Here is a 143,576-nt window from a genome sequence, read left to right on the forward strand (position 1 = left end):
CTACACCAGAGAAATGGGCGGCTGGAAGGGTTGAGAGCCTTTCCCAGGTCCATGGGCTGGTGGGGGCTGAGCTGGGGGTGACATCCAGCTTCTGGACTCCCCTGGGCTGAGCCACCTGGCCATGCTGCCACCCCCCTCGCCTCATTTGACGGTGAGGGGCTCCTGTGGCCCAGGCAGTGAGGGCAGGCAGGAGATGCTGGCGCTGGCTGTGAAGCCAGTGTCCCTTCAGAAGCCCCCTGACAGGCCTGCAGGGGAGAGCTTCCGTGCCCACAGCCCCTGACTGTGGTTTGCCACGGCGGCCAGAGCTGAGAACTACAGGGACAAACGCAGAACACCAAGGGTGACAAGGACCTCACAGGGCCAGCCACCACCCTGAAATCTCCCCTGAAATCTCTTCTATCCTCAGAAGGCCACAGGGATCCCGTCCCCACTCCCATTCCACGGATACCTGGCTGAGGTCAGCTCTGGTCAGCTCAGGGGCCATTTCCCCTTAGTCCTCCCCAGGGCAGATGTCCTCTTTCCATCACCCCCTCCCCTGAGGGGCTTGTTTCTGAGGCTGGTCCACCCAAGGAGGACCCCAGGCTCCCTCTGGCCTTCCTTCCTCAGCGTGTCCAGCTGCAGGTCCCACCTCACGCTTACCCTGCAGGGAGTGACTGTGGGCGGTTGGGGAAGCACAGATGTTGAGGTAGAACCCGGCCAGCTTGGGTTTGAATCCCAGTGCTCCCGTGTGACAACCTGTCGTTATGAATAGGCTGTGGAATGACCTGAGAAGGCCGTCGAGTCAAATCCCCCGCCTCCACTTCTGCAATGAGTCAAATGCTCATCTTCAAAAAGACGTGCCCATGGCCTAGCCCCTGGGCCCTGTGAATGTGGACTTTGCTGATATAATTAAGGACCTCAAGATGGGACCACCCTGGATGATGGGGGTGGGCTCTAAGTCTAATGAGACACATGGAGGAGGGGAGAAGCCCGAGCAGAGAGCCTGGCTGGAACAGCCACAAGCCCAGGAATCCGGGAGCCTCCAGAAGCTGGAGGAAGGATTTTCCTTTACAGCCTTCAAAAGGAGTGTGGTCCCCCCTGCACCTTGGTTTCAGGCTGCTGGCCTGCAGATACAATAAGTTAGTTAATGACCTTTCTGCTATTTGAAGCCACCACTTTGTGGTCATTTCTTATAGTAGCCCTAGAACACTAACACACAAGTCCTTAGGATTATTTCAAGACTGATTAATAACTAATACAGCATCCCATCCCTGGTGCAGAAGCGGCTCCCACAGTATATAACTGGTGACGTGGTGACTTGCTGGCTTGCTGGGGAGCAGGAGTGAGCTAGAGACTGTCACAGGGGTCATCCTGACAAAGCAACTTCACAAATTTGCATTGGGGCAGACTTATAGAGCCATCTTCAAAGGTATCATCTTCCTTTCTCCTCACCCACTGCCAGCTCTGACCAAACAGCATGTGATCCCCTGGAAACAGGTTGTGGCCACACATTTCTAGAATGTACCATGACCTTTGGCTCTGCTGGGCATCAAAGCACCTGCTCGTGGGAGCTGAGTTAAACGTGCTGCCTGAGCCCCTGTGTGCACACACTTTGGTAGCACCTCAGCTTTGCAATGAGGTGCTGCTCTGTGCACATCAGACGGTGACGGTGCTGTGTCTGTCAGCAGGCACTCCCAGCACCTCTGCAGGAAGGCATGGCTTAAGGGGACGCAGGTGGGCATGGGGAGGATACTACATGGTCCTTGCGACTTGCAGGGACGGGGAGTGGGATGGTCAGGAATAGTTAGAACTTTGGTCTGGCTGACTGCCTGGCTTAGAAGTGAAACTACTCAGGCTAATCAGACCTCTTGGAAGCAGTGGATCAGGGTGGGTGGACTGAGATCTTTCGGACTATACCCTGTTCAATCTCCTGCCCCTCCAATCCAATCCCACACAACACTTGGTTTACGTAAAAGCAGTGTGTTTCTTGTGCAACACCAACTCCAAGTCAAATCCCAATTCTCCAACCCCACTTCTCCTGCCCACTTCAGACCCTCAACTCATCCCTTAAGAAATTTTGACCAGGCATGTTGGCACATGCCTGGGATCCCAGGGGCTCAGGAAGCTGAGGCAGGAGGATCACAAGTTTGAGGCTAACCTTAGCAACTTAGTGAGACCCAGTCTAAAAATAAAAAATAAAAGGGGTTGGGATGTAGCTCAGTGGCAAAGCCCCACTGGGTTCAATCCCCAGCACCACACACACACACACACACACACACACACACACACACACACCTGGAACTATCCACACCTCCTCTGCCTCTGCCTGCTCCTGTGTGGATGGGGAGCCCATCTGAACTCTCCTTCTGGGATGCTCCTGGGTCACACTGGAGACCTTAAGTAACCGGTCAACCCTACAGTCAACCCTACATGGTGGAGCTACCAAAAGAATCCTGAAAGCTTTTATTGTTCTGAGAAGCTGCACAAGCCTGGTCTGCAGGAGTGCGCACACACGTGCTCACGACTACAAACACCCTTCTCAGGTCCACCTCGGGTCTGCAGCGCCCTGTACATCAGGGCGGGCACAAGGTGCACATTCACCAGCACCACCTACATCCCCCCTGCTCCCTGGCACTGCCCCATCTTTGACAAGGTTCTAGGCTTTCACCTGGGGATCTGCCTGGGGCTCGCCTTCCCACAGTGACTCCACACACCCTGCTTTCCGTTTACTGGGGGTCTCTGCTTCATCTCACATCTCCTGCACTTGACTAAATTCACCTGCTTTCAGGTCAGAAAAAATAAGGGCTTAGTGCTTGATTTGCTTTCATCCTCTTTTAGAAAACAAGGGAGAAGCTGAAACCAGATCCTAGCATTTTTATCACCCGTCTCCATTCCCTGTACACGTTTATTGCATATGTAGATTTTCCCCGGATCTGCTTACATGGGGGAGTTGCATGCTGATCTACAGGGCAAGTGGCTCTAGGATCATTCACACCTTCAGCAGCAGGCACTTTAGAGACACTTTTAACTAAAGTTAATGGGAAGCCAAAAGAAGTCACACCGAGTTATGTGTCCAGGCAAACTACAGTGACTCCAAACCAGTCTGTCCTGGGATGGCCTTTGTGCTCTGAGAGGAGATGGGAGAAGGGCACACGTGTCCCGTCCGCGGAAATCACCCTGAGCACCAGAGTGATGGAAAACTCCACCCAAGTCCATCCTGCCCCTGAACCCATGTTCTGGCCTGACCCAGGAATACGGTGATGGTGTCCTGGTACAAAGGTGCTCCTTAGCCGCAGAGGCCTGCTTACTTCCTGCCAAACAAGCATCACTCAACCTGAATGTCAGCCTCTCACCTTCCCTCCTTCTGGAAGAACCACATTATTTATTTAGCCTTTGATTTGTGGATCCCTGTGGCAACCTTGTTTGGAAGGGCTGTGGCTTGTTGCTACATGGTGCTCCAGGGCAGAACCAGCACCAGGAAGCCTGGAGTGGATGCCCAGGTGGGCCACGGACTGTCTCCAAAGAACCTCAAAACATGGCTCTTGGCCCACGGGCATTTCTCACCCCCACTCTCAGGTCTCACTGTCAAGTGGACCCCATTCTTGAAGGCATCCATCACCGGGATTCAGGACCTTGCCATCTGCTACTGTCTTTGCCCATAAGCCACATGCAGGGGCCTGGTATCCAACGGATACAGCGTCACCTAAGCCAGGGGTCACAAACATTACTTTGCAGAGAGGAATAGATGGTATTTTCTGCGTTGCAGGCCATCTCTGCTGCAACGCTCCCACTCTGCCCTCACAGTGGGGAAGCCTCTCATAGACATTATGTAAATGAAAGGGTTTGGCTATATCCCAATAAAACTTTACTTATGGACTCTGAAATTGGAGTCCTGTATAATCTGTATGTGTCACAAAATATATCTTTCTGAAATCTTTTCCAACCATCTAAAAACATTTCTTAGCTCACAGGCAGTACAAAGACAAGCAGTGGCCGGATTTGTCGACCCTGGTCTGAGATAGAGCAAGCTCTCCCCCAACCCCACCAGCACCCCCAGCCCAGCGAGTCACTCCTGGCTTTGTGGTTTAGTGTTTTGACTTTGCCTTTTTTGTTCACAGCTCTGGAACTCCTGGGAGATGGCCAGCAATGAATGAGAAACTTCTGCGCTTTGGCTAAACCTAAATCCAGCAAGAGGCAACCAAAGAACTAGTCTCCCTGGGAGCAAAGGCAGGTCAGGAAGGAGGCCAGTTTCGGATTTCCTCCCTTACTGTGACATGTATGCAAAGACACACAGAGCCTTGTTCCAGAAGAGGCAGCAATTCAGGTCACCCAACAAGGTGAAACGGCAGTCCCGAGTCTGCGTGAACATCCCGTTTCACATTCCTGCAGGCACGAGACACCCCTGAAGTCAACGAGGCCCCTTTACGATTTCCCCACAGAGCATAGGGTGGTTTCAGCCTCCCCAGTCCTGCACGTCTCCCAGTCCTCCAAGAATTGGCGGGGCCCGGAACAGTGCACAGCCTGCCACTAGAACACTGCACCAGGCTCCTGGCCCTGGGTGGTGGAACTCTGCATCGGTGCCCACCCTGATTCGCTTGTCCCAACAGCACCCCTGGGGCCCGAGGGTTTCCATGGCAAAGCCCTCTGGAGCCTTTGTTCCTGCTCTGGTCTCAATACCGAAATCATCCGCTAGCTGGGTCTATGCCGTTCTCAAAATGCCCTTTCAAGATCAGGCAGGGCTTTGGTTGCCTGGCGGTGTTTGGAGAGTAAATGCCTGTTCAAAAAGGGAAACATACAACCTAACTTCATGACTTTTAAAAGTCTGGGTCATCACTTTCAATGTTTTAATGCATATTAAATGCTTTTTAAGAAAGAGTAGTGAGGGCTGGGGATATAGCTCAGTGGGTAGAGTGCTTGCCTTGTATGCTCGAGGCCCTGGGTTCAATCCCCAGCACCACAAAGGAAAAAAAAAAAAAAAAAGAGTGGTGGCGGTGGGTGGGAAACATGGCCCTGGTCACATTCATGACTGACTAGCAATAATAATGACAATTGTATTTATGTATATAATAACATATATTTTTATATTTGTCTCAAGACCTACTTTTATGTCTATATCCAGAGAGAAAAGCTAATATTTGAGTGTACATAGGAGCACTGCTCAGGTCAAACCTCATTCAACTCATTTACAGCCCATTAGTCTTCATTTACCGATCTGTAAGCATTGCGTTCCTTTCCCAGTACTTTGTTCTGTGGATTTTGACTTGTAAGATACAGGCAAGATTCATTCAAGTGTCCTCAAAGAAAGAATTAGAAGAAGATGGAGCTAAGAGGACCCAGCCCAAGGCAGTGTCCTCGGGCACAGAAGTCACTTGTCTGCATTTGTATTTTAAGCTAAATTCTGTGGCTGAACTGCTTCAGGCCCTGGGGTTCCACTTTGTGGAAAGGCAGGAATCTACCACCTTTTAAAGTTCCCAAGAGGATGGGACACTGGACATTGACCATCCAGCTGTCCACTGTTTTTCACAGTCCCTCATGTGACCCTCTGAGAAAGGACCACAAGGCAGTTTTGAGGAGTCCCTTCAAAACTCCAGAAACCCGGGGTGGGGAGAAAGAGTGTAAGAAGGGCCCCATTTAGGATGTCACTTGAAATGTGAAAGGCTTCTGCCATCCCTGCCCGGGGTGGACAACCAAGCCACTTCAAGTTTTCCTGAGGATGAAATGTGAGAGAAGATAAACTTTGCTTTCATCTTTTAAACATCAGAAAATAAACAACATCAAAACGCAAGCTGGACAAGAAACAGTCCACTCACCATCCCCAGGGGCTGCTCAAGCTCGCAGGCCACAGCTGGAACAGAGGCGGGGATGGGAGGTAGAGCCGCACTCCAGGATGCCAGCCAGAGAGTCTCTGCCCTGCATCACACCAGCGCTCCCTTCCTCTCCCAGCAGAGGGAAGAGAGCAACTGACCATACCCTCAGCCTCTCCCTGGGTGTGGAAGCCAGACCAACTCACTGAAGTACCCTTTTCTGAAAGCCCAGTAAGGTCCATGCATGCATCTTTGGTCCATGATCTGAATGGTATCTCTTCAGCTATTAAATCTTTAGGGGGACACTTCATGCCCACTAGGGTGCTATAATAAAAAACAGGGACATCAGTACTGTTAGGGAGGAAGTGGAGCCCTCTTACGTTGCTAGGGGAGATGCAAGAATGCAGTGACCCTGGACCTCAGAGTGGCTAGACACAGTTACCACAGGTCCCCACAGCGCCCCTCCTGGGTGTGCACTAACTGAAATAAAGACACCCAGGAACGTTAGCAGCAGCGCTGCTCTTAATAGCCAGGAAGTGAAAACCACCCACGTGCCCATCAGTGGATGATGGATAGACAGACTGTGGCATGTCCACACAGCGGCATGTCATTGGGAATAAGAGGAATGAGGTACAGATACATGCTACATTGTGGATGGACCTTGAAATAGGTTACGGGAAGGAGCCCAGGCACAAAGGCCACGTACTGTAGACTCCATTTAGGTGAAATGTCTAGAAGAGGTAGATCCACAATCAGCAGCTGGAGGCAGCAAGGGCTGGAGGTGGGGAAAGACTGTGAATGGTTTCATATGGAGTGATGGAAATATTTGGAATTAAGTAGTAGTGATGATCGAACCACATTGTGAAAATTTTAAAAAATACTGAAATGTATTTAAAAATTCTCAGGAAGAAGAAAACTTTGGGGGGGGCATCTTCTGCTGGAGCTAAGCTCCTACAGGTCATCCTGTGGGAGGCCCACGAGGCTGGTGACAGCAGGTTACACAGAGGAGGCAAGGAAAGTTCAGGCACAATCTGTGACTTTCCCAGCATTACCCTGCTACCCCTCTCCATGAGCGGGGAGCCCGCCACCCCTCGTCTTGGTCCCCACCACACAGACTTCAGCCTTGTTTTCATGGACTCTTTCCCAGCCCAGTGACCCTCAAACCTTTAGGCTGAGTCTCAAGTACCTGTTCTGCAACAGTGCAGCTCTCTGGACCTGGCCCTTCTGGAGCCTGAGACGGGACAAGCTGGCGGACCAATCACTCGTTTTCTGAATGGTGGGGGACTCCATAGCTGCTCAGGTCACAGGTCTTGTGTAGGTGCTAATTTCCCAAATGTGGGCTAAAGAACTTCCTGCAAATCAGGAGAGTAGCTCCCTGAGGTAAGGAGGGAAGGACAGGCTGAGCAATGGGAGAGGGGTCACCTCTCCACCCTCCCATCTCCAACAGGACCTCCAGCAGCCTCTTGAAAGCTCCCTTCCTAGCTGGGAACAGAAGGGCCCAGGCTCCACCATCTAAGCCAGCTGCCTGTAGGATTTTGTAAATCTAGGATTTTTAAGATCGCGGGATTCTTATCAAGTTCAGACTTTTTGAGGTAGGTCTAAAAAAAAAAAAAGGGAAGAATTTGCAGTCTATAAATGGACCAGGATCCTGCCCCTTGTCTCTTCATAACAAATGCCCCTTTCAAAATAATTCTAAAAACTCTGTCAACACCTCCGAGCACAGGAAACCATTTGGTGAGACACGAGTATTAAAAAAATAAGCTGCGTGACATTTATTTTGTCTTGTTAACATTAATATCTGTAGAAACATTTTTATTGTCAGTATAAAAATTAACAGGTTTTATTAAATACTTTCTCCAATTTCGTAACACATAAAATCAGTGTCTTCTGCATTCATGTTGCATGGCTATAGCAAAGTGAGTGGGTGATCCGAAAGCAAAACACAATACTTTAGTACAGAATGAACAAGACGGAGCTCTTCTGTCTGATGGGCCGGATCTTGAGGTGAGGTCTTGTCAGCAGCAGACGGAAGCAAACTCTTTAAGAAGATGGAAGCAGCCCCCGACTCTCAGCAGAGCATTTCTGTGTTTCCATTTTCTATGATAGTTCTTTGAAGATCCTAAAAGGCTTCTCTGATGCCAAAGAACCTGGAAGCCATTATCAAAACTCACTGAGGAGGATGCAGACTCATCTGACAAATGCACAGCTCAGGGGCAGAAGGCCAGCTGCCGGAGAGAACCCGTCCTCCTGGGGCTCCAGCGAAGTCTGTCCTCGAGGAATGGATTAAGGCACCTTTGAGCAAGGGCGCTGCTACCATTTGTCTTGGGAAATCCAGCTAAATGCAGCGCCGGCCAAAGACAGAGCTGCACCCCAACACCAAACACCTTCCTACGAACAGGTTCCTGTGATATGGGCATTTAGGTGGTTTAAGCATAAAATTATCTGACAGCAGAGTTTAAACACAAATAAATCAAAAACTTCCATTTCCCCCAAGTTAGTCATATATTGTAAATATTTCTGTTCTCATAGGATCTGATAACTAGTTAAGTCCAAGCAATAGATTAACTAGTCCGCTGTGCTGCCCGCATAGAAATGCCACTTAAATTACAAAAAAAAAACTATAAATGATTAATTGCTTTTGTATATTACCAATTCATTAATAAATTAATGTTATACCATTTTCCCTGAAAGCAAAAGTATTTTTCCCACCTCTGCTTGGTGAAAATTAAGAAATTCTGTATAAGAACAGCATTTAGCAAATAACTATTTAAAAAAAAAAAAGGAGAGACCAATTTTCTAGGTGTATTGGGACATCCATTTAAAATCAATACAAAAAATAATTCCTTGTAAATATATAATATATATTTATACATAATTTGAATATATTTACATACATCCAGCACCTATATACTGCATTTGTGCTCTGTAAGTGTGTGCTGACATATATTTTCTCCAATTATTACAAAATTAACAAGGAAGGCAGAACGTGTGTCTGCCTTGAGTCCGATGGGGCACAGCAGTACCCACAGTGGGTCGGGGTGAGGGGGCAGTGGCTCGTGGCTGTCCACTGCTCCAGAAACATCCTCCTCCTGGCGAAGGTGACAAGTTTTCAAATGTATAAACCTTTACACGTGCCGATTCCTTTTCCAATTATTTACTCCTCTGATCCATATATACAAGCAGAGACCACAGGCCCTGGGAGGCAAGGCCTGGCTGCTCAGTGTAGGTAGGTTCCTGGCGCTGCCCTGTCCAGGGACAGGGAGACACGCTCGTTCATGTTTTAATGCTGCCGTTTATGTGTGGAAACTGAGGCAGGCAAGGTTCGTAAGGCATGGGGTCCGGAGAAAACACAGAGTCATCCCCTGAAGAACAAGAGCTCCTGGTGTCGGGGTAACTAGGAGAATACTGCTCGAGAGGCTGACTGAGGTCCAAGTAGTCCTGAAAGAAGGGAGAGAGATGTTTTATTTCATCTCGGGTCAGGATAACAAGGTGAATACGGCTCGAGAGGCTGACTGAGGTCCAGGTAGTCCTGAAAGAAGGGAGAGAAGAGTCTTGTTTGAAATGCAGGTTCCTGAGAAGTGGGCGCAAGCTGGGAAGGGACAGGGATCCCCTGGAAGGCCTACAGAGGCCGCCCCCCCACAGCCAGGGACACCTCCCACAAGCCCAGCTTCATCTACCTCCCACTGCTGGTGCTGGGGTCTCCTGAGCCTGCAGAGACCTACGCCAACCCTGGGCAGTTCAAGTTCAAGGCCCAGCAGAGTAGAAACACCTGATAGGACACGGTCCCCGGGACCCCTTTGCCTAATGAGATCATGAATATTTATCTCCTGAATTACATCTTACTATTATAGTTTCTAGGACAATTTAAGGGGAACACTTCTTCATTCAGCACATAATTTAACAGATGTAATTCATTACTCTCAGAAACTCGCTCGGTTGAAAATGTAAACAGGTTTCAAAAAAAGGCTTGGATCCACTCATGCACATTAAATCCACAGTGGGCCACTAAAGGGAAGCTTAGGGAAATGGAGGTCAAGTTTCAGAGTTCTGAAGGTCTGAGATTCCCCAAAGCACTACCTTGGTGTGGTACCCCTACATCCACAAGAATAGGCCCTCCTCCACCCAGGCCTGGGCAAGAGCTGGTGGCCTGCTCTCACGCAGCCCGAGAGCTAAAGACAGTTGCTAACATTTGCACATGGATGGAAAACCTCAAAAGAAGAGTAATATCTTATGGCACTCAAATGACATAAAATGATATACAATTCATAACAATTCCAATTTCAGGGTCCATAAAGTTTTAGTAGAACACAGACACCCATTTATTTACATACAGTCTGTAGCTGCTTTCAGGCTATGATGGCAGAGTTTCGACAGAGACCATATGGCCCTCAAAGCTGAAAATATTTACTCTCTGGACCTTGGCAGAAAGCGTGTGCTGACCCCGCTCTGAAGCCAGGGGAAGATTTCTAAATGGGGACTTTCTCAGTCTCACTGCCTCAACCGAGCTGGCACGCTGGTGGTTCTGCTCATACGCCCAGAAGCCAACCCTGTGTCTGTGACATGTGGTTTCACCCAGAGGGGACTAAAAAGTGCAGACCACAGCAGAAACAGCCTCGGCGTTATCAGAAAAGAGCCCACGGAATGTTGGCGACTAGATGTTTTAAAAGACGGGGAGAAATAAAAACCCACTATAATTCATCACCAGGGCTGGCAAGAGAAAGAGTCCCCATCCAAGAAAGGGGATGTGTCGGTTCCAACAACACCACAGTATGAACCGCACCACTAGAAACACGCCCACCACATCAAAAGAGGACTTTTTGCTTACAATGATAAAAATGAAATTTTGTCCTAAATGGAACCATTTTTCTTGAGCATATGGTAATGATTTTCAGAAGGAAAGAGACTTCGATTTTTATATCCGTTAGACAATATGGCATTCTGCTTTTTTTATTTTAGGATACTACACATAAATTTCAGTATGAACGGACCCCTCTTTAAATGTAAATATATAAATGTGTAACGTGGAGCAAGGACATGGGATCATTAAAAGAGAACTTTAGTGCTTTCTCCAGTTTCTAAATGAAGCCATAAACTTTCAGATCTGATAGGAAAAAAAATAGGAATATCAGTGGATTCCAAGTCGAGGGTTAAAGGAACTTATGCTAGAAACAACAATTTTGGCAGGAGAAGAAAGTTGGTGTCCCCCCTCCTACCCCCCGCCCTTGAACCGTTCCTTTCTTTCAACTTCTGAAGGTCAGCTGCATTCATTTAAATGCAATCTCTCCCTTTATTCGGCACAAGCCACAGTCAGACACACAAGATAAAAGTTGCTGAGTTGAGCTTCATATCAGTCCATTCGACTGTATTTTTATTTAAAAAAAAAAAATCCCTGTAAACCTGTTCGTTAAAAATTAAGTGTATAATTGTCTAACATATTTGGGAGATGTTAACATTTTGTGGCTCCAAAGACAACTGTGTACTCTGGGGTTGTTTTGGTTTTTTCCCCATGTGAGGGAATACTGTTCCTACATCCTCATTAAATATCTCAAATTTCATTCATTACTAATTTCTCCCCCGTGGGCTTCTCCTGGACTCCGGAGTTTTATCATCTTTCCTGCTCAGAGCATAACCACACTTTCGTGCCATAGCCCTAAAGACCACTCACTCTCTGGATTGGGTATCGAGTGACACAAAGTATTTCTTTGGTGGACATAGATTACAAATATTTTGTAGAAAATAACCACTTTAACCAACAGGTACCAGTTTTCACTAAAATTCCTAATGGTCACTCCCCATAGGAGGCTTTGTGTGTTTACATGCAAAAAAAGGAGGTGCGAGCCACAGCCCCCTGCCAGCTGAGATCACCCAAGAGAGCATCGGTCACACAGAAGGACTCACTAGGTGCCATCCAGGGTCAGCGACAGGGCATCAGCTGCTCTCACACTCGTGACCAGGCACAGACTTGGTGAGCACAAAGCCTGAGCTCCCTCCCTCCACACCAAAATGCAGCAGCTGAACACTTCTTCTCCCTCCATCCCAGCCACAAACCACCAGCAGCCACCGCTGGGCAGCCTTGGCATGGCCTCCATCTTTGGTTTCATTAATCAGAATTCACCAAGTGCACTTCTGAGAAAGCTTGTGCCTTGAAGCTGAGCTTCTCTCCTGAGCTGGGCAAGGCCCCTGGAGCTTCTGGAAGGAGGTTCTTACCTCATTGGTTGTGAGAGTGAGGATTCGATCCAGGTCCTCCACCAACTGCTTGAACGTCGGTCTCTGTGAGGGCACAGCGTGCCAGCAGTCCCTCATCATCATGTACCTGGCAAGAGACGGGCCCCTGGTGAGCTGGTTTCAGCACTAGGCTATGCCAGCTTTAACAGGAACATGCAGAGGCGCCCTGAGTAATGAAAAGGTACCAGAACCTTCCAAGCCACTCAGTGAGGAGGGAGTCGGTCACTATTCAAGGACCCAGTGCTTGCTTCCTCCGAAAGGCACTTGGACTTCCAAAAATATCGCTTCACCCAAAATGTCCCAGGAAGCCATCTAGCTAGGCACCCCTGTGACGTCGCCACGGCCTCTCGATTTCAAGGCCCTTCTGGAGGTCAAGGGAGGAGACGGGTGCCGCTAGGTCTCTAGCCTTCCGCCCTGAACACGCTGCTGAATACACTCTGGGTTTTGTTTTAAAGATTCCAATTGACAAAGGTTCCTCAGTTTAAAGCAAAATAAAGTGTGAAAACCACAACTTTAAGCCAAGGGTTTCAGGGGCCCATCTGCCCCGATGGGCTGCACGCTGACTTCCTGATTAACTCTCGCAGAGACCAACGTTCCTGGCCTTATCTTGATGGGGAGTTTCAACAGATCCTCTGCATTAGGAAAGGCAAGAGGAACAACAAGGAGCACAATAAATGCCTTTATATAATACGTTCTAAAATGTGGTCATTCACCAGATACCCACTGTACACCTAAAAGCACTCATGGGATTACTGACATCAAATCCCCGTGAAAAGATGCACAATGGAGCGCAGTCTCTGGGACAATCGCTGCTCTTAGTTCACCCCAGGGCTAGAGGGGGGACAGCCTCCTTTTCCCAGTGCCACTTCTATTGCACAAGGCACACGTCACTGACACAATGTAACTCCACTTACAGTGCGAGGTGGATTTTTCTAGAAATCAGCTACTGGTTTTATGGTCAGATGCGGTACCCTGAGGATTTTTAGTTCTTTGCGCTAAAATGTGAGTGAAACCTGGGTTTGCGGACACTCGCTGTCGGCTCTGAGCAAGTGTGGTTGATGTCAATCTGCAGTGGCAGCTCTCAGGGCTCAAAGGTGCTTCAGAAACACCCACTCTGTCCACCTGCCACGCTGGGGCTGGCAAAAGCACCTCGGCTTTGTGAGGGTGGCCCATGGCTTCCTAGCTCGCTACCTGACCTGGGACCTTCCTGTCCCTGAGGCCCAGGAGGCACCCCAGGAAGACCACTCCAGCTGGCTCTGCGCTCGCCCGGGCAGCCGCCTGCCCTCTGTGCACCGCAGCAGGCTACTCTATCTTTTGGACAAGGTGCGGTGGCCGGAGTAGCTATCTCAGCTCTGGGACTGAGCACGGACACCTTCAGCAACTCTTCTCAGAGCTTCTTTAGAGAATCGGGGCTTTAGGAAATGGAGGGGACTCAGAGGGTGGTTGTTGTGGCAGCAGGCCCGGCGGGGAGAAATGGCCTTACAGCTCATTGGTGCAGTTGGCTGGCTTATCCATCCTGTGTCCTTCCTTCAGCAGCTTAAAAAGTTCCTCCACGGGAATCCCTGGGTAGGGCGAGCCCCCTAAGGTGAAGATCTCCCACATTAACACCCCGAAGGACCAGCTGCAAAGAAAAGAGAAAACACAGCATGCCTGACCCATCCAAACAGCAAGAAAAAATAAAACACCTGCCCACTTCTCGCATTCACAGATAAACGAGCCCTCCTGCGATTCATCCCATGTCACCCTTCCGGCTCCAAGGAGCCTCCTTGGACAGGGAGGCTGGGGTACTCTTGATGGAATTTTCCATTGCTCTTAAAAGTTCCTGGTCTCAAACATGGCACTAGAGACACAGGATCTCCACTCCTAAACTCCAAAGGCCTCTGCTCCTCTCACTCTTCCCAGTGAGCCTGTCACAAGGACTGTGATTCAGCAGTGCCAGCAGCTGACACAGTAAGACCAGCAAGACTGTTCTGAGAATGGCTGGCAGAGTGCCGCAGCAGACGCTCTGTGACTTACTAAGATGGCGCAGGAGTCGGTGCAGGGCCAGGGTCAGGATGGGAGAATGCTGTGCCCACCTGAGTTTCACCAGGACACCCCACAGGGCACATTCACACAGGCTTCTTAGAGACCTGCATTGGATTTTTTTTTTTTTTTTTTGAGCCTAGTTCAGGGGACTCAATCCCTGGGGCCATCAAACAGAGAACCACAGGTTTAACCTGTGTCATCGAAGCTCTGGAAACTGTCCTTACTGACTCTCTGCTGGTCGGGCTTGGGAATGAAACTGTTCCTGGCTTTCTATGGAGCAGAAGCAGAAGCATGATGTAGGCAGAAGCAGCCACTGGGCTTCAGTTTGCTCATGGCACAAACGGGAATTAGGACCCTTCCTGCCCGAGTTGCCGAGAGGGCCAACCCTGCTGGAAGAGTCCAGGCCTACCCCAGGAATCCTGCTCACACGGGAAAAACAGACCAAATGACTTTAAAACAAACAAACAATAAATAAATAAATATTAAAAAAAAAAAAACCAGGCCAGGCATGGTGGCACACACCTGTAATCCCAGTGGCTCAGGAGGCTGAGGCAGGAGGATTGCGAGTTCAAAGCCAGCCTCAGCAAAAGCGAGGCACTAAGCAACTCAGTGAGACTCTGTCTCTAAATAAAATACAAGATAGGGCTGGGGATGTGGCTTGGTGGCAGAGTGTCCCTGAGTTCAGTCCTTGGTACCAAAAAAAAATTAATAAATAAAATAAAATACAACTTTTTCCTTTGGAATAATTATAGACTCCCAGAAACTTGCAAAAAACAGTCCCTTTCACCCAGCTTCTCCCAAAGGTAGCAAGATCTTTCAAATGAATTTTCAAAATCTAAAAAATCAGTTGGAGCCTGATAATAACTGCATTTTTAAGTGCATAACAGAAACATTATGTAATTTCTACTATATTTCTAAAAGAGACTAAGACCAGACCAGATTTTTTTAAGAGTCATCCTAGTGAGCAGTCACGGTGGAGATCTTCTGAGCAGACTTTGCCTCACTCAAGTGTCCCCCAAGGACAAACCTGGGTGGGGAGCATACAAGCCCCCTGAGCAGGGAGGGTACAGGTACTACTTTAAGGGACTGAAGAGAGTGGCAGCTGCGGATTGGATTGGCAATTTGGACAGCAGCTCTACAGGTGCACACCCCTGGGGGCGTGGGAGGGTCACCTCGCTCCAGCAGGGGGAGGTAGGTGATTCCACCTCCTGTGCTCTTCGATGGTGGCAGACTAGTAACAGAGCCCTGGTTTCCAGCCTACTACAACATCTGCGCTCTCTGAGGCCCTCCATGAACATGGGCAATGTAGTGGCCACCAAAGGATGAAGACAGAGGAAGAACATGCCCTGTTCCTGTGACCGACCCCACGAAATAGCCAGAGAACAGAGGTCACTTACACGTCACTCTGGTGTGTGTACACTCTGTCAAAAAGGGCTTCGGGAGCCATCCACTTGACAGGAAGCCGCCCCTGCGAGGGTGGAAGAAAACGTACAAACCCACAGATTAAAACTATGGCAGCAGGCTCGACGGGCTGCACTGTAGCCAGGAGGTGGAACCTAATGGTTTCCCTGGGTCAGGGTCAGTGGTCAGGACAGAGACAGGCTCCAACTAGGACCGGACGTAACGTGTCAGCTTTGGGTGCGGTAATAACCTGCCATCTCCTTGGATTCTCAATACCTTTTATCCCCTGCACAGACACACCCTGGCCAGGTCCTAGACAAAAATTAACCCCGTAACTTCCAGGCTCTGTTCTGTGCTATGAAAGTTCTTGACAGACAAGAGTCATGTTAAACGCCTGAGGCTCCTGCTTACTCAGGATAAAAGAGCGTTTCGCGTGGACTAAGATCATCCTGAATTATTGCCTGAATGTGCTTATCGAGAGTTTGTGAAGAGTATGGCCAACAAACAGGAATGAGGGCGGCAGCTCCTTCCAGCTCCAAACGCCAGGAACCTGGAACCCTTCTGTGCCCCCGCCCCCTCTCCCCTGACCACCTAGACTCACATTCGTGGTCTTCTTGTAATAGTCTATATTGTTGATGTCTCTGGCCAGTCCAAAGTCTGCTATTTTCATCACATTGTTTTCTGTTACCAATACGTTTCTGGCTGCTAAATCCCGATGAATGCACTGAAATCAAGAAAGAAGGAATTTCAAAATGCTTCAAAGAAGCAAAAGAAAATATAGGCTCATTTCTTAAAATGCAGACAGAACATACATTTCAAGTCAAAAACTGGTTGTTCCATCTTCCAAAGATGAAGCTGGTCAGCTGAGACCACCAAGAGCCCCCAACACGACTCTGGTATTTATTTTCTAATTGTGAATAACCAAGCCAAGGCCCTGGTCATTCCAAGACCACGCTCTTTCACCGGTAGCCCCGACGCACCAGGGTCCTCCTTCCAGCACACAGAATGGCACTGGAGTGTCCACACCTGCCATCCATCCCAACACCTGATCCTTAAACCCACTTTCAGAAGGGCTGCGTCACCCCAGCATCAATCTTTACCTCCTGGTCTGGTCCCTTCTCTGATGCTCTGACCTGATACAACTCTGGTCTCAGAAGGTCTACAATGACAACTTTGGTATTCCCTTTCCACAGATGACGTGTTCCCTGCTCCTCCTAAAGAGGATGAATCAGCTCTCCACTGCTAGATCCAGCGGCCCTCGAATCCCCCTAAGTTCTTCCTCTCTGACCGCTTGCTCATTTTTGAAAACTGTCCTTCCCTAAGCCCCGCTCTCCCTCCCCTTGCTCTTGGCTCATTCTCTTTCTCTCCTGGACACTCTCTGACTCTGTGGTTGGCTCATCTTTTCCTCTGTCCCTCAAAAGTAGACAAAGTGCTCCATAGCGTCTGTGCATCTCTATCTACCCTCACAGAGTCAAATCCTAGATGATGTATAAAAATGGTCAGATTCCCATCTCCACTCCGACCTCCCCCGAGACCCATGTTCTCATTTTCAACTCACTGTGGGACATTTCTACAGCGGTGTCCCCTTGACGCATCAAGGTTCAAGTTTCTACTCCCCTGATTCTTATTCCTTTTGTCTCTCTCAATCAGAAAGGGACACACCAGCATCCTTTACACCCAAGTCCTGTTGATTCCAACTCCAAAGTGCCTCTCCAGTTTGCCACCTTACTGCTGACCCCTCAGTGCAGGCTGTGGTCATTGCCCGCCCGCTGAGGACTGCCACGCTGCCTGTTCTCCATGCTTCAAACTCAGCCGACTCCTCTCCCTCCCTTCCCTGTGTTTTAGACACAGACAGTTGTGCCCCTGAGAGGTTTGTGTTGCAGCATTCCCCATCTATCCAGGCCCTTAGCCCCGTCTGTCAGAACACCTGGCCTGCACACGGACGCAGGCTGTGGCTACAGGGCTTGCTAGGGGGACTGACGGTGAGGGCCAATGCTTCCTGGGAGTCCCTCTGGTCTCAGAAAGGCCTAGCTATTCTAACTTCTGTGTTTCCTTCCTACAAATGAAATGCCCTTGCTAGAGTTTTACCTGCACTCTAACATACCATGATTTCATCATGGTACCTGGTAATTTGGGTCCCGAATCATCACCCTGTAATTTGGGGAGAGGTATGGCACAAAGAAGCAAGTCAACAATACCATCAAATGCCTTTATGGAGGTTACCAATAAAGGGTGACTGTCACATGACGCCGAGAGTCTGACCAATCCACTGGACACGGCTGCCAGGGGGCCACACTTGGACGGGCCCTTAAAAAAGAGCCAAAACACTTCAGAAATAGGAATTAAGGGTTATTTTACTCTGTCCACACCCCCAGCTAGTCCTTGTGTTTACTTGCTTCCGTGGGACGGCTGAGTTCAGAAACGGGGAAGCAGGAAAGGCACCAAGTCTGTGCGTCCCCGGCCAGACAGGAGCAGGGAACGTGAGCACTCCCAGAGCTGCCTGCAGATCCGCGTGGCTGGGGCCGCCTTCCTGGTCTGGAGGCCTCTTCAAATTGAACTTCCAAGCCCCGGGCCAAACTCTCCCGGTGGTACGCTGCCTCCAACACGTGCTGTGAGTTTGGCAAGCCGTGTGGTCAGGAGAATCCAGCTTCCCCTGCACTGGGCCCCGACCACACATCAGGGCTCTACTGGGAAGAGATGCTGCCTAGGGCTACTGCCACCACCTTGTCCAGCTCGGACACCCCTCTTCCTGGGGAGCCCGGACACACCAAAGGCCCCGCCAGGCTGAACAGAAGACTTGGAACCAGAGCCAGAAAAGGGAAAATAATTTAAAGCAAGCCAGACCCCATCATTCAAGAAATCTGAGTTGTTCTCCAGCCCAAAGAGCTGACTATTTATATAATTAGGGCCCGAGACAGTTTGGCATTCCCCCCTCCTACAGGAGAAGGGTCGCTCAGGAAGGAAAGCTAACGCCCCCAGGACGCCTCCGAGATGGGGCGATGGGCCTGCTTAATAGGAAAATCCAACCCGCTCGGGTTTAACACTCTGGAAGCTAAACTGGATGTGCAATTTAGTTACAAAAGAAAATATGTGCTTTGAACTGAAAATAGCAAGGAGTTTATATACTGTGTAAGGCCAAACACCCCCTTACGAACTGCACCCTGTTACCACATGCTCCCTAGTGGTGCTTTACTTGTGGACTCCCTCTGCACCCCCACCCGGATCTGCAAAGTCCCCCAAAAGACCGGGTGCTGAAGCAATGCAGCGCCATCCAGAGCTTTGGGGGAATGACTGGATCACAGGGCTCTGACCTCATCGATGGATACATCCATTGGATGCATTAAGAGAATCTAAATGGACTCCTGGTGGGACCACCATGATGGTCAGCCTCACCTTAGGTCCAAAGCAATGCAGCCGCCAATCATGAGCTGAAACCTCAGTTACCTTGAGCCAATAAACCTTGTTTCCTCTAAGTTGTTTCTCCCAGGTATTTGTCACCGTGCGGAAAGGCCAACACACCTGCATACTCCCCACACCATTGACAGCTGCGTGAAGCAGGCCCTGTGCGTGACCTCAGTATTCCCAGCACCGAGCACAGAGCCTGGCCAGGGAATGGTCTGCTGAGCTGCCCTCTGCCCCTCCTTCCAGGGAATGGGTCTCTAACAAGGCCATCTCTTGGCTGTGAGTGGGAGGCTGTGGGTAGGTAGGCAGGATATGACCCTTCCCCTACTTCCTCATTCTCCACCGTCAGGAATGAACCTTCTGGGTCTGGAAGCAGGCGATTCCTAAGGGGAACATTCTTTTTTTTTTTTTTTTAATATATCTATTTTTTAAAATTTGTTCTACTTAGTTGTACATGAGAGCGGAATGCATTTCAATTCATCGTACACAAATGGAGCACAACATTTCAATTCTCTGGTTGTACATAGTGTAGAGTCGCATCATTTGTGCAATCATACATGTATCTAGGGTAATGACGTCCATCTCATTCCACCATCTTTCCTACCCAAGGGGAACATTCTTAACATCTTCATCTCCCACCCTTCCCATCTATTCCAATGTCTTTAACTACAGGCAGCCCTGGGCCAGGGACTTTGGACCCATGCAATGCCCCAAGGAAACACTACTGTCCCTTTGACTCTGGATTCTTCTGAAAAATCAAGGAGTGAGCTCGCCAGGTTACTAACTAAAGCCCCAGAACAGGGACTCTCCTTGGTCCTGCTCGAGTCCAGAGAGAGGTAGAGTCTGCCTGAGAGCCGGGCCCAGCTGGGTAGAGGACCAGAAGACTTAGCTCCAGGACCAGCCATGTTACCCTGGGGGCCTACAGGTCTCACTCCATAAGGAAGGACAGCGATTCTGCCATGCTTGGGATCAGAACCTTCCTTCCTGTCACTTTCCAACAGTCCTCAGCACCCTTACTTATAAAACTGGGATCTTAGTCCCACCAATCGCAAATTGTTCCAAGGCTTAGTTATGCAGGATCCTGTAAGCCAGGTGCTTGACACCGTGCCTGACCAATGGTGGGCTCTCAAAAGATCGTCACTGATGAGTCACAACAGCAGCTACGGCCATCCCAACCCCATCTATGAGGAATCCACCCTCCCACTGTCGTCCTAAAATGTTCTCACGCATTTTAAAATGTTTGCACATTTTGCAAAGTTCATTCGAATCTTCACTCTACTAACAACTCCAAACCAAGAAGGGCTCGAGGTACACAGGTTAGGTGGTGTGAGGCTGCCACTGGCTTTGCTGCCAGACTCAACACAGGTGCTTCTCTCCTACTTCTGAGCACTGATTCCAAGCTTTCTGTTTAACCCAGAGGGTCCTAACTCCTTGGGGTAAGGGGTGTCCATACTCGACAAGACGCTTCACAGTCCACCTCTCCCCCTTCCTGAAGCCCTCCTTTGGGGCCTCTGCTTCCCCCTTGAATCTCGGTCAGGGCCTGCTCAGCCTCCACTGCCTCCTGGCTTTTCACCAATCTTGGGATTTGAGTTTTCCCAGGGTCCCACTCCAAGCTTCTCGTCTTCCCCTTCTAGGTTTCCCTCTAGGTAACTGATTCGCTATCACAGCTTGAAACCACCTTCCTCCGCAGCCTTCCAGTTGACTGCCCAGTCCATGGGTCTGCATCTGCGGCATGTTGGACACCTCCCTTTGAATGGCTCTGGGATACCTGAGTTCTGGGTTTTCCACCAAAACCCATCCCTGCCCTGCCTCCCAATTCCCAAGTCTTCTTCACGTTGGAAAGCTGGACCGCGTCCAGTTTCTCAAGCTGGAAATCAGAAGCCATCCTTGGCTGCTCCTCTCCCCAGACCTAATCAAGTCACTAACCTCACAGCAAAATAAGTCTGAAATCACACTAGCAACTTCGGCCAGTGTCTTGGGCCCCACTAAGCCCTGGCCCACACCTACCAGCACCTTCCACAGGACTTGGTGTTTTCCATCTGCCATGCAGGCAACAGGAAGAGCCATCTGTAAAGCACACTCCTGACCCTGTTACTCTCCCTTAATGGTTTCTGGCCCCTTGCATGGGGCCTTAAGGCCCTGAATGAATGGGGCCTTATCACACCGTTTGCATTCAGGGTTTTTGTTGTTGTTGTTTACATACTAATCTTTATTTTCACGTTAATTGGAAATCACTCATGGGTCCCGATGCAAGAGATCAAGGGCTACATCCATTCTGACTAGGGCTTGAGGCTTCCAGGGAACCCTGCTGAGTTGAAGGACTGAATAAAATGCTGAGGCCAGTCCTCCCACCATTTTGTATGAGCAGTAGTGCCCTGTGCCTCTCCCACCTAGGGACATCTGGGAGAGACCAGGCCCATGAGTGACCAGGCTGCCTCCAGCTAGACTGTGCCCCCAGTGTTCTATCTGAAATACTGCAAATATTTCAGAAAAGGTGAAATAGTGCAATGGATAACCAGGGTCACCAAACTTGCTTATTATTCTTACCTGCTTGCCTTCTCTCTTTGTATTCAGCACGTGCGCGCGCGCGCGCGCGCACACACACACACACTCTCTTACTTTACAGCTCAGCTCTTTAAAAGTTGTAAGTGTCACTAACGCTTCACATCTAAATTCTTCAGCATTTACAGGGTGAACATACCTAATTCGGAAATCTAAAATCCAAAGCATTTTGAGTATTGACATGACACAGGTGAAAAATTCCATACTATAAAACTTGGGCTTATGCACAAAATTAATAAAAATGTTGTATAACGATACCTTCAGGCTTTCATGTGCATTTTGTGTTTAGATTTGGGTCTTTCCTTCAAAGGTGTATGGAAATATTCTAAACTCTGGGAAACATCCAGAGTCTCAAACACTTATTTTGGACACGAGCCACTTGCCCTGTGTCTCCCACCTTAACACAGTTGCACTGTGGCCCCCAATTCAGCTTGGACACAGTGACCTTACCTAAGACACAGGCCGAGCTCAAGTTTAATTGTGCACAATGTCCTTTGTAAAAGCTGGCCCCACCTCCCACCCCAAAGGAACCCGCCCAAGTCCACTGTCACACCTGGCTGCCATCTCTTTAGCCTCCTTTACTCTGGAATGATCTCCCTGACACTTTTTGTCTCTTGTGACATTGACACTTTGAAGCCATGTCTTGTCAAATGCCAGCATCCCGGACCTGTTTCCAGATGCCCAAGATGTTCTGATTGGCAAACTCCCCTGCTTACATGCACATGCAAAATCACAGGACTCAAAACTGTTTCAGTTAGTTTCCCAAAACCTATATACTAAGAGATTTTACAGGGAGAAATCTGGAAAAGTTTTGAGCTCTGAACTCTCTGGAATATTAGCTTAAAATATTTTTAAAAAATCAAAACAATGTCAATAAAACACAAAACAAAGACAGAACCCACAGGACCCAGGGCGGAGACCAGGGCTGCAGCATGGCTGCCCCTCCCGTCCACTTCCCGCATCAGACTCACAAGGCCCTGTGGGGATCCAGGTTTGTGACCATCCAAGCAGCCCAGGCCCCCAGGTGACAGAGGTCCACACCCACCAGACCTCAGCTTTCTGGGTTCCCAGGAAGTTCCTGATGCTACATCATATTTCCCAGCAGAGAGGAGTGGAGCTCATGTTGCCCGAGGAGGGGGTCTCTGCACCCCTCCCTGAATGTGGGCTGAGGAAGGGTGTCTTGGGTCCCCTGAAATGCCCCCGAGCACATCTGGGTACCTGCTTAACTGCTTCCAGAATAACTCACATGTTTCAAGTTCCTTTGAAAGTGGCATGCTTGGAATGCCAGCGATTTACCTCGGGGGACCTGGCCAACTTCTGACCACAGAGGGTCACTCACCAAAGAAGCCAAAATGAACTCAGATGTCCAGGATTCTGTGTTACTAAAATACCCTTTCACTTGATCTCTCTTCTTAGCCTACTTAAGGCCACATCAAACTCAAAATCCTAAACACATCACCCAAAGTCCATGTCCCCACACTCAGTAACTACAAAACAAATGAAACCCAAACAAAATAAAATAAAAAGTCCCACATCAGGATGACAGGGAACACCCCTGGGCCAGTCACCCTCCACCGGGGGCACTGAATTCCCAAGAGCACCAAACCCAGCCCCATCTCAAGAGAAGAGACTTCTTTCCTGCTCCTCTCTGCAGCGTCCCCACGAGTTTATGAGGCTGCTTTGCTCTTTAGAGTTCGTTCAACTCGAGTGTGCACCAGGCCGTAAATACTTTCCAGCCTGCACGAGACATGCGAGGGCATGATCTAGAGAAGGAGCACAGCCCACCGCCCAGCACCTTCAAAGGCACTTTTAATTGGCGTTCTCCCGGCCGAGAGGAATGGGAAGGACTCACTTTTTGGGAAGCCAAGTACTCCATGCCTCTGGCCAGCTGGTAGGTGCAGGACACCAGGTCCTTGAAGGTCATCTGCTCCTCGGGCACCCGGTTGATGTCATAGGAGTACTCCATGCCAGGTGGCCTGCGGGCTCGGAGGTACTCCCGGAGGTTGCCTTTCGAAGCGTACTCGACAATGACATAGAGTGGCCCTGTTGACAGAGAGGACACGCTTCCTGAGGCAGCGGGCCAGGATCTGCCCTGGGGCCACTCAGCAAAGGGCCTCTAGTTACTGTACCCAACCTGGCACCGCCATGTTGCCGTCTGTGGCTTCTGCAGTGCTAAGGATGGAGACCCAGGTGCTGGGTAAGGACTCTACCGCTGAGCCACACGGCCAAGCATGGGTGGTTTTATTTTTTGTTTGTTTGTTTTTTAAGTTTTTACATGCAGAAAAGCACACATGAAAATAGAACACCTGTGTTCTCTAATCTTTTCAAATGAGACTCAACATTGGGTGGTGACACTGGGTGGTGACATCTTCAAAAGCCTTCAAGAAATGAAGCAGAGAGGCGGTGCCCTCCCTATCTTGGAGGGCAGTGGCTCTCATAAATCTGCTCCCTCTACTATTTACTTCCAATTCATCTTAGCTACTCTACATACATCTAGTATTGATAAAATGTATGTATTATTTTTAGTCACAGAAAGGAGCAATAAAGAGAACTTTGCTACATTTTCACTGATACATTCTCTTGGGGAGGCTACATGTCACCCATACGTCATTCTCGTCCGCCCAAGCTGATCCCTCCTTTCCACAGCAGCACAGCACGCTGTTCCATCTCCCATACCACCCTTCCTCTGCTTCTCTGTACTGGTGGGCATTTAGGTTGCTGTATCCACCATAACTGAGTGGGCAAGGAACATGGCTGTGTGTCTCCTCCTACACATTGCCATACTTCTCCATGGCACAGACTGGAAGGTCAGCAAACCAGAGCCTGCAGGCCAAAGCTTGCCCACTGCCTGCCTGGGTCACTGACTTTCACTGACACACAACCAGGTCCATGCATTTCTGCACTAAGGCTGCTCCCCCAGTACAATGGCAGTGACATGTGGTTTCCACAGAGACCACAAGGTCCACAAGACTCTAAAATATCTCCAACTGACCTCATGGAAATAAGTTGCCAATGTCGACCTAAAGGAAAATTATCAAGACAAATGTGCATTTTCAAGTTTATCGATCATTGTCAAATGGGTTCCCAAAGCGCCAGCAGACGTTCAGCGGCAGCAGCCAGGGAATCCCTCCTCGGAGGAAGAGGCACCCCTTCATACTGCTCTCCTCTTTCCTTCAGAGCCCACTATCTGTAGCTGACAGCAGGATGGGGCTCCTCAACTCCCACCGCAAGGGAAGAACTTCTCAACCAAACACAGGGTCTCATGTTCACACTTACAAAAACATAAGGAGATTGCCCTTCCAAAATGGCCCTACGGATCATGACCTAGAGACAGCAGGACCTGACACCCGCCTGTCCCCAGTTCCCAGGCACAGAGCCCCCTTTGTGTCCCTGCCTGGGAACATCTTACAAAGGGTGTTTTAAGGAAAACTATAAACATGCACATGAGGCACCCCAGGAGCAGGATCCAGAAGCTCAACTGCTAGAAAGACGCCAGCCAACTCTCATCTGGAATCATTTTCCCCCTACTCACCATCCTGTGTGCAAGCTCCAAGAAGGTTGATGATATTTTTGTGTTTTCCAATCATCTTCATCATCTCCATCTCTGACACCAGATCAGAAAGGTCCTTTTCCGTGGCATCATCTATGAATAGTAGGTGACCACCAATCAGACATTTCCTCTGATTTGAGGGCTGTCACGGTTAGTGGCCAAACTCTTGGTTGAAACTGAATCACAGAACCAGGAAAGACTTCCCCAATCATCTCCCTCATTTTATCAGCAAAGGAACAAAGGCCCGGACAGGAGTGCCCTGTTCAGAGTCAAAGGGTTCTTCGGGGGTCACTAGCAAACAGGATTAAAACAAGGCATGTGACCCTAAGCCCAAGTCTTCTGAAGCACACATCGCAGACATGAGAGTGTTTCTCTCTACGGTGAGCCATCCCCTCCTGTCATACATAAGGAATCTTAGAATCACTACAGATTTTCTCCAGAGCAAGAATTCCTAACGCAACCCCAGTGGCCCTTGGAACACCCAAAGTTGGCTCAGGAGGCTCCCCACCACTGTGTGTGTAAACTGTGTGCAGCATCCTGGGCGGGCCAATGGCCGTGGCTCCCATTGGCTACTCAAAGTGGCTCCAGTTCCCATCTTAAAAAAACCTCCAGCAAGAACAGCAAATCCTGCAGCCCAAGGACAGACCTCTCCGCTTGGAAACCACAGAAACACCGGGCTTTGGACCTCCTTTCCGACATCCCTACAATAGGATTTATAATGTGACCGTTCCCTATAACCCTTCTCATAAAAGACCAGCTCAGGAGCATAAGTTAATGGTTAAAAGTTCTTCCAGCTCCCGTGGAGCGGCTCAGAGGGTTGGTGCACGCTTCAGGTTCCCACGAGTGACAGCAACTGGGCGCTTATGTCTCGGCTGCTGTCCCCACGACCGGGTCTCTGCACCAACCCCGATTCTGTTAGATCCTTTGTAGCTTCTAAGTGACTTCCCCCGACGGGAGTCATTTCTGCTCCTCTCCTCGCAAAGAAAGAAGGTGTCCTACTCCCCGAGCCTCTAGTTCCCTCTTACAATGTCAGTCTCTCTGTTTGTGAGCTCGAGTTTGAGTCCTGAAGCCAGTGGGCCAACCCCCATCTAAGTCCATCGACCAGGAGTGGATACTTTCTAAGCCCATAGAAACACAGAGCGGGTGAAGAACCACAGTCACCTGCAGGAAGCCCCAGGACAACTCAACCTGGACGGCCACCACTTGCGAACAGAGGGGGCTTTTCTTTCTTGGTAAGTACACATGGCTCAAGATAAATAGTCTGTCCAGGATGCTGATTTATCTTGAAAACTCCTCAACCTCTAGGTCAACTATGTGCCCTCTGACCCCTGCCATGACAGAGTTCACATGCCACAAAAGGGGCATTCTTGATAAGACCCTCTGCGCCCCGCCCCCGCCGCCTCCCCACTCACCTTTCAGCATCTTCACTGCCACGGTGACCGCCTCCTTGGGCTTGTCTTTGTCGATGCCCACTGCTTCCGCCATGACCACTTGCCCAAAGCAACCTTCCCCCAGGGGTTTGCCCAGCGTCAGCCTAAATGTGTAAATAGGGGATTAGCACACGGCATCTGGTGGAGGGGCGCAGCGAAGGAGAGGCCAGAACTAAATATAACAATCTTTCAGCAGCTTGCAAAAGCATGGCGCGTTTATCATATGGAACTAATGAGACTTAGGGTACACACGCGCTGGGGTATTTTCTTAGTGACGTTTCAGAGAACGTCAATTACTGGTGGAACAGCTATTCGGTTTCACATTTGTATTCTCGATTTCTTTTCTTTATGAAAGGAAGGCCCCCTTGCTAGGGAGCTGGTCAGTGCCCCTCTCCCCCACCACCAAGGGCCAACAACGAGGTGCTTCAGATCTTGAGCCAATTAAACATTTGTAATTTAGAATGTCCCAAAGAAAAATGTTCAGGTTGTTCTTTTTTGTATTTTTTTTTTTTTGTCCCTGTAAAGTGGCAGCTTAAAAAAAAAAATCACTATTATTCAAATACCAGTGGATTTTATGGTCACATTCCTTGCCAAGTTACAGGATCTGAATCTTAAATGTGTTTCAAGGAATCTTTAATTTCTCACTACAGGAAGAAGAAATTCTAGAAAATGGGGAGCATCCTTTTTTGACATAAGACTAGATAGAGATCCTTATGACTACCTGAACTCAATCCTGAAAACTCCTCACCTCTAGGTCAACTATGTGCAAAGGAAGAAATTGCCAAGTGAGCCTCACAAGTCACATTTTAAGCCCAGAAGCTCTGTGCCCATTTCATGAAGGGCCACATATCACCCTTGGACATTCCAGAAACCAGCAAAATGCAGTCTTTGGAATGCTTCTGAATGTGGTTTCTTAAGCCTAACAGCAAAATACTGAGCTGCCATTAGTAAACGATATTTACGGTAAGTAAGTACACAATGGTTTGCAAAAGTTCAGCAAAAAAAAAAAAAAAAAAAACAAAAAAAAAACAAAAAACAAGAAAACCTGAGGGCAGCATAGGCTATGCTGAGGTCATCCTGTTTCCATTCAGAGCTAAAATTAAATTTAACATCTTGGCAGAAAATAAACATTTGCATTGGAAAAATGGCTAATTTATGTCCTACTGCCCTGCTACTACAAGCATAACAATCCTCTCTTTGTATAAATTCTGCCTCCGATCTAATAAACTGCTTCTAAATAGCCTTCATTCATTGGAAATCAGCTCCACCTACATTTGGGCTAAACCCTGTTTGGAAATGCACAGTACTCAGATTTTCCACACTTGGGGGACCCCTGGGTGGGAGCTAACAGTGCAGTACAGACTCCTACTGTTGACCACAGTGTCACAGGTGGCAAAAGCTACAGACCTAACCTGAGGCTGCAAAGTTCCTTACCCATGAGCACAGCTCCCCAGCTCAGTGCTATACACAGAGGAATGTGTGCGAGAACTAGCTTATTTATATAATCACACACAGCCAGGGGCTGGCAGGGTTCAAGAGAAACACCCTTTCCCCTTTCCATACTCTGCAGGTAAAGAAACCGTCGTTCTTTGTGTTTCCCCTGGGCCTCACCAGTGCACGTCCGACAGTCAGGCCTTGATGAACGGTGTTTTCCCCACAGTATACAGAAACTGGAAATTACTTCCATCAATACGCTAATTGAATAATGCCTGGACAATTCCTTGGTTCTAGCTTATGATATGCATTCGTAGCTCTATATTGGCTGTTGGAGAAGGTAAGCAATGTGAGATCGTATAAGTCAAAATCACCAGTGACGCGTCAACTTCCTCTCCCTTCCAAAGAGAACTCGTCACAGGATCTCCAGGAAAGCTGGTCTTTGTGTTTCCAGATTTGTACATGTACATTAGAGAAGTGCACCTCTAACATAATCTTAGGGAGACAAATGGGTGACTGTTCATAAGCAGGTTAAGAGCTCTTTCCAATTTATCTGGTACAGAAAGAGAATCAGCATTGCACCTTTCACCACTCTAGAGCTGTTGGGACTCCAGTTAGTACGAGTACCCCAGAGTGAGCAGCCAGTCCTCGGGGAGCTCCCCTTCAGAAGGTGGGGCTGGTGGGGCGGTGGGGATGTCTCTACTAGCAGCCGGTGGTCTGCCCCACTGGCTCTGTGACTGGCACAACCATCTGCTAAGGGTTTTCAAGGTCGCCAAGACATGACTGGAAATGAAAGGGACTCCCATGGCCAAGAACCACGCTCAGTCCTGGGAGCTGTGCACCATGACCCTCATTTTATAGGAACTGACTGGCAGAGTCAGGGTTCAAATTCAGCCCAACAGAGTCCAAAGTACATGGACTTGCTCAAGTGAGACCCAGAGACACACAGCTCCCAGCAATTCCTTCAACAAAGCCCAAATGGCCACCTTTTACTATCGTAACACCTGTATACCACCCTGGGAAGACAATACTATGCACCATAGAAGTCAAACATTAGGTACCATATCTGAAGCTTTTCAGCCCAAGAATCACATTAATAAGCATTGAAAACAGCAGCAATGGGTAAAGATCCTAAAGGCGATTTACACTCTAATTTCTCCAAAGAAATAAACCCAAGAACAATCATTTTCCAGTAAGTAACCAGAAGGTGGACTGTCAGATCTGTTTCATAGATTGGATCATTCTGCTTTTATTCCATTTGACTGGTTTTGAATTGTCCAGAAATTTAAAAAATGATAACCAGAGGCCATCTTATTTGGGGAAAAAGCCAGAACTTTGTAGCTCTGATTTAAATAAGCTATTTTAAAAAATAAAAAATTAAAAAAATATTTTAATCTTTTCTAGGAGCTGTTATCTGGAAAGTTAATCTCACTCCTATTGACACCATCAGAGCAAGACCTAGAATGACAGTGTCCACCATCCAGGATTCCCATTTCCATCCAAGTTTCCATTCAGGGATGTGCGTGGCAGAAATACTCACTTATCTCTGGGGAACTCCCATTTTGGGTCCTCTGGCAGCTCGTACTCCGAGACCCCTGCCAGCATCGGGGTGTCAGCGGCCGAGGACAGACGAGTCGTTATCCTCACCAGCGGGGTATTGGAGTTCATGGAGGAGCTGGACTCTGCGGAAACCTGGATGCAAAATGCAAAGACAGATGTAATCCTGGCTCCACCTGGAAAGGCGGGAAGGCAGCCGGAACCCAGCCAGAGTATCAATTCTTAGAAAGAAAGCAGGTGGGGTCTGGGAAAAGCCATGAACTAAACTGAAAGCCACTGGACTCTGATTCCCTTGTCCCCCGTCGACGCAGCACTTGGATCAGGTTTCAAAACAAAATTTTTACCTAAGTCTGATTGAACTATTGTCTCCTTTCTATCCTAATTAAGACAGCTGCTCCAAGCAGGCAGACCTCAGTGGCTGGTCCTAGCCTCTCCGCCTGCACCCACACCTGTACCTGAGCCCCCAGTAATCAAACTCCTCTTTCTGCTCTTCATTGACCAATGCTAGGCTCATGAACTTTCTCCAAAACTTGTAGGAAACAAACTTTTCCATATTTCCTCCACGTCTGGGAATGTAAAGCAGAACATCTCAAAGAAAGAGCTCTAGGACCAGATGTTCCAGTAGCTCTGACTGCCTCTATTCAAGGTCAGCCAAGACCCAGGCACTGGGCCCAGTCAGTCTCCCCAGTCCTTTGGAAACTTGCTGATCCCCAAGCCATTCGATGAGAATGAGCTGCCTCTGGTCCGCTTCAGCTTCAGAAACCAGTGCACAGGCGAGGCAGAGGATCCAGGGAGAGACACCTTCATTCGGTCACCTGGGAGTAGGTGGGGTTCTTTGCTCAGGCACCCAGATCCATTTCCTTCTGTGCCTGATAAGGTGATTATTTCCTAAATCCGTCATCTCCCCTGGCTGGTATCTGTAAAGGAAGACCCACGCAGAGCCCACCTGAAGGCCACCTCTGGGTATGACTACATAATCTCAGATGGTCACGGGCTTACTCTATACTAGGAACTAGACTTTGGCCCAAAAGTCAGAATGTGAGGCTAAACATGAGCCACCCAAGCAGCCCACCAAGCCCCTGGCTTCTTATCTTGTGAGGGCTGACAGAATGCCCAGCTACAGGGACAGATACCGAGCGGGTAACAACCAAGCCCAGATGAACCAATGAGGTTGGTGGGGAGGGACTTTTACATGGTAGATCTTGGACTCTTCTCACAGGGAACCAGAGGACTTGTACTCCCTGCTCTCACCCACTCAGGAAGCATTGTTTTTCTCTTTTTAAACCCAGACTACCCTTAAGGCAGGCTAGAAACTCAAGAAGAATGAATGGAAGGGAGGGTAGTTGAGAAATCAAACTGTCTTCAGTATAAAAATCAAGAAGCTGGCCAATGCTTCACATAGAATTTCAATTCTCTATTTAAATGCATGTGAAAAACATAAAAACAAAATGTATATGAGTACATTTCTGAGCCTCCTGAATTGTCTTTTGGGCAGGGGGAGCTGTTGATCAAGTTTACCATGCAGGAATGACGAGTAATGGTTTACTGATTGTGCCATATCCAAACTCAAATTCTGTAGGTGAAAGACCCACACCCACCAAGATGCAAAGGCAAATGGCAGAACAAGCAGGAAAAGAGGAAACGGTAAGTATGGGCTCCTGTAAAACCTACTCGCACTGCCCACTAAGGTCACAGTCCAGGCAGGGGCCCTTCCCTGGACACAGCAGGCAATGACTTCCAAGCCCCACCACAGTTCACATGGAATCCAACCTGGCTCTGGTGGGCTGACCCCATCTGCAGGACACATCAGACAGCAGGCACTTTCAGAGATTCTCAAGTTTCCAGTTTCCACTGACCACACAAACATCCTGAGCGTCGTCCACAGAGAAGGGGCTCGGAAGATTCAGGAATGGGATTGGCCAAGGATGCTTCTCACATCTTTCCTTCTAAACCTGATTCACTCTGTATCCTGGCTGCGTGCTGTGCCTGCCAAAGGTACAAAAGGCCCCTGGTGTTTTCAAAAAACAAAAAGATCTCCTGGAACGTTCCTCCGCATGAACCAGCAAAAATCACCACTTGCTGAAGCGGACACTTGGGCTGGAAGATCACAGGCAAGAAGTCCCAGCCAAACTAGTAAAAGTCGGCCTAGCAATGAGACAACACAGGCCCCCGGTGGCCAGGTTCCAGCAGATTCTGCAGCCAGGACGCTCTGCAGGACCACCAGCGTTGACCCTCACCAGGGCGCTCCAGAGTTCCCAGAACTGCACTGTTGGGGTGCACCCTGTGCTGCGATCGGTGGAAGACGGGAAAGCGATTGGGAAATCTCTGGCAGCCGAGGGCTGATGACGTCAACATCCAGAAAGCACGTGCTGCTTCTCTGCCTTGTCCCCAAAACTCACCCCTCTCCTGAGGGAGGCTCAGGGGATAGGATGTGGGGAGAGCAGCCTTCCCCCAGCGAGGGTGAGCACACAGGCATTCAAAACGGCTGGGGGGGGGGGTGGGATCTAAGAGACTTAGTCACCCTTGCAGGAGAGACCGGGAGCAGGGAGAGGGTAGACATAGGCCTTACTTCAGAATTTTCTAGACCGTTTGGGTTTTATTGTCATGTATGTATATTTCTTCTATGTTTTAGAAACAGCACTTTTTCTTTAACAAATAGAGCATACACCATCTCTAACAACGAGAAATGGCAAGATTGACGCTTCTGTTGCTCTCTTCTGCTGCAAGGTCCTCGTCATGACACTGTGTGCACTCCAATGGGGGTACCCCATGGACTGTCCAGGCCACATCCCCCAACACCGAGGGTCCATACTGCAGGTCCAACAGCATTAGCCCTGTGAGCTTCGGGAAGCCACGCACCCCTCCAGGCCCGAGTTCTCCTCCGTTACACAGGAGGCAGCCCAGCTCCACCTCACAGTGACCAGGAGGAGCGGGTGAGCTCAGGCCCGCAGCATGAGCTCAGTGATATCTGCTCCCAACCCACAGCATTTTCCCTCAGCGCCTTGAACATCAGTTGTATCCAGACCCCGGTGAGTACAGATGGCACCTCTCTGTGGACCACCCGGAGCCTCGGGTTATTAGAGGTCATTAACTGCACAACCAGGAAGATAGCCAGGTGACAGGAGGGCTGCCTGCAGAACAGGATATGACCTAATGGGCACATCTGAGTTGGGACACACAAGGCCTCTGCTCCCAGCCAGGTGGGATGGGGCTCCAGCAAACGAGAAATGAAGAATCCAGGAGTCGGGGAGCGTCCAGGGCGGGAGGGAGACACAGGGTAACACAGTCCCAGGGACAAACAGGACGGAGAACTCTAACACTCAGTCTGACACTGCTCCACAGCAAACCTCTGACCCCAAGGGAGCCTGCATCCCCCAACTGTGGCACAAGTTCATATACCTGTGTTCCTTCCCCCAAACACAGCATCTCCATAAGCCTGTAATGTGGACGCTGTTAAGATGGAAAAGCTAGCCAGGCACGGTGGTGCACACCTGTCATCCCAGCAGCCCAGGAGGCTGAGGCAGGAGGATCGCAGGTTCCAAGCCAGCCTCGGCAATTTAGCAAAGCTCTAAGCAACTTAGCGAGTTCCTGCCTCAAAATTTAAAGAAAAAAAAAAAAGGTGGGGGGTGGGCCACTGCTCAGTTGTTAAGTGCCCCCGGGTTCAATCCCCAACCCAAAACAAAACAGAAAGGCTCAAATAAATAATAGAAATGGAAACCTTGACACAGTGTGGTTCTCACTGATATTAAAATACAACACTGTGTTTACTTTGTTGAGACGAAGTGTAGAGATTCAGATTAAATGTACAAATCTGGAAAATACTTTGGTTATAAAAACACAAAGCGGAAAAGGGTAAGAAAATGCCCCAGTATAAAAAGGCCTGGGCCTGATGGTCCCATCCAAGGCACATCTTAATTTTACCTCCACGCATTTTTAGTGTGCTTTTAAAACCCCCTCGGGGACTGTAAAGCTCACTGGCTTTCCCCTCACTCCCTTCCTCTGGAAGGGAACCTGTTAGGAGGGCTTGGCGCAACCCCGCAGGCAGGTCCCCGAGGGCCGCCCTGTTTCAGGGGCTGCTGTCCTTGGAATCGAGGCCCTGGGCCCCCACGGAAGCCCTTCTTCCTCAGCACTATTAGATGATCACTTTTTCCTCCCCTCTCCATGAAATCATAATTTCCCCTGTTACATATTCTTCACTTCCTACTTAAAAACTTCAAGTCTGAAGTTTTCTTTCCAATTTAAAAAACAAAACAAAACAAAACACCCCCATTGTTGGTGAGAAGTTACTTCTAAACAATAAATGCTAACACTGGTGAACGGCTTTCCCACCCTAACCTCGGAAGGTCTTTTTTTAAACGTGGATTTCCACAGTCTCCAATTCAGCTTCCTTGCTTTCCGGAATGTCCCTTTACCATGTGCCATAAATCAAGCTTTTAACTAAATGGGCTTTTCGTATATTTCCACAGTACACACGGGAGATTAAGCAAGAAGGTGGGGTTGGGTTTTCTCCCCCTGGCTTTTTAAGGGGCCACCACGAAAGTGTTCTCTCTTCATACGAGATAAAGCTGAACACCTAGCGGGGACCTCCCGGGGAGGACAGCGGGCAGGAGGGCGCTCTCTGCGTTTCCTCCCGAGGACTCCAGCCCTGGGCCGCAGCCTGCCCAGGAGCCTGCCCACCCTGAGGCTGCGGCAGCTTCCCAAACCAGACCAGGCCTGAGGACGGCACTTTGGCCCCAAGTCTCGCCCACGTGGCCTACAGACACACAAACGTTGTCACTGGGTCAAACTGGGGGGGGGGGGTCTGCATAAAGCTTCCAGGGGCTTCTAGGTTGGGTTTTTCCCCTCCACAGCAAAACTTGGGTAATGAGGTGAGGAAGCTTATCAGACGCCGAGTTTCTCCCTTAAGGAGCCTCCGCCTCCCCCAGTCTCTTGAGCAACCTGTGAGGGCCGTGACGCACCGGCCGGGCAGCCTGCTTCCACTTAGAAGGTCCTGTCAGCTAGAGTCGAGGTCAGAGCTTAGTCAGGCCACGTGTCCTTCAGAGGCTGAGAGAAGAGAGCCGCCAAGCAGGGGCAGGGGAAGGCCAGGGGCCCACAGAAAGGGCAGGTCTCAGTGAGGTGGCCCACGACCATGCTCAGCACCCAAGTCTTTCTGAACCAGCAAGGTTTCACGAGGCCCTTGGACTGCCCACCCTGCAGAGGCCATTCGTGGGGTCTGGCTGCCAGTGAGCAAGCTTCCGGAAGCAGAGCTCCCTTCTAGAACAACTTCCTTCTGGAAACAGCAATCCCCCTCCGGAACCAGAGCCCCCTTCTTCGGTTTGCTGTGATCCGGAGGCCAGTCACACTGGCCCAGAACTGGCTCCAGAGTCACCTACCCCTCTCCTGCATCTCTGCCTCACTCCTAGCCTCAAAGACATCATCACAAAAGACACCCATGATGCTTCCTCTGGTTTTACTCTCCCTGTATCTGGCTGAGAGGGCAAAACTGAAGCCTGAAGAAACGCCCCACCCCCACCTGGTTCCCACCCCCTCCCCAGTCTCTGGTGAGCTGCTGGGGGCAGTGGGAGCTGGTGTGAGCTGCACTGGACATGACCATCCAGACAGGGCCAACTCTAGGACACTCGAATCTCCATCCCACCCTATGGGTGCTACTGGCTCCAGAGCAAGGAGTTGACAAACTCACTGAAAATCCTCCTCAGCACACCCTGCTCATCCCCTGTGTCCCCTCCTGTACCTGCACCACCCCACTGCCACCCCCAGGTGACTTGTGGGCATCACAGGGAGCAAAGCCCTCCCTTCAGTTCATAGGTGCACAGGCTGCTTCTCCATGGCCCCTGGCCACCCTACAGGGCCACAGGAAAGCCAACAGGCTCACCAAGAAGCCCCTGTCTGGGTGGACAGCTGCTGGTCCCTTCTTACCAAGTGCTCAGGAAACAGCAGCGGGTGGGCAGGGCAGCACAGTGTCCGAGCTCTGACCCCGAGTGAGGTATGAGTCCCCACCCAAGGGAGCTGCCCCCATGCCACCTGAGTTTCCCCAAGCACCAAGGTGCATGAAAATTCTCAAAAATTCACAGTTACTGGAACATGATTCCAAGAAACTCCTTCTTTAGTACTGGAGGAAAAATCTGTTGTTCCAAAAAAATAACATAAATGAAATGTCTGTCTTGCACCCAGTAAATCCAGTGCAAATTAGAAAACGTTAAGAAGGAAAACTCACAACAGGATAAATCACCAACCTCTGGCAGAGCACATCAAGAGAGAGGCCTTGGAGCCAGGAAGACTTGAGTGTGACCTATGTCACACAGGAGCTTGGGCCACTACAGGATGCAAGTGACTTCCTGAGAGCCTGGGGGCAAGGGTCCCAAGACAGCCAATGACGGGCTCACTTGTCACCTGGTGAAGACACACTTCGCATCCCTGGGGACTTTGTGTGGCTTCTCCCTCCAGCATGGTCTAATAACCCTCTTTCACCTAGACATGGGACAGGTATCTCCCCCTCCACCAACGGGGCTCACTGAGGGGTGCTCTTTGTGAACAATGAATAATGCTCCCCATTTCACATATATGAAGAACTGGGGTGTGTCGACATTCCCCAAAAACTTAACTCCCAGAGATGTTTCTCCACTCCCATTTCTCTTGCACCACTTGCCCCTCTCCAACACAAGGCAATCACATTTCAAATAACAGCCTCCAAATAACCTTGAAGCCTCCTGTGGAGCCTGGGTTGGACCAAGCACCAGATGAAGGAGGATGAGTGAAAGGAAGGAGGGAAGAAAGCAGGAGGGCCTCTGTCCCCAGGGCTTACATAGCAAGCGAGAAGATGACCACCCTAAGTGGACATGGATGATGGAGAGAAGTCAGGGGATTTTAAGGCCACCTTCCTCTTTCATCCTAATAGTTACCAAAAAGAAAAGATGACATAATTACAGGATGAGAGCCTAGTTATGCCAAATGAGAGGGTTCCCCTCCTGCCCTATTAGAGAAAAATAATAGCAGTGTTAACACCACTCCCCTTTTCCAACTCCCTGTGCCAGATCCCAAGCGTGGATGCTTTAAGAGCAGCCCAGAGGTGACTGGTGAAGAGGGAGGGTGGGGCAAAGTGGCCACATGGCCTGAAGCCACAGCACTATCCAGCCAGGTGAGGGTCATCTCAGGACTAGACTTTCCAGAAACAGGCCAGGCAACTGGCTCTGGGCCATCACTGCTTCTCTGGCCTCACAAATGACAGTGCCGTCACTCAAAATAACAACAGCATTCTTGGTAGCAGATATGACCCAAAGGGCCCCCTTTCTCCCGTGTTCTTGGCACAACGTGATCATTTGCCCATACTTAACACACACCCACATTCTATCCTCAGCCTCCACGAAGACAGACCTGTGCAAGGGACATGGCTCCAAAGACGTTAGCAAGGACCCATTCAGCCAGGAGTTTGGAGCAAGGACAGCCAGATCCATGTTGCTGATCAACTGGTCCTTAACCCTTCCCAATACCTTGTCCAAAAAATGCCATGGATACCTAAGTCCTATGACCGGAAGGGAGCTGAACCCTGAATTTCCCAAAGCACTTTTAAGAATCACCTGGGAACTTGTTTAAAATGCAGATTCCTGGCTCTGTTCAAGATCTACTGAATAAGAATCAGGGCTGGGATGATGGAATCTGCAATTTTAGCAAACTCCTCATACATTCTACTAAAATTCACATTGAAGCAAGGCCAGTGAGCTGCCGTGGCACTTACTACTTTTTAAAAAAAAAAAGGAAAACACTTTATCAGAATCAAGTTCCAAATACTTTCCTAAGACTTCACATTCATATGTACCCTCCCCTTGTTCCTTCCTGACCCTTGGCTTAGGGCACAGTGAAGACAATCTCGTCCCATCTCTCAAAGCCAAAATCAACCAATCAGAAGGCAAATACAAGAAAAGCAGCCACCAAAGACCAGGTTTAAGGTTAAAAGCAATCCTTTCCCAGTTTCATAGAAAAATCATTCTACCACCAGGCCCATGGCCACACCTGTGACCTACTAACAAAAGTAAATATATATAATATATGCATTCAAGGCTATTTTAAAGAATCAGAGGAACTCAGCCAAAATTCAGTTTGGAAATAAGTAGTTCAGGTACATCTCTGAGCCCCAGGGTTCAGATCTTGACTTAAGTTAAAGAGGACTAGAGTTTCTTTTCTCCTAGTGGTATAAGTCCCATCCAATATCCATGCCTACCTCAAAATAAAATAAATAAAAAATAGATACAGGACACTAATGTGGCCTATGATGAATAGACAGCTATACTTGGAGTCTCATTAAACACACAGATGGAGACACCTCCAGAGTTATATCCAGTCCTGCTGAGGACCTGACTCTCTTATTACTGTCCTTTCTTGACCTTGGAACTAGACCTCATTTACCACCACCACCACCCCCCCCAAAGCACTGTGACTTGACTCTCCAAGCTCCAAATGCTGAGCCCACCAGGCAGCATCACACAATGATGCTCAATGAAGAGAGGACATCAAAGCAGAGGAAAAGATCCGAGAGCTGGCTGGCTGGGTGGTTGGGGAGGAGTAAGGTTCTTTAAACTCTCTTATCTACTTTCTGTTACCTGTCTCCGCAGGGGGATGCGCTTGGTCAGCTTGTGCACTGCAGGCTGGCTGCTGAAGTCCGGCTTCTTGGTGGTGGTCTTCATTCGGCACAGGATGACTGTCACCACCATGCAGGCAATGAGAAAGACCCCTATGCAGTAAATGGCTATCTCCAGGTAATCCGGGGAAGCTGTGATCTCCTTTTCTCTTACAGGAGCTAGATGGCAGGTAGCAGGGGGAGGAACAGATAAGCAGGCCAGAGAGTTAGGACAGGGGAGTGATGAGTCACAGTATAATTAAAGGGATCAAGGGCGACGGCCATTCTCCAGTCAAGGTAGGCTTCCCCATAACTCAAGGCTGCAGGATGACAGGGGCCCAGTTGCAAGTGCCTCTGGCCTGAGGCTCTCCCAGATGTAAACAAATGACCGTGGGTTCCTCACTCCACCATCAGGGCCCAGGAGGTCACCATCTCTGGTCTTAGTGGGTGTCTGCCAGCACTGAGTGGCTGACACCAAGTTACAATGGGCAGGCTACAAGCCACATTCTGTTGGTCATTTGGGCAGAGCTGGATCATTGACTGCACCCACAACAAAGGGACCATCTTTCATGGTGGCCTCTGAAGGCAAACCAAATTCAAAGTTCTTGAATATGAACGTGCCCCTTTTGTTCCTAAGGAGGATATGATGGTGCTTCATGTCATTGGGTGGGCTCTTCCACAGCAAAGCCCTACAAGATTGTTTTTTCCCAGCTGAACACAGACAAGTGTTCAGCTAATAGGCTGTCCCCCAAATGTTTTGATTTCTTTAATACAGTCCCCCATGCTATTCAGTTAAACCAATGCATTCTTTATAAAGACAATTATGATAGAAAATCTTTATGTACACAATACACAAAGTTTATAATATTCCATAATAACCATTAAGAGTTTTCTATAAAAATATAAATGGCATTGCATGTGCATACTTATGTAATTAATTTAGCAACTTTTTATATCAAATATTATCCGTCCCCTTCAATTTACAAGCAGTGTATTTCCAAACAGTATTTTTTTTTCCCAAACTGCATTCTTAGTTAATGGGCTAGTATTATCAGGCAAACTGGTTAAGAAGTGCCAGTTAGGCACCTGCAGAATGCAGTACTGCAAGTTAAAGCAAGCTCAACAGGAGAGGCATCTCATCGTTTTTCAAAGCAAATATTCATAGAGCAGATTCACAACAAAAGGAAAAACGGATGCAATGGTATTAAAGCTTATACATTCTAATCAGAAAAAAAATACTTGCAAAGATAGTCAACTCTCAGCAGCACAGCACAAAATGATTGATTTATTTTTACTAGATATAAAACAGGCATGCAGGTAGGCACTGTACTCTAAAAACGAGGAATTAATAACTGGAGTGGAACATCATGAGCTAGCAAACCATAGTCTATGCAGTTTCACAAAGGAAACAATAGCAGCAAATGTAACAAAGAAAACAGGGTTTGTCAAGACTAGAACAGAGATGTTGGTTAGACTTAGCAGCAACGTTTAGCAACAGGGCTTCACTGATGTTTATTTCTTTGCAGGGCAGAAATAACATCAAGCCTAAGATGGCACAAGCATGCTCCCTAGAAAAAGCCAATGAGAGTCCATTCTATTGCAACATGCAACAAGCCACCGATTCCCAAGGTAGGTAACACACTGCTTCTGCACACCTACGTTGCAGGGTGCTTCCCCCAGGCACCCCAATGGACATCCATCTGCTCGCATTTCATTAGAAACACAAGAGGGGGAGAAAAACCACATATGGGATTTCAACGAGATGGAATTTGCAATGAGAAAAAATTACTTTGAATGTTATAAAGAAATTTTTACGTCTTCTTTATGAGAAGGGGGATGGGCTAATTTATACATTGGCTCCATGACTCACTAAAAAAAATATAAGATCCCTTTGGGTTTTAAGGGTGAAATTTTACTTGATCATAAATGTGAGTGTGGGATCTCCTTGTAAGTGAATTTCCAAAGCAACTTTCTTAATCCCTGGGGGATCATTTTGCATATTTTTCAATCTTTATGCAAGGATAAAAGGGGCCATTTCTGAGAACAGAAGCTGTGTTAATTTTATAGCAATCAACCAAGAAAAGGGGAAAACCCACGGAAAGAAAGAGCAGTATATACCTGGCAGAACTGTCAACCATGCAGAGTGAAAGGATATCCCAATAGAATTACCCGCCAAGCACGTATATTCCCCAGCATCCTCAAAAGTTACATTCCGAATATAGAGAACCTCAATCTCTTTGTCCGTGGTGTTAACACCGGCAGCCTAGAAAACAAAGGAAGCGAGAAAAAGGCTAGAGACAGGAAGGACTGTGGAGGGGCCACGGAACCACGGGCCTTCACGGCGGCTCCAGGAGACGCTGGCCACCACGAGATTCCAACTGCAGCCATCCACAAAGCCCACAACCAAGACCCTGAGCACACCGGCCAGCTCACCTCCGCAGGCCCGTCACCACACCGGCTTCACCACCTAGACATGCATGCAATCAAACGCATGGAAAAATCAACCCACAGAGGTCTGCTCACTGGGCCTTTGCTTTGGTTTGGATTGAGGGGGTGGCTTTCCAAAGGCACAGTGCCCAAAAGGCTAATTTGGCTTCTGGTCTTATTGGCTGCAGACTCCCAGCTTGAGAAAAGGATGGTTCTATCTAAATGGCTGTGTAAGAAAACAAAGCACTGTAAACGAGCCCAGGTGGACACCTCTCTTGTCCCCATGGCCCTGTGGGAACCAATCAGGGTGGGAAGGTTGTCTTGGTTACCAGATCCTTAATTTCATTTTTGCAAAACCATCTTCCATTGCAAAGTGTTAAAATCATGATCTTGGCAAGAGAAAAACTGGGCTTTCTGTTGTGGTGGTTTTTCTCCTTTTGTAATAAAAAATATATGAACATGAGTCATGACAAACTAAGAAGGTCCACCTTCCGCCTTTGACAGCGTCCAGTAGTACGTTCAGTGGGTAAGATGCACTATCTTCAAATTTAGGGTAGGATCCACTATGGAACCAAAGAATTTGTCCAAGAGACTTTCCTGGACAAATAATAGCATGCCAATATTTCTCTAAAAATCTGGAGTAGAAGGACATATATTGCTGATATTTGAATGCTACAAATCCAACAATTCTACCAGTGTGTGTATAAAACGGTGCTAATGTGCAGTCATGGTGGGAAACGTGCAGCCCAGACAAGATAAACCAGAAGAGATGACTTAGAAAACTGGGTAGGGGTGGAGGGCACTCTTCAGAAGAAATGACAGCAAGCACCTTGAACATTGTGGGCATTTTTCCATGGCTGCTGGCACCATGCCAGCCGCATCACCAAAGAAAGATTATTATGAATATACCGAGGCCACAGGGGTTATCCTAGAAGCTGCCTGCAGGCTCCCAAAGCACCAAGTCTTTTCAGCTTCTATATCCAGCTTTCTTTAAAAAAAAAAAAAAATGAAAACAAAAAACGAAAACATGGTTACCTTGCTGTTTTGGCAGGACAGTGAGCCAGGCAGACTGGTTGGCCTGCCCTATATAATTGGAGACCTTACATATATATTCCCCAGCATCCGCCTCAGTCACATTGAACAGAGCCAGCACTTCTGCATTGGAACTATTTATCCCCGAGTGCTAGAACAGACATAGGAGAACAATATAACGGCCAACCAGGAAGGACCGAAGGCTGTCTATGGTCCCACCACCAACACACCACAGGGAGACAACCTTCATTACGTTCAAAGAGCTGTGGGCTGAGGGAGAATGAAAAGAGCGGGGCGATGGAGAGGGTGTGGGGTGCGGTGACAGCAGGTGGAAGGGGGAGAGCTGCTGCTCATCTCTCTCCAGCCTTTGGACCCTGGGTATTGTTAGCTGGAGAGAGGCTCGTGGTGGGGAGTCGTTGGACACCTATGGTTCTGGGGAAGCCTGTTCTTTTGAAGGACATTCTCTATGAACAACTTAACCCAGGAGACATGGGAGGCAGGGGGCTGAGGATTAACTGAGCTGCCACGTGCTACTACGTCCTGAGATGGGAAACAGAGGCCGGTGCTACGAAAATGAAATATGGGCATAGAAATATGGCTCAAAGTTTACTCCTAAACCAGTGTGAATGGTTTAGGGAATCTTTGAAAAAAGTTTTTGGAAAAAAAAAAAGTTCCAAAAGGTGGCTACTCAAATTTGATCCTAACATATTAATAAAAAACAGAGTAACATCAAGGTCTTTCCATCAACTCCATCCCACTGACAACTGCACGACCATCTTGTAGGGGAGACAATGTCGTGAGGCCCACTTTTATAGAGGTGCAGCTAAGCCTCGACGTTTTGTCTAAGATTTTAGGGCTAACAAACAGCTGAACTAGTCTGACTCCAAGTTTGGTCGTTCTTCCCGGACCCCATAGTTCCCTTCTGATATTTTATTAGCAAGCCTAAAGATCTGCTCATTCCTTAACATACTGGCCAAAGAGAGAATCATCTGTCAATTCTAACAGGAAATCAAAGAACCTGGCCAAACCCACCGGGGAGCCCAGTCCGGGGGCCCCCTGGGATTTGGAAAGTGCTCACCTTTAGAACCTTGAGGTAGGGCAGCCCGTCGGGCCCATATTTACTGCCATTCTTCTCGACATGCTTGATCCACTGGATGTGGGGCTGGGCGTCGCTGTACACCTTGCACACAAACTCCACATCCCCTCCGACCACCGTGGAGGCATTCGCCGGCAGCCCAGCCTGCAGGATGGGCCGGTGTGGCGACCGCTCTGATGGAAAGAGGGGAGAAAGGACAAGCAGGGGTGGGAGGAGGAAGAGACCCATGAATAAGGTGTGCTGTCCAGAGGGCTGCTGGGGGAGCCAAAGAGGCCTCCATCTGCTGGCTGACCCCTCTGGAATAACACGGAGGCCCCATGCACGACAGAAAGGACTTCAAAGGAGCCTGCTGGAGCACAACCCTTGTCAAAACAATTCTTATTTAGAAAAATCAGAAAAGAATTTATTATATCCCAAGTTATTGGTTATCCGTGGCCACCTAACGAATAAAAGGAAAGATTTTATTTTGATAATCAAATGGCCACAGAGGACCGCTTCACTGAGTGTGCTTGGGATGGTCTCCCAAATCCACGGCAACACTAAGCCTAACATCACGGGCAAACGACAAGACACCTCACACAGCCCCAAGGTCTGGGTTACCAGACCTTGATCTGGAACTTCTAGGCCCCAGAACTAGAAGCAAATGTGTGTTGTATCAAGCAAATTCATTTGGGATCATTTGTTACTTTAAGCCATTCATCTGTCCAATACTGCCCATGCAGGCCGAGCAAAGAGACCAGCCACCGTGAATACCATAAAGGCTCCACTCCTCATGGTGTCTCCTGAGCATTTTTAAAATGTCCTGAGAAGACCTGCATCCCTTATTTTAAAATATAAACTAGAAACCTAAGTCTCTAGACCAAACTCAAAACTGGATTCACCTCTACCAAGGAGCTTAGTCATTGACTGGCTCCCTATTCACACATTCATTTATTTAATAAACATGAACGTCACTGTATGCCAGGAACTACAGGAACTAGCAGACAGACCTTGGCTAAACAGATGTGGCCCCGAAAGAAACACAAGGAGAAGCCAGTCCCCCAGCCTGGGCTAACTTTTGGACTGTTGGGGAGAAGGCCCAACACAGGGGATGCCTGCCTTTGCTTCCTGGGCCTCTTGTCTTGTAGCTCTTTCTCTGTAGAGGGAGTTCTCAACAAAGTGCACCCGCACACGCACTTCCTGTTGAGTGGCTTTCAGGAAGGTTCCTCTCCAGTGGAGAGGGGTTCTCTGCAGAAATCCTCTTGAGGCCACCAAGCCAAGGTGTGCTGGCATCTACACCCAAGGTTCCTCAAGAATTAAGCAAAAACCAACTGAAAGATGGGCTGAGAACTGGAACAGACATTTTTCCAAAAACAACATACAAATGGTGAACAGGTATATGAAAATATGCGTCATTACTAATCCTCAGCAAAATACAAACCAAAATCACCATGGGCTGTCACCTCACCCTGTTAGGGTGGCTACTGGGGAGGATGTAGAGAGGAGATCTCCTGCCCACACAGCTGGTGGGGGTGCAAAACAGTGCGGCCTCCATGAAAAACAATATGGAGGCTCCTTTAAAAAAAAGTCAAAACAGAACGACCATTTGGTCCCACTTCGAGGTATTCATCCAAAAGAACTCAGGATCGGAGACATGAGCACACCCACGTTCCGCACAGCTCCACTGTCAATCAAGATATTGATTCAGCCAATAACCCAAATCTCCATTGACCAATGAATGGAAAAATTAAAAATGTGATCTCTACATACAACGGGAAACCATTAGCTTTAAAAAAAAATGGAAATCTTGCCATGGATGACGATGTGGATGAACCAGGGCAGCAGCGAAAGCACAGGCACTGCAGGATGCAGCTCGTGTGTGGGGTCTGCATGAGCCAACTGTATACCCTCAGAGTGCAGGGGTGGCCGCCAAGGCAGATGGGGGGCTGCTGGTCGGGGGCATAAACTGTCAGTCAAGCAGGATGAATAAATTCCAGAGATCTGCTGTACAACCTTGCACTTACTCAACTGAAAGATGTTAGACAGCAGATGAGGACAAGTTAGGACAGAACATCTTGTGTGAGGTGTTCTCAAAAGAGGCACGGTGGCCCACGCCTGTAACCCCAGTGGTTCGTGAGGCTGAGGCAGGAGGATTCCAAGTTCAAAGCCAGCCTCAGCAATAGCAAGGCACTAAGCAACTCAGTGAGACCCCATCTCTAAATAAAACACAAAACAGGGCTGGGGATGTGGGTTAGTGGTCAAGTGACCCTAAGTTCAATCTCTAGTATCCCCCCAACTAAAAAAATATATATATATATAAAATAACCACAAGTTCACACAGCAATGCTGTCAGGGGCACACTCCACCCAATCAGTGCTCCATCCTCACACCTACATGTACCAACCAGCCTCCCACTTTCTCCCTGAAGTGTAGGTACCACTGCCTTCAATCTGCAGCTTCAAAACAGCCAGGGGAAATGAAGATGCCCGGGCCAGCCCAACACACCAAGGATGCCTCCATACCACACCTAGGACCCTGGTGCTCTAATCAGAATGATAGATGTCTAGGCCTTTCTATATTTGGGGCTTTCAGATTAAAATATCATTTAGTGGAATTTGTTGGACAAGAGCCAGACCGTGTGCAAATTGATTTTACTCCACCAGCCTGTTGCTTGCCCTCAAAAACTTTTTAAGAAAGAAAAAGTACCAGTGGTTATCTTCAGCACATTTATTTCTATAATCTCCCATTGCTTCGCAGATACCTATGTCTCTACATTATAAAGATAAGGATGTCAGAGCCCTCAAGAAGTCATTCATCTGTCCCAATATCACCCATGCAGGCTGAGCAATCACCCCACAAGCCAAGACTTCTAGTTCTTCCGGGCAGAAGATGTCAAACCTTGGTGTCTTCAAATGTCATGTGAAAGCGCCACTCTTTGGCTGACATGTTTTCTCAGGCACAGGCCTTGGGGCTTGGTGTGTCACCAGCAGTGGAGGAGGTATGGTTTCGTGGTGGCTGGCTCCGTCCATGTGGGAAGGACTAAGTTGAGTCCACTTACACACACTCCTCTTCCTCACTCCCCAACACATCTCCTACCAGGAGATTTAACAGCTTAGAGAGGCCATTGCCTGGGCTGGACCCTGCAGCGGGTTCACAAATGCCCCTTTGTACCTGTCAAGACCAAAGTCAGCTCATTCCTTCCCACAGAAAAGTGAATTGTAGGTATCAACTCATTCCCTGGCTCAGTGTTCCACTCAAACGTGTGTATGTGTGTGTGTGTGTGTGCGTGTATGTGTGTAAGACAAATATTGACAGTGGGCCTAAGATATCTTTTGAAACAAAAGTCCTATAAAACCTTTAATATTATAAGCCAGATTTGCCATAATTCACAACAAGCCCTCTTTCTGAAACATACAAGTTTCTAGTAAATCGTTTCACAAGCAAACACTTGAGCACGTCCTACCAAAAAACGCCGCCCCGTGAACAAGGAGCTCTTTTAGAGCACCGCTGCCTCTGGCCTGTGCCAGCCTCCGACGGGCATCAGTCGCTGGGGCAACACTGGCAGGGCCCGATTCAGGGCTGGGGCCTCGCTTTCCTTGTGGTCAGAGCACTGCTGAGCTGCAGTTATTAAGTTATTCCACTGTTATCCGGACTATTTTCACCAAAAGAAAAAAAAAAAAAAGCCCCGTGCAATGGTTTAATGTTATTACATTTGCGAATTACAGCATGCCAAATGTCACCGCTGGCAGACCTGAATTCATCTTTGCAAATTTTCTCACCTTAAATGAAATAGCCTCTTAGCCACCCCTTCACCCCCTCTGCTCTTTCTCACTTGAGGTACAAAAACTGCAGGCAGGATCGTTCTGTAATAGAAACCTTACACCATCTTCCAAAACTTATTACAGCTGCTTTCGGTATAAAATGAAACCTCCGAGAACGTTATTTAAAATGTTTTTAAAAAGTCAGTAGGCCTCATGTTTCGTTTTTCCACATCAGGCTTTGATTTCCTTTGCAACCTTATTCTCTGCCCTTAAACAAGTTGGAGAACGAGGCCTGAAACATCTTGGAAAAGGTCCCAGGATGCCAGCATCTGCCGAGCACCACACGCCTCTTCTTGTCACCTTCAGCCATGGATCGCGCCTTGGTGTCCACCACCCTGAAGAACAGGGGTCAGGAATGGATGACAGTGTGTGGACTTCTGTTCTGACTTCTGAGGTGCTGGGGCAAAAGCCAGGCACGGATGGCCATGACTAAGCTGTCCAGGCAGAGGGGACAGGCCAGGGCAAGAGGAACAATGGCCCTCCAACAACGAACCTGCTGCCTCGGAACCTCACCAGGCCCTGGGCAAGCAGAAACCCTGGGTTTGCAACTTTTCTCAGCAAGCTGAAATCAAAGGGACTAGTCCAGGAATTATTTCTGCATGAGGGACGGAGCCCAGGGCTGGCTCAGCTCTTCTTCTGTGTGATAACAAAGTCACATCTCCCCACCAGGAGGGATTTGCCATGTTAAGCAAGGTTCTCTTTTGGCATGTTTCATTCAGGTGTTATATAAAACAGATTTCTCTCTCTGCAGGAGGAGTGAAATAAATCTGTGAAAAACCAAAGGGCTGATGAACAGCTCACCTCTGATTTTTTTAATACTTATTTTTTATAATATCTTTGTTTTATTTTTATGTGGTGCTGAGGATCGAACCCAGTGCACCCTGCGTGCGAGGCGAGCGCTCTACCTCTGAGCCACAATCCCAGCCCCCTCACCTCTGATTCTTGACTGCAATTTTAAAATAGGTATGTTCTGAGCTCGGCAGGTTGCACGTGGACCCTACGTGGACCTGAAGCAGGGTGAGAACCTTCATTTAAAATAGCGACTCAGAGGTCCCTGTGTGGATTCCAAATTAAGACACAATGGAAAGCTGTCCAAAGGGTGCGGCTGCGGTCGACAGGACAGTTGGCTGCACTGCTGGAATGAGGTTCCACCGAATCAACGCGTAGTAAACACAGACTGGAGCCCTTAAAACACATTCCCTCCTGCCTTCACTCCCTCTCCCTCTCCCGCCCGGTTTTCAAGTGTCCACTTCACTAAAGCAGAAAGCACAGCTGCTAAGAGGCTAAGTATCCATGCTGGCCCTCTCAAGTCCAGCTCTGTCGCTGGGGGCCATAACCAACGACAGACTGCAGAGGAAAACACAGCCTGCTTCATTACAAGAAGTAATCATGGAGCGAGAGGGGAAAAAAGAAAATACCTGAGTGACAAAGAATAAATCTTTGTTAATTGACCATTGAAACTTTACAACATGCCAGTCCTCTGCTGGACATAAGAATAGGCTCACTCATAAGAGATCTACAGCTTTTGCTCTGACATGGCTGAGGCCATAAAAATGTCCACAGAGCAGAGAGGCCTCCTGTCTACAGGCTCAGTAAACACGCATCCCAGAGATCAGGAGAAGAACCAGGCTCTTAAATTACACCTATAAATTAATCAAGCCCAGAGCCGCTGGTTTCCCAGCACACACTGGTTGGTCTATTTCTCCCCCCAAACTTAAGCAGCACTTGCCACAGAGAACCAGCTCAAAACCACTCTCTGGCAGCAGGACACCAGGAGTCTGCGAATCGAGTTCCCCAGGATCAATCTAGAAGTGGCCAATCTCCTGCTCTCCGGCCCCCATTCACTGAAGAAGCGTGGATCACCTTACCTGCTCTGCCTCTAAATTAAAATCAAAATTTAATTACCCTTCCTCCAAAACGGCAGTTTCTTAGCAACTGCAAGGAGCTGAATAGGGAAAGAACACTCTGAGATTTAGAAAAAAAGTGAAAACAACTGAGAATTCTGTTTTCTAAAGCCCAGCCTAGCTTTCTTAGAAAAATAATAGGCAGTGGTTGCGTTTGTTGCATAAAAATGCACTAAACCACTTAGCATGAGGATCAGTTAGGAGGAGGAGGAGGTGGAGGAGGAGGAGGGAGGAGGGAGGAGGGAGGAGGACGGAGGAGGAGAAGGGAGGAGGAGGGAGGAGGAGAAGGGAGGAGGAGGAGAAGGGAGGAGGAGGGGAAGAAGGGGGGAGGGGGGGGGAGGAGGGGAAGAAGGGGGGAGGGGGGGGAGGAGGAGGAGGAGGAGGAGGAGGAGGAGGAGGAGGAGGAGGAGGAAGAGGAGGTGAAGGCCCTGCTTATCAAAGCCTTCTGAAGTTGGAGGAGCCAGATAACTTGCTAAAGGCCTCAAGGCTCACTACAATTACTAGAGTGAGTTCACTGCCTTGTCTAGGCTTGGCCCCAGGCAGCCAAGCCAGACAGGCTAAATCCAGTTGGGTTCTGAGTTTTGTTTTGTTTTCCCCAAGTTTTAAAAATGATCAGCAGAAAAAGGTAAGACGGGGTTGGGAAGAAACCATACACTTGGGAAAGAGTCCTACTGGCCATGGCCAGTGCTTCAGCATGTCCTGTTCTGAACAGATGAGGGCCCTGGGCGCTGGGCACCCTGAGTGACTTCAAGAAACAAAACCACACCCTGTACCTGACCAGTCTGCTGCCCCTGACCTCCTCCAGTATTGTTCTCCCATCCCCTTTGCTGTACAGTCACCCAGCGCCTCACCTTCTGCCCAGATACCTGCCTCTGGACACTTCATGAAGAATGGGGTTGGGGATCCAGCATCATTTTGCAGAGACAGCAAAGTCTGCAGAACAAGCTTGTTTGGGGAAAAATGAAGTGTCTTCCCTCCAGCATGGGCTGAAGTCGCAAAGTAACTCGTGAGGCTGCACCATGTGAAATGCTAGAAGCCAAACACCACTAATTCCTTTGTGCCTGCTCACCAGCGTGGACAAGAGGGGTGCAGGGCAGGTGGGGGCTGGGGCCTGGGAAGACCCGCAGGGGAGGCGAACACCTTCCCTCATGAATGTCACAGACCATATGATTTGGCTGGGACTGAGCAGCTTTTACCTGCAGGGTGTCAATTTGGATCTTCTCCTGAAGACAAATTACAGGAGCAGGACTGTGTGTGTTACTTACACCTCCGATGTTTAAAGACATCAAGCTCTGTGACTTCATGAAGTTAAGCCAGAGCTGACCACTCTTTGGTGACCAGAAAGCCATGCCAAATTTAGATTTTAAAAATGCCTCTCCTTTTGTTAAAAGGAGAAATGCCTTTGAGATGATGAGAAAGTTCTAAAGACCGACAGTGGCGAAGGCTGCACAATGATACAACGAAGGTGCTGAAAGTTGTAGAATCGTCTGTTCAAAAATGGTGAAAATGGTAAATTTTATGCTATGCGTCTCTTCCCACCATTTTCTGAAAAAAGAAGATGTGGCGAAGGCGACAATGGCAGAGTGCATCCCATATGTCTCCAGGGTCACGGGAAAGGGCCCTTCTCAGATCGCTAAGTGTGTTTATCTTGTCGGGTTTACCAAATGAAAGCTTTTCTATCTTCAATGCAAAGAATCCGCACAAGGTCCTTCCCTGTACTGTGCTCCAGGGTGGACACTGATGCAAACTCAGACGTCAGGTCTCTGCAAGCTCCCTCCTGAGGAGTGGGGGTAAACACAGCTGACAGCAATCCCGCTGGGCTCCAGCACCTCCACTGGCTTAGGGGGAGCACTCCTTCAGGAATGCAACTTTATCAGCTGGTGTCTGCCTAGCTGGGTTTCCTCCATGGGAAGAGCGTGCTGGAAAAGTTAGCTGGTTTTCTGTTTTGTTTGTTTTGTTTTGTTTTTTTAATTGTTCAGGAATTTAAAATACTCTTTTGTTAGAAAGGCTGAGTTCCAAATTACAGTAGCGTCTCCTAAATGATTTGCAAAGATGCTAGAAATTTAAAAAAAAAAAAAAAAAAATCAAACCAGCGGCAAGCCCCTAGTCAAGTCAAAATGAATTTCCTTAAGCTTAAAATGTTTTGCAACTATTTACCAAAAAGACCCTTTTGAAATCTGTCCTAGAAAAATATTCACACAGGTGCCTAATAAATGGGTGTAGACAAAGCTTGTCATTGTAGCATTTTTCTTTTCTTTTTTTTTTTTTTTTTTGGTAACTGGAAAATAAAAGATGTGCACAACCTCAAGGTGATTAAATGACTTATGCTATATGCATGACGGGCCAGCACACTGCTGCTAATAAGCATGAAGATCGATGCAGACATGGAAGAATGTCCACAGTACAAATGTTCCTAGCTTTCATCAACCCCCATCCTCTGAAATGCCTTTCTTCTAGAGGAAGTCCAGAAAGACCTATGCTAATCTCTCAGATATGTTTTGCTCCTGGGGTGGATGGAGCAGAAGGAAAAGCTTTCAGCCCATCTGAGCAAACAAGAAATGCCGCCCTTTGGCACAACGACATGGGAGGTTGAACAATAAACCCCATTTGTTTTCTTGGGGACAAAACTCAGACACTGAAAATAACTGTGGTTCTAGATACTCCTTAGGACAAGCATCACCTAAAGAGAGGCTTTGAAATTGTCACCCAGATCTCAAGAGGCTCAGATCCAAACTCTCCTTCTGAAGGTGCTATTCTGCTCGGTGCTGGGGGGGGATGCCGCAGTCAGCCCCCAGCAGCCCATAACAAGCACTCCACCATGATCTCACAGACAGGATGATTTGGCTTCTGTTGGACAAAACCACAGATTTTAAGGACTATGTCCTTCACCTTTCTGTCTCATTCCAGGGCATGAACCAAACCAGTAAGGTAAGAACTTCTTTTTTCAAGTGAAACACAGCTTCCAAGACCCCTTGAGAGAACAGCCAGTGCTCCACCCTCCTCAGACCACTACCTCCCTGACCCAGGGGGAGGGACACGGCTGGGCACTGTCTGATGACCTGAAGGACGGATGGAATCCTATAGCGAAGGTGCTCCAGGAATCTCCACGTCCCCCCATCATCTCCTCACTGTGAGGGTCTGGGGTCTCCCACGCTATGAAATGAGAACTCCCAGGGGACAAAGTGACTGTCACCTGGGAGGCCAAGTACAGGCTGTGCTGGCATGAGGTGCCCCACAGACGAGGGCTCAGCATGACAAAAGGGTAAACACAGGCAGCCCCAGCTGGAGTGTTCTCTTCTCCAAACAGGGACAACACGTCTCTCTTCTCCTGGCCCACATCTCTCTTCTCAGAAGCAGGAGAACCACCTCTCCACAGAGACACTGGTGTCCTCCGCCATCTTCTCCCCACAGCCTCCTGTGGGGACCTGTTTTGGTGTCAGATCCAACCTCAAAGCCACCCTTCCAATCAGACCTGTTCTCCGAGTGGAGACCACAGCCTGTCACAGCCTCCCTTCTCCTGGACTGGGAACATGAACCACACGTGAGCAGGGGAATACGTGGTGGGGCCCTAAGGGAAACCCAGGGACGCACCTCTAATAAGGAGAAGAACTCAAAGGCAGGTCCCCATGCGCATCCCAGGGAGATGGCATGAAATCTCCCAGTGGGGTCTTTCAGTTTGTATAAGTAGCTGTTGATGGAGCTGTGATGAATACTGTGTTCACAGAAAACCTCTTTGAAGGTCCTGCGCTTCAGAACTGGAACACTAAGCACTACAAAACTCCAAATGTAATAACTCATTAGCATACTTTTCTATTAAGGTTAGTATGCCTTACCTAAAATACTAGGAGCTAGAAATCTTTCAGAATTTGGACTTTCTCAGAGGTTAAAATATTTGCATAGACCTTACCAGTTGAGCATCCCTGATCCGCAAAATCTAAAATTCAAAAGGCTCCACAATCAAACTTCTGTAATTTTGTCAATCAATGTGACAATCGTTGGCCTACAATGCAATCAATATGATGCTCAAAAGTTTTGGACTTCAACCAAGGCATTGTGGCATATACCTATAATCCCGGCTATTCAGGAGGCTAAGGCAGGAGGATCTTAAGTTCAAAGCCAGCCTCAGCAATTGAGCAAGACCTTGTCCCAAAATAAAACAAAAAGGGCTGGGGATGTGGCTCAGTGGTTAAGCACCCCTGGGGTCAATCCCTGGTACCAAAAAAAAAAAAAAAAAAAAGTTTTGGATTTAAGCTTTGGGACTTTCAGATCAGGGATGCCCCACCGTATTTCAATTTGGCACACAGAAACCTAAAGTTCTAGAACACTGTGCATTCTGTGGCTGCTGTAGATAAAGTCTTATCTTCATGCCAAGCTCACTGCCCAGCTCTGATAAAGTGGCTCTCTCTGTGCCCAGCCTCACCTGCATCTCACCTGCAGGTATGGCAAAAAGACCTGCTTCTTATATAAAACTGCAAAACATTGGGGCTGGGGCTGGAGTTCAGTGGTAAAGCGCTTGCCTCGCATGTGTGAGGCGCTGGGTTTGATCCTCAGCACCACATAAAAAATGAATAAAGACACTGTGTGTTCATCTACAACTAAAAAAATATTTTTTTAAAAAGTGCAAAACATTAACCTGATCATAACACTTCTGCATCCTCTTTGCCCACAGACTCGATGCCAAAGATCAACCACAGACCAAATATTAGCCCTCTCTCCAGCCACCTCAGTTGGACCTCCTGCCAGAATCAAAAGCAATCAATAAAGCTTCCTTCCTCAACTGTGGACCAAAGGGCACCTGGCGGCTTGCAGAGGACAAGACAAAAAAGCTGATATGGTCAAGCACTAACATGCCCCTTCCACACTGGCTCCACAGACCCCCCTGCTCCCAGAGCCTGGAAGGAGTCACTTCTTGCTGGGAAAGTACTTAGTTGCCGGTCAGTACTTGGAGCCATCATGCCGTCCGCTGGCCAGCCTTTGCCCCTGGAAGCTCTGCTGTGAAACAGGAATGAAGAACTGCTCTGTTGCAATTAGACACTCATTAAACAGTGGCGACCAGGAGTTTTGAAATTTCTGTCCTGTAGGACGGGCTGACGCCGACCACTCCTTTAATCAGGGACAGGCTGTGGATCTCACTGGAGACGGGACAGGAGGTGTGGGATCACCTGCTGAGGGTCACCTGGGGCTGTTACTGATGGCAATGCCCTTCTCACCACCTCACTTCCCAGGGCGCTGCTCAGCATGTGGGTCATCACCCCACGGGACAGCTGAGAGGACAGAGCCTCAGAGACACCACCACTTCCTAAGGCTACAGAGCTGGCAAAGGATGGACGGGATTTGACATCCCCACCAACTCCGTAATTCCCACCTGAACATCCTCAGGTCAGCGCTCTCTGGCAAGGAGACCGCCCGAGCCAACTGCAGTAACCAAGGGGTTTGGACAAAAGACCAAAATGGCCGCCAAAGCCACTAGAGCAGCTCAGGTACACACTTCCGGCTCAACCGCTGCTCCAGTGCTACTCAAACAGGGCCTGCCGTGACCTGTGACCTGGCAAGCCACCTCCATCCCACCTCGGTAGGGGGCTCTCTGCCTCTCTCCAGCTGGACTGCAGAACCCCAGCACGGGCATACCCAGCCAGTGTCGGCCTCGGGCCCCACGTCTTAGCCTCAGAGCAAGAAACAGAGAAGAATTCACTGGCTGCGAGATCACAGATATGGAAAGGTCAAATGAAGGCTGGCCAGGAGGCTCAAGGTCAAGACGCTTCAAGTTCAGAACCTCACAGGACTCCAGAGAGCGGAGGAAACAGAGCGCTACAGCCAGAGGGAGGCCGGGCATGTGGTGCACTCCAGTGCTCCTGCCAAGGCTGCTCCTCACCGCGGGGCAGAGTCGGCATGAGCCTCGCCCATAACTAACTAGGCCACCCCTCTTCACGGACGTAAAGGCCATCTGCTCCATGTTCCCATTCCAGATGTGGCCCAGGGCCTCCGACTCCTTAATCCCTGGGCCTTCACACCAGAGCCTCCGCATTCCTGGGACAGAGGCTCTTCAGGGTCTCTGCACAACTCGGGTCGTCTCTCCTGCTGGAGCTGGGGACTGGGCTGCAGCCGCACAGTGCCAGGGGGGACGCCTCCTTCCTCCTGAGCACACACCTGAGGGGGAGTCAACGTGGAACGGATTCCTTCATGCTTTCGGGCCATGTCCCATCATGTCCAGAGCCAAGTTACAGAGGATTTATGTCAAGGCGAGTCAACAGAGCCATTCTGGTCTGTCACCAGGCAAGTTGGGGCTGGTGTTGAAGCTTGCACGATCTCCACCCAGCCAGAGGGCAGTGCAGCCCCCGATGGGCCCCAACCCGCCCCTCCAACACGGACTGCTGCTCACGCTTCAACTCCGGGGTGGGGTGAAGTTCTAGAAAGGTAAATTCACAGGGGAGAAGATACGGCCAGCCTCAGCAAATGCACTTGTCATCCTACACACCCAATGCCGGGTGAGTGGTCTCAGGGGGTGCAGAACTGGAACCCCAAGCAGGAAAAGCTCACAGTCCAAAGCCAAAGGGTCTTTGTGGGCGAGGAAGAGCAACCAGTCTTTGAATACTTCCGCCTCCTGTGGTTTTGGCAGTGAAGAGCTGGAGGTCGGGTGGGGTCGCAGCAGCTCCTTCTCAGTTGCCACTGGTCCACACCACAGCGAGCCCAACAGGAAGGCGCTGGCACGCCCTGACCCAGGAGTCAAAAACGCCTGGGCTGAGACCTTGCTCTGCCATCTTCAAGTCCTTGCACGAATCACTCACCCTCCTGGAATGGATTTCCTCTGCTGTGAGATGGACGGGTGGAGGTTGAGATCAAGAGGCCAACTCAGTGAACTTCAAGCATTTGAACCCTATGATTCTCTTCTGCAAGTGTAACAACCCAATCAGTCTTAGGATGGCCTCAATCAAAGGTGGAACTAGGAATCGGGAATGGCAGCCAGCCACTGGCCACTTCTGTTGGTACCAAAATGACATTCAGTCTGTTTAATAAAACTTCTGATGGAGCAAAAGAAAGCTATTAAAGATACCTTCTAACCCTCAAAAGAATCCAGCTTTTGAAGGGGGGAAACTGGCATTGGTGGCTGGTCACCTGCTTGCCAATGTGGCATTTTCACCTGCTAACCCACCTGAGGCCTCACGAGCAACTGTGGGTTGAACTGTGACCCCAGGAGTAACTGTCCATGTCCAAATCCCTGAGCCCAAGGATGTGGACTTACAAAGAAACCATGCCTTTGCAGATGTAATGAAGTTAAGGATACAGAGATTAGACCATCCTGGGTTTAGGGTGGGCTCTGAATCCAGTGACAGGTGTCCTCATAAGAAAAAAACAGAGGAAGATCTGAGATACAGAAGTGAGATGTGTGGGGGTAGAGGCAGAGACAGAAGTGATATATCTCTAAGTCAAGGACTGACAATGGCCACTGGAAGCTGTAACAGAGCCATGAAACCTGGTGACACCTAGATTTTGGACTTCTGGGCTCCAGAAGTATAAGTGAATGTGTATGTATTACTTCAAACAAACATGTTTGGGGTCATTTGTTATAGCAGCTCTAGGAAACTAATACAGCCATCACAGGAATGAAGCAAGGATCGTCATTCCCATCCAACTGATGATCAAGGTGAGGGTTAGGCTAAGAGCTAAGCCACTTGTTCCAACTCACCTGGTGCCCAAATGTGCCCTCAGACAGATGTTCTACTCCTGTCACACCACCAGGCTGCTTTCGTTTCTAACACTCATGAGTCAGGCACAGTGAAAGTGAAGAGTTCATGACTTATCCTAGATGCAGCTTCTTGGTGGCAGGGCTCCCATCAGATCCAGGGCTTCAGCACCCCCCACTGATAAACCACAGCAAAGACTGACCACCTCCCACAGCCAGCTGTTTTTATTATTGCCACAATTACGAGACGTGGAGCTTCAAGCTCGTTTTCCCTTGAAGTAAAAGGTTGAAAAGTAATGGTGTCGATTTTAATGAGGATCACCCAGGCTCCTAAAAGAACTCCCACAAATGCAAGCCTCCCCCCCGCCCCACAACAGCTTGCTGTCTAATTCCGGAGCACAACAACGTCACTTAAATTACACGGCCTTTACACTAAAGTGCTTACGGGGGTTGCCTTTGCAAGGAAGAATTTCAGTGAAAAGGTCTCACCCATTTTGATGCTTCCTCACATCTGAGCCACAAACCCAGGTATCATAGCAACAAAAATAAAACCTCACGAGAATGTGAGCAACAACAGAGCTCCTGACTTCCTGTGAGGCAGGGGGTGTCGCTGATAAGCCGTGATCACGCAGCGACACACTAAATTTGGGCCCAAGGGCTGCTAGAAGTTTACGGCTGAAGCCTGAATCGTTCTTGTTTCCCTCGCTGAGATGTTCAGAAGGACTGCCAACCCTGTACGTCTACACGAGGCTCTTTCGCTGACTCAATTCTTATTTTATTAGTGCTTCTCAAAGCAATTACTAGGGTTCTGAGCAAAGATGAGAGTATTTCACGCCTCCATCTTTACTGAAAATGTCTTATACTTCGCTGACTTTTGGCTTCTATTTATAAAGAAGGTTCAAGGCTTGGAAAATTATTGGAGTTGAGCTTTAATGGATATTCCCAACCAGCATTGTGTCATTATTGGCCTGCGTTTAGCTGGGCGATCTCCCAAATTTGTGACATAATCAGGCCTCTCTCTGTGTTACTCCATACACTCGGGCTCCCTGCACATTACCCACTGAATCACACGCTCTTTTCAGCAAGACCAATTGCCAGGGGATTAACATTAGACAGCACAATTCCATTATTCAGCAGCCCAATTCAAATCCCAACCCTAAACTCTAAGAGAGATTTCAGGGCTTCACAGGGATGAGCTGCCAGAAAGCTCAAAGGGGAGGTGGGTGAGGGGCTTTTGAATGCCTGACATAACAACTCAACGGAAAACCTGCCCTAAGCAAGAGCCTGCTGCTGCAGGGCCCATGACAGGACTCTGGGATTCCTGGAGCGGCCCCAACCAACCTCAATGGACAATTGATGGACCTACGCAAAGCCTAATCCCCGAAGATGGCTGGAGCACCACTGGTTTTTTTTTTTTTTCCTCCTCCAACAATAAATTACTTAATTACAAAATTAGGTATTTAGAACTTTTAACCCAAAATCCAACTTGCTTTCCTTAACTGGAAACACTTCTTGTCAAATGCAGTACACATGCGGCCCAAAGTAAATTCCAAGTCACGTACCCTTTGATGGATGGATTTATATATAGTACGTTAATGCCAAAATTCCTATTAACCATTTTCTTCTCATATTTGAATATTAGGCCTCTTTCTGTTTTGTAAAATATATGAACATAGTAGTTCTAAGAATCATACCATGAATCTCTACAAGAAAAGGGGAATGTAAGTCATTCTTTATCCATAGGACAAACATTGTACAAAGGTCTATCAAATTCCATATTAAGGCTTCAGAATGACTCAAATGCTCAAATAAATCTTCTTTTCAGGGGATGCTTATGTGCAAATGCAAATAAAGACTATCGTGCTTTCTAAGGCAGAGTGTCTTGTGAATTTAACTTCATTTAATTTGACAGAAAGCCAAAATAGTTTTAATTTTCAGTTAACCTAAATCTTCAATTAACCAAATCTACACCATTTAGTTAATCCAGTTTTTTTTTTTTCCCCCAAAGGTTTTTAAGGCTTGGAGGGCAATTCAAATACCTGTGGGATTTCTCTCTGCCAGGAGTTAACACATTTTATTATGAAAGGAGAAGAGATACCTACAGTGACATAACACTGGGGGCACCTGCACAGGAAGTGACCTGAGAGACCAGAGACCGTGCCCCAGAGCACAGTGGGTGGGCATGTGCTCCCAGAGAGACCAACGGGTAGGGACCCTCCAAGACAGAGGAGAACCCTATTGTCATCAACAAAACCCACCATAAGAGGCAAAACTGGGGAAGAAATAGGAGCTTGCGAGACACTGGGCTACACGAGCTTAAGATGTCTGTCAAAATGCCTCTTCCTCCACGCACTTGGACGGAAAGTACTCACAAACTCATCCATGTGGTTCCCTCTGCCCAGAGGAAATGCATTCCAGGAACAGACCCTGACCCAGAGAGTCAGGCAACTCCTGACGCAAGGGGTCGGGCACTGGACGTCCATCTTCCTGCAGCCAGCGGGGGGTCAGCGCTGGTGAGACCTTTTCCTTTCCTCTTCAGCCCACGTGACACCGTGGCCCTTCTTTAGGAAATGTTATCTCTGTTTTTTGGTTTTTGTGGGTGCGCGGGGGCGGTGGGTGTGTGCTGTGGATTGAATTTGGGGGCACTCAACCACTGAGCCACATCCCCAGGCCTATGTTGTATTTATTTAGACACATGGTCTCACTGAGTTGCCAAGCGCCTCACTTTTGGCTTTGATCCTCCTGCCTCGGCCTCCTGAGCTGCTGGGATTACAGGTGTGTGCCACCACGCCTGGTGCTGCCTGTTATAAAAGCAAAGTTCTCCTACAGCATATCAGACCCCTTTTCCACTCACATTTTCAGAATAAATCTCAGCTTCTAGAATGCCAGATGATTCTTACCCTGTCCACCTTACAAAAGGTCAGGTTTGGGAACAACGAAGATACAGCGAAACCCAGAAAACCAGCAATTCAGGAATCAGAACAAATAACAGAGTGCAGAAATAATGTGAAAATAATTTCCCCCTTAAATCTGGGGGAGGGACAAGTGAATCCACTATCATGGCTTCAAATGAGTCCACTAGAACCGGCTGCAAAAGGCCGGCCCGCAGCAGCAGACTCACCAACGACGTCGAGGTGGTAGGTGTGGTTGATGGACCCGTACTCATTCTCCACCACACACGTGTAATTGCCTTTGTCGGACGGGACCACGCTTTCCATAATAAGACTCCAATGCTGGTTTCGTACCTGAAAAGATTCAAGTAAAGGTGGTTATTCAATAATCTTAGCACAGAAAACCAACTACTCTGCTTTCTTATTGTAAAATGAAGTTGGCTGGGGCTGGGAATATAGCTCAGAGGTAGAAAATGTGCTTGGCATGTGCCAAGGCCCTGGGTTCAACCTCCAGCACCCGAAAAGAAAAAAAGGGCAGAACAAGAAGTCCAGGGAAGGCAGAGAAGAATCCACACTGTGCTCATAACTGGTCCTCAGAATGGTAACAAATGAAAATAACTATCGTCAACATGTGAAGGCCTGTGGGGCAGATACTCACACACTCAAACACTCAGATGTGCAGGGGCATCTGCCACTGTCAGGGATTAACTGTTTCCTCCAGGAGAACTTGAGCGGCCACGGGGCCTGAACAGCAACCTACGTATGGATCTATCAGGTCACTCATCCACTGGGAGCCCCCAGCCCTACAGCACCCACGAACCATCTAAAATCAATGCTAGTAAGCACCAACCATATGCCAGGCACCACCCTGAGCCCTCGGTCCTGACTTAGCTAAGTTCATCCTCCCAGGGAGCCCACGAGAAAAGCGCCATTACCGTTCCTGAACTTTCTGGTTTAAAGCCCCTCATTTCTCTCTTCCTGGCTTTCCCATGCTGCCTAGAAATCTCAAGAAGTTTCAGCTGAGAACACAGGTCTGCCCTTTCCATCCCTAGTGGTGGCTGGGTAGATGTCGTGTTCCCGAGATACACCCAGAATTCCAAATATGGGAGCAATGAATCCTTATGGAACTTCAGTTCTATATCCAGTTGTTTGCAAACTTCTTGAGACTTTGCAAAGATAAGCAGCACATGTAAAAAAATAAACAAACAAACTATGGTGACTCCTACCCAGTCTGTAAATATGCAGACTAGATTCTAATGTTCTCACCTTGCTTTTGAAATATTTAGATTTTTAAACAAGATCGAATTTTCCTTACCAGGAAAAAAAAATGCAAATTTTACTATCTTTAGTGTTCATGGCTTTAACATCTCCGTCCGAATCATTCTTAGTATTTTGGACAAGGCACTCCAGAGAAATGGAAAGAAAAAAATAAAAAGTGAGGGCCTACTAATCTCAGCTCTCGTTTCAGGAATCTCAACTGACCTTCTGAATGACGCCCTGGGCATCGCAAGTGTTTTCAGCCTTAATCACATAAAAACCCATAATACAGGCAGAGCCTTCGCAGGCACATGAGAGATTCAAGGAACTAAACCAGAGAATAAAGAAAATCATCCCGTAACTGCTCCAGTTATAAAAGCAGGAGGGCGGAGCAGCTGTCCACTTTGCCAACAGAGGTAAGGGACCAGGGAGCTCGCCAGGGCCCACCAAGTTCACGTTAGCAGCGGCACTTCACAGCCTTCCTGCCGTCACTGCCGCCAGGTTCAGACAGACCACTGCTCAGTGCTCGGCACTGCTGACCCCATGGAGGATCACCAGGGGACAGGGGACTCTTCTCAAGAGCACAGGCAGCAAGTTCTGGGCAGTCACCCCACTCAGAGGCCCTGACCCTGGAGGTTATCTCACAGTCCCACTGTGAGCTGGTGATGGGAAAGCGATGTTTCGCAAGTAAGATCCCTGACACTGAAGAGCACCTGGGGCACCCGATCCACTGCAGAGAGTCGGTCTTCACTCGGGAGATAAGCTCATGCACTTGGCTGGGCCAATATCTTGTCAGAGAACCAAAGCAAGGGGCCAGGTCTCCCCGTAGGAGAGAGAAAATTCTCCTGCGCAGGAGGGGTGTTCAGATCTGGAGGTGTGGATACCAAATGGCCCGGTTCTATGAGAACTCCTGACCCCTGGGTACCACTGGAGCTGTGGGACAGGTACCAGCTCCCTGGCTTACCAAGAGCCAGGTGGCCCCACAAGGAGATGCTCCTTCACCCAGGGGTACAGATATGGTTCTCTCCTTGCCTCTGAGCCACCCGTCACGTGGAAGGCAAGACAGGGAGGCAGCAGAGACCAGCGTCACCAAGCCACGTAATCCAGCATTTAGCCCTGCTGTAAATATTCAGTTCTTTGAGCCCCCGCTCAGATGTCATGCGCATAAGCCCTTAATCACCGCAGTGCCTGCCTCTGGACCCAGTCCAAACTGTCAATGTCTTTCTCGCGCCTGGACCCAGATTTGGCACATGGCATATTCCAAATGGAACTGAACCTGAACTGCATGGGGAGGGGACATTAAATCTTGGCACATGTAGCTTGGCATGGCAGCTGCCCCAACCCCACCCCCAGGGGCACGTGGTCAGCCAGAATGTCTTGCTGGGGCTGTGATATTCCACGCGAGATCCCTCTTCAAGGCACTATGCGCCCTCCATACTGAATTCCTGGAGATGTGCTACAAATATTAGCAAGTTAATATTAATAAAATATTTTGATGATGAGAAGCACATTTACCAAACAGGTGTTTCCACCCTCCCAGAACCTGGGTGGTGGGTCAACGCTGCCTTGTGCGGTACTGTTAATATTTACTTTTTACATCACTGATCCAGGGTTTGATTCCTTGACATACCACCAGGCCCAAATATTATGAGCTGTGGCATTTTCTAAATGGATGTCCTTAAAGCTGCCACCGGTGAGACTCTGGCTGGCACTTCTGTAGGGGACATCCTACCACTAATTAGTGGTTGCTTAATAGCAAGCAAAACAACAACAGTAACTTTATAAAAACTGAGACAAAGCACAAAGTTAAATCCCTGTGTTTCCATTCCAAGCCTCAGTAAAAACTTACAGTGTCAACCCTCCAACAAAACAGAGGAAGTGCCCCTTGAGGTATCTTTTAAATCCTCCCCTCTCAGTGCTACAATTATTTTGTCAGGTCAAATGAACATATGCCGTCTTTGCTTACCCAGAACAGAGACTGTAAAATACCCAATAAACACTGAAAAAATGCATAATCTCATTGACAACCAGGGATATGCAAATTAAAACAATAATGAGACACTGTTATTCACCAGCTGATTAACAAAAATTAGAAGGCTCCATGACACTCAGTACTTAGTGAGTACGGAGCAAAGAGGGACTCAATTGAGAACAGGAACATCAACTGAGAAAAGGCTTTCTGTAGAAGAATCTGGTGGTACCTGTTAAAATTAGCAACGCATGTTATTTTACCTGGTTAATTGCACTTCTAGGAAACTAGCCCACAGAAATTGCACGTGAACAAAACTTGCTTCAAGCACTCTAAGGAACAACCCAAAAGTGTAATCTAACAAAAAAAGAGTCGTTAATAATGTATGGGTCATCCTGCAGAAACTAATGTCTAGTTCCAGTCACTGAAAGAATGAGATAGTCTCATGTTCAACCCTGATAAGATTCCATTATAGAGCAATTGATAAATGACCCAAAAAAGCAGATTGCATAGAAGTAAGTATATTTGTGATTCCCTTTTATTAAAAAAAAAAAACCCAAACACACACAGCACAACCGTGCAGCGCACACAGGCCTAAGCCACAAGCAGGCCCGTGTGAACACAGCAAGCTTCAGGGAGAGGACAGCAAGCTATGGGCCGCGGGCTTTAATTAAGCGGTCAGAGTATGTGTGTTGTTTACTTTTTCCTCATTTTCACTTTTGAAACGTAAACAGAGATCACGCACACAACAAAGAGTAAAATAGGAAGGCCCCTCAGCCATCTACGTGGTGCTGGGTCCTGCACCATGGGGCCCTGTGCCTAGGGCTCTCTAGTGGACACACACAAAGGCCGGGAGGAAAGAAGCCCTGCGCCAACCGACACACACACATGATTCTTTATTTTCATTCCTGCCCATGGCCAGATCTTTGTGGAACTCATCATTATTTTCCATCTGCCAAGTAACAGAATGAGAGAGCACGGGGCTTCGAAACTATGTTCACTGCAGTCTTTTTAAAATAACATTTCAATATTGAAACAAAGCAGATCGGAGCGGAGGGCCTGAACTCTCTCACTCGAGTACAGAAAGCGGATTCCACCAACATTCCACACCCCGTCCATGCAGAGACAAAAGGTGGCCCGGACAGGTTTTCTTGGAATGCTTGTTACCCAAATCTCCCCAGGGGCCTGTTAAATCCTCAGCTACTTTCGGGTGACAACTGGGAAGGTAGATGTAGATGGGGTAGCCACCCCCAGGTTCAGGCCAAAGGTCAAAGGTCAAAGGCCTAAAATGTCACCTGGATGTTTGGCTTCCACATTGCAAAATAAAAAGTCCACATTTCCAAATACCCCCCAGGTGTTCTATCGAACACCTGGGGTATTTGGAAATGGAACGGACATCCCGAAGCTGTTCTCTGGGCCAGGTCGAACACTGTCCATGTGACAGTCCATACTCCTGTGACTTCCCTCCACTCAGAGCAGGGCCCACTTCCTCCAGGAAGACAGCCATCCTTTGTGGCCCTGGCCTGTGGAAAGCCACCCCAGGAACTACAGTTCCACACAGGCCAGCTGTCATTAAGATGCATAAAAAAAATCCCACCCTCCCACCCAAGTCCCATTCCCAGCAGGTTCCGGCTCCAAAACACCCCTTGCACTTGGGTCTGTAGCAGCTGGGCTCCCCGTGTCCAGGACTGTGGCCCTCGGAGCAGCTGGTCATGCAGAAGTGAAGGCAAACACCTGTTAATGCTCAAACTGCACCGCCACAGAGTTTGCTTTTCAGGAGGGGTCCAGACCACAGAGCCCGGCCACCTGATTCCCTGGGACCAGTAGCAGAGACCTTCCCTCGCCTTGGTACACAACTGCCAGGTCTCTCCAGAGGAGGTGGCAAGTGACCTGCAAAACACAAGGCTGCTCTCTTAGATGTCTGCTGCTCTAAAAATTGCATGACCTTCCACAAAAAGCTAAGCAGGGAACTACAATATGATCTAGCAATTCCACTTCTGGGTATACACCCAAGGGAACTGAAAGTGAGGACTCAAACAGATTCTTCACCCAAGAGAGCACTACTCATGACTGCCAAAAGGCAGAAATGACCCAAGTGAAAATGCGGTATATCCACACAGTGGAATACTATTCAGCCATAAAAACAAAAAGTTTTGAGTCAAGCTACAAATATGGATGACTTTGAACACAGTATGTGAAATAAGCCAGACACAAAAGCACCCCGGGTTTGCTCTCCATGGTACTCCTTGGGCCAAATGGTACCGACTTGCACTGTGATTATTCTGAGCTAGCTGTTAATGATGTTCTTATAAAATGTGGAACCTCCTGTGAAGGACACAGTTTACCAAGAGCACTAGCTGGAGGAGAAGAGCCGGGGTCCCGCGGGGTACGGGACGGAGAACTTCCATCTATAAAAATGACACGGTGACAGCACCCACCCACCCCTTCGAGCTGTGGAAGGTCCCAGTGCCCTAAGGCACAGGAGGCACTTGGCAAAGGCACAACCCAAGGAACAATCAAGGCTGGCTGGGCCGACTTACCCCATGTCCTCCTCACAGAGGGCTCCGTCTGCAGTAAAATGTCCTGGCCCAGAGAAAACGCGGTCAAGTAGGAACACACCTAGACAAGCTGAGCATCCTTGATTCCAATGCTCGGGACCAGACGTGCTTCAGAGTTAGGGTCCCCCCCGCCCCGATTTTGGAATATTCACATATTCATGAGGTGTCTTGGGGAGGGGACCCATGTCTAAACAAAAAGCCATTTGTTTCCTATGCCTTACACACAAAACCTAAAGGTCATCTGATGCAGTATCAGACACAATGTTTGACCTTGACCATCATGAAGCTAGGTGGGCACGGGCTTCCCACCTACAGTGTCATGTCAGCTCTAAAAATATTTCAGATTTTAGGGCATTTTGGATCTTGGATTTCCAGATTAGGGATGTTCGACCTCTAAGCACATTAGTCTTGATTTTCTCCCTAAATGCGCGTGCAGGGCTAGGGAAATAGCTCTGTGGGACCCTTGCCCAGCATGTGGGCAAAACTCAAGGCAGGTCAAGCCTAAGCATTACATCAAAAAAGTCACTCCAATAACGTCTGAGTAACTAACCTAGAAAACGTAAATTGACTACGTGAGGCATCAAAAAGCACCAGTTTGGGGGTGATGGTAACGAAGCACTGTTTTCAGCTGTCTCTCCTCAGATCGGAACCCCTCTTGGAGATGAACAGTCCGTACCCCATAAATCACTGCTCTCAGCTGAGGGGCTCCGTGGGAACTCTGACCCAGGACACTCGGGCCATGGGCTTCGGTGGCTGTTCACAGTCATGTCAAGGGAGCATGTCTCTGTGCTCACTCCTGGTCTAAGCTCTTGTGCCCTGAGACGTGATGTCAGATGGGTTTCAGGAACCCCCTAGGCCAAGTGGTTCCATGAATGAGGTTAGGGTTAGGGGTTAAGAGGTTAAAGGCCCTCTAACTACCCCAGGTGTCTTCCTGCTTTCTGTGCTACGGTCATCACAGTAACTGTTCAGAGACTGTGAAATACCTCGCCATCAAGGTAACCTCTTCACTTAAAAAAAAACTCAGCGCTATTGTTTAAGATGAAAAATGGCTGGTGCCACATTACAGTTCAGCAATTAACTCAAGAGTTCTTGGGAGCTGGAGGGGACCAGACGTTCTGTCCACCCTCCTCCCTTCAAGGTGTGGGAGCTGAGGCTGAGCTCGTAACGCGCTGGCCTCCAGGACAGACGTGCAGCCCAGGAGAAAGCCCAGAGCCACGGCTGGAGTCAAGCGTCACGTTAAAAACTTACACATTAATAACATTCAACCTGCCCCGAGCACCTACTAGGAAAAATAATCAGCTGACTCTTAATCACCGAGGGACAGCTCGGCGGGAGGTCCCTGATAAACAAGACGCAGCCACAGGACACAGAGTTCTGTGGGTCATTCTCACTAAGAGGAGCCAGCCGTCCGTCTGTCTGTCCGTCCGTCTGTTTCATGACTCTCTCTGACTTCGTTTTGTTTTTCGTTTTCCCTTCTCCCTTCGCTGGCCACATGCGCACCCCATTTCAGAACAAGCTGCGGCTCGGCAGAGGAGGGCCGGGGCGCCCAGAGACGGGGAGAGAGGGCGGGGGGCGGCGGGGCCATCAAAGCTCAGGCTCAGTTGATGGAAAAAGCAGATTGATTTTCCAAGGAAAAGCAAAAATCACAGAAATAACAAATGTTTGTTTGTGGGCACTTTCGGGTCTTTGTTTTCTGGGAAAAACAAACGCGGTGGAAGACTTAACCCTCAGCTTGTTCATTAAAGTGGCTAAAAGGCAGGAGCAGGGGGGGACGTCGGGCCCTCCCCCTCAGCAAGGCCTCTCCTCTGGAGGAAGCCCCAGGGAAGACTGGGCTGCAGAAGGACGGGCTCCCGCAGGGCAAAGACCCAGGCAGCTGGACAGGCCAGGGGGGCCCCGGCTCCGGGTGGGCGTCAGCCAGGGACCTCCCTGACTCCATGACCTGGGGACCTGGGGCTGACGTCACATATCCCTTGGCAAGGATCACTTCGGGTAACAGACTTCACCAGGGGATGAGCATTCTCCCCTCCCTTCCCAGGTCCTAGAAGGGCCTCTGGAATTCTGAGTTTCCGGAATCCCCCAAATGAAAGTCCGGTGCCGCCACTGCTGTGCAAACCAATCATCTGCCTTAGTCAGGCTCACCTCCCAGGCCACCCCATCCCTCCGCCACGACCAGAGAAAAGTCCAGAGGGCAAGAAGCAGGCCCTCGCTGCCTCCAGCCAGGACACCACGTTCCAAAGATGCAGTACTCCTCTCTCTTGCTTTGTTTTCTCAAAAGCAAAATATACTCTAGATTTTTGTCCCACCTACTCAGATTCCATTTCTCTTTCCCTCCAGAAAAGGATCAAACGTGAACCAACAAAGAAGCCGTGGCCACACCTGTCCCCACCGGCCAGAGACACTTCGGAGGGTTCCTGGTTTTGCTTTGAGAACACAGGCACTCTTCACTGAGAAGAAGGTTGTCATAAATAATCAAAACGGAGCTGCACCTGTTAAAAATCAAGCAGCATTTCCTCATTAAGCCCCTAGTCTCCCAGCGCATCCGTAATCACTAATTCAGGTCTGCAAAAAGCTCCTCACCCATGATGATGAGGTGGGTCCCGTTTATTTTGAGACCAGGAATCTCTGGAGGCTCCTGGGCTCTCTTTGTACTTATTTAAAGGCTGTCTTAATTGACAGAATTAGTTAAACCCTGGGATTCTGACCACCATTCTGATACTTAAATTATATTTAAATAAATTGTTGGAACTGCACCAATTATGTGAGTCTCAGCGAGCGCTTGGTGGTTAAGACAATCCCAGGGGCCACAATTTAATGGTTTAACTCTTCCTTTCTAAGCAGTACCACCTAATGAAATCTTCGTCTACTTGTTATTAAAGAATTTTTTTAAAAGGCCAATGTCCCAGACTCATGGTAGTTGATCTAAGGACTGAATTCAGAATGTAAGGACAAATCTCGCCACCGCCTCCCGCCTTCACCAAGCAGGAGTCGTGGCAGACGATGACAGTATTTCAACATCCAGGGGCTTCAAAGGCTAACACCACCCACCATCTACCTGCCTTCCACCCGTTTCACCCTGAACTGTTCCCTACCTGCTCACAGAGATGGACTCGGGTTTCCCATTTTCCTCTGGGTTTTGGCTTCTAGGTGTCAATTTTTAAATGTTAAAACAAAAAGGCAAAAACTTTTGCACAATCAAATAATCCTTTAAAGATGAAAACTGTGGATGGCGTTTCAGAAAAGGGCTCCCAGGCACTTTTAGGTGGGGGCTCACGTAACCACAGCAGTGATGGAACAGGGGCTCGCAGGCCATCAAGTGATGTTGAACAGGAGGGACTGTCCTACACGTCCCTCCACTGCCACCAAGAACTCCTCCCCCACCTGACTTAGGATGGCTCCAGCCGGCTGCATCCCCTATGACACCCAGGCGCACATTTCTCACAGGGAGCCCAGTGGTCCCCACCACTCCAGGCAGCGGAGTGCTGGGATGCCACTTCCACGATGAGGTGACCAAAAGCCACGACTTCTATGTTCCTCCGCTCTGGCTCCTCGTCTGCTCACCCTGAGGACAGCACAGCAGCTGCCCTACAAAGAGGCCCAGGTGGCAAGGAGCCCTGGGCAGCCAACTGCCAACTTCTTGCCAGGAAGTGCATCTGACAACAGCCACACGGCAGACCCTTCCCCAGGTGAGCCTTCAGGTGAGACCCCACCCTACGTGGGACCTGGCGTTCCGTGCTGGGGGGCACCAAGAGACAGAAGAACCCACCAGGCTGCACCTAGATTCCTGACCCTGGCAACTGAGACAGCACTACTTAAAGTCCCTGTGTCCCGGGGTAATTTGTTACACAGCAATAGGTGACTAATGTGCCCACTCACATTCCAAAGGCACAAAGAATTTCATAATAAGGGTTCCTCAAGTCCTGCGTCTCGAAGTTCTGTTTCCATACCAAATAGAGATTCCATATGTCTCTTATGAGACACCCTTCCTTCCAATGCAGCCCAAAACTCCTGCTGGATCTCCTTCATTCTTATCCTCCCAAGAGCGGCCACCACGGCTCCTTGCCTGTCCACTGGACACAGCATGCTCTAGGTCGTGGTCCTCATCAGCATGGCCCCACCGCCAGCTCTCCTGTCTGCCTCCCTGCTGGACCAGGGGCTCTCTGAGCTGCAGCCACATCCTGGCCCCTGTAGCTTCCTCAGAGCCTAGAACAGTGTCTCACCCAGAGATCTCAACCCACCTTGGCTGGACAGATGAACCAGGACCCGGAGGAGCCTTTGCAGGCATCTGCAGGGCAAGGTCAGCCTTACCCCCGCTCCCTCCCATGAGCAATGATGTCAAATGTCAGGGCATCCTAGGATCCTCCAGAGGACAGAGGACAGAGGCCCGCCTGTCATCTTCCAGAGCGGTTAGTGAACCATTTTGCGTGCCCCGGCCTCTAGCCCGTTCCTATTATTGCAATCCTGCTCTCACCGGGCAACTCTACTTGAGACTTCTCAAATTCTGCGCCAGTTTAAGTTTTACAGGCCATAAAGCATATAGAAAACAGACTCTCAACTTTCGACCCTTTAGTTATTAAATTCTCCTCATATAAAAGAACAATGCAAATGGGGATTGTACTTTAAAATCACAGGCAAGTCCGGGGCAGTTTTTTTTTACATATCAAACACTGACACGATCCATTATGATAATCACCGTTTGGTTTTTTGGGTTTTTTTTTTTTTTTTTAATGTCCCTTCTAGTTCTTGCTAACTTTGGAGGGGTTTAAAAAATACACACTTAAGAAAGCTCAATCCTACCTTGTAGCCTCCAATGCGGTGTTCCTGCTTAAACTCCTTCCCATTCTTCAGCCACCTCATGGTGGGTGTTGGGCTCCCCCCAGCTGGACAGCGGAACTTGACCGTGTTGGCTGCGGGGACTGCGTGCAGTCTCTTCTCCATCTTCTCCGTGTTGGTCCAGTAGGGCGCCCCTGATTGGAAAGACAGCATTACAATGCATATAGAAGGACAGCTTCATCTCCACCAGCCAACTCCAAACAGGTAAGAGCAATTTGTCTTAGACGACAAGGATCTGATTTTTTTTTAAAATCTTTGAATAATATTTACATTAGGAAAATATTTTCAGCACTCGAATCCAGCTGGCCTAGCAGAAGGTCCCGGGAGGGACTGCCTATTGGTTTATGTCTATTAACGAGGGGGAAAAAAAAGCATTCGAGGCACCTTCTCTCTCTCATGCTTGGTGCCAGAAAATAATTTCACATCAAGTCATATTTTTAAATGCTACTTTACAGTCACAGTAACAACGCACGCAGTAACAACAGCACAGTCCTCCAAAAATATATCATTTTGGATCCTCACACCTTTTAAATGGCTACATACACACAATGGTAAAAGCCAGCTGTCCTTGAAAGCCCCAGAAACTTATCCTACAGAGCTGAACTTTAAAGGGTGATTGATACTATAAATTCTCGTCCTATTGTGAGGAACTAATCCAAACAGGCATCATTAACGGCCCAGCTTTATCTGACAAAATACCTTATCACAAAACATATTTTAATGAAAAGGGTTTTTTTTCTCTCCAATGGTGGTTCTGAACACCAGAATCCTACCAGCACACCTCAGCAGATAACTTGACAGGAGGCCACCAATAAATGTTATGGAAAGCTGTGCCCTCTGAGTAGCCCTCACAGCCATAAATACGAGTAATTTTTTTTAAACCCAAGAAAGGAGGTAAGTTTTCCAATTGCCATACATTTTATAAAAAGCCACGGCATCAATCCAGGATAAGCTATAAATTTTCTAAGCTGGCTAATAATGGCGAGGGATCATGGTTGACAGAAGGCTTCTCGTTTGTCAAGCAGCGTGTCTCTAAGAGTTTACATGTGTGATGCATTAACCCTCAGCAATCCAAGGGAATGGCTCTACAATATTCCCTGTGCACAGGTGGGCAAACCGAGGCACTGAGCTGTTCAGTCATCAGAAAAGGTGCGGGCCAGAATTTGAACCCAAGCAGTCTGATGCCGGAGCCCACGGCTTTTAGCCGTGTTCTTTACTGATTCCCCAGGGGTTAGAATCCATGTCTTCAACCACTGTGATATTTAAGACTGGCGTCCAGGGCAGCTGGCCTGGCCTAAAGGCACACTCTTTCCTTTATTACCTTCCAGAACCTCCACTGAAATGTTGGACAGCAATTGAACTTTTCACACACGTTTCTGACTTAGTCAACTGGTAACCTAAATCCATGCCCTTAAAGGGTCCATCAACAGGGCCTAGAATGTTCTTGAAGGACGATTCATCACTGTGCTGTTTTCGGATGAGGGTTCACTTGAGCAACAGCACCCACATTCCACAAGCCAGAGACAAAATGGCCCCAGGGAGGGCCCGGGTCCCGGCCCGGGTCCCTGCCCGTACCTGGCAGTCTGCACTGCTCTACAGTGGCACGGCATGCCCCCACAGTAGCAATCACATAACTGAGCACCAGACTCCCATGTCACAACTCGGAACTGGAATGGCTGCATCCGCGTATCTACGACTCTGCCTCGCTTGCTCTCGAGAGGACTCTGGAAGGTGGGGCCCAGACTCCCCACCAAGGCCACGCTGTGCCTTCTTATCCTCTGGCACACTGAAGTGCCGAGGTCAGTGGGATCTAGGTGGCGAGATAGTACAGAGAGGGCAGAACCGTCCGGTGGGTCATCTTGCAGAACAGAGGCAGCGGGGAGGTCAGATGAGGGAGGGAAGAGATGGGTGCGTTCTTTCCCTGGACCCCAGCTGCATTTGGAATGAGCAGGCACCGCTGGCAGCCAGTGGGCTGGGTGTCCGGTGCCCATGAGCACACCTATCCTTGTGAGAGTTCACGGGGCTCCTGGATCCCCATTTATTACAAGACCCCCGGGTCCAGGCCTATACTGAAACAATTTCAATAATCTTTCATTTTCAAAGCTTCTACTTAGAAAAATCCATCCACAGCCACTGAAAAGAAACCTTTGAGAGCACAAAACAAATAAAGAGCTTTGTTGCTGCACAAAGACTTTTACAAATCTGACCTAAATGAAAAGCACACCTCATGCTGTCAGGTGTCTGTACTCACGTCATTTGTTTAAGTAAACACAATGGCCTATTCACGCGAATTAGCTAAATATTAATGTAGTAACTCTTTCAGAGAGCATCAATTACTGCTGAGCTTATCCCTTGGAATGTCTTTTTTTCTTCTCTACATAAAAGAAATCAGCAGATATGTGCTTACATACCATTAGGCATGATTTTTATGTTCCCTAAAAGGTCAAAAAGTGGGATTTGGCTTAAGGATGGTGGAATGTTGATCTTTTCCACTCTTGCTGAGCTAAGCCACCAGAGAGGCTGTACCCAGCACAGGATGGCCCCTGACCACGCGGCCATGCAGACTGACCTGCCCCTCCACCTCCCACCCTCCGCCGGGGCCTTTGTCTTGGTGCCTAAGGAATGACTGCAGGTTAGGGGGGAAGAATTTTGCTGGAATTTCTGGCAGGTAGCCACTTCCCTGGGGTGAAATTTCAATCATCAAAACTATACCTATAAAATCTGCTCGTGCAAAACAGACGCCCAGCCATGCGTCAGGGTGTGGGCACCCGCTTCTCTGGTCTGAGGCCCATGGTGGGTGGGGCACCATGAAATCCGATCACTGTAAGCAGGAACAGATCACCTTCATGGCTACGGCTCCACGCTGAGATTTCACAACGCTCCCTCAAGAACTGCAAGTCGTGACTCCACAGAAAGGCCCACGAGCCATGTTGTGCAAGGTGGCCTGGGTGTCCCTAAGTGGTGCCTCAAGTCCCTGCTGTTCATCTGACCAGCCTCGCTCTGGGGCCTGCTGACATCACACAGGCACAAGAGGCCCTGGAGGGAGGCTGAGTTCCTCAATTTCTTAAAAATGAGCCTGATGCTGGGAGGAAGGAACTGCTTTACAGGGCTGGGCTGTAGGTCAGGGGTAGAGCATCCGCCCAGCGCACGGGGACCACGGATTCAGCCCCAGCACCAAAAAAATAATAATAATTACAGTGGCTCTTCCTGAGATAAACTAGCTTAAAGAACATGGGGGTTCTAGAAAATAGCAACACTGTAAGGACAGCCATACAGCATTCCCTTTAGCCTTGGTCCCCACAGCCTCTTCTCTCCTCAGTATTCCCTGCCGTTTCTGCCATCTAAGCCAGTGCCAAAGAACCATGAGGCAGCTGCAGGGATGTAGCCGGGCACCGGGGACAGGCCAAAACCCAAAAGGCTGGACTCGAACAGCTTCATCTGGAGAAGGAACTGGCACAACCAGTGAAAAGAGTCAAAGGCAGAGACCGACTTCAACAATCTGCTTAAAATGAACCCACAAGCCAAGGGCACCTTGGCCGAGTTGAAGCACGTGAGTATCTAGCGTCCACACCTCACCGGGCAGAACCCTGGGGGTGGACAAAGATGGGTTTCAAGTCATGAATTGGGGGGGAGCTGCAGCAAGACCACCAAAGGCACTCGACCTGAACTCCACCAGTCACCTGGAAGGAAGCCACTTGGCCTCGCCCATGGGCATGGCCCCTTAGGCACCGACCCCCTCGTACCTTCTGATGTCACATGTGGAAAAGAGCAATGCTCTTAGTCACTGAATCCTAATGATGAGCAAATTAAAAGAACAATAAAGACCCAGCCACAAGGAACAAATAAAATCCCATCTTCAAGGGATAGCAGGCCACTCGTTACCGCTGGCCCCACTGAGGCACGTATTGTCTGTGCGTGACCATGTCGAGTGGCATTTCACTTTCCCATAGCAGAAGTGTCTTAGGATTGGGTGGTTGAAGAGGGACTCATAACCCCACAGAAACGCCCCCTCAACACAGCCCTGCCGTCTGTCCCCACCCCGTGGTGAAGTGCCTCTTTGCCTGGGCCACCGTGTGCTTCGGCACCAGGTGTCTCTCGTGGTGTGTGCTGAGTGACGTGGGCGGAGGCCTGAATGCATCCTCCCCCTGCAGAGTGGGCTCTCCAGAGCTGAGGGACGGTGAACCGTGGCCTGACAAGCAGACAAAGACTGTTCCCAGGTGGAGCTCTAGAATGAGGAGCTGCTCTGATGTGGCCCCGGCCAGATCCACCATTCTTCCCAAGCGTGCCAGGCAGACACTGATTCTGTCAATAAATGGGAGGATCAGAGGGGTTTTTTACTGACCCTGCAATTGAAACTTAATGAGAAACCATGGGCTCCGGAGCCCATCCCCGCAAAAAACCTTTTCATATCCCCAATACCGACACCTCAGGTTCATGGTCTGCTCTCTCCCCAGAACCAAAAAGAGAGCACAGCCCAAGGTTTTAAAGGAAAAACATGGAATCATATTACAGAGCTGTACCAAAAGAGGCCTCAGCGACCATCTGGCCCGATGGCTGATGTGATCAGTGTCACCCAGAAAGGTTAAGTGATAGGATCAAGGTCACACAGCCAGAGGCCCCACTGAGGCGAGCCCCAAGTCTCCGGCTCCCTGAGCAGTGCTCTCTCAACCACTCCCGACTGCCCTGTGAACTCTCCCATAGTAATTAAGTCAAAAGTTCAAGATTTATGTGGGCCATGGACGCTGATGACTGCCAACTGTATTTTTATTGATGCAAAAATAAAAACACACACACATACACGCAGCCGGTTCCAGCTCCTAGATTAAGTCACAAACTCCCTAAAGCCCCAGTAAGGCCTCTGCCCTAAGTCTATAATTAGGGCTTTTAAAAATATCACTAATCAGGACATTTGAATGCTCTAACCCCTGAGAGGGGGAAACGTCACCAGCCTTGAAGCCGCCTGGGGTTCATGTGTTTTCAGTCTGATGTGAACTTAGAGAAAGCCAATCTAACAGACGGTGGGGGTGTGAGCCGAGGGGAAGGCCTGTGGCTTCATTTGAGAAATCTCAACCAGCTCAAGGCCGATCAGAAACACATTAAAAAAAAAAACCAGACAAGTTACCCAAGTGAAATGAGTGGAATCCACCAGGTGGCCGGTCACCTGTAGAAAAACCCTCCAGCCTCTGCCTGTGTGTCTTGACCAGGGAGGTAGAGAAGCAAGTGGCCATCACTGTTAGCCTGAGATGAAATGCCCACGCCAACTTACTGACGAGCTTTCCATTACCAAGAATTTCCTAAAACAGCAGGGCGTGGTGGCGCATGCCTGTAATCCCAGCGGCTTGGGAGGCTGAGGCAGGAGGATCACAAGTTCAAAGCCAGGCTCAGCAATGGTGAGATGCTAAGCAACTCAGTGTGACCCTGTCTCTAAAAAAAATACAAAATAGGGCTGGGGGTATGGCTCAGTGGTCGAGTGCCCCTGAGTTCAATCCCTAGTACACTGCCCCCACCCCAAAGAAAAAAAATTTTCAAAAACACAGGAGGCCTGGGGTCTCTGTTTCTTGGTTCCTCTCAACTCCTAGAAGTGTCAACAACTAAGAAAGCTCCATTCACCAACCTAGACATCATCCACCAAGTAAAACTCCCAATGAGAAAATGGCTCAGAACCGTGACCGTGGGCAGGTTCATCCACGAAGAGAGTTTGGAGCCTCAGGCCAAATACTTTTGTTTTCCCCAGTGACTTAAAAAAAAAAGTGCCTTCCCTCTGACATGGAGTACGGGGCATCTGCTGACCTCAACAGGAATGAAACCAGAAGAGAAAATCACCTTGCCCCTCTCCATCTCCGCTCAGCAGAAAGAACCCTCCAGAGGGAGGAGCCTCCATGCAGCCATCTCGCATCTCGCCATCATGTCCCTCTGGCTAAACAATGGGCCTCGACTATTGTCGATCACGACCTTCCCAGGAACTGAGACTCGGGCTCTGAGAAACACTAATCACTTAAACTTAAGCTGGAGGTAATAAAACCCCTTGAGCACACCCGCATACACATTTACTTATCTGCTGCCAGGTAACCCATTAAGATCCCTAATACCTAGGGAAGGCAACGACTGGTTAAGTTATACTTTCCTATGCTAAGGCATCAATTCTGAACCTTGCAAAACCCTCAACCTGGATGCCTTTCAAAAACTAGCATTTGAAACTGTAACTTTCTGTCCAGAGAGAACGAGTTTCACTGACGGGCATGTATAGCTGCATGATTTCCTGGCAGCCGGCGTGTGATGACATCACAGGATTGCTCTGCTCGGGAAACATCTAGCGCTGGCAAGGTGTGAGGTCATCAGCTAGTCAGCTGCTAAAATATGACCAAAGAATGCCCTTTGTATCTGTGAAGGGAGAACTTGACTTAAAGAGGGGTGAGGGTCGGACCCACTAAGTCAGCCCCTGCTGGGTTTTCCAAATCATGTACCATGGTATGTTAATAGAGGCTGTATTATTTAAAAGGGTCTTATGGCCAATACATTTGGAAAAGCCTGGGAAAAAACAAAACTGACAGATGCTTTACTGTAGAACCCCTTGAGGCGTGGATTATACTGTTGGACACTGTACATCTCCAAGAAAGGGTTACGGCAGGCAACATTTCTAAAATTTCAAAACACAACTCACTTGGCAGAGAATCATTTGGAACCAGGGTTCCAAGGTATGGTCTTTGAGAAACACTGGCTTATTTCCTTCATGTATGGAACAGAACCTACACTTCACTCTGTTTTTAACAGATCCATAAAAGATGTAGGTAAGGCCTGTAATTCCACAAAATATTCACTCAACCTCCAGGGAGGTTCTGCCCCCGGGAAGCCAGCAGGTCTTATCAGACAAGATGCAATAAGGGGCGGGGGTTGGGGCTCAGCAGTAGAGCGCCCACCTAGCACGGGCAAGGCCCTGGGTTCGATCCTCAGCACCACATAAAAATTAATTAATTAATTAAAGGTATTGCATCCAGCTACAACTAAAAAGAAAAAAAAAAGATGCAATAAAACAGAAAACAAGCCACTTGTTCTGCCTGTGTAAACACAAAGTCCCCCTCAGAGGAGCCCACTTTGGGACTGGATCAGAGCTGGGTTAAAAGTTAGGAGCAACCTGGATACTGCAGAACATTCCTATAAAAATCAAGCAACACCTTGGTCTTAATGGATACCAGTTTCATGTACAAAATTCAGCAATCCTGCCTTAAGTTCTCTTTTCTTTTTTTTTTTTTTTCCCCCTTTTTCCAGTGCCGGGACGGAGCCCAGGCCCTCACCTTGGTTCTTGTTGGTTGGGCCATCATAGCTGGGCTGGCTACCCCCGCCTGCACCTACCAGGCCTCTCCCAGGAGGCTGCCCTTCCTTCTCACAGCTGAGCACCGACACGGGATGAGCACTAATGCACCCATCAACGTAGGCATCAGAACAGAAGAACCCGACCCACGTTTCTCAAGCTTGAAGACAGAGAACTAAACATGCAATGTCTTAATCCAGAAAGAGACAAAAATCTCCCCAGCAAAGCCCCAAAATGTCACTGTCAGCAGTCAGCAGAAGTTCGCTTGTGAACTTCACTAGAGGAACATTCAAGCCACCCCACGTGGCATTTCCCAGGCAATCAGAGAGCACCCGGGTGTTTCCAGGCGGCTGGAAATGCTGAGAATTCTGCGCTTCTGCAATTTTCCCTATTAATCAGGTCAGGCATTTGACACTTGAGGTGGCAAAAAACTGTTTTAATGGCAACATCCCTTTCCCGCCTTGCCAATGACCCCAGCCACGGCATTCCTCTGTCCGCACAGGCCACAGCTGCTTAATCTCGGCCGCCCCAGGCTGCACCTGTGAATCAGACCAGCCTAATCACACTAACAGATGGCAGAGGCCACGCAGCCAGCTAAGAGCTGCTATCACTTTAAATAGCGTCTAATGTTTCACAGGCACAAACAGAGGCCCTCCCGGGGGTAGCACCTCCAGGGACAGCTAAAACTCGCCCTTCACCACCACAGAGCGCCCATCTCAGGGCCAGAGTGGTGTCATTCGAGAGCCAATTACAAAAACCCCCGGGTGCAAGGTGAAAAAAGCAAGGCACATGCTCCCTCGCTGGCACCCAGCGGACACCCACTGGACAGCTGGCTCGTGGTCACGGTGGAAACCCAGAGGTCTGCTGAGCCCTCAGAGGGAGGATCCATGCCCAGCCTGCTCTACCTGCTGTCGCACTCACTGCTTCACGTGGACTGTGGCGGCGAGCTATCTGGCAGGGCACCTGACCAGCAGGACCACACAGTTGGCAGGCAAGCCAGCCAAACCAAGCTGGGGGAATCTGATGTCCCGATGGGCAGCAAAGGCGCCCACATGCAGTATCACTGCCGAGCTGCAGACAACTGCACCAACGTGCTCACTCCACCCCCAGTGTGAGCCCGGGATGCCCACGGGCATCAGGCCTATGACCCACTCCAGCGCTGCCTTCTGCCCTGAGTCAGGTTTTGCAGATCAATAAATGGAGAAGTGCTCTCCACCGACTGCGACCCGCGGCACCAGCCAGGGCCACTCACAGCCCCTGACTCTTGGCCTCCAGCTCCACACTAGAGCCAAGCAACTAAAGAGGCCAGTGGTACGCTGGGCTGTGTCAGTGTTTTTGTATTAAACAATACTCCGTAGAAGGCCAGGGCGAATCACAGCACATGACGTTTTTACTCGCCTCATTACCCAGTTTCACAACAGAATGGCTCATGGCAAACTCTTGTCCAAGGCAGATCTGCACGTGCAAATCCTAAGCCAGTGGATCTCACAGCTCCATGTGCATCAGAATCACACCCAGTTTCTGCTTCAGTGAGTCTGAGAAGGTGCCTGAGAACCTGCATTTCCAACAACCCCCTCCACCCCCAGCGATACTGATGCTGTTGGCCCAGGACAACACTTTGAGAACCATGGCCCTAAGCTTCCTCTTGCCTAAAAGTAAGAACTCTCATCAACTAAAACATTTCCCTTTTTGCCTAAGCAACTGGGGGACTCAGGGACAAATCCAAACCCTCACTTACGTACCACATTTTTCCCAGGTGCCTAAGATCTATTGTTTCTTCTTCCTTTAAAAAGCCCTGGACTAAATGAGAGTCTTTTCAACAAATGGGACAGGCCCACCTGAACATCCATCCACAGGCAAAATATCAGACTGAGACCTTACAAAACTTAATTTAAAATTGATCATGACTGATATACAAAGAACTCAAAAAATTAAACAATAAGATAACAAATAACCCAATCAACAAATGGGCCAAGGACCTGAACAGACACTTCACAGAGGAGGACATACAATCAATCAACAAGTACATGAAAAAATGCTCACCATCTCTGGCAGTCAGAGAAATGCAAATCAAAACCACCCTAAGATACCATCTCACTCCAGTAAGATTGGCAGCCATTATGAAGTCAAACAACAACAAGTGCTGGCGAGGATGTGGGGAAAAGGGTACTCTTGTACATTGTTGGTGGGACTGCAAATTGGTGCAGCCAATTTGGAAAGCAGTATGGAGATTCCTGGGAAAGCTGGGAATGGATCCATTTGACCCAGCTATCGCCGTTCTCGGACTATTCCCTGAGGATCTTAAAAGAGCGTACTATAGGGATACTGCCACATCAATGATCATAGCGGCACAATTCACAATAGCTAGACTGTGGAACCAACCTAGATGCCCTTCAATAGATGAATGGATTAAAAAATGTGGCATCTATACACAATGGAGTATTACGCAGCACTAAAAAATGACAAAATCATAGAATTTGCAGGGAAATGGATGGCACTAGAGCAGATTATGCTAAGTGAAGCTAGCCAATCCTTAAAAAACAAATGCCAAATGTCTTCTTTGATATAAAGAGAGCAACTAAGAACAGAACAGGGAGGAAGAGCATGAGGAAAAGATTAACACTAAACAGAGACCAGTGGGGGGAGAGAAAGGGAAAGAGAAGGGAAAGCATATGGAAATGGTAGGAGACCCTCAATGTTACACAAAATTACATATAAGAGGTTGTGAGGGGAAAGGGGGGGGGACAAGGGAGAGAATTGAACAAGATCAGATGAGGTAGAGAGGGAAGATGGGAGGGGAGGGGAGGGGGGATAGTAGGGGAGAGGAAAGGTAGCAGAATACAACAGTCACTAATATGCCATTATGTAAAAATGTGAGTGTGTAACCGATGTGATACTGCAATTTGTATTTGGGGTAAAAATGGGAGTTCATAACCCAATTGAGTCAAATGTATGAAAGATGGTATGTCATGAGCTTTGTAATGTTTTGAACAACCAATAAAAAATAAATAAATAAATAAATAAAAATAAAAAAATAAATAAAATAGATTATGACTGTGATCTAAATGTAAAATGGGAAACTACAAAACTCCTAGGAGATAACACAGAGCTGACCTTGCTGGTAGCTTTCTAGATAGCAACACCCAGAGCACCACAATCCACAGAGAGCGGATAAGCTGTGCTTCATGCAAATTGAAGATTTTTGTGCTGTGAGAGCTGCTCAAAGGAATAAAAAGACAAGCCACAGACTGGGAGAAAATATTTGCAAAGACACACAGGACTGCTATCCAAAATATACAAAGAACTCTCAAAACTCAACAATAAGAAAACAAACAACCCAATTAAAAAATGAGCCAAAGGTCTTAGCAGGCACCTCACCCAAGAAGATGCAGGGACGGCAATTAAGCACCTACAAAAGGTGCTTCACCTGGCTCATCCTGAGGGAATGCAAACAAGAACCACAGAGAGACCACAACCACCTCCTCCAAAGGCCAAGATCAGAACAGGGACCAGAGCAAAAGCTGGTGAGGATCTGGAAAGCAAGATGGCGCAGCCCCTCTGGAAGGTGTGTGGTGGCTTCCCACAAACCTGGGCGCACTCTTTCTGCACCATCTAACAATCACAGCACCCCTGGCGATCACCCAGGAGAACTGTGAATGTGCATCTCCACAAAACCTGCCTCGGAGTCGGCAGCAGCTTTATTCCTAGGCGGAGGCCACCGAGCCACCCCAGGGCAGGTGAGTGGGTCAGTAACTGAGGCCCACTGAACTACGGAACAGCATCAGCGCCAAAAAGAAAGGAGCAGTCAGGACGTGGCGACGAGGAGGAAGCCCAGCACACTGCTGGACGAAGGGGCCAACCTGAAGTGTGCGTCCCCAACACAGGACATCTGGAAAGGGCAGAACCACAGGGACAGTACAAAGGCCAGGGTCAACTGGTGGACACAGCAGATTGCTCTGCATGACAGCAATGGTGGACACATATCCTCGGACACTCGTCCTAACTCAGAGTGCACAACACCAAGAGGGACCCTGAGGTGAACCTGAGGCTTTGGGTGATGATGACAAAACTGCTCCTTAAAAAGCCAATTTTTCAAAAAAACTAATTGTTTTATCATTTAGGCCCTGTTTAAATTAACTGACAAAATCGTCTGGAGAAAGTGCAGTCTATACCACACAAGCAAAGAACTCCAGGACCATCACTGTGGGACGCTCCAGCCAGGTCAAGGCAGGACGCAACTCATGCCACCTAGTCTTCTTTCAGGAGCACTGTGCAAATGTCAACTCATTTACGCCTCCTAACCTAACCACCTGGAAGACATGATCATGGTTATTATTCCCATTTTACAGCCCAAGAAACTGAGGCACAGGTGTTCAGTGGGGAACTGAGATGCGGCAGGTAAAGCAGGACTCAGACCCAGGCTGTCCAGCCCCGAGAGGCCAGTCCCGTTCTTACCACCAAATAAAAGGGACCCTCGGGGTCAGCGCTCAGTGTGAACAGCCTCGGAACAAGCAAACACCACCTGGCCCCTCTCCTGTCACTGCCTACCATACGAGGCCCTCATCTTGGAAAGCCAGGGCTTCTCAGCTGTGGCGCACACCGTGGCACACTGACCAGATCGGTCTCTGCGGTCCCAGCAGCAAACCTGGCCCCACCTGTGAGATGCCACTTGTGCCCCTCCCCCACAGTGACAACCAGACGTTAACGGAGGTCCCAGGGAGAGGGACAGGCAGTTGCCCGTGGTCAAGAGTCACTGGATGAAGCCAGACACGGTGGACAGCCATGGAGATGACCAAGGCGGGTGTGGCCGGTCTCGGAACAGTGAGAAACCGGAGGAGAAAAGAAAACCACGAGAAAGGCAGCCGCGGTCTCCACAGAGTGGACAGACACAGGAGAAAGGACGAGCGGTGGTGAAGGGGGGACAGTGACACGGTTTATTCTCAGGTTTGAAAGTTAGGACAGCAGACACACTGGACAGCGGGAGCCGCGGGGCCCAGCGCGGACAAGGACACGGTGGCGGTGGGGTCGCAGCTCCCAGCGCTCCTCTCCCGGGCCTCGGGGCAGCGGCTACTTACTCTTGTTGCTACTGCTCTCACTGACCAAGTCTTCAGAGGCGTCGGTGTCGTCCTCGTCATCTCCGGACGAGAGGGCATCTGTGTGCAAGAGAACACATCCAGGCCTGTGTTTCTGCCCAGCCAAGGGCCGCCGTCACCGCCGCCAGCCCTGCGCCGGGCTGAGCTCACCACCCAGGAACCACCGAGCCTGAGACCACGTTCGGTCGCTTTTAATGGCTTACATGGTCCCTCTGAAGGACAGTGGGTCTCTGTTGGGATTCTCGACGCCTCCTGCTCCCGGGCTACTTAAACACACCGACAGGTTGGATCTGCTGGAACTGGATTTTAAGCTTCTAACAACATTCAAGTCCCCAGCAAATTTACTGATTATGTTACAGCCAACGATTCCTTTCCTCCCCAAGAGAACTTTTCAGCATTTGGGGACCCCTTCCAGAAAGAAATGGGTCCCTCACAAAACATGATCCCTGTGTGGCCCTTCTCGTCATTAACATTCTGAACTTGACCACAGAGAACTTTGACCTTGGCCCCAAAGGGGGCTTGTTGGGTTCCCCACCTCACATGGAAAGAAAGCTGAGAGGAACTCATATTTTAATGAAGGAATCAGAAATTCGGAGCTTCCATATTTCAGTCCTATATTCAAAATGCCAAAGATGTTGGTGGCATCAAGAGAAACAAGACTTATTAACAGTAAAAGTGTGCTGTCTTAAGATGTTGCCTTGCACACAAGATCTCGGTCATTCATGATGATGGGCCTCTCAGAGGACCAGGTCCTACCATATGAATTTCAAAAATGGGTCATCCGGGTGGGGTGACATGCACCTAGAGTCCCAGCTACTCAGGAGGCTGAGGCAGGAGGGTCACTTGAGCCCAGGAGTTCAAGACTAGCCTGGACCACACAGCAAGACCCGATCTCAAAAAGTAAACAAATAATTTTTTAAAAACTGATCAATAACAAACTCTGAAGCTGTGTGCCCCACAGCCAGCCAACTAGCAGATGTCACTACGATTTCACTAGGCAAAAAAAGTAAAAAAAATCAACTTTAACCAGAAAACAGCCAGAGAAGAGGGCGCAGCCTGCGGGCCAACTCACCTGTGACATTCACCATGAAGTACCAAGTCTCACTGTCTACAGTCCTAGCGGCAGTACAAGCATAGAGGCCGGAGTCTCTAGGTGTGGCGCCTTTGACCTGCAAGTACTCCCCAATAAGCACTGTCCTATTGCTGGGCCCCAAGTGAACCCCATCCTTAGTCCAACTGATGGCGGCGGCATCCTTCAACAGGCAGCGCAGCTCTAGCGCCTCCCCTGGCGCGGCCACGTACACTTCGGGTTGGGAGATTTGGTATTTGGTGGGTGGCTCTGCAGAAAGTGGGAGAGAGAGACAGAGACAGATGGGACAGAGCGGGAGGAGAGAACGTCCAACAAGGTCAGTGAGGCCCTCCGTTCCAGGAGAAGCCGTTCCTGTTTGACAAATGGCCCCAGGAGGCGTCCATCTCTCCCCGCACCCCAGGAAGCCAGGAAGCAGCCCACGCTCCAGGGTAGACCGAGGCAGACTGAGCCCCGAAACAGCAGCCAGAGGAAGCACCCAGCTCCGGTTCCACAAGCTGAAGGTCTTTAGAAGCAAACCAGAGCCCAGCCTGGAAGGATGTGCCACGGGACCGTGCCGAAGCTGACCACCAACCTGAAGCCTGCTCGGCCGTCCCCCTGGGAAAGCCCGTTACCGTGGCACTTCCCGTGGGTAAGAGAGTCGCTGGCTCTTACCAATGCGTTGATTGGACGGGACTATGTGCGTCGCTCTCCCTCACTCTCGACTTATCTATTTATATGTGCCACACTTGGCCTCTGGTTGTGAAACCAAGTTCCTTAAAATGAAACGCCTCAAATTCAAGGGAAACCAACCGTCCCATGGAGAGAGATCAGGTACAGAGCTATTGCTGGTCAGGAGTGTGCTGGGCTAGGCTGGGACATGCCCAGAGGCCTTGAGACAAAACTAAAGAGCAGAATGTCCACGGCTGAGAGGGGGCTGTGCCACACTGACCCTGGACGCCTCTTATTCCACGTCACATGGCCCAACCCCACCTGCCACCCACCCCAACTCATACATCCAGGTCCTCAGCCTCCCGGCTTCCTGTGCCTCTCTCTTCTTTGGGGGTATCCCTTCCTCTCTCTCATCCCTGTTCAACCCGACTCTCCTTCAAGCCCAGATCAAGGGCCCTCTGCAGAAGCCCTGGATTGGTCACCTGGCCAGAGGGAAGTGGCCCTGCCCCCTCATTGTACACCTGCCCGCCTTCTCGGCTCCTGGGATGTACATATTTCTTATGAGCACGTCCCGCCTCCCCGAGGACACACAAAGCTGCCAGAGAGGGACACAGTCTTGTGGATCAGTGTGTCCTCCACTCACCCTCGGGCCTGTGGCATACACAGGGACAGCAGGACTGAGCATCATCACAGCCCCCAGAGACACAGGGCAAGATGGAGCAGACCCAAGAGGATCCCACCCACGTTAACTTCCCCAAAGGAGGAGGGAGGAAGCTGCTGGCCTCTAAGAACAGCCAAGGCCACCAGGGGCTGGCCACGAGGTCCATGAAGTGAGCTTTCATCCCCGCAGCGAGGGCTGTGAATGGTACACAGAGCCCCAGGCCTGGAAAACACAAAGCCTCCTTCCCAGCACTGGACGGCTCCAAAGCTGGGCAGTGTCACAAGGCGATTGTTTTGCCCAGAGTCCACTCAGGACACATCTCCCACATGACTGAGATACAGTCAGTCCACGCCTTGGTCCTCACTCCCAAGAAGCATCTGATCCACGAACCACGGCCACCACCACCAGCCCACCTGGGGACCCCGGCCTTCCATGGGGCCCCACCAAGAGGGGCCCAAATGTTTAACAGACTGGAACACAAGGGTCCGGGGGGCACAAAGACCCCGACAAGGTGCAGAAAGAGCCCCACTGGCAGGCGGGCTTCCTTTCAAAGGCTTGTTTTCCTCTCGCACAGCTCCTTATTGAACACCCCCGGGAGCCACGTTTTGTTCTGGACTCTCCGGAAGCAACACAGGAACCTGCCCTCGTGGGGCTTCCACTGTGGTGGGGGTGACAGAGGGGACATATAAATCTACAAAAGAATATAAAGTGTGTGAGGTGGTCGTCAGCAGGGGAAAGAACACAGCAAGACAGCGGCCCACGCAGAAGTGGCGGGTGAGGGCTCCATCTGGGGCAGGACTGGCCAGCGGTGGTCCAGGGGCCAAGCCAGCAGCAGTTTGCTTTTGTCAACCGTGTGCCTGGAGCCCGGCCACGCTCACAGGCTCCGCACTGCCCGGGCTGCTTCTGTGGCACAGGGCAGAGCCGAGTCCTCTCACGGAGGGACCCGTGGCCTGCGGGTTCGGCTCCTGTGATGGGAGACGATCAGAGAAGCTCCTCCAGGAGCGGCCACTTGGGCCGAGAGGCAAAGGACAAAGGGAAAGATGTTGGGAACTTGGTGGGAAGGTTCTCAGATGGGATCTTCCAGGACGGAGCTGAACTGAGGCACTAACAGAAACGCTCAGAAGTCGGGACTCTGAGCTGAAAAGGGAGAGGAGGAGAACTATGGGAGGGACGGCGGACCACCTGTCACTCCACTCCCCGGGCCAGGTGTGGTAGTGTGCGCCTGTACTCCCAGCTACAGCCACTCAGGAGGCTGAGGTAGGAGGACTGCAACTTAGACCCTGTCTCAAAAAAATAGAAAAAGAATGTTCTGGAATTTGCTTTCCTCTGAGCCAGAATGTGTCCTCAAGGATTCCTGAGCAGGGAAGCAGCTGGGTCAAATCACAAAACTTCCCTCCTTGAAAGGAGAGGCGACAGACCCTCGTGGCCCATCTGCTCTGTCCTGTCCCTCAGATAAGGGGAGGCCACGGGCCTACTCCATGTCATAGAATGCTCGCAGATGACATCAGAGGGAAGAAAGATAAGCAAGGCATTTGCAATTACAGAAAAATCCCTCTCCAGAGAAAATACAATTATGATTTCTCAGCCTTTAAATTAGGTATCTCAGTTTTGAGAATCCCTTCCTTCGCGTGAACTCAATGAACCACAAAGTCTTACTGAAACCAGGGGTGTCCCCATGACTGGAACAATGTCACCAAAACACATCCCCACCTGCCAGTTAAGCAAGGTCAGAGAATATTACTCAGCAATGAGAGAGAATAAAATCATGGCATTTGCAGGTAAATGGATGGAGGTTAGAGAAGATAATGCTAAGTGAAGTTAGCTGATCCCAAATAACCAATGCTAAATGTTTTCCTTGATAAAAGGAGGCCGATTCATAGTGGGATAGGGAGAGGGGGCATGGGAGGAATAGATGAATTTAGATAGGGCAGAGGGGTTGGAGGGGAAGGGAGGGGGCATGGGGTCATAATGATGGTGGAATGTGATGATCTTTATTATCCAAAGTACATGTGTGAAGACACGAATTGGTGTGAATATACTTTGAGTACAACCAGAGATATGAAAAACTGTGCTCTATATGTGTAATGAGAACTGTAATGCATTCCACTGTCCTATAAAAAATAAAAACAAAACAAGGGACAGAGTCTTGTTCTGGGTTGGACACGAGATGATGGGTTCTGGGGTGCTACCCTGGGGGCAAAGAAAATGACACCCTGGGACTCTCCATCCAGCCACAGGCTCCCCAACGAAGAGCAGAGGTGCCCAAATATCCAGCCACTATTTGTGAGGCTCCAGGGGCTCCCTGTGTGGACCTGACCTTCCAACTATAACCCACTGAGTGGACAACAGCACATCCCGGTGACCCTCCAGAGACATTCACCACGACTGGGAACACCAGTGATCAAAGGACAGAGAACCTCTGCGACTTCAGGCTGGCTCCCGTCTCTGTGGACAGTTAGGGTGTCTTCAGGTACCAAAAATGGATCTTATTTCCATTAAACCCAGGTCAAAACTGTCATCCATTTTCCAGTGACATCATAAACCACAAGCACAGTAAACTCTCTCTGCTGAATGCATCAGTAAGATAATGAGGTTTATCCATAAAATCGAGCCGTGACAACTTTAAAGGCAAACTCAGAAGACACCCCTCCTCCTCCCTGAGCTAGGCAACAGGCCCTCCCACGGGGGGGGGGGGGTGTCTGCAGTGTTTGCCACACCCCTGGGCGTCCCAGGCAGACTCCAGCACAGACTAGAAGAAGAGGGGATACATGAAGAAAGGCATAGGAAGGGGACAGCAGGAGGGACAGGCTGAAGCTGTAAGGAGAGGGGAGGGCCAGAGCGTCAACCAGTGACCCAGCTCGCAGGTCCCTGCCCAAGGGCACACAGTAGAGACCACACAGCTGGCCCCGCTGAAGCTACCCTGTTCCTGTCCTGCCTTAAGGCCATTTGCTTTCTTGGGGCTTTGGCTTCTGTGTGGCCTCAGAGCCCACTCCCTCTAAGTAGCGTGACCAAAGCCCCTCATGCTGCTCTGGGAGGGGCCAAGACAATCTGCTCATCTGCTGGGACCAGGGGTGCGTGCCTGCCACACCCCACCTGCCACCCCAACCTGGACTGCCCACCACTAACGCGGGCCACTCCCTCCCTGACTCCGCCTCACTGCACGGCCTGCTCTGTGAAATATGACAGTTGACACAGGGCAAGGAGCTCCCTGGGAAATCTAAACAATGCCTTTTATAGCAATATCAACATTTCCTGGATTTGGTGTTTCTGATGCTGCAGCACACGGTTCACCTCTCCCAAGGCCCACAGCCTCACCTTGCGCCTCTGTCCTGCCAAAATGCAACAGGGAGAAGGTTCCAGAAGCCACTCTGCTCACACCACATGCTCTTCCAGAGGGTTCCACAGAGAGAGGGCTTGTCCCCACATAGTTTCCATAATATAAACTGAAATTCAAAAGGGAGCAAGCAAGCAAGCTGGGACGAACCCTGGGCATTCTGTGTCATGTTACCTAAAACTGCTCAACAAACAAGGTGACAAGTTTACTTTCTGGGCGGGCTCGGCGCTCTGGCTTCCACCTGCGGCAAGCGCACGGGCACCAGGCACTGCTGCCCAGGAGCGGGGACCGGGTGGCCTTCTCCCCCAGCTTCCAACGCTGGAGAAGCTGGCAGCTGGTTCAGCCGGGGCGGGCTCAACAGGTAGGCTGCTCTGAGAGTCAGAAAGAGCGAGGGTAACGTCCCCAGGAGTCACCCACATGAGCCTGTGACTCCTGCCCTCCCCAGAGCCTCTGCCCTCCCCGAGAACTCCCTCAATCCCGTGCTCCTCCAAAATTCCAGTGGGAAATTGGAAATAAGGGGTCTCCAAGCAGGGAGAGGGACTCTGAGGCAGGGTCTCATGACTCTCCCGGGCCCTCAGCAGATCCAGGGAGAGGTCCTGACCTGTGGGTGAGACCTCATACTGATGTCACCTGGGACAAGCTCTGTAGGTAAATGAAGGGGCGGGGCCTTGCTGCAGGTGAAGGCAGCCCCAGGAGGGGGAACCCTGCCCAAGCGGCTGCCCCCTCCGCCCAGCTGAATCCTCCCCAGCCCAGCGGGAGGACATGCTGTGACCACAGAGGAGCCTGGACAGGGGAAGCTGCGTGGTCCCACCTCCTGTTGCCGGTCCAGCTACAGCCGCACCCAGACTGTCACTTCTCATCAAGCCTGCCCATTCTCCCCCGGGCTTTCTGAAGTGGCGCCCAAACGCCAACAGAGAACAGATGGGAGCCCCGGCCTGCCTTGTCCCGCCATCCCAGGGGACGCTCCGTGGGCTTAAACTTCTGGGGGGAAAGAGCAACTTGTGCCAACAGGACAACTAACCACACTCCACTGTCACCAAGAAAGCGGTTTCTGGGGTGTCCCCAGCATGGCGCCTTTTCAAGTGTCTACGGGATCCAGTTTCAAGGACACATAGGGTCCCGGGACCAGGCCCCTCCAAGGGCTCCTCCCTACGGGGTCACCCAGTCCCTGCGCATTCCCCACAGAGAGGAAGACAGGGAGGGGAGAGAAGTCCTTGAACATAGAGCTGTCGAGCAGGAGGAGAGAAAAGGGGCAGAGGAAGGGGCCAAGAGAGAAGAGGGGACAGAAGAAAGGGAGAAGGGGAGGAGGAGCTGAGGGGCAGGGACAGACGGGAGGAGGAGGAGCTGAGGGGCGGGGACAGGGGGGGCTAGCGGGCCTGGCGGGCTGTGCTGTCATGTCCTGTTGGGGCTAAACCCATCCGCACCTGCAGGCAGGGCTCAGGCCCACTAGCCCTGTCCCGGGGACATCTGCAGCAAAAATAGTAAAGTGGCCTCGGGCTCCTGGTGGCCCCCCAGACGTTCTGTCACCTGGTACAAGACAAACGCGATGCTGAGGGACTGCCAGAGTCTTGACAGCAACACACGGGATCAAGCTGTAAAAGTCACTGCAAAAAGTCACAGCACATGCAGGTGGGGTCAGAGGTCCCCCATCCAGTTGGCCTGCACCATGTCCCTGGCCCCAGGCTGGTCTGCACGGCCATGCCAAGGTCCTGGTGAGACGCTTCAGCTGGACAACGCCCAGTTCTCTGTCCACAGGATCAGAACCCCCCTCGCACGCACTCCTGGAATATTTTCCACAACAGTGAAATGAGGGAATCCAGACAGACAGACAGACACCTGGCATGGGCAGCCTGGCTTTTTAGAAACCCAGAGCTGTTTAGCAAGATCTGGGGCTTTGGAAGAGCCCAGCCCGACACTTCCAATGACAAGGTCTTGGTGAAGCTCGCACAGAACTCAGGCAGTGGGGTCCCCTCGGTGGCGTCCTGCAGCAAGGACTCTACACAGACACCGAGTCAGCGGCCCCCACGCAGCTGCTTCAGCTCAGACGCCTTAGACCCGCCCCCTTCACAAGAGCCAACGTCAAACACAGGCCTCACAAGGCAGAGGTGCTACTTGTCCTTTAACAGGGGGTGAGGGGACATACACTCTGCCCAGTATAAAGAGTATAAAGTTCTCACCCATGGGGCCAGGGATGTGGCTCAGTGCTCAAGTGCTGGCCTAGCCTGTGGGGGGCCTCAAGTTCAATCAAAGAAAGAAAAAAAAGTTCTCATCCTCACGAAATGCTGCCAGCACAAAGTTGGGGACAAAAAGCCGAAGCGGTGAAAAGGTGTCCAGGAAAGGGCTGCAGGCCTTTCTCCCTCTTCCCAGCCAACTGTCTGGCGTCCTGTAGCCCTGCACGGGGCTGAAATGTCACATGTCAGAACTCAACATGCTGCGTCCCAGGAACCAGGTACTGTCACCACCGCTAACAGCTACCTCTGTGGCAGCAGCCTGATGGCTCCAGAAACTCTGGCCTGGCTCCCCCACCACGTGACCAGACAGAGCATAACTAATGTCTCCAATATGGTGACCATTATTTCTAGGCACGCCCTTCACACAATTTAGGCCCCTCTACGAGAGGCAGGGTGGACAGCTCTCTACATTTGAATGACATCATACTGTTGCCCATGAGAAAATAAAAACGTAGAAAGAGCAGAGGCCTAGGAATGTACTCACTGAGGAACGGGGCACCCTGGTCACCCTGGTCACCCAACACTGGGACTCAAAGTGGAATTGAGTGGAATCACTTAAAGTGGAATCAGAAAAAACATCCAGATTTGGTCAGCATCCCCCTCTCTCCCAATTTCACCAGCTCGTGACAATTTTTTCCAAAAGGCATAGAGGCACAGAGGGACAGTCCCCCTCACCCCGTCACAATACCTGCATTCAACTCTTATACTCACAAGAGCGAAATGCCCACTGGACCATCAAGATGTGCAAATCAAATCCGATCCACAGGCATAAAATGCCTGGATGTTGGCGGCTTTGCTTGGGCAAGAATTACAAAATTGAGCCTTTGTTCAAAAAGCATGTCCCAAAGAGAGAAGCCATCAGGTCCTAGAGCGCCCAGGAAGTAGAAACCTGCACTACAAGTTATGTGTAAGTGCTCCGCGCTCCCTGCTCGGGGTTACAATGGGGAGTCTGTCACAGCCGCCCTGCCCACTGGTCCTGGGCCTCTTGCCTCCTGAAATGCACTCGCAGAGAAAGCTGGTGCTTCCCACTCTCTGCAGGGGTGCCGAGGACACGCTGTTCTTGAAAACCTCGTCACCAAAAGCTAGCCCTGAAGACCGAAGGCCCCAGAACCCCGCTTGTCCAGCAGCAAGCCAGGTATGTCCTCCCCACATCCCGGCATCAGGAAAAGCACCTGAGCCCCCAGGAGGGGAAGGAATGAGCCACGTGGGTCACCTTTAGTGACATGATCTTAAGGTTGGGAGGCTTGCTGAGGTGTCACCTTGGAAAAGGAAGGTTTCTCTAGTTCTGAAGCCTAACACTCTGCCCCTCCCCCAAATTCCTCATCTCCAAGACCTGGTGACAGCACCAGCCCTAAGTAGCTTTCTGCATTTTACCAAGTGGCAGAGGAGATGCTGCCCTCGGGTTCACGGCCACACCCTGAGCCTCCTCTGCACCCTGGCTCTGTTAAGGCTGGGGTCTCATCTTGGTCCCTTCCCTAGCAAAGAGGCCAGGGTGAGGCCAGGGATACTAAACATGCAGGCTGAGCAGACCCAAGTCCCAATTCTGCCCCCTACCCACCGTGTCCTTGGAGCAAGCCCTTGGCTTTTCTAATCCTTCATTTTTTTCTTGCCCTGCAAACTGGGAACCTTAACAAATGAGAGAAGGCCCCAGGAGCGAGGCCCACCTCAGTAAGAGCTCATCCCTCAGCACCCCCTCCCCCGGCCTCTTGCTGAACGGAGTCACCAATGGAGTCCAGCGGCTCAAGCTCGGAGCCCCCCCAGAGTCCCCACCCCTGCTCCAGCACCCCTCACCTATTAAGCCCATCTCAGACAGCGGTCAGAAAGCCCAGGCAAAGCACCACCCCACAGTCCACGCCATGCCTCCTCCGTCTCTCCACAGAACCTCTGCACAAGCCTGACCCATCACCAGGGCCTCCCCATCCACTCCCCGGGCCATCGAGGACACCGGGTGTTCTGAAAAGCACATCTGGGCTCCACCTTTACAGCAAAAAAATAAAAAACAAATAAAAAGGCACGGACCTCTCTACACAGAATACATTGGGGCCCACCTGCCGCAGACCACTCTTCCTCACAGCACAGACTGCCTGCCCTCAGAGGCCTGTTCCTGCTCCTCTGCCCAGCAGGCTCCTATTCAGTCTACAAAGCCCAGCTCAAGTATCTCCCTAGGAAACTTCCTGCTTCCAAGGCAGACACTGCTGCTCCCATCTCCAGGACACCACAGCCTTTGTTTCTCTGTGTAGCCTGTGCAACAAACACCATCTGCCTCCCAGGTCAATCCATCCACCTGAGTTCCTTCTCAGACTTTACTGTACATGAAGGTCACCTTCCTAGGCCCCAGAGAAAGGCCCCAGGGGAGCCGGTCTGGGCTGGGGACTGAGACTCTAGTTGCCCCAGGTTCCCAGATGAGGCCAACCTGCTGCTCCAAGGGCCACACTGTCCTAGGACAAGAGTTCCAGACCCTTAATCCTGGTTTCCAGGACAGAGGCACCTCCAAGTCTCCTGCTGCTAGCCAAGGCCACCTAAGGACAAACCCCAGGCTGCCTCAGAAGGCCTCTGTAGCCCCTGAAAAGAGGCACACCTGAGAGAAGGCACCCCAACTTGCAGCTGGCCCCACCCTGGGCAGGGGGGCCGTCCTGGGCTCCTCCTCATGGGTCACAATTTGATACTAACGGGTCAGCAGACAGCTTTCTCCAGCCCCGTGAGAACCTCCATTAGCATTCCTCTGACTTCAAAACAGGGTTTTCTTTCAAATGAACAAATCTGTCACATCATGTACATGTAAGTTACCTAAGCAGGGACTCCTGGAACGTACCCAAATGGAACTAAACTTGGGAAGAACTTGTGAGATTCATCATCATCAACGCCCAAGCCCAACACCTGCTCCACTGATTTAGCAAGAGAAGCAGCCGACGGCTTATTAAAACGCCACCTACTACACCTCCGCCCCACCGACCTGATGTTTATGCGAGTGGCACAGTAATACCCCACGGAATTCCCTAGAGACCAAGATCCCAGCAGGCTCGGGGCTGAATAACTCATCACAACCCCCACAGCATCCTGGGAATAAGCCAGTAAATCAAACCATGGGCAGGAGGCCCAGGAGCCGAGGGCCAGCATGTTGGGTCACTGGCCTGCATTCCAGAGTGCCTCAGGCCAGCCATGCAACTGCATTCCAGAACCAAGTGTCCACTGTTACCTGTGGCTCCCAGAAGCTACAGCAGGGACAAGGCTGCCCCTCCCTGACACTGAAATAATCAATAAGTGGTACATACTCATCAAGTGCAAACATTCGTTCTCAAAGTCCCCTAAAGGGCAGATCAATGTCCAAATCCTAGGTGACATTTTCCCCAGCCACAGACCAGGCCCTCTCTTGAGGAGTACTTTAGAAATAAAAGAATACTTCTAATGGCACAGCTACAGAAGAAAGGGGGGTCAGGGTTAAGAGTTATTCCAAGAGGGCAGGGCTGCCTCCTGCTCCTTTGGCGAGGACCTTTTGGGGGTATTGTTCAGCAAGTTTATTTAAAGGCCACGGCCTTTCTTCTCTCAGCAGGACCCCAGTTCCAACACCCGTTCAGAGGCTGCAGATGTGCCCCAGGACTGGTCCCTCCCAGCAGCATCCCAGCCATCTGCAAAGGAAGGGGCAGCAGCTGGAGACAGGGAAACAGATGGCCCTCCTCAACTGAACGGGTTTGATCCCACTCCTGGGGCTCTGCTAGTAAGGGCCAGGCCTACGTGGTAGCTGGAGGCAGAGAGGTAGCCCAAGGAACCCCGGGCAAGCAGCTAGATGGGAATGACCTCACAGAGGGTTTCCCAAACTCACTCTGACTCCCATGAGTTTGTACCCCAGAGCCCAGGGAAGGCAAGTCAGAGGCACAAGAATCACTTTTCTTAGGTGTTTTGCAGAAAAAAGCAAAACTCCCCCTCCTGGGGACACTGTCCTAGAGGACTGAAATCCACATTAATTCAGGAAATTCCAAATTAAGATGGCCCCACTTGGTCAACTTTTTCCCCAGCCCTGTACCACAGCTTTGCATAGAGGTAAAAGCTCTGAAGAGCCCCCACCTCAGTAAGTCCCCTCCAAGACCCCAGAAGCGCTGGACCTGGAAAAGGATGGACAAGCCTCCTGACATGCTGGCCTCTGGCAGCCAGGGCATCCCAGGAGCACAAGGTACAAACCACTACCTGCCGGGCCACGCTGGGCTCTCCTGTCTGCCCAGCCCTGCCAGCTCCCTGCCCCCAAGATGGCCTGGCAAGAAGCTGCCAATCAGAGAGAGAGAGAGAGAGAGTGCCAGGAGCAGACCACCAGGGAGCAGGCTGGCCCGACCTGCAGAGCGTGGCCCGGCATCCTCACAAGCTGCACCCAAGGATGGGCACCTTTCTGCAATGGAGGCGGGGTGGCCTCTGAGCTGCACAGGGTCACCAGACAGCCTCTGGGCCACCTCTGTCAACAGAAGCCAGCTGGGGACAGCAGAGAGGCCCTGGATGATCCACTGGCTGGAGGAGGGGCAACCTGATGGGCAAGAAGGCTGCCGGGAAGTCCAGCAGCAAGTTTGCTGGAGAAGCAAGGAGGATGACCACCTCCTTGAGGTGAAGGCCAGCCTCAGAAGGTGCACAAGTCCCCAGAAAATCCTCAACCTGGTACCCAGACCCACCAGCCTCATTCCAGGGCAGCACTCGGCCTCCTGGGGTTCCCCACGTCCCCGGACAGGCCAAGCACTCCCTCACAGCACCTTCACCTTGGGGTGGAAGTGGCCCTTCCTTTTCACCATTATTTCACAAAAGCTGGTCTCCCTGCTTGACAGGACTTCAGGCTGTTTTCTGCTTGCTATTCTTTTTCCACAGAAAATAACTCATACTAGGGTCTCAAAAAATAAACTGAGAACAAATGAACGATGGAACTCAAAGAAGCCACATTAATGACCTGCAACCAGAAAAGTCTCTGCCAAGCTCCAGGGTTGCGGGGATCAGAGGGGAAGCTGCCCTGCTCCTTCCAGGCAGGAATTCCACCACTAAACCCACACTTCTAAATGCCTGCGACCCTGGGCGTCCACAGCCACTGTGCAGAGACCCACGCAGTCCTTTTTTATTTAAGTCATCAAATTGAACTTTGCTTGCTTTAAAAAGCGCTCTATCACCTGGCCTCTTTTCCCCTAGGGACACCATTCCTGGCCAAGGAAGGGAAGGTGTCTCCACTTCTGCCCCTTCATTCTTGGAATTTTTCTCTTTTGTGGAGGGAGTTCCTAGTCTCTGTTCCTAATCTCTGCAGGGAAGTAACTGGAAGGGCCAGGCAGGCTTTGGTACTTGTCATTTCCATAATCACGGGTTGTAGGAGGTCCTGGTTCAGGGGTCCTACGGGTGGGCCTTCATTTTCCACTGAATCACTAATCAGAAATGCTGGAAGGGCACAGTGGTGCACATCTGTCATCCCAGCAACTTGAGAGGCTGAAGCAGGAGGATCACAAGTTCAAGACCAGCCTCAACACTTCAGCAAGGCTTTAAACAACTTAGCGAGGCCCTGTCTCAAAATGAAAAATAAGAAGGACTGGGGATGTGGCTCAGTGGTTAAGCACCTCTGGGTTCAATTCCATACCCAAAAAAAAAAAAAAAAAAAAAAATGATACTGGGAAGAAAAGCTTGACATATTAAAAAAGCAACAGCCAAAAAGGCTAATGGATTGTAGGCTCCAGGGCAGACCCCAAAAGCACTGGGTCAAGGAAGATCTGGGGTGACCTGCATGTCCTTATGGTCCCAAATTGGCCTGGTCACTGGGGCCCAGGGAAGCCTCCCAGTGGTCTCCCTGGGACCAGAAGCCAGAGAGAATTGGCTTCTTACTGATCAGCTGCCCCCTAACAGAAGCCACTCCAGAAGAATCACAAAGTGGTATTATTAGTTCCATTGTCTGAGATCTTTCCTCAAATTACTTTAGGAAAATAGGTGTAAATACACGAGAAAGAAACAACCAACCACCAGTGTCCTTGTAAGTTTCACAGTCCCATGGCAGATCCAGCACAGAAAGGAAGAGGAAATAGAAAGAAGTGCTCCTCAAAACATCCTCCTGCTCAGGAAGGAAGAGCCAGCTGTGAAATCTGTCTTGGGCCAATAAAATCACTCGGAGGCCTGAGCCTGCTCACCACCTGGGAGGTCTTAAGAGGAGTCACTTAGGACCTGATCCATAAGATGAGAATAGGAGCACCTAGGATCTGTCGCTTGGAGATAATAATGTCCAAGTACCTAGTGCAGCCTCCTACACACAGAAGCCACCTAATGAATGGCAGCTCATTCCCGTCTCCATCACTATTTCATCCTCATTATCTCAGGCAGCCCGCTACAGGAACAGGATCTCATCCCCCAGGTCGGTCCTATCAAGCAGCTCCCAGGGGAGACCATGCAAATGAATGCTCAGCCCCGCCCCCACTGTGGGTCCCACCATGACTGCTTGAGCAAGCCCAGCCACCTGGGCACCTGGGGACTTCCAGCAGGCAGAAGGCACGTGGCCACGGGAGGCAGAGCACTCCCTCACTGACCTGAACAGCAGAGCCCACTCCACCACCCCCGCACCCCACTACCTCCTCCCCGATCTTCACAGGGCCTAAGTCAACCCTTGGGAACCTCAAACAGGAGACTCCTTTGCCAAAACATGTTGTGCCTCTCGGCGACTGTGCCCCACTGTTCACTGTACAGCTGTAACTGACTTTTTTCAGCAAGAGAGAAAAATGTGAACCCTGAGCCATTTGGGCTACAAATGGGAAGTAACTGGAAGGGCTTCATTTCTCCAAAATCCTTGAGACTTGCAAAAGCCCAAGATAATCAGAAGGGCTGGACAAACCCAGGGCTTAGAGCTTGTTTTCTGTTTCATTAATGTAAAACTTATCATCAGATCTATATAGTGCATGGTATCTGTATATTGTACGGTAAACATCTTATCAGCCTATGAAATATTGTTTTTAAATTCACTTTGACAAGGAGGCAGGGTGGGGTAGGGAAGAAAGCTTCATTTGCTAAGCACCTACCCTGGGCCGGGATTTGCAGAGGGGCTTTGCGTCATTTGCCTTTAATCTGCACAGTCACCCTTCAAGATAGATATTATCTTTGAGGCTCAATATCTTTGACAAGTTATCTAACTTGTCCAAGGTCACAAGGAGATACTGGAGACACTGGAACCCAACTCCCAAGGCCAAGTTCCTCTGCAAGTTTGTCTCCAGAAAGCAACCTTATTAATTCATTTTTTAATGTCATTACAGGATTTGGATCCAACGTATAGAGAAGTCCTAGTCTTTGAAAGATGTGAATGGTTTCAAATTAATATCACCTAAGATACATTCAATAGTGTGCCAACTACAGCCATCTAAGAATGTAGCATGTCTTAGTGGAAATCCGGGAGGCTTAGCAGGACAGGAAGGAAGTTTGATGAAGGCAGCCATGGGACTTCAGGGCAATCCCACTGTCAACTGACTTCTGAACTTGAAGGGTACTAAAGAATTTAAACTCTCAATTTGACCTCTGAAAATCTTGATATTCAGTTTCTAACACCCCCCCAGGTCCCCTGTACATGTATGCACATGTGCATGCACACACACACAAACACACACACACACACACACACACACACTCACACACAGTTGGCCTCTTTCAATGTCCGGACACTTTTAAAATATAACAATTGGCCACATGTGGGGAAAAAACTTCATAAGTCAACTGTCAAGTGTCAAAACAGGTCCCATATAGTAACACAGGCATTTTGAGGTTAGAAAATAATCATGGTAATTTATACAGAGTTCACTTTATTCATAATAGACCTGTGAATTGAGCTGTTTCTAGGAAGGTGCAACATAAATCATGTAAATAAATATGTCCCTTGTTCTCATTCCTAATTCTATCAGCATTTTTCTTAGGAGTTATTTTTAACCTCATAAAACATGTTCACCATACCCTGAAATTCTAGATGCATGCATTCTGGTCAGAAATGACTTGGAATTTATAGTTCGTCAGACAAGGAGTTAAAGGAAAGCATACGCCATAGCTTAGGTCCCTTACTCAGGCCAGTCAAAAAAATTTTTTTATTCATAGGATGTGGCAAAAGTCCACAGTGGGGTGTGAGTACTTATGGTAGTCGGAATAAATGACACATCCAACATCTTAAAACTCCATCATGGTACAAGTTTTCCAAAATCAAAATCACTGACAATCTAAAGCATGCCTACACTTTGACCATGGTTTGTCCCAGTCGTTAAATACGTGTTTGTAGAAACAAAATATAAATGGTGGGCTGGGGCTGGGGCTCAGTGGTAGCATGTAAGGCACTGGGTTTGATCCTCAGCACCACATAAAAATAAATAAATAGAAATAAAGAAAATCGTGTCCATCTATAACTAAAAAAAAAAAAAATTTTAATATAAACGGTAAAGGCCTGACATTATAAAAACAGAGGCCACAAAAAGCCTGTGGCCACACTGATGGAGCTACCATCTTGGATTTTCTATCACGCCAAAACCAGGGATAGTAAGCAATCAGAGCCAGGGAGGGAAACCTGGTGTGGCCTTTGTTCATTTCTGAAGGGGACAGACAGGAAGGACAGCCATGTGAAGTACCCAGCAGCCTGTTCACCACACTTCTCCATCAAATGCATCAGCCTTAAGCCCCTTTCCTTACACCTCCCCTTCCCTAACCAAGGCCAGAGTACAACCAAGCCAGGTCACTTGGTGTCCCGCTGGGTACAGCAGGAGGGAGCGGGCAGTTTATGGAGGATTCAGTGCCTCACTTTGCTCAAAGCAGAAGCCACACACAGCTTATATCGTCAGGTTCCAGGGCCCCCAACAGGTCAAAGCTAAGCTCTTGGGATTCACTCCAACTTGACAACGCCACCAAAAAGACACGAGGCGCACTACTCAGAGCCCAGCCAGGGCTCCGCTCTACACCAGGCTCAGTGGCCAGTCACCGGGCCTGGGACCCCGCCACTGACAGTCAGTTCAAGGAAACTCCGGGAGGAGGGTGTGCAACCTGCAACACAGCCAGGAGCAGCCTTCCTGTTCTCCAGCTCTCACTGGGATGAGGGACACAGGGGAGGGATAAAAGACCTCAGCCCTTAGGGGAAAAAAATAAAATAAAGACCAGAGACATCTCTCTGCAGCTGCACACAACCCACGGCACCCACTTCTCTGCTGAGAACCGGACCAGCAGTTAGAAAGCCAGCCCACTGCAGTTCCCAGCTCACGTAGGGGGCTGGCACCCCCAAATCAACGTCCCATGTCTTCCTTTAAAGACTAAAATTGGCTGAAAGGGGAATGGAAAAGTCAGACGGGCTCTGATGAAAGGGGGTAGGCAGCCTGGAACAGTCACTGGGCTAAGTAACAGTCCACGAGGGGTGGGGGCACCGCCTACACTTCACTGAGAGTGAACATTAAACACACTCTTCCTGTTTAAACCCTGCCCCAGCTCTCTCCTAACCAGTAATTACTCATTAAGTCTGACTGATATTGGGATCCTTCCTATGGGATGGTGCTGGCTATGGGAATTCTCACCCTCAACTGGGCCCCAAAAGGCTTAAACGAGGTCGGGCTGGTGAGGGGCTTTTTTGCATAAGTACATGTTCGGTCTTTTAACTGGTTAAAATAAGCAGGCAGAACACATACAAACACACACCCCAAACTCAGATCAGAGGGAGTCAGTATAGAAATTTATACCAATGTCACTTCTGGACTTGCCAGATTTTTGCCCTAGAAGTAATATTAAACACAGCTCTTTGTCTATGAATTGTGAAATACTTCATATACTAATAAAGAATGAGTACTTCATTGTGTATTTAACTGCATAAGCCTGCATTTGGTTTAATTGACCAAGAATAAGTCCTTGTTCCTAAGCTAACTCTCGAGTTACAGTCAACTCTTAAATATTAACACTCATATTGAGGAACAAAGATGCAGATAATGCAAAACAGAAGATTATTTTAAATCATTCACTCTTGGTATGCGGATATATTCTTTTTTTCCTTGCTTTTCTTTTAACTTGCAATTAAATGCGTATGGCTGATATTATGGCATTTACAATACTTCTAACAAAGGACTTAAAGCACACTGGAAAAATCTGACTTGGGGAGGTCTCCATGCAGATCCCACACTCAATTCCTCTGCTATGAACTTTGGATCAACCTGCTCTGGTCCGGGTCAGCATGGCCCCTGGTCCCCCCAAAAGACTGCTGGGAAAATGGCTTTAAAAAAAAAAAAAAGCATGTAAACTGCTTGTTTCCCAGGTTGGTGGTTTTTGGAATCATGGCACTTTGTGAGGGTGGGAAAGTAATTAAGGGTTCAGGGTTGGAAAAGCCCTTTTATTTTAGCTCCTACTGGGCGGGTGTAAACAAAGATTCCCTTTATGTCAACAATGACTTAATTAACCAGAGTAGGTGACAATGTCAGGAAGAATTTGAAAGTAAGAGTTCCCTCCTCTCTGTAATCAAGCTTCACTATACTCTAAACATTCAGAATATTAATCAGCAGAGTAGTACTTGGCTCTGAGAATCACTCCCTTCGGAATCAATAACTGCTCTAACTTCACTCAGCTGTCCCCATAACAATGGGTGACACACAGAAACAACAAATTTTAATCTGCAATATTAACCAAAATCCTCCAGAGTGTTCTCTCAAGTTAATTAGGTAGACCCAAGCCAAGGTTACCACCTGAGAGAGTGCTCAGAAGACAAATGCACACCAGGAGGTGACACAGGTGACATCTGATGTGGCACTGGCCAATGCTGCGGTGACTGGGCCATCAGACAAGGTTCTGCAGGAACTTCTCAGGCACACTCTTCTCTGGTTCAACAAACATAATCTAAACTGAGTTTCCAAGTTAGCAAACCAAAAAGCCTTCCAAGATAAGGCCTCAGAAGGTCAAAGCTGAAGGTACCGTTAACCCTAGCTATAACTACATTAACCACAGAGGACAGACAGACGTACAGGGACAGATGTAAGGGGACTCACACACACACACACCAATCTGGCACTCCAGAACCCAATTTGGAGCTGCTCCGGCTGGCTTCCAGAAGCTTAAAGCTCCTTTCTCACCTACAATTCAATGACCTTCAAAGCAAAACTCAACAGATAAACTGGTCTTAAACTTCCAATCAGGTGGCAATATTGGATCCATAGACACGAGACCCATGGACCCTACAAAGGCAGGGTCCACTGCCACTTCTGTCCAAGAACAACTTTCTTCTCATGTATGTGCTCCTTGACACTGCCCCAACTGTCCCACCCAAGCCAGACCTCACTGCCAGGGACTGTGCTCACGATAACATGCACTGGTGGCTTATGAGATGCCAGGCCTGCTGTGGTGATGCCCACACCTGGAATCCCAGTGAGTCGGGAGGCTGAGGCAGGATGGTCACAAGTTCAAGGCCAGCCTCAGCAACACAGTGAGACTCACATACTTAGTAAGACTCTGTCTCAAACTAAAAATAAAAAAAGGACAGGGACCAAGCTCAGTGATGAAGTGCCCCAGGGTTCAATCCTCAGTATGAGAGCAAGATGTCAGGCCCCAAGCTCACTGCTCTTTACAGCCACGTCAAACAGAAATCCAACAATCTTTTGAGGTCACTGGTCAGAAGGCTTCTGAGAAGATTACAGTTCATCAAATATTAATAGAGACCCAGAAGACCATTGTATGCAACCTCAGGAGACAGAGAAGAAAACCACAGCCCAGGGGCCTCTGTGCTTTTTCAAAGCCCCCTCTGTGGGGGCGCTTGGCTTTCCCTCTAAGCCACTGTCTTTCATCTTGGTCTCTCAACTCTGGATGCAAACCTTCATGGGAACTATGAGCTCAGAAAAACGCTCACAAGGACGGTGGTAGACTGTGACCTACACTTTGGGGAACTTTGAGCGCTGCACCCCGACCCCAGAGTGATCCACAAGTCCGCAGTGGGCAGACCTGCTGAGAACCATGTTCACACTGTTGGATATAAATTCTTACACAAAGAACCACGGAGGCACGGCACCCCTCTCCCCTGCTCTTCCTCCTCTGCCTCAACTGTCTGTCCCCACATACGCCTGTATTTTAAACTTCCTTCAATAATTAAATGTGGTAAAAGAATTCCACCAGGACCATTTTACACTTTATGTTGAAATAAACTCACCAAAACACTGCCCTGGAATCTAAAATGGAAAATGACAGTTATTCCTAACCTGGGCCATTCCTGAAGCCCACACGGTAGGAAATCCCAGCTCAGCTTCCCCACCGTGCAGAGCCGTGTACTCAGGGGAGAGCCGGCAATTAGGGAAACATCCACTTTAATTATTAGCAATATTAAAGAATCATAGGCATGACTTTCAGAAACTGGGAACGGTTTCCCTCACATTAAGCCCTTTAAAAATGCGTCACCATTGCAAATTACATCGGCTCTGATGTCACAGCACAAGTCACAAAGAGGCGGTTCCATAATGGTCTGGAGCGAGAGCTTGTAACTGCCTCAGACACAACTCCTCCCAGATCCCTTTCCAGAGATGTGGTAGGCACCGCCATGATGTCACCACACCTGGCAATTACAGTGCCTCTGTGTAACCACGAACGCCCCAGCCTCCCTCACAGCTTTGGAAGAGCAGTGCCTCGGTCTCCCTAAGGACCCCACCTCTCTGGTTCTCATCTCTGGATGGCGGCACAATACTCCTTGTGGATGTCCCCCTTTGGGACCAAGGAAGCTGGGCTTTCTGCCCCTCCCAGGCCACCCCTCTGGGTCAGCACGCTGCTCACCCACCCCACCCGCCCCATGCATCCCCACAGCGGCTCAGCCAAACCCAGACACCACGCAGGACCGGGCGGGCTCCCAAAGGCAAGCAGGCACCAGGTGGGCTCAGAGCAAACAGGTTCATTAAGTGGCGATGAGTGCCGGGATCTGCCGTTTTACTCTCGGATTACCACTCGAAAATAACTCGGCTACCAATATTCCCTCTTGATGACAGATTCAATGCTGCACCAAGTGAAGGCTTGGCTAGTGAACACCGTCTCCCCCGGACCTGGGAAAAAGGTTGCATACATGCCCAGCTGAATACAGGAGCCCGGTGTAGTCCCCGCGAGTGGCCTTCCACTTTTATGATCAGGTCCCCAAAGACGACTTGCCAGTCAGTGCCTGCCCTGTGAGAGCTGAAGTTCTCAGAGAGGAGGGAGACCCCTGGGTGTATTCACTTCCTGGTCTCCTTAAAACAGAGTCTGCCACTCTGGGGCACATTGCTTAAGGATTATGAACTACAATGGCTTAGAGAAGCAACCTGTCTGGCCTCTCTCTGTAGCACTTCAGAGACTCCAACAAACAATGAAAATCAAGCGTCAGCATTTCAGATGTTGGCAGTTTCCTTTAGTGGTCCCCTTTGGTCAGAAAACAGCAATTCTTTACACTGAAAGCAAGATCCCTCCAGCGAGAAAGCTCCTGCAGGAGGCCAGAGAGGACAGTCATCTTCCAGAGGCACGTCCCTTCCGCGGCTCTCCTGGGCACTGGCTAAAAGGGAGCCGCAGCTGCCTCCCTCGCCCAGCACTCAAACCTCCAAACTATACCTTCTGCTGGCCACCTGGCAGCCAGGAAAGGGCAGCCCATGCTGAAACAGACCTCCCCATTCCGTGCCACTTCCCCCAGACAAATCCCCACACAAACTTGGTACCCTGAAAGCGAAATTAAATAACTTACCTTCCGGCTCTAACGTGGTATCCTCAACTAAATTGAAGGAGGGCCGGGCCCGGGACAAGGTTGCCATGGTGACCACGACCAGGCAGATGAACCGACCCCAGTTGACCATGGTTACGGTGCCAATCCCCAGTCCTCTTCCATATCTCCATGTGGACGTTAATCCCATCTGCACACTTCCTCCTGGAGCATGGACCGCCTGCAGCGCCTCGGCCCACGGGGGGCTCAGCAGGCAGGGCACTGCGGCGGGGCTCGCTGCTGTGCTTCGACTGCAGCAGCCACTGAAAGAAAGAGATTCGGCCAGTCAGTGCAGTCCTCCCCAGCGCCACGCACTTGGACCCAAATAGGGTAAGACCGTTTCTCCGCATCACCAGCGTGTGTGCAAACACAGCTCTTTTTCATTATCAGCCAGGGCCTTCCATCCTCACCTCGGAGCCCCAGGTGTGTCCACCAGATGGGTCCTCAAGACGCTAGGCTGATCTTTTTGAAAGAGCACTTTTAAGAAATGGAGATACAACAGTAGCTACAGGGTCCAGAGCAACACGCACAGCCATGGGTTAGGTAAAGTGTGCTCTTCTTTTACCCACCATCGCCTCTACAAAAGGCAGAAGCAACGTGACCTTAGTTTCAAGGGCAACTACAAACGCAAGTTAAAAATGCTCGGGTTGGCAGAACCAGCCTCGTTAACTCCTCAGTCCAGCTGGGTGCTAGGAAGCTGACTGGCGGAGGCGGCTGCTTACAGCCCGGGATTTCAGCTGGGCTGGAGCTGGCGGTGTGTCCCCCGGCACGGTGGCTCTCAGAAAGAAAGGAGGCCAACAGAATCAAAAGAAACCCGGGAAGACTACAAAAAATTCCCACCAGTTTACACTTGTCAGGATTCATTTTCAAATGCAGACGTGTATTTCAATCTTTCGCCAAGCAGCCACTTACAAAGAACGAACAGAACTGCAATACATTCAAAGCAGCTGATCCAAACAGGGATTCAAAGCCTGAATTCCTTTCCAGGGACTCAATGGCAGTGAAGGCCTACTAAATGTCTTCGACCTATGTCAAGGGACTTAAGAAACAGCAGAAGCAGACTCTGATGAATAATGCAGGAGGTTAGCAGTGGTGATGACGAAATCTAAGTTATCCTGGTATGTGATGGCCCCAGAACTTTCAATATGCTAACCTACTGGCAGCGGTTGCAAGGGGAACTCAACTTACTATTCTGTTCAACCACTTGATCCAAGGCAAAGAGAAGCTTCCAAGCAAGCTCAAAACAGTCCAAATAACTTTAAATTCACTCAGTATCTTCAGTGATAGTGTTAAGGCAGCAAAATGCACAAACTTTGGAGAATTTGTATAAAGCAATAGCAAGAAAAGAAAGGTAGGCCAACCTCGGGCTTCAGACTGTGAACCACATGAATGAACCACATTTTATAAGACTGGGGGTGGGCTGAGACCTACAACAGACAAATCTTTACCCTTCTGCTTTTTACTACAGACTTCGGTGTTTCAAATCACCACATAGAATTTCAACACCTCCAGGGCCTTCCTAAAGCTTTAGCCTAAATACTGCTTCTTTGAGCCTCCACTGAGGATGGAGTGTGGGTCCAAGGGTGACATCATGAAAACCTCTGCTTTAAAGAAAGCACAGGTGAAACACTGTTACCACCAGAGAACTGTGTGTGCACACCGGAGGGGGCACAAACCCTTGAAGCATTTTTCCCATAACTTCTCTTTCCTCTTAAAGTGCCTCAAAAGATAACTCTGTATCTATTTCTACATACATGTGGGAGGAAGTACACAAACATTCTCATGGATTCACTAGGCATCTCCACAAGGCAGGGAATTTTCTGCCCTTGGGGCAACTTGAGGAACAGGCTTGCTTACATCCTGGCAGGAGGTCTTGCCCCCAGCTGCCTCCCCAGCCAAGACCTGCCTCTGCCCTGCAGACACTCCTTAGTCTAGGCCAGCAAAGTGGACAGTGCCCTTGGCTGAATCTCAAGCCTTTCCCTTGCCCTCACCAATCGCACTAGAAACTTGAATTTCAGCCCTGTGCAGGCCCAGGCCCACGGGGGACCCCTCCTCAAACCTCTGGAAGGCGGGGACGGAAGGCAGCAGGTCTGCACAGCTCCTCACCAGAGTGGACAAAAGTGTAGTGCGACCTCCTAGGCAGGATAATTAGGTCCCCAGGCTCCGTGTTGGGAACACAGGCCCAGCATGCTGCTGACGGCCACAATCCCGGCTTCCTGCCTTCAATACCATAATCCTTCCTGGAGTCTGAGCCCCAGTGAAAGCCCAGCGTGTTTATTTTTCCCCCTGAAAGGGAACTCTCTGCTCAGCCTGTGTGCGGGAGGAGTTGTCACTCTGATGGATGGCTCTTCAGGGCCACCCGCCCCACGGGTCCATTTTCACCTCGGCACAAGCCTGCCCCCAAAGACAGGCAAAGTGACCAGCAGAAAGAGCCTGGCTGGGGAGGGGTCACCACACCAGACCTGCACTGGGTTCTTCAAGTTAGCAGAACATGCCCAAACCCCAACCCTCCCAGAAGACAGGCTAACACAGCCCGGCCTTAACGGGCTCCACCTGTCCTCTGCTAGCTCACCAATTAAACACTTTTGTTCTGATGTAGCTTTTGCACGGACAAAGTCAACAGTACCAGAATAGTTCGGAGATGCTGACCTTAAGTGCAGACCCATCTCCTCCCTGGAAGCCTCCCTACCGGCCAGCACTTTATAGGGCAGAGAGCTATCAAGGAGTCAGGTCTAGGGAGGATGGAAAAATTCCTCAACATATTGAACTCTCCAAAGACACCAGCAGACACAGGAGCACAATAGCTGCCTTAATGCTGGAAATCCACTGAGCACTCGGGAGCAGCTTAGGGGTGCTCATCATCACCACCCCGGTTTCATTGTAACATTTCTTTCATTTGTCTGCTTGGAATATCCTGGTTTCTCCCCCAACTCGGGGCGCTAAAGAGCTCAGAGAAAATCTGCATTTTAATTGACATTCCAGCGAGAGGGAGAGGGGCGCCTGATTGCTTTTCTATTCAAACTAAACAGGCTTTTCAGATGAAAATGAGTCGAGGCTGGTGGAAGATTTACAGGGATTTGGGACCAAGAGGACAATGGAGTTTTAAATGTTGATAGCGTTTCACACCAAACACATAATGGGTGCCCTGAGTCTGAAAGCAGGTTGGCCTTTAAGGGTGGGTTTTATTGAGCTGGGGAGAGAAAAGGCGGTCTTGGAGCAGAGTTTCTAGGGAGCGGACTGCGAGTGGACTGCGAGCGGAGCGGCGGAGGGCAGTCGCTCCCGGGTCGCCTCCTGCGCCAGTGCCCCTGGCCTCAAGGGTCGGAGCCAGCGCCACGCAGGGCCCTCGGCCGATTCCCCGGCGCGGCCCCGGCGCTGAAAGAATGAGCGCGCAAGTTAGAACTCGCCTGCGTTTTCGACATCTCGGAGCGGCAGCGGGCAGAGCAGGCAGGCGAACTAGGAAAAGTCAGTCCAGCTCGCCCCCTAGCCCCAGGCGCGCAGCGCTCCCTGCTACGCCCACTGCTGCTGCGGGCGCGGGGCGCCCAGCAACCAAAATCCGGGATCCGAGCCGCCCCTCCCCAAAAGTGCCACCTCTGGCCATCACCACCCCTTTGGAGATGTCGCTGCCCCCCCACACCCACACACACAACGGCCCCCTCCCGGGAAAGGTCCCCCTCCCCAGACTGGATGGGGCGCGGAGGGCGCTCCGTGGGCTCAGCAACGCAGCACCCCGAGGATACCCCTCCCGAGCGCCAGCCGAGGCGCCGTGCCACCGGCAGGCAGCCCCAGCCGTACGCCCGCTCTGAGCTCGGAGGAACGTGCACAGCCGGCAGGACTGGGACCGCCGAAGTTTGACAGGGTGTGGGTGTCGGGGCAGAGGCAGATGTCAGCATCTGAATGGGGGTGCTAGAGGCAGAACTCGCCCCAGATGCCAGCCGTCTGCACGCACCCACCTCCCCTATCACCTATCTGGCCAAAGAGGGAGGACCGGGAGCGCCCCCGCACTGCCACTTCCCCTCGCCCTCCGCGGGGGGACCGTGCGCCCTGCACTCCGGGCTCCCACGGCGCCCACTCTCCCGGCTGGAGGAGCTCCCGGAGGCGTCCAGCGCGGCGATTACCTTGAATGGCAACGCTCCTCCTCGGTCGGAGCTGTCCCGGAGCCCGGCGTGGGTCGGGATGGAGCCAGCGACAAGATCGGGGAGAAAACTCCAAAAAGAGAGCAGCCCTCGGGTCCCGGGCGGCGCAAGAGCTCCGCGGCTTCACGCGCACCCCAGGCTGCGGAGGAGCGCGGGCATGACGCCGCGGCTGCCCTCGGGTTTGGGGAGCGAGGGGAAGAAAGGACCCGGGCTTGGCGTTTCCTCCTCCAAACTTTGCTCCTAAGTTGCGAAAGCCCGGAGCGCGCAGGGAGCCGCGGCCTGGGGCCCGGGGGCTCGCGGCCGCCCCCGCCAGCCCGAGAGGAGTCGCCGCGCCGCGCCGGGCCAGCTACGCCGCAGGCAGCCCGCGGCGCCCCAGCTTTGTGCGGCTGCGCTCGCTCGCCGCGCTCCGCTCCGCACCGCCGCCCGCTCGGCTCTCCGGCGCTCTCCTGCGCCGCGCCCGCGCCGCCGCCGCCGCCGCCGCCCGCGGGTCACGCCCCCGCTGAAACCCGAGCCGTTTCCTGGACGGCGGCGCCCGCTCTGCCAATCAGCGCCCGCCGGGCCGCCCCGAGCCCCGCGCAGCTCCCGACGCCGCGGAGCCGCCCCGAGACCCCGGCGGGGAGGCGAGGGGCCCGGTCGCGGTGGCGGCGGAGGGGTGCCAAAGTGTCCTCCCAATAAGGCCTGGTCCGCGTCCCGCGTCACCGCCTCCTGCCTTCCCGGGCGAGGGAGGCTGGCCCACGGCTTGCCCTACATTGTTTTATGTCAAGTTAAGAAACAAATGACAGAATACTCTACCCCCTTACGTCCCCATTGTACTCGGCGAGAAATTTAGAACAACTGAAGCTTTTGGAGAGGAAGCAACTTGCAACAGTTTGCAGGACCATGTTGCATTTTTCTGTTCGAAACAACATTTACAGAGACCCTTCTATGGGGAGGGCATAGGGATTAGGGGATTTTGCTTAGTTCGCTCATCTACCCTGTAAGACTGACTTTGAGTGTGGCTTTCCTAGAAAAGACCAAAATCCGCAACAACAACAAAAAAAAAAAAAGAAGAAGAAAGAAGGAAGGAAGGAAGGAGGGAGGGAGGGAAGGAAGGAAGGAAGGAAGGAAGGAAGGAAGGAGGGAGGGAGGGAGGGAGGGAGGGAAGGAAGGAAGGAGGGAGGGAGAGAGAAAAAGTGTTGTTTAGTAATGTATATTTGGATTAATTTCGAAAGGGCCCTCAAGAGGGCCTGGGGATGTAGCTCTTGGTAGAATGCTTACCTAGCAAGTGTGAGGCCCTGGGTTTGAACCACAGGGAAGGGGAATAGAGACTAATATCTCAACTACCATAAACAGCCAAATGACCTTAAGCCAGTCGATTCCTCTCTCTGAATCTTAGATTCTTTAACTGCAAAATCTGATTCTTCAAGTGAGCACCAGGCTGCAACTGACCCAGTTCATAGTTTGCATTTGTTTTTGTTTTTTTGTTTTTTCACTAGGACCTATTTTCTGCATAATTTATTTTTGAATAAAAATAACTCTCCCTTCTTATTCTGAGCAGTTATGCATAAGTTCAAGGCCACATAGATTAAAACCTTAATTGTTTTTCTTTAGAAAAGGTCACTAAACCCAGAAATGCTTTAGAATTCTCCTGAGGCCTGAAGACAGAGGAACAGGGAGAAGAAACCTAACCTGCACATCCACTCTTCCTGCCTTTGAAAGGGCAGTTGCCTCTGGTCACCATCATTGCACACTTTATGACGTTTGCAGAAACATTTTTTGAGATGCCACCTGATTAGAAAATCATTTCATTTGTGATAGAACCTGGAAGACTTTTAGGTCAATCACTCAGGAGCTGGAAGTAACAAATGCACTCAAATGCCTCAAGTTCATAAAATTATAGTTTGGAAATATGACAGCAAAAATAGTAGGCTGCTTCTCAAGTAAAAAAATCATCAATGTATAGACTTCGCAGGAAGGGGATATTTGGGGTCAAGACCAGTACCCTGGGTCAGTCCCAGGACCTTTTAATTAGTGGATACTTCTTGCCAGTGTCACTCAGCCAGCCATTCACTCCCAGCCTGGTGGTTCCGGCCATCCCCGTGTGTTCTCAAGTTCTCAGACCTGGGATCACAAAAGAGATGTGTCTTGAGTGTCCCCCGCCCTGAGCTGGCACTTACATCTTTATACTTCCCACCAATGGGAAGCGGGAGGGTCCGGGGACAGAGAGCCCTTTCCCATCCCGCAGTGCAGCCATCAGCCTTTGAAACGCTGTTAACACATTCTCACATAAATTAATGGTGCAGGAAGCGGGTCCCTCTCTCCATTCATCAGTAGCTGGGTGTCCGCTGAATGGCGGGGAAGCCTGCGCCTGGAAAGGGCCGCAGCGCACCTACTATAAGGCCCAGATGCGGTTTGCAGAATTTATTCTCCATCGCGGTGAAAAGACAGCCGTCCACCCAAAGCCCCGTATCCTGGGCGGCGCTCATTTTGAAGTGGGGAAGCCCGCGACAACAAACTCTGTAGTTCTGAGAAACCTACAAGCACACTTGGAATTTTTTTTCCAAAAAAAAAAAAAAATCAATTCTGGCATCATATTTAGACTTCAAGTGACCTCAGACGGACCGGGAACGCTTTCACACCAGCGAGGCCCCTGAATGAGAAAATAATCTCTTTACAGTTTTTTCCCCCTCTCTCTCTCTTCCCCCTTCAAGTGGCTGGAACCCCTTTTGTTCCAGGGCCTCCCTTGAATGGTGTTGCTAATAAGCCTATTAATGGGCTTCCACGGCCGAGTGTGAATAGGTAAATAAGCCCCAATCTGTTGAGGTTCTGGGGCGAGGGCAGAAAAGCCAGCAAGAACTAAAGGGGACAGTTTGAACTGAGCCACCGAGGCCAGCACAGGTTTCGGCTGAAAGAAGCGCCAGACAAGGGCGCAATTCACCGTCCTCCGCCCCCGCAGGGCCCCTTTCTTCCCAATTTCCCCCCCTTTACAAAATGTCTTGAGTAGTCATCCCCCCTTTTCTTCCCCGAAAAGCCCTCGGGACGCCCTTCTTTCTTCCTCTCTAGTAATGATACATCAATGGAAGGACACCAGAGCCCTGTCCCCAAACGTCTCCAAGAAACAAATTGCGCTGCTGGCCCGTCGGGGCTGGGAAGCGAGAGGCGAGGCGGGTGGGACCCTCGCTGCCACGGGCCCTCTCTCCTCTCTCCTCTCTTCTAGTTCCCTCCTCTCTCCTCTTCCCTCTCCTCTCTTCTTCTTCTTCTTCTTCTTCTTCTTCTTCTTCTTCTTCTTTCTCTCTCTCTCTCTCTCTCTCTCTCTCTCTCTCTCTCTCTCGGAAATTTTCCTTTCAATAATTTACTTTTTAATGGTGGCTGCTGAGAAGCTAGATGAATAAGGGTTGTGACATTTAAGGGCTCCTAAGCCCTGCCCATGGGCCAGCGAACTGCCTGCAACACCATGAATCTCATTCCTTAATTGACATCTCAATAACATCCACCGCATGAAAGAAGGACCCAAGAGCAGGGATCCAGCCTGTCCAGGGCTGTGGTTACTCCCGGGTTAGTCGGGGCCAGGGAGGGGCAGGATCCCTGGCAGCTCCCGCCCTACTTTAATAGCTGGCATTTAACTGAAGCAAAATCACCCATCGATTCCACTGCAGAACATGCTCAAAGCTTCTAAACTTAGAACTGGGCCCTGAATCTCTAAGCCAAGGACTTCCCTGGGGACAGTCCTTCCTGAAGCATACTTCACCAGCAAAGCTCGGGCAGCACACTTCAATAACTGGGTGACTTGGGGCCAGTTGCTTGAGTCCTCTGAGTCTTCCATCTTCTTAGCTGCAAAATGTAGAAAAGAAAGGTTCCCACATGTTAGCGGCTGAGTGGGCTCACTAAAAGGACGGATGAGTTACGACAGGACCAACTCAAAACATTTTGATTCAGATGCTGGTCAGTGTTTTGAGAAATCCACCCTTGGGTGAGAATCTGTGTTTCCTCCTGGCTCTACTGGGAGGATTAAGAGCTGCAAACTACCAACCCTTCAGCATTATTATTATGTTAGCTATTATGTTGTTGTTCTGAAGCTGATTTTAATAGCCTGAGGCCACTGTACCCACATCTCCTCCCCCTCTCCTGGTCCTGCAGAACCTGGCCTGGCCACCTGAGGTGAGACTTGTCCTGGGAAGGCAGCCTCAGCTCCTGTCTTGAATACGGTCCTGAGCTAGGCCTTGCTACAGTGTGTGGGGGGGGAACCCTTGTCCCCCACAGGGGAACCTGCAGGGGCCCAGGGAGGCAGAAAGTACTTTTCACAGGGGAGGACACATGTGGACCCAAAGAAAGAGCTTCTTTGAGACTTTGCAGGGAATCTGAAACAAAACTGCCCACTGTGCTCTGCCTGGTTACTGTGTTTCTCCTGGTTTGAGAGACATGACAGTGACTCCTAAGGAGACCCAGCACTGTGAGGGAGTGCACAGGAGGACACCCTCAATCACCCAACCAGGTGATTCCACCCACCAAAGGCAGGGGGTAGGCCACTTGCTCCCCATAGAACTGAGATATTTTCAGGAGAACTCATTACTTCCCCAAATATTTGTATTTCCAGGAAATAATCACCCACACCAGGGGGTCCACCTCCCTCCCTTCAAGTGCTCCAAGAAGCATTTGGGTTAGGGTTATGGTTGTAAATGCCTCAAAGAATTTTCAAGTTCAGGTGCATTAGATGCTACCACACCTCTTTTCACATGCCTATAGTTTTGTCAGTTGAACCTGCATGGTCTTCAAAATAGGGAAAGAATTCAAGGCCAATTTGTGGCTCATAGGATAATACTTATTCATAATATTTTTCAAATATATGGAAGTGGGAAATGTTTATAAATTGCAATTACTAAGGCTTGTGTTGGAAAAGTTGACCCTTAAAAGTCTTACACACACACACACACACACACACACGCACACACACACACATCTTCTACACACTTGTCATTTACCAAAAATGACCAAGTCTGGGGCTGGGGCTGTGGCTGTGGCTCAGTGGTAGAGTGCCCGCCTAGCACTTCGAGTCCCTGGGTTCAGTCCTCAGCACCACATAAAAATAAGCAAACAAAAGAATGACCAAGTCTGTCACTCAAAATGCAAGGGAGCAGCAATTTGGGAGCCCTGATTGCATTCTGGGACCACCACAAAAGATAACTGGGAGCATCTTCAAGTGTCTGGATATCAGGGATTGTTGTTCATTTGCTTAGGTAAGATTACGGCAGTTTGATTTTGTTGGAAAATGCCTGTGTTCTCGGTAGATCCATGCCAGAGTCTAAGGATGAAACGTCTGGGTGTTTGTACCCAGTGGCTCAGGAGAAAGGGCACAAACACAAAGATGAGCAGAGGTGTCACTCATAACGTGTCCCAGCCTCAGCATACAGTGCTTGCTGACTTTTTGGACTGACTAATTTCATAATAAAAAGCTGGAGGAAATACCTAGGGAGGATATTTGGGACTCTGGCCTCAAAGCTGTCCTCTTGTGCCACATGCCCCCTCGGGCCTTTGGCTCCTGCATCTGCCAATCTGACCTTATGAAGGAAAAGTGATTGGTCAATTAACTGATTAGCCAAGCCAGTCAGATGTAAGGTCTACAAAGTCCAAAGCCTCCCGGTATTTGACAAGCAAAGTGGGGAGTAGAAACAGCCCCAAGCAAAGTGGGGAGTAGAAACAGCCCCGGGGCCAGGACATGCAAGACTTGGGTTTTCATCCTGGTATTGTCAAAGGGCTACTGTGTGATTCTGGGGAAGTCACTGAGCATGCTCCAACCTACCCTCTTTTGCATAATTGAGGTGCGCCCCCTACCCCCCAGTTTAAAAGATAAACTTACATAGGATCTCTGGTCCTTCTCTGAACATTCCCTGCCTCCACCATGAGGTCCAAAGAAGCTGAGACTTGTCTTTACACATCACCGAAGGCTGGCCTGGTGTTACAGGAACTCAACGTCCACTTTACAGTATTTTGAAACCACAGTCTAGGAACACTGCAGTTGATCCCTGTCCACTGGTAACGAGTATCTACCGGAAAAGTCCTGTAATCCTGGCCGGTTGCTGTTAGGAGCAATTTATGGCATGTCATTTCTTTGTTGCAAAGACTGCATGCCCTGCCATCCCCCCCGACTCCCCACTTCAGGACCACCTCCACCGCACAATGCTCCCAGGGGACCAGAGAGAAACTGCACAAGAGGCTTCAGCCAGGGGGGCAGATTAGGAAGAAGTATCAGGTTCCCTCCCCTCTTAGGCTCCCACCCCTCCTCTGCCACCTCCCTCCCGAAGCTCTGCTTTCCAGCTAGCCAATGTGATTAATTAAAGCTAATTAGCTAAGAGACAAGTACATCTTAACTTGGGCCCCGCGGTAGCACCAGCCACCCCCCAAGGGCTCCATAACCACACGTGGCCGGGGCAGCCATATTGGACAGCAGAGACCTGACGGGATACTCCCATCATGGTAGATGCCGTGCTGGACTGCACTGGGGGTGTCCCTGCTTCCCACTCCCTCCTCCAGGAAGTCCCCAGGATCTGCTTCTGCCTCCCTGCCCCAGGTCCCCTGCGCTCACCACCTGGGACTACTCCCATGCCTTGGACGTGGGCACTTGGGCTGCCAGAGAGGTTTAGAGACAAGAATTCCATTTCTCAGAAGGAGAGCAATACGGGAGACACACGGGGCAGGTCTTGGCTTAACAAACACAATACCTGGATCACAGGAGGGTTCCATTCTGTGAAGGGATTTGGCCGGCAGCATCCCCTCCAGATCCTGGGCACCCTTGATGCAGCCCCTGGTCTCAGAGGGACTTTCTACAGGTCCTAAATTTCTCTCTCAGTGGGTTGCTGTTCCCTCAGCTCCTCAGAAACAGCAGGGCCCTGACCCTGGAGAAGAGGGGAGGGGGCTACTGACTGCCTCGCTGGAGCCCTGGGGGGAACCAGGGAAACTGACCTGGGGCGATCTCAGGGAGGAAGGGATTCAGGGGGACCCCTCGATTATCATATCAGGAGAGGCTGGGCCTCCCAGGGCTGGCTCTGCCTGGCTAGTTGGGGCAGTTGAGGGCCATGACTGCACCCAGCAGAACCTCCGTAGATTGATGGTGACGTTTCTCACTGGTGGCATCTGGGAAGCCATTACGCAGGGTTTGCACACAGTGGATGATGTATGTTTAGAAGCGAGGGCAAGGCCATTTTAGGGCGAGGCCAATGATCTGATCTCCACAGATCATTCTTTTCTGTGGATTTGTGTGGTTTTGTTTAACTACTTCCCGAGGGGGCCTGTCTACTTTGTCCAAAGGTGAAAAGAAGTTCCCTTTAATAAACTGAAGGGAGAAAATTGATGCTGCCAGGATCCTGGTAAACTCCGGGAAGGAGCCAGAGAATACAGAGCAGGACGCATCATAAAACCACAGACCCAGTAACCCTTTTAGAGTCCCAGCGCTCTTATATTTGTCCCCAGGATGGGGGGAAAGGCCATCAAGGGGGCGGCGATTTCTTTAACAGACTTCTAGGAGGAGCCTTGAGAAAAAATTAACTCCTTCCCGGGAGGGTGAGGGGCGCCCTATCCTGCAAGCAGGTGGCTCCGGGGGAGGCCGGCCCCAGGGATCCTTTGTTCTCCCTGCTCTGTGGAGGGACTGCGCAGAGGGCGCCAGCGCCCCCTTGTGGCCATAAGCGTCAGCGCACGGGGGTACAAGAGGCGGGTGGCCAGGCAGGATCAAAGAAGGGGCTGCCAGGCCGCCAGTAGTGGTCTCCCACGCACCCCTCCCGGCCTCGAAGTCTTTCAGGTGCAGGAGATGAGCGATGGGTGTCAAGGCAGGTCGGCAGCAGGTATGCAATTCTTGCCCCAAGGCAGAATTCTGCAAGGTCCCTGGGCTTCCTCCTGTCTACACAGTGGCTTTGCTCTAGGGAGCCCTGCAGTTCCTTCTCTTGGTGGCATCTTTCCATCTGGATCTATGAGGCTGAGAAGCACTGCTGCAGCCCAGGCTTAAGCCAGCTTCTACTCTGGCCCATGTCCACCTAGACAGCCAGCATCCCTTCCCACCAGCTCCCCTCCCACCCAAGCCAATCAGTGCCCGGCTCTGGGCTGACGTTTCTTGAGAGTTAAACACCTCCCTGCATCCTGGCATCACCACCATCACCCTGGAACAGGAGCTTTAGGACCCTGGGTTTTCCTGTCTCTTCTCTGCCTGCCACCCGCCCTTTCATCAGGTCATCCAGAGCTTTCGGGACTCCCCACTTGCAGAACCACAGCAACTGCCCGTGAGCACGGAGTGGGTGCCTGCTGGAGGGCACTCGTTGGTGCTCACTAGGTTCCAAGCAGCTGCAATCATGGCTTCAATGGGTGTTCACATTTTAGTCACAAGGACCCTGTGAGATTGCCCTCTTTGACCCCCAAGGTAATGGGGGGCTGTGGAGACAGAGTTTGGTCAAGTTTGCAGGGTCACAGGAAAAAGTGTGGCTTTGGCGTTGTCTTTCCCTGTGGTGGCGGGAGGGGATGTATCCCGGTCTCACCTGTGTCCAGATATGGCGTGGGCCCTACATCTGCCCCTTCCTGCCACAGTCTCCTCTGCAGAATGAGGTATCAAAGTTGGCGTTCCAGATCTATAGCTTCCAACATCTGCAGATGAGACAATAAGTGGAGGGAACATTGTATCTGCAATGAACATGTGTAGACTTTGTGTGTGTCATTACTCTCTAAACAAGACAGAACAACTATTACAGCATATTTATGCTGTATTAAATATCTAGAGGTAACCTATAGCATCTAGAAGGATGTGTGCAGGCTATATGCAGACACCCTGCCATTTTATACCAGAGCCTGGATCATCTCCAGATGTTGGCATCTATAGGTGGTCATGGAACCAGCAGCCCACAGACAGGTACCAAGGGAGGATGGAATGCTGAGATCTATTTCACAGAGGCTGTGCAGATTGGATAAAGTGCCTCAGTGAAGTGCTAGGTTCCTAGTTAATGATCAATACATGTTTTCTGGTGTCATTTCCAGACTAGGGGCATTCAGACCTCCCTTGCTGGACCCATCCCAACCCTGGCCTTACTTCCTTGTACTTCTCTTTGCTGTGACCCTGGACAAGTCTTTCGACCCTTTTGAGCTTCTGAGTCTTTATTTTTAGGCTGTGACTATTGGATTAACCTTTGTCAGGATTTACCTCTAACACCGTGGATCCTGGTGGGCCTTCCACTGTCTGGGGCAGAGAGTTTGTTCTCTTTTTTCCAAAGGTCCCTCAACATCACACGGAAAGTCATTCCCTTGTTATTTCATCTTTGTAGTCAGCAGATTCTTCATTTTATCCAACCAAGCCTTCATTTGTTTTAAATCCCCTTTGTGCTATCTTCTGTGGACCAGGAAAGGATCCATTTATTTTCTTTGTAAAAATCTCCTTTATGCTTCAAATCAGAAATAAAAGACGATTGTTGGTCTCATTGTCTCCAAATAAGACACAACACCACTTCGAACACAGAAGGTCTGATTGCCAAATTTAGCTGATAAAAACACAGAAAGCCAGGGCTGGGGTTGTAGCTCAGTGATAGAACACTCACTTGGCACACATGAGACACTGGCTTCGATCCTCAGCAGCACATAAAAATAAATAAAATAAAGGCATTGTGTCCATCTACGATTAAAAATATTTTTTTAATCATTTTTTGCAGAATGCCCAATTCAATTTTAATTCCAGATAATAAAAAAGTTTTAGTATAAATGAGTCCCTGACATTACTTGAGCAAATATTGCACGGTACATATACACATTAGAACAAAATTAATTGTGAAATTCAGATTGAACTGAATATTCTCCTATGGCGGCTGTATGCTAGGTCGGAGCCCTTCTCTCAGGACAAGTGGTCAGGGCAAGTTCAGGGGGGCAGACATTCCTCCCACAACCACTGAGAACTCCCTCCATCCCAGACCTAGGCCAGAGAAGTCCTTCAAGTATGGGGGACAGGCCTGACCAGGAGCTCCGCACTGTCTCCCCTGGCGTTGGTTTCCAGGGCCACTCTGGGGCAGTTCGGGCCTATTTCTAGGTGGTTGATTTATGGATTGACAGCGCCATGTGGATATATGGCAATGATGATCATCATCTGTTATAAATCGGGTCTCCTCTTGGATGAAGTGCCGAGCCCTGGGGTTGAACCTGAGCCTCTGAAATGTACAGCTGGGATGATGGCCTCCACACCCAAGGCCATCACAGCACGGGGTTCACCAGGAACGAGACAGAGTGGTCACTGCCAGCAGGTCCCTGGCAGCCGGTCTCTGGTACCTGTTCTCAAGAGGAAGCCTGGCTACCATCCAGCGCCCAGTGGCCATGTCTCCAAGAAATGACATCTCCTGGTTTCTGCCTTCTTGCCCAAGGCCAGTGTGGGGACCTGGGAGGGACCAGCCACAGAGCCTGTGCCAGCAGCCCCTCAGCCACCATGGCTGACTCCCTCACCCCTCTTCTGCCATCTGATGAGGAGTTGAGGGGTAAACGGAGCCCTTGTTCAAGATGGAGACAGGTGAGCTCCTACTGTAGATGTGCCTGCCCTAGCTCCCTTTCTGGCTGTTTCCGGCACCGGCTCTGCTGCTCTTCTAGGCTTTGGTCCTCAGAACCTGCCTTCTGCTACCCCAGCAATCTCTGTGACTCCACCAGAGTCAGCCACCTGCTGTCAGCACCACCCGAAGCCATCTCAACCTGAGGGACCACAGATCCCTGTCATGTCATGCCCAGTGCCGCTAATCCAGACTCAGTTCACCTACTGCCTACCACTGCCACAGATTCCTTAGCTTCGAATGGGCAAGCCTTGGGGACTTGGGGTCAGCAGACCTGGGTTTCTGTCTCTGAACTTGGGCAAGCTCACCTAACCTCTTGTTTACTCAGCTCTTTCACTCTGCCACTAAGAGGACCCAACCAGAACAACTATGGAGGAGGAAAAGTTTATTTGAGGCTCACGGTGTCAGAAGTCTTAGTCCACAGAAGGCCAGCTCCAATCCTTGGGGCTCAAGGTGAGTCTCAACATCATGGCGGAAATTGTGGCAGAGGGAAGCAGCTCACATGATGATCAGAAAGTGGAGAGAGAGAGAGAGAGAATCCACTCTCCAGATATAAAATATATACCCAAAGCCACACGTGAATTCCCACCTCCTCCAGCCATGTTCCACCACTTCAGTGACCACTCAGTTAACCCCATCAGGGATTAATCCACTGATTGGGTTAAGACTCTCACAACCCCATCATGTCTCCTCTGAACCTTCTTGCATTGTCTCACATGTGAGCTTTTGGGGGACACCTCACATCCAACCATAACACCTTTCATGCTATGCCTGAGCTGTTACCCCTGTGATGGTTAAGTCACTTCCTATTGCTGCTGTCACGACTCGCTGCACACTGTGGGCTTCAAGTCATGCAATATACCACCTCACAGTCATAGTCAGAGGTCTGGGTGAGCTTGCCAAAATGTAATGTCGCAGGGCCCTGTTCCTCGCAGGCTCTGTGGTGCTTGCCAGATCCTGTCCTGTGCTGGAGAGCCCACGTCCCCTCTCCTGTTGGGGCCACCAGCAGGGAGCCCCTGTCAGCTCCTTCCTCCACTTTCAAAGCCAACAAGGACAATGAGCCTCTGCCGCCTGGCTTCTGCTTCAGCGGAAGAGAGTTCTCTATTTTGAAAGGCCCCAGGCGATGAGATGGGTCTGATGTCGGATGCTGGGGTCTTTTCACCCATTAGACAGTAGAAACAGAATCAAGTCGGCTCAGTGAAGGTGCAGGCAAGACCTTCCCTGGGGCCTCCCTTTAGGAAGGGAGACGGCTCCAGTGAGAAGACGTCACGGTGGTTCCCCGAACCAAAGAAGGGGACCTGTTTCATGGGCTACTTGCAGGGGTGGGGACACTAATTGGCTTTGTGTACTCAACTCAAGCATCTTGCCCTGTGCCGTTACCCCAGCTGTTCAAGAGTGCACACAGGGCACCTGACCTCAATGATACAAAGCTGGCGCACACCAAGCCTCCTGGGGTCTGCTTTCAGGCCAATACCCAAGACTTAGAAGTGCATTTGTTCCTTGTCCCCAGGGTGGTCCCTGTCTGAGGTTCACCCAAATAACCTCCCTATTTCAAGGGAACATTAATTCCCTTTCCGTCAGCAAAGTCTATTTTTCCAGATTCTGGGGATTAAATTTGGGACATTTTGGGGGTCCTTTGCTCCACCTACCTCAGATGGGATAATGAATCTGTGGGGGAAACAAGGCACAAATCAGGTGGCTGGAAACCACAGGAATGTGCCGCCACAGTTCTGGATGCTGGAAGTCCCTGATCAAGGCTGCTGTGCTGCCTCTGAGGCCCGCAGGAGGCGCCTTTCCCGGCTGTGCCAGTTCCTCGTGGTCACCAGCGGTCCTGGGCCAACCTCAGCATCCTCAGCTGGCAGCTGCGGCACCTGCTCACTGCATCCGTCACCACACAGTGTCCTCCCTGTGTGCACGTGACCAACTTGATCTTTTTGTGAGGACACCAGTCATGCTGAGTTAGGGCTGGCCCTTACAAACGTGTCTTAGCTTGATGACATCTGCCACAAAGATCCTTCTTCCAAATAAGGTCACATTCATAGATACCGGGGGTAAGACCTCAGCCTCTATCTGACGGGGTCACCATTCATCCCCAAACAATTCAGACACTGCTGAAAAAGCCGTTAGCACAGGGCCTAATTCTGGCTGGCTTAATAAACAGTAGCTGGAAGCCATGCCGGGTCCCCTCTGCGTCACTGTGAGCACAGACCAGGACGGCAAGTGAGTGTGTGACAGGAGGTGGAGAACGGTGTCTCCTCCTGGCTTCCCTTCCTGGCTGGCCCCGCTCACCTTGAGCTCAGCTTTCCCTCTGGCCCCTTACTTAGTCTGTGTGCCCCGTCCTGTGGCCCTCTCCCATTTCCTAGTCCATCCAAAGGCACATCTTGGCCATTGTCCAAGTCCCACTGTGCTGGGAGGCCACCCTCAGGTGCTGCATCTGGTAGGGCAGGTTGATTAAAGACAGGGCCTGGGGATCCAGGGCTGCCCACGAGTCCTGCTGTTCCTGGCTGGAAAGAAAGGAAGGGGCTGACTCAAGGGCAGCAAGGTTCCCAAGAAAAGCAATTTGGGGACAAGAAATTGCAACCTCTGCCTCTCCTGGTCCAATGACAATCCATCTAGTAAGTGTAAACTGCTCTTCCTAGAAAGAAAAATAGCATTCGAGCCCTCTTGCCAAGCTAGCCTTCCAGGGGCCATAGCTCTGGGGCCGGCTTGCCAGGGCTGATTCCCCTTGCTCACTCATGTTACCTGCCCTGAGATGCAGAGGAAGAGGAAAGGTCTGATCCATCCCTTCAGCAGCCCAAGGGTCTGGCTCCGGGGTTTTCGGACGTCCGCATTTAATAAATTAAAACACGTGCAGACGCAGAGTGGTCCCCAGCCGCCTCGGAGTTTCATGGAGAGCAAAGAATGACTTCCAAACACTTTAGCATCCTGACCTCTTCTCATTTCCGGAAGCGTCCTTGAGCTCACTTCCCCAGGCACTCATGGGAAGGGAGCTGGAGGAGGACGAGGGACAGCTGTCGCTGCTGGGGTAACAGAAGGGACAGGCAGGCCCCTCAGGATACTGCTTCTCCAGGCTCTCCACTGGGAGAGGAGGGCTTGCCAGGGGCCAGCCTGATCTGGGCATCCACAGAGCCTAACACAGGGCCTGGGAACAAGCATTATTTGTGGAGTGAACACATCAATGAAATGATTTGCAACTGCCAGAGAAGATTCTGGAAGCTCTCCCCAGTGCATAGAGCTTTGGTCTCCACCCCACCCAGTGCCAGAAGCAGGCTGCCTGCCTCCCACAGGCTCACCCCAAGGCCGGGCTGAGGGCAGAGTGTGCAGGAACGTGGGGCCGTCGCTCAGCTGCCGCGGATCAGGGCCCAGCGCGGCAGCCTCTTGGGGAGGCAGAGCCATGTGCAGCTGTTTATGTGATGTGTATCTGGTGGATAAATAAACTTCATTTTCTGGGGCTGCCAATCTCTAAACATGCAGAAATATACATTCGCTCAGAAACTTTTAAGAAAATAAACAAATGTGGTGTGTTTGAATCTTCCTAGCGCCACAGCCCAGGTCCCCAGCTACTTGCCTTTCAGCTGGTTAATGAGCCTGGTTTATGGATCCCCTCCTGTGGGCCTGTGTGAAGAAGTTCCGCTCGGAGGAAACACGGGAGGCTGTGGGGGAGGGAGTGGCCAAGCAGCAGATCCTTCCAGCCCGTCCACCAGCTCCAGCCAGGCAGGCCTGAGGCGCGAGGCAGGTGACCTTCGCACGCCCCAGCATCTGCTGCGGCCAGCCTGTCAGCCTGCACAGCGAGGCGCCTGGGCAGTGAGCTGGGCCTCCGCTTCCTAGTGACTGAGGCCCTCAGGTGGGCATCTGCCCCGCTGTGGGACACACCGGCAGGAGGAGGAGGGAGATTTGGTTGTGGGGTTTGCCTTTCTCAATCTCAGGCCGGAAGGAGGTGCCAGGAAAGCTCACCACTTCCTGCCTTGACTTGAGCCACGACAGAGAATTTAGTCCTGCAGCACCGTTGAGGATGTACTCACCCTGGGTCCCCTCAGGCCCCTGCCAGGCAGTGACTTAGTCACTCACTCGTTCATTCGCTGAGAGCCTGCATGGCAGTGGGCCCTGTTCGTTGGGCCCATTGGTCACACAGTGGTTGGTGCTCAGAAAGCATTTGACTGTTAGAGGTTCATGGTCCAAGGACACAGAGGCTGGGCTTTGGAAGATGGAGACCCAGACACATCTCAGGGGTTTGGCCAAGGCTTCACCTAGCAGGTGACAGAGAAAAGGGACCTGGAAATGGGTCTGATCCTGGATGGAGGGATCCCATCTGTGGGGGCTGCATCTTGTGCACACATTAGCTTATAGAGTCCAGGGGGGTGGATGGGGAAGGGAGAAAGAAGGGAAGCAGAGGGGACCCTCCTTCAGAGGGCCCAGAGGCTCATTCTGACTGACAAGGTTTGCCCTTGGTGTTGGGCTTGGGCCCTGCCCCTCCCCTTCCCACACACTCCAGGCAGAAGGAGCCGCCATGTCCCTGAAAACAGAAGGATGTCAGGGCCTGTTGCTGCTGTCACTTGGACATGGCCAGGGACACTGGGGGGCATAAGTGAATCCCTGTGGATGCCAAGGAGGTGCCCTGCTCCTCCCTGGGGGCTGAGGAGTCGTTTCCTCTGTCCCTGTGAGGGCTGGCAGCAAGGGCCGCTGTGGGTAAGTACCCTCTGCTAAAAAGGAGCCCCTGCCCGCCCTCCCCAAGGCCATGTCATCCTCAGGGATAGCTTATGGACAACAACTGGTGTGGGGTGGGGTGACCAAGCCCTCCTGGTTGCCCAGACTGCCCCAGTTGTCAGATCAAAGGGCCCACATTCCAGGAGCCCCCAATTCTGCCATATTGGTCAGCCTAGCTGGTGGGGTGGGGCTGGGACCCAGAGCTCGCCCAGTGGGTGACAACTCTGAGGGCTCCCATGGTGCCTGGCCATGACCGCGGCCCAGTTCATCTGCACCAGTCCTGCTTCTCCAAGGCTGAGAAGCCGAGGTCAGCCCTCTGTGAGCCCCTGTGCCCAAGCCCCAGCCCCAGAGTCTGCTCCAGGGTGCCCGACTTAAGGCAGGAGGTTTGTGGCAGTGTTGGCTTCTTAGGGTTACTTAACAGACAGCAGGTGAGGCTTACCAGGGAGCCGCGGAAGCAGTGACACTGGACAGGGATGGTCACCTGCATGTGAAACGAACGGTGGGCAGGGTGTGCTGCAAGGATCTGTTGGCTCTAACACGGGAGCCATCACCAGCCAGATCCAACTGTCGCTGGCGATCCATGGCCCGGCCACGCACCAGCTTAGTAAGAAATGAGGAGAATGAGTCCTCTGCCTCCGAAATCTCGTTAGCCAGCCCAGCTCTGCGTTTCTCCACTGGCCATTGTTGCATAACAAATGATCCAAAATGTAGTGGCTTAATGTGACAACCGCTCACTATCACAGAGCTCTGGGGGCTGACGGCTCAGCCAGGGGGTTCTTCAGCTCTCCTGTGGTGGACTCAGGAGCGATGCTGATCCAGAGGCTCAGGGGGCTGGAGGCAACCCACCCTCCTTCACCCTGTGGCCAGCAGCCCATGCCGGCTGTGGACAGAGCACCTCACTCCCTCCATCTGCCTCTCCATCGCTGATCTCCTCAGCACGGCACTGGGTTCCGAGCAGAAGCCTTCCAAGAGTGAAAAGCTATAGCTCTCTTAAGCCCAGGCCTTGAAAGTTTACCAAGCAAAGCAAGTCGAGGTGGGCTCAGAGTCCAGCAGAGGAGCAGAGTCCTCGCCCTTGGTGGGAGGTGTGACAAGCACCCACATCTTTACCCCCTTAGGTGGCCCTGTTGGGGGATGACGAACTCCCTCCACTTTGGCCACATTGTTATGGTGGCTCGTGGGCTGAGGGCTCACTACGAAGGGGCAGAAGGATCAGTCGGCCCCAGCTGGCCAGGGGACTGGCATTCTGGGGGTGCAAAGCCAGGGAAAGTGGCCTTCTCCTCACCTTTGCCTCGACGTGCGAGATGGGCGGGAGTGCTGGCTTGGCTCCAGCCTGGCCTCGCCACTCTCTCCTTCTCTTTTTGGATTTGGATGCTCCTGATGCAGACAGGGGCCTCCACTGGTTGCACACGCCTGCTTTGGGGTCTGCCTTGCGATCAGGCCAGGAAAGCCACTTCCTCTCTGCACCTTTCAGTTCCAAACTCCAAACGCGTTGTCCAACACCTGTTTTCCACAAGTGACAGTGCTGTAAACTAACTAAAGTGAAGCTTAATCCTAGGGCTGATTCCTGTGTGGTAAGTTACCACTACAGAGACAGAGCGCACGGGAAATTTCGAGAGTCTCTCACGCACTTCTGGTTTTTAACTCATTTCACCTCTCCCTGCCTGGTTTCATGTACACACACTGCAGATGTTACATCTCCAGCCCACCAGGGACCTCTGAGCTGGGCCCTTGAGGAGCCCTGCACAACCAGGAGGCCAGCTCTAGCAATTTCTGGGCAAATAGGGAGGTAGGGGTGAGTGTCAGAAATAGCGTCAAGAACCTCCCCGGCAACTAATGTGAAAACCACACCAGACTTCCAGAAAGTGCCTGCTCAGCCCCAGGGCAACGCCAGAGCCCAGGAAGGCAGAGCTGCTGCCTGTGGCTCTCCAGTGTGGACAGCCACCGCCCATGAGCGTCCCTGCTCCTCCCTGCAATTAACATGTAGCCATTAGCTGCTGTCGCCACAGAGTGTTCTACTTTCTTTAGCAAGGCTTTCCCAGGCAAATCTGAAATCAAACAAAAGGGACCAAAAACGGACCGTGGGTAACCACGTGAAGGCTCATCAGGGAGATGCGGATAAATAGACTTGGTGTAGATAAACCTGCAGTGAGGATCAGAGAAACCCAGGCAAGTTCCACCAAGTCACAGACTCGTTTATCTTTATTCATTCAACCAACATTTACCAGCACCTGGCATGCCAGAACCCGGGATAGGAACAAATGGGAACATGCCACCCCTGTCACCAGGCACAATGCCATTGGGTGGAAGCACAGGGGTTGGAGGAGCAATGACCCAGCGAGGGGCCTGGGAAGAGCAGGTCTCCTTGCTGCAAAAGAACCCTGCGGTAGTTCTGTGATTCCATTAAAAAAAAATTGTTTCTGCAGCTATAAATCAAAGTCCTATCTGAAAAAGTGACATAATTTGAACAATCGATTCCAGGGCCCATGCCATCTGCAGCTGCATTTTGATCACCTGCCATCCAACATGTGACGGCAACATGGCCACCAAATATCCTACAAAGGTTGCTTCAAATTTTGTAGCACTGAAGAATTGTCAGTAAATGGACACTTGATCATGGAGAAAAGCTGCTTCTCTGTGGTTCAGCCCCTGGCATCTGTGGGTTGAGTGGGTCATGGCTGCTTAGATTTTTGCTTGATCAGAAGACAGAGCCATCCTGGGACATGGACAAGAGCTGCACATCTCCCAAGGGATGCAGCTGTCACCCAGCTCGGCCAGTGGAGGGCAAAGGGCAGGTCTCTGCCGTCTCTGGCTTCAGCATTTCTACTTGCAAAACTAGGTGGGAGGCATTGGTGGACGAAAGGTGGAAGAAAGGACGAGGGTGGAGGCTGGGGTGCGAAGGGTCTCCGGCTTCTAGGCCTTGGATCCCTGCCTTCTGCAAGAAGACAGCCATGTCCCAAGGCAGGTGCCACTCATGCTTCAGGGTCCCCTCAAGTTTAGGGAATATTACAAGGGCAGGGGCTGACTCAGTAGTCCTGGGGTGGGCCTGGATTCTGCATGCCCAGCGGGCTCCTAGGTGCTGCTGCTGCTGCTGGTCCAGGGGCCACGTGCTGTGTGATGAGGGAGGCTGGGGAGGGGCCAGCAGAGACCCACGGACCATCTGGAGTTGTGAAGCTGGCCTGGGCCATGGCTCCATCAGTCGCCAACATGGAGAGCTGCAGTAGAGCTCAGAGGTGCTTCGACCAGTTGCTAGGGCTGCCAAGACACTCAAGCAAATAAACCTGCCTCTGCCAATCAATCAATCAATGAACCAATAAATAAAATATACAGCTATATATCTTCCAGTCGGGTGTGTGGTATGGCAGAGGCAGGACAGTGCTGAGATCTATGGAAGATGGGTTTTAGGTGGCCTTGACCTGAAAACACAAGATGCATCTGGGCACCCAGCAACTTACCCACCTTTGGTTTCCCCTTCATTCCTAAATCCTTGAGAGCTGTACTTAGCCCTCAGGTCCTGAGGGTGCTGAGGAAGTACACACATGTGGACTTGACAGCACTGGAGCCCAGCTCTCCTGCTGACCAGCACCCACCCCCCCAGCCCCCGCACCCCCAGCTCTGGGAGTCCCATCTAGGCTTGGGGCCAGGATCGTCCCTCTGTTTTCCTTGCAGTGTCCTGAGGCCGGGAAGGAGACAGGCACTGCTAATACAATGAGCAATCAGATCAGACAACCGGTGGAGGTTATCCAGCCTCGAAATGGACAAGCTGAGACCCCTAGCTGCAAGTGGAGAGCCAGCTCAACTTGACTGACAATGTGGCTGTTGTCCTGGGGATTTGGCCCAGCATCAACGAAACCACAGCAGAGGGAAGGACACTGACCAGGAGTCATGGAAGAAGAAGGCGTGTATAAGCATCTCTCAAAACTGGTGTCCAGAACAACGTCTAACCCTCAAGGGACCCTCCTCAAAGGACGAAGCTCCTACACCTACCACCTCCTTTTCACTCACACCTTCTCCAGGGACCTGTCTCAATGTCCCTGTGTGGAACAAACCAGTTGTACCTGAAAAGCAGTGCTGCTGCCTCTTTAAGCCCCTTGTAGATCTCTCCGATTCTCTTTGGCATCAGGGTTGGGCATCTCTGGGAACCTGACCCGCATCTGTGCAGGATAAAGACAATTACCAAGTTGAAACATGCCCTGCCCCCAGCACACCTACTAAATTAGTGCTTTACTTAAGCTAATGCTCCTGATTATTCCGGCTCTCCGGTGTGCCAAGCTAAAAAGGCAAGGCCACTCACTATCAGTCTCCCTCGAGGTCCGGCCTGTGCCGGGGCCTAAGTCATGATGCTTCAGCTTATTAGCAATGACCCACTTCACATGCAGAGCGGTTTTGAACTTGTTTCTAGAGAGCTCTGCTGGGCCACAGAATAGAACAGCACAGCAGACACTCTATAAATGTTTCTGTAGGTGGTGGAGCACCTGGTGGAGCCCCGTGGCCAGTGTGGAAGCTGGCTGGGCAGCAGGATCTTGTCTGAGCGTCACCTTTGCGGTGTGGCCTGAGGGTGCCTCAGCTTAGGTCTTCACAAGCTGAATCAATTACATGACATCATAGTCTACAGGCACATTATCTAGCAATGAGGAAGTACTTGACACATGCTAGCTGTTGAAGGTGACATGCACTCTGTTGCCCAGCAGGAACACTTATGGTTATGTGGTCACCAGAGCGAGCCATTGCTGTTTAATAGACAAGATTCGTAGCAATCACCAAGTTCAACCTATGGACACATACAACTGGTGAGCCCTGAACAGGTTAAGAGTGACCTGAAGTCACATTGCCTATCAGCAGAACCCGGGTTGGGGCACACTGGTTCTGGCCCAGGTTCAGGTCCCCTCCGTGGACACTAAGCTCCCAGAACATGGCTGAGAGGAGTTGTGTGGAGGCAGTCTCTGACCCTCACCAAGGTTCTCTAGGGTCCTAATTACAAGAACAGTGAACTTCAGAGAAGTTGAGAAACTTGGCTGTGGCTCAGGGGTAGGGCACTCGGCTAGCACATTTGAGGACCTGGGTTCGATCCTCAGTACCGCATGGAAATAAATAAAATAAAGGTATTGTGTCCAACTGCAACTAAAAAATAAATATAAATATTTTTTTAAAAAGATGGATTACCTACAACAGACTCTCTTCAAACAAGTTTCCCCCAAAAACAAGTCTGCTCAGCATGCTGCCTGTAAAGATACGTTTACAGAATTTCTCTTGGATCTCTGCTTTACACATGCCTTTACTTGCTAAAAACATAACCCAGATCCCCTCCCCTCCCCTGTTCTGAGTCCCACACACAGTGTGATTGTCATATTTTGTATCTCCAGCACACCCAGGGTCTTATCAGGTGCCCACATGTGGACTGAGTTTCTTCTCAAGAGGCTGAAGTTTCCCTCTAGTCTTTATGGATCTGACTGCGGCAAAAGGCACTCCCCTCTTCCAAGCCAGGCTGCCAAGGAAAGGCCCCGCAAAGCACCCCCACACCCCCCCCTGCAGAAAAGAAGCCTCTGCATGTTAGAGGACCTGTTAAGTGATGGCCAGACTGTTCAAACGCTGAGGCTGAAACCCAAGGGCACTCTGCGGAGGCTGGTGATTTTCAGCAGAGCGCGCTTGTGCAGATCTGTCTCGCGATCCCTTTCCTGCCAGTCGGTTTCCCTGGGTATGGAGGGCAGGTGACTTCCACCACCTTTTTCTGCTCATGTTTCCTTCCAGCAGTTTTTAAACCAGAGACGAAGCTCCTCTTATCTAGGACGACTTCTAGAATTCCCCAGCTCTCCCGCTGCTTTTGATCCTGCTGCATGTGACTGGTTGGCGCTGTGTGTGCATTTCCCGGAGAAGACTCGAGCCTCCGAAAGCCACTACGAAATGATCCCTCCTGGTTAGTTTTGCCATGGCTCAATTATTTTGGAAACAAACCAAAGTTGACTGTGGGAAATCTTGCTAAAAATAGTAAATGGTCAAAGCGGAAGAGTTCCACTATTTAATTAAGACAATTAATTCTGCAGCAGTAATGGTCTTCATCATCTCCCCAGGAAACGACTTGCTCACGGTACTAGGGAAGTCAAGCCAGGACCAACAGGAGCCCTTCCCAACTTGCCATGCAGGGCCTGCTGGGCTGCTGATTTCTGGTGGATTCTTATGGGGGTAGGGACTGGGGGGAGCTGGAAGCTCCTAGGCCACCTGGGAGTCATTGGGTGGGAAGAATCCAAACAAGTCCCTTTAGTTGGTGGCTCCCTTCATTAGGAGAAAATCCCCCCCCCATGCTTACCCAATTTCCCCTCATGTTACTGCACCAAAGCCTTGTGTTAGAACCGGCAGGTAGACTCTGCTCCCAGGACTGGACGGTGCCGCAGTCTGGCTGGGCACAATTCAGGAGCCACTTGTCAAAAGAAACGAACTTTATTTTGAGAACCACACAGGCCAAACAAAACAGCTCCTCAGGAAAAACCCTCAGAGCCCAACTGCCACCACCGGCTTCCCACAAGCCTCTCCCACTCCCACAATCCTCCTGCTCTTGAGGCCGATTGGCTGGGTTGCATGGGCGGAGCCAAAGAAGTCCCCCAATGAGCAGCTCCGTGGTCTGAAAGGGCAGGGAAACAGCCCAATGAACATCACCGCAGAGGAGCCAATCAGCTAGATGTTGCTGGGGCCACTGTGAGCCAATCATCAGCTGGCAGTCTGAAGGGCAGGGAAACAGCCCAATGAGCATCACTGCAGAGGAACCAATCAGCTAGATGTTGCTGGGGCCGCTGTGAGCCAATCATCAGCCGGCAGCTGGAAGTTTGCTGGCAGCTGGAAGTTTGCTGGGGCCCCTTTGGCTGTGGCTCTCAACAGACGGGAGTGTAATAAATTACACAGTGCACAGGCCACCTAGATCCGGAGGCTTGCCATAGATCTTCGCCATCATCTTGTTCCAACTCTGTTTCATGCAGTCAGCTTGTATTATTGACGGTTTGCTGTCTACCAGGTACAGTTCTAAGCTCTGTACACACACTCTTTTTTAAAAAAAAAATTCTTGTGGCAAAATGGACCTAACATAACATTTACCAGATTAGGCATTTTTAAGTGCAGCTTTGGTGGCATTAAGTAAGTCACATCAAGGTACCACCATCGCCCCCATCCTGGAACCTCTTTGTCACCCCCAACTGCACACACCCACCCTCTCATCCTGTGAGATGAAGTCTTACCCCCCACAGACGGTGAAACTGAAGCAGAGCATTGAGGGAGCCAGCATCTCTTTAAGGAGATGGTGACGTTGGGACCTGGTTCTGCAGCAAACCAGGCAGTAAATGAAGAATTAGCACTCGGAGGCAAAGCCGCACACCCTTACTAAAAACACCGTGTTTATGACTCCCAGTGAGAGCTTGGTAAACATCTTCTGAAAAGATCGTTAGAATAACTTAGGCTTCCCAGCTTGTCCCATCTCCGTTGCAAGGACCCTCTGCCCCAGAACAGAAGCAGCCACAGAGCTTCCAAGTGAGTGGGCGTGGCGACATGGGGTGACAGACACTGAAGTTTAAATTCCATATAATTTAACCTATTGGCAAAATACAATCACAACATTTTACCCTTTGAACCATTTCGGGTGGTTGAAGCCCCTTTGCAAGGCTGAGCGACCTCCCACCACCCACCTCCAGCGCTTTGTCAACTTCCCCAAGTGAAGCTGCTTCTATTAAAACCACCCCCCATCCCACAGCCCCCAGCAAGTTTCCGATCTCAATGAACTTGGCCATCTAGGGGCCTCGTGGAGGTGGAATCGTGTAGTATTTAGCTTTGGGGGTCTGGTCTGGCTTATTGCACTCCACATAATGTGAATTTCATATCATTATCATCTGTCACAAAATATCATTCTTTGATATTTTTCCAGTGATTTAAAAATGTAAAACCCTCTCCCACCTCAAGGGCTATGTGAAAGCAGGTGGCCGTTTCGATTGGGCCCATCGGCCATAGTCTGCCAATCAAACGCCAGTCTGACCATCTGCTTTTTACCAACATTTCAAATAAGGCACAGAGAGGCTAAGAGAGTAGTCTACACTCACACAGCTGCATGGTGCCCATACTCGAACCAGAAGCCAGGCATTTACACCCCAAGTTTAGCTAGAGAACAAGGGAGTAATGTTTGGACCCTGAGTGTTTTTACTGGAAGTGGCTCCCTGCGGGGTGACGTGGTGAGAAGTCACCACTGTTGCTCATGAATGCACAGAGGGGGTCTCTACCTGCTTTCCACCTTGGAGCCAGGGTTGGCAGTGCATTAGACACTCTGCCTTGGAAGAAATGTCAAGTGTGCACTTGTCCTGACAAGCAGGCGGGGCCAGGCACCGGAGTCAGCTTCCTCCACTCAGACCCTGGAACAGGCAGCACTTCTACATAAGTTGATTTGCCAGATGCTTGAAAGACATTTAAAAGAATAACAAACACCGCTCTGTTCCTTTCTGGTGGCCCAGGGGACCTTGGGTTTACAGCACTGGGGTCTCAGGTACCCAGCCAGAGTGTGGCATTCTTCTCCCATTGAGTCAGAATCTGCACACATGGGCTTTCTGCAGGCTGGTGTGGTGGGGTGGGGCAGGACGGGACCTCAGGGGGCCTCACCCATGCTGGCTCAGGCCTGCGACACTGCGGATCTTTAGTGCTGGGTCTTGCTGCAACCTGCTGTCCTGCTCTTGTGGAACCACACCAGCAAGATGGCTGAGCTGAGCTTCTGTGCAGGAGAAGAACCAGTTCAGGCCTGATTTCAACAGCTGTCCTTCAAAAGCTGGAAAATAATAGATGTGGCAGGAGCAGGGGAATCACTGTGTCTTGCTGTATCCCTCAGGTGGCCCACCGCTTCCGGGTCATATATATATATATATATATATATATATATATATATATATATATATATATATATACTGGCTCAGGCCTGTGCGGATCTTCAGTGCTGGTTCTTGCTGCATATATGCTCCCACACCAGCCACCAGGAAGTCAGATTCTTCGAATGGAGGGTGCTCTGCTTGGCCTCCGTGTCCCTCTGTGACAGTGTAGAGCGGACCTCTGCCCTGGAGAGCTCACCAAGCCTCTGCTGAGCTGCACACAGACACCTGCCCTCCAGGTACTGCTGTTGGGGTGGTCCTGGATGCTCCTGTGGCACTGAGGAGCAAGCTCTGTTCTGACAGCTCTCATCTCAGGACAGCCTGCAGACACGTATAATTGTGACCTAGTGTTTCACCACTTGTACCAAAGACCCTTTCTTTACCACAAACCTTCTGGAGCAAAGTCGATGGCTGGGGGAAGCCCGTTCCCCCAGAGATTATGGTGGGTTGTAACTTCCATGATGGATGAAGTGCTGGTCAATCAGGCCAACTTTGGGGGTGGACGGATAATAACAGAGACAGTGAAAGTCGCAGAGAGGAGAGGGAGAAGCAGCGGCCCCATGCGCATTCTGCAGGAGGTGCAAACCAAGCAGTGCAGCTGGTGCCCAAGTTGTCCAGAGAGGACACGAGGCTTGGAGGCCCGCAGGTCTGGGAGGAGAGATGACCCTATGCATGAAGAACCCTAACCAAGGCCAATGTGCTGAAGAGCAAACAGGAACAGGGAGGAGGGTGCCTCAAACCTGGGAGGGAAAGGAGGGTGAGCATCTGCAGCCATCAGCTCCTCCTGTGTTAGCCTTCAAAGTCTTTTTCTTGCTTCAGGTCTGACTCTGACCACCTCCTGGTCTCTGGACCAGAGACATCACTTCGTTCCTGATGGTCAGCTTTAACTTTTACTTCAACGTCCAGAGTGGCTTCAAATTTTGGGACCCCAAAGGCCAGGCCCCGTCTGTCTGATCTTTCTATCCACAGTGCCTGAGTCACAGGTGCCCCAGACAAGACAAAGGACTGCTGCAGGGCACAGATGTCCTGGCCCTGAAGACAGACCAATGGTCACTGCAGTGGAACCAGGTGATCTGGAGCTTCTATAGGATCAAAGGTGCTTGCAGCCAAATTTGGGGCTTGGTAGGAAAGAATTCATGTTGCTTGCGTTTTTCTGTTTTCTCTGCAATAAAATAGAAACTTTCATATATTGCACTAATTTGTTTCTTGTAAGAATTTTGAGAATTTTGTCTGCAGAAAAAATAGAATTTCTGCACAAAGAAGATCAAAATCCAAATTACATGTGAGACAAGGAAAATGATATTGAAACAGATAATAAAGGGTAACAATCTCTACTAAGTAAAAAAATATTCCAAAACAAGAAATAGATGGCCCATTTTTGTAAAATGGCAAAAACGTAAAGAAGAAACATAAACTAGAAATGGCTGTACGTATAAAAAATAATCAGTCTCCCTAGTAATAAAATAATTTCACATTAAAGAAAATCTCAGACATAATTTTGCACCTTCAAGGAAACAAAAGAGAGCAGTTGTATCAAGCTGCTGGGACAAAAATCACCCACACACCTTTGGTGGAACAAAACTTCGGAAAACCTTGGTGACAGTTTTTGACACATGTCAAACATCTTCCTAAAATGTGTTTAGCTTTTGTCCCAGGGATTTTTTTTTCTTGTAGCATTTGCCCTATGGAAAGAAGAATGGGTGTGCACAAAAGTTTATTTATAAAGCCATTCACTGCACTATGGATTATAATTGTGAAAGCCAGGAAACTATCTAAATGACCAGCAGAGAGAGAATTAACTAAAAATAGAGCCAAACAATGAAACAGTGTACACCACTGCACTTTCGAAAAAAACACTTAATGGCATGGAAAGATGTTCACAGTAAATTATGTGAGGAAAAACATTGCAACACAGTGTGATTTGGTGACATTTTTGTGGAAAAAAAAATCCCAACTGGTATTTACATAGAAAAGCATCTGGAAATATGTACTCAGAGGTGTTAATGGAAGTAGTTTCTGAATAGGTGGAATTGTGTGATTTAGTTTTTTACTCTTTTTTCCCTCTATTTATTTATATTATTTGAATTTGGTGCAATAATTATGTTTTTTTAACAAGGAGAAGAGATTATTTGAATAATAAAAATCAATGCACACTCGAGACTGGAAATAGTACTCACAGCAAAGAAAAAACTTGTTAAGGAAAGCAAAGGTGGAGAGAGCCTGTGAAATAGAAAATCCTGAATGTTCCCAGGCAACGGGGACAAGGAAGAATGTCCCCAGTCAACGGGGACAAGGAAAAGCCGTCCGAGTGGCCAGCAGTGACGAGCCACAAGCTAATAAGTGAAAGGGAATAATATTTCCATTTCCAATTAATTAAATGATTTATGTTATAAAAACTCTTTTTTTCCTCTCTGTAACATTTATTCTACCTCAAATAACAAAACTTATGAAACCCTGTGTTTTCATGTATAAGGAGTATTCTCAACATCCAGAACAATTAATGGAGATTTCTGTCAAGTAAAATTAAAGAAACACATTTCATTTTCACATTTGTGTATTTAAATTGGAAAAAAAATGCTGTATGTGTTTTTAAAAAGACCTTTATGTCATGTAAGAAAACAACTATTTTAATTGAAAAATGTTACTCATGTGCTTCATGAAAAAAAAAAAAAAAAAAGCTTAATCAACATAAAAGATTCAAAGATCCACACCAAATTTCACCATCCAGAAACCACAGCAAACATCATTCTGAATCTTTGTAAGGCTAAAAAGAAGGATGAGTCAGGAGCAGGGGTGCACACCTGCAATCCCAGTGACTCAGAAGGTTGAGGCAGGAGGATCACAAGTTCCAAGCCAGCCTTAGCACCTCAGTGAGGCCCTAAGCACCTTAGCAAGACCTGTCTCAAAATAAAAAATGAAAATGGCTCAATAGTAAAGCATCCTAGCTTCTTTATTTTAAATAATAATAATAATTATTTTTTTGTATCAGGGATTGAATACAGGGACACTTTGTCACTGAGTCACATCCCCAGGTTTTTGTTTTTTTGAGAGAGGTCTTCACTGAGTTGCTGAGGCTGGCCTGGAAATTGTGATCCTCCTGCCTCAGCAGGATTACAGGCCACAGTACTCAGCTAAAATAATTTTCTATTATAATGTTTCAGCTGTTTTTTCCTCTCTTCAGTTTCCTCAGTGTCCAGAACACCGTCTTACACACAGAGAGCCCTAAGTACATGAATATTGGATGAATGAACTGAATGGTACCATATCATAACGCCACGTTTATTTATTTTTAAATATTTATTTTTTTTAGTTATAGGTGGATACAATATCTTTATTTTATTTTGTTTATTTTTTTAATATTTATTTTTTAGGTGTAGATGGACACAACACAATGCCTTTATTTATTTATTTTTTAATGTGGGGCTGAGGACGGAACCCAGTGCCTCATGCATGCAAGGCGAGTGCTCTCCCTCTGAGTCACAACCCCAGCCCCTCTCACATTTAATTCAATCAATTTAAATTTAGATTTCATGAAAGGTTAAAAAAAAAAAAGACTTTCTAAACTTCAGATAAATGTGTTTTTTTAAAATATTTTATTTGAAGACAGGGTCTTTTAAGAGAGAGAGAGAGAGAGAGAGATAATTTTTTAATATTTATTTTTTAGTTTTTGGCGGACACAACATCTTTGTTGGTATGTGGTGCTGAGGATCGAACCCGGGCCGCACTCATGCCAGGCGAGCGCGCTACCGCTTGAGCCACTCCCCAGCCCCTAAATGTTCTATTTCCAGAAGAAATGCCAGTTCTAATAGATTCTTTAAGGTGAAAAGACAAAACAACTCTGGGATAAGGACATGATTGAAGTTGCTAAGGTTATTTTAAAATTTTTGTTTGAATTATGATTTGTTAACCCTTAGCTTGTCCTCCTCTTGCCTCTCTCCTTTGGCCTGTGCCCAGCTCTTGCTAAGTGAATCTGTCTTGCAGTTCTTCCTGGGATGCGTCCACGGGGGTTGCCTGCGCTGTCCCCGAGTCGTCCCTGTCCAGTGCCGGCTGCTGCTCTGGGCCCAACGACCACTTGCCCTGGTTAACATTTCTGGCTTCAGCTTTCCTTCCTCCAGAGCCTCTAGACATTGCTCCATTGTCCTCCCCAGCGAGCCTCAGACACCTGACATTTCCCTTCTTGCAGGCTCTACCTGCCTGGATGTCTGAAGAAGTCTTTGTTTACCCTCCAAGTTCAATATCTTGACAGGATGCAGCTTAACGGCCATCACTACAAACCATTTTCCCCCCAGCGCCCTTTTGATCTAAAGATTTTCCATTTATTTCTGACAATCTCTCTGAATGTAGCCTTTCTCAGTTCCCTTCTCGGGCCCTGATTCAGAGACATTAGCTTTCCTTATATTGGATCACCTCTCACCTTCGCAGCTGTCGCTTCCTCGAACCCACTGCAATCTTTTTTTTTTTTAATATTCTTTAGTCATAGATGGACACAGTACCTTTACTTATTTGTTTATTTTTATGTGGTGCCGAGGATCGAACCCAGTGCCTCACGCATGCTAGGCAAGTGCTCTGCCACTGAGCCCCAGCCCCAGCCCCACACTGCACCCTTGGCCTTTTCTTGTGTGTTAATCTCAGCAGTTCTCCCATGTCGATAATTAGGTTTTTCAGTGGCATCTTTGTAATCTCTTACTTGTAATTTCTGGAGCGCGGGGTTTGTTTGTGTTTTTGTTTGGTTTGGGGTACTGGGGATTGAACCCAGGGACATTTGACCACTAAGCCACATCCTCAGCCCTTTTTTACTTTTTATTTTGAGACAGGGTCTCTCTAAATTGCCAGGCTGGCCTTGAACTTGCAATCCTCCTGCCTCAGCCTCCTGAGTCCCTGGGATGATAGGTGTGAGCCACAGCTCCTGGCACCTTACTTATAATTTCTGAAAGAAATCATCGACATTGTTTTTACAGTTTCCTAATGTGTTTTCTTTGCTCTAAAATTTCATTGTATTATTTCACCTCTACTCTCCCTTCAGGTCTCATTTTCCTGAATTTGTATCCAGAACGTTCATGGGTAGTCCAACCAGGACAGGCTGCACATCTATTTTTTTTTTTTTTCTGCCAGCCATGTTCCTGTCTTCCATTTATTCTCTTCTCTATAACTTTCACAACTGTCCCGCAGTGTCTTACGGCCCTGTTCAGTGCAATGGGTGTGGCCCTGTGCCCATCTATTTCCTCTGAAGCCGTGGGGGGATTTCCCTCCACTCCCGATGCCTGCAGGCTACAGGGTGGTGTGGATTTACTGACCTCCGCGGTCTGGGGACACCCAGATGGGGGAGGGGGGCCTGCCCAGCAGCCTTCTCTTGAAAGCTTGGGTTCTGCTTTCTCTTTCCAGATGCCACAGACTGTCCTATCACCAGGTCCCCTCCTGCAGCCGGAGCTGTCTCACACCTGCGGGTCTCAGCTCCCTGGACCACACCAGGCCTTGGCCACCCCTCCGCCCTGCACCAAGGTTTTTCTTGGGGCCCTCTGGAACCCAGGGGTCTTTCCCCTGGACTCAGGGGGCGGCCTTCTCTCTAGAGCACCCATTTCTCCCTGGAATGAAGAGGGTTGGTGGGAGGCTCTGGGTTTCATCGGCCCTCTGTCCTTCCTGGGAGAGAGAGGAATTTGGGCTTTTTCCCCAAGGTCATGACTTTCCTAGACACAAAGGTAATGACTTGTTTGATTTCTACTGGGGTCTATTACTCTTTTGGTGTGTTTGTTTCCTGATTTCTTTCATTTTGATTTATCTCATTAGGAATCGAGGAGCAGGAACGTCCTGCCACCTTCTCCAGTCAAAAATCTCTCCTCTCCTGAGCAGAATATAACAAGCAGGCCCTCCTGCTGACCCAGGCCCTGCTGAGCTCACAGCTGCTGTCCCTTGGTGTGGTCACAGCCCAGGTGTCCCTGTGTGGCAGGAGGTCGGGCGACAGGCACCCCTCACGGGACCTGGTCCTTGATGCTGGTAGCTTCTGGCCATCTCTGTCTCATAAGGACAAGGTTAGTCTGCAAAGCCACGCAGCCCTCTAACTCGGGCTGAAAGTGTGGTCCCCAGAAGTCCCCAGGAGGACTGCTTGCCGGTCATCGTGTTTACCCTGGCTCTCGGGGTGATCATGACGCCAACATCAGGTGACAAAGCCTGTCCCTGCTGATCTCCCGAGCTCTCTCTGCTGCTCCAGAGCTGCTCTGTGGGCCTCACCACTCTGAGACTCTGCCACAGACTCCCTTGCAGCTGGGCTTCTGAGCCACTCTGGGCCACTTCGGCAGAACATCCAGGATGCTTTACTCAGTTGAGGAAAGACCGAGGAGCAGGCCGAGGAGCAGGTGCCAGGGCAGCTCCAGACAGCTCTGGACTGTCCCTCCTGCACGCTCTCCAGGCCTCAAGGCCCGTTGCTGAACTGCAGGACTGAGCTACCAGAGCAGGAGGTCTGAAGGACCCGCCCGTAGACGAGGAGAGCAGGGAGAGCACCTGGGGAGGCAGCTCCAGAGCCCGTGCCGAGCTCCTGCCCCAAAAGAAGAGGGTCTGGAGGCAGAACACAGCTGTCGTCAACAGCAGCAGCAGACACAGGCCCTGGCTCGCCACCAGGCCATCCGACTTTGACACAGAAAATACCAGAAATTGCACCTTCAGTAGGATGTAATGAGTCAGCTTTTCTCAAAAAATTCTAAGCGATACTAAGATTTTATAGTCTGAATAACAGCCTGAGACCTAGCTTTCAGCAGGGAAGAAATCTGAAAAGAGAGGCAAGGTTCAAACCACGGTCTCTGCCACTGCACGGGGAGGTGCCCAGCTACAGGTGAGCATTAGAATAGGCTATTCCCCTCGGGGAAGTTGCAAAGGAGGGCACCAGGCCCGGAGGTCTAGTCTGCTTGTCAAGAATGCAGACTCTGCCCTGCCCCAGGCCTCCTGTGACGGGATCTCCTGTGACAGGACCCTTGGGTGGGTGCTGTGGGTGCAGTGGAAGGGCGAGAGGCCCAGGTGGGTCGGGCAAAGTCCAGAGCCCAGCTGCCTGGGGTGGAAGCAGCAGACAGTGGGGAAGAGTGTCGGCTAATGAATGCAGAGAGGACCCCAGGAGGGAGGCCCACCTGTGGCTATCCCCAGAGACAGTGGACCCTGGCCACAGTCATCGAAGGCTAAGTAAAGCAGATGAAGGACAGCAGTGGAGGTTTGATGGACCCCAGGCTGGCCCCACCTGTCCCTCCAGACAGGCCTCGTGTCCTTGGAACAATGACAGGTGGGGCTGCAGGAAGGGGCACCGAAGCCGCCTCCCCGAGTCGGTCCCTCTCTAGTTCCACCTCCACTTCCAAGGAAATACGAGGACTGGAGGAACATGTCGAATGACACCACCAAGACGTAAAGAGAAAGTCCAGAAAATGGAGAATTTTACAAACAATTCCACCCAGGGGTAAAAAGCAGGAAATTATATGGAAGGATGAAAAACATCAGGTGAGTGTGGTGTTGGGCGATTGTTCCTGATTCAGACAAACCAACTAAAAAAGGGCATTTTCAAGGAGATCATGAAAAACTGGGCCCAGAACAGATGCTAAAGGATGGGTGTGATAACAGCACAAGGATCACATTAAAAAAAGGAGAAGTCCTTCTTTGTTACATGTGCTTACTGAAGCATTTACAGGTAAAATGGTGTGACACCCAGGATTAAAATACTCCAGAAAACAATAACTAAACTGAAGGGAAAAAATAAAACAAGGATGTCAGAGTGTCCATAATTGTTCAAAGTAGGTGATGGATACGTGGGATTAATTATATAATTCTCTACTTTTATATATACTTATCATTTTCTGTGATAAAAAGTTCAGAAAAAAAAGCTCACCTGAGATCAGGTCCTGACTCCAAATTCCCTTGCTGTGTGATCAAGAAAAAGTTACAGAACCTCTCTGGTCCTCATTATCCCCATCTATACAGTTTAGCTAAGGACAGGACCTGCCTCCTTGGCCTTGCCCTGAGATAATACATGCAAAGCACGCTCGACAATGTGCAGCACACAGTAAACACTCAATAAACATTGGCCATCCATTCAATATGTAGGCAAGGTAGCAGATGAAGACGGATGTCTCTCGATGTCCCCAGTTAATAAAATCTTTTCAAGGCCAAGGTCTTACCTTATGGAAACACTGGTGAGTGGAAACCCGCCAACAGGCCCTGATTCTGCTTGAAAGCAGGAGCTGGACTCACCATCCTCTGTCATCACCATCTGCTGTCCACAGCAGCTGGATCCCTGGCCCGAGTCCCGAGGAGTCCACAGGATGCTTCCGGAAGGTCACCTGCTGTGTTTTTCTCTATGGAGCCTTTTTAGGGGCTATATCTCTGTTTTTAACACCCCAAAAATGGCCCTTCCTGAAAATGGGCCCCAGCACCGTGGCCCGTTGGCTCAGAGCCGCCTGGAGGTGCAGGGGAGCGCATGCCTAGTGTGGCCCCTCTCTGGGGCCATGCTGTGGCTCTCTGGGACTGCATCTGCGCAGGAGCCTCAGGCTTTGCATCTGTACCTGGCACCGTGGCACCGACCCTGTGGCTCTTCGGGAAGCAGCAGGCCACACGCATGCAGAGCCCTGGCTTGGTGGGGGTTCTTGGCTCAGGTTCTGGGGGTGGCCACGCCCACGGAGCCTCCCCGTCCCCACTTGGTGTCTCTGCATTTCTCACCAACCACGAGGCACCACGGGGCTGCTCAGCTTGCCCTGGGCCGGGTCAGCACCTCGGGCGGTGGTCTTCGTGCTCCCCACACCCCTGACTTTGAAACAGGGCAGTCTTTAAAGCCACCCACTCACGGCTTCGCCCCTCATCCTTGGGGACGTCTCCCGGGACCCATCACCTCTCCGTTGTCCCCATGCTGCATCTGACACTTGCAGAATAAACGGGAAACGGGCATTTGACTCCTTCCTGAGAAAGCTCCATCCCCCTTGAAGGGAAAGGGACAGTAGAAGAGAGGATCTCTGGCTCTCTGCCCCATTTCCTAGAGGAAAGGGTCGCCCCATAAATTAGCAGGAAGACACTGACCGCCCAAGCGTGGGTGACAGGGAGTGGCTCTGGCCGCCAGCAGGAAGCAGCCCCCCTCCCACACTCCCTCAGGACCAGGGTGCGTGTCCTCCTCTGTTTCTAGAATATTCCAGATGTCTGGGCGCACTCAGAAGGGGACTGCCCTCCCGTCCACCAGCACCTGTGCTGCTCCCGGAGCTCCCGGCCACCCCCCCCCCCCCGGGGAGGGGGAGTGAGTCCCCTTCCTGTCCCCTGCAGCATGGTGCAGCCCATGTTGCAGTAACTTGACACCCAGAGTCACACTACCAGTACTAACAGTTTACAGGTGACAGAAAGCAGAGGGGGAGAGAGGCCCAGGTTCCCGACCCTCCTCCCAGTGCCCCGGAGCACCTCAGTCACATGGATGGGCTGAGTCCCCCAGCAGCCTGGACGGTGACCTGGGACAAGAGTGGCACCCACCGGCTCAGAGGAATGTGTTTGACAGCCCTGGGTCACTGGCCATCAGGATGGCAAGGCCACAGCTCATCCCTGTCAGCCAGGCTGGGCACAGCTGCCTCGTGCCCTCCCTAATGTGACCAGAAAACCCTGCTCTGAGGCCACAGAGACAGAGGGGAAGTCCTGCTGGGGACTTTCTGGACGTTCCGTGGAGGCTGAGCTAGCGAACACTGCCCAGGCCAGGGGGTAATGGGCATGGGACCTTGTGACCCCCAGGGCGGGCAGAGGGCCAGTGGCCTTGGGCTCCCCGGGAGCTTGTTCAAAACCAAGAACAAGAACCTCGGCCACACGCCAGGCCTGCCAGCCGGACTCCACGTCTGACGAGACGGCAGGTGAGTCGGAAGCATATTCAAGTCCACAGAACTCTGATCAGAGACTCTGCTGAAGCTTGTGCACCAGCCAGACCTGGCATCCAAGATGGAGTAGCTGGCCCTGTCCTCAAAGCCATGTGGGGTTAGGGCGTGGGGTGGGCAGCACTGGGGAAGGACTGCCTAGGGGCTGAATCCGTGGGCTCCATCCTGGCCAGGGAGGCTGGGAACGCTGGGTGGGTAGCCAGGGAGGCACAGGTGGCCGGCTACTTAGCTCAGCTCTGGACCAGGCGGGACCTCGGTTCCTCAGCTCAGCTCCAACAGAGAAACTGAAGATTCACTCACAGACAAGAACAAGCCAGTCACATTTTATACTGCTTTTTACAATTCAGCAATTATGAGATTAATATCATCATCAGTGTCACAGTCTTAACAGCTCTAGTTACTGAAAGCTGACCCCAAGCCAGAAATCTCATGCACTTGAAACCAAAGGGACCTGAAAAAGTCCCTGGCTCTCAGTGCCTGAGCAGACCCTGCGGCTCCACCCACCGCACCCACTCTGAGCTGAACCACCTGCGGACTCCGCTGGTCCTATCCCCAGGGAGGGGGCTCTGAGGCTTGGGTCTCCCATCTCCTCCCCGTGAATAAAGTTCTCTCCGTGAAAAATCTTTCTCTTTTGCAAAACTCGAGGTATCCGGGATGGGTGGCAGTTAAGTCACGTGAACCCTGAGAGCCCTCACGCAGGAGCACACGGTCACACGGTGGCTCGCCCTGGGTCCCAGTGACCTGTGCACATGGCAAATACAGGGGGGAAGACAGCCAGGGAAACCCAAAGCTGGAGAACAAGCCGGTTGTGGCCGGGACAGCAGCCAGGGCCTGACTTCCTGTCCACAGAAGGAGCACAGCCCAGGAGGGGGTCCTCACCCAGCAGGGTGACCCTGGGGTGGGACTGGGCAGAGCGTGGCCCAGTCTTCTTGACCCTCTTCTGACCTGTGTGCCTCCTCTGAACATCTCCTGACTGTGAGATGGACTCCCCCAGGCAGAAGTGACATTTGGCTAGGCTGAGGTGGAGCCACTGTCCAGAATGTGATGCCCCCAGTACGTGACACCTTCTCACAGAAGCTTTTTGAAGTGTCCATCAACCTGGATGAACCAATGTGGTCTCTCCGACCAAGGAGTACTATTCAGCTGTGAACAGGACACACTTGGGGTGGGCAGCCCGACCCCCGCTGCGACAGAACTGGAACCTGAGAATGTGCCACTGAGTGAAGGTGGCCGAACACGAAAGGCCATGTCATGTGTGGCCCTGGGTACGTGAAATGCTCCAGAGTAGCCCATGTCACAGGCACCGAGAGCAGAGGACTGGCTGCCAGGGCTGAGGGAGGAGCCGGGGGTGGGGTGGGGGGGGACGCTGCTGCTGGCCCTTTGGGGCTGATGGGACACTTTCAGACCGTTCTTCAGGTCTGGTGCGGCACAACGCTGTGGACGTGCCCAATGTCACTGAAGTGCACACTTTTCAACAGTTTATTAATGTCATGAATTTCACCCCATGACATAGAATAAAATGCCCTTGATGGAACAGGACACCCGTGTCCCCTGGGAGAAGGCCTCCTCTGCTTTGGTTTGTGGGACTCCCAAGACTCCCTGGAGAGTCGGGGCCACCGTGCTCCCAGGCCCCTGAGGCAGAGAGGGAGGCAGGAGCCCAGGGCCCACGTCATCACCTTGGGCCAGGGACTTAGCATCCCCAAGCCTTGGTCCCCCCTCCATGGAAGAGGGGTGATCTGCAGCAGTGGGTCCTGTGTCCTTCCCAGGTGATGGCAGGGAACAGAGAACAGCCATCCGGACACCATGGGAATTACTCAGATTCACCCTCAGGAAAGGGACAGGAGTGACCCTCTTCATGCTTGGAAAAGAAGCCTACCTGGCGGATCCCAGCAGCCAGGGCGCAGCCCATCCGTGGCAGGCGCAGCCCCCCAGGCTGAGACTGGTCGTCCCCTGTTCATGGCACCACGGCCGGGGTGCAGTCCTGCACCAGGTC

At 50.2% G+C, this 143,576-nt stretch overlaps 1 protein-coding gene across 3 annotated transcripts; it reads right to left on the reverse strand.

Annotated features, from left to right (window-relative positions):
* Nucleotides 1-8,877: 8,877 nt before the first annotated feature.
* Fgfr2 (fibroblast growth factor receptor 2) lies at nucleotides 8,878-107,659 on the reverse strand. 3 transcript variants are annotated; one of them, XM_026384219.2, is made up of 18 exons: nucleotides 107,585-107,659; nucleotides 103,455-103,732; nucleotides 82,900-83,166; nucleotides 81,810-81,887; nucleotides 69,390-69,559; nucleotides 59,042-59,165; nucleotides 42,518-42,708; nucleotides 40,099-40,243; nucleotides 37,964-38,160; nucleotides 29,353-29,504; nucleotides 26,361-26,482; nucleotides 24,931-25,041; nucleotides 23,251-23,441; nucleotides 16,036-16,158; nucleotides 15,431-15,501; nucleotides 13,492-13,629; nucleotides 11,991-12,096; nucleotides 8,878-9,221 (listed from the first exon to the last, which is right to left on the reverse strand). In XM_026384219.2, exons 2-18 carry the CDS (start codon nucleotides 103,618-103,620, stop codon nucleotides 9,057-9,059), a joined length of 2,517 nt encoding a protein of 838 aa, XP_026240004.2. In that variant the 5' UTR covers nucleotides 103,621-103,732; nucleotides 107,585-107,659; the 3' UTR covers nucleotides 8,878-9,056. The 3 variants fall into 3 exon arrangements, with proteins under 3 accessions (XP_026240004.2, XP_077654565.1, XP_026240014.1); XM_077798439.1 differs by lacking the exons at nucleotides 103,455-103,732; nucleotides 107,585-107,659 and adding an exon at nucleotides 75,396-75,400 and having other exon boundaries at nucleotides 81,806-81,887; nucleotides 82,900-82,963; XM_026384229.2 differs by lacking the exons at nucleotides 103,455-103,732; nucleotides 107,585-107,659 and adding an exon at nucleotides 75,396-75,400 and having other exon boundaries at nucleotides 29,353-29,505; nucleotides 37,959-38,160; nucleotides 81,806-81,887; nucleotides 82,900-82,963.
* Between the last annotated feature and the right edge of the window lie 35,917 nt (nucleotides 107,660-143,576).

This window comes from Urocitellus parryii, chromosome 5, assembly GCF_045843805.1.
Source record: "Urocitellus parryii isolate mUroPar1 chromosome 5, mUroPar1.hap1, whole genome shotgun sequence".
In the NCBI taxonomy this organism is placed as follows: Eukaryota; Metazoa; Chordata; class Mammalia; order Rodentia; family Sciuridae; genus Urocitellus; species Urocitellus parryii.

What these genes read in the sequence shown, in the direction of transcription:
- Fgfr2 (XM_026384219.2), bottom strand. Translation starts at nt 103,620, where the DNA reads ATGGGATTAACGTCCACATGGAGATATGGAAGAGGACTGGGGATTGGC. An exon ending in GGCAGTGAAGATGCTGAAAG is followed by an intron (nt 25,042 to 26,360) that starts GTGAGTGGGGAG and finishes TACTATTCATAG; the next exon opens with ATGATGCCACGGAAAAGGAC. An exon ending in ATTACAAGAAGACCACGAAT is followed by an intron (nt 15,502 to 16,035) that starts GTGAGTCTAGGT and finishes CCACCCTCGCAG; the next exon opens with GGGCGGCTTCCTGTCAAGTG.